Here is a 106,036-nt window from a genome sequence, read left to right on the forward strand (position 1 = left end):
CAATTACTCCAAGCACGGTAAACAACATTTTAAATGACGGACTATTTTAAACAGCAACACGAGCAAAGTTAGAAACAGCAAAACGAGCAACTAACTGCAAGTGATTTTTTAGCAAAGAATCGAGCGACAATTCTAACTGCGACGTCACAATCGGATCAACGTTCCACCGCTGCTGGGGAGCCGTTGCAGAGCTGCCACGTGATTGGTCCGTTTTGCGCCGTGGGCGGGGCTTCCGCTTCGCGAAACTCAGAGCGCTAGTCCTTTAAAGTGCTTTTAGAAGGAGCAGAAATAAAACTATTATTTAGGAAATTATCATAACATGCTGTCTGTTTGGTGAATAAACGCTTTGCTATTATTTCACGGAAATTTAAGCTGTTTACAAGGAAAAACGGTCCAATGTCGTCGTGTATTTTGTGCTGTGAATTAAAACAAGCATCTTATTAAACACCAGACACGACCATTCAAGCTCTTTATCGTTTTTGCAGCGTTATAATTATAATTCTGCGTGCTAAAAGCTTCAAGGTGTAGAAAATGATGAAAGACATCGTCAGAAAACTTCATCTGCCATCCGTGCTTCAACAGTAATGTTATGAAGCTACGAGACTTTTTGTGTGCAATCTGATAATTTGGCTCCATAACATCCCGTTTTTTTATCTGAAATATCTTAAATTGTGTTCTGAAGACCAGAGTCGAGCAAAGCTTTACTGCTTTAGAACAACATGGGTTTTGTTTTAATTTATTTTTGGGTAGAGTAACTCTTTAATATTTTATATATTTTGTTAGGAATATTTAAACATACATACCATCAATTTTTTTTTTTTTTTTTTTTTTTTTTTTTTTTTTAGCTTAATGCATTTTTAACACTTGAATGTGGGTAACAAATGGCTGAGTTGGATTTACAATGATAAACAAAACATAAGTTAGACGCGTCGAGTCGATCAACACCACAAAGACTGAGTTATCCAAATGAAATTTCATGTATATTTCTGAGAAGTACATAAAAAGTAAGAAGCAAAGACATAATTTGGATATTTTTATTTGATTTCTGCTAGAATATGAGTCCATAATCCATAATATACACTCAAAACAATGATATGTTGGATTTAATGAACTTTAATGAACTTTTATTAAACTTGCAGAGATTAACGCATCAATAACGAAAGAGGCATTTTAAGGTTCATTTGAAGTAGACTACATTTTGTGATGGGTGTCCAGCTGTAATAAAATAAATAATATCATAATGTTGAGTTTTATATGCTGTTTCTTGATGTCCAATTGATTCAACAGTTTAACCAACTATTTTTCACCATCTCCTCATCCCAACAGATCTTAGCTTCCATTTCTTCGCCAAATGCTTTTTAGCATATTGTTGCAAGTGATAACTAAAACCCAACATTAAAATACTATGCTAGTTTGTAGTTTAGCAAAGCAAACACTGATCACAATAACTGTGGTTTGTTGAAGTTTCAACATTATTTTAACATTATTTGTGGGTGGAATAGTGATGTTGATTCAGTTAGCATTGAAAAACTCTTTTAAAAGAACACTCCACATTTGTTTTGTAATTCGTTCAGCGATCTCGGGTCTGGTGATAGGACTTTTAGCATAGCTTAGCATAGATCATTAGATCTAATTAGACCAGTAGCATCGCGTTCAAAATCGACCAAAGATTTTTTTATATTTTTCCTATTTAAAACTTGACTCTTCCCGTATATATGATTAGGATCTATACTCTCATTCTTTCATGGAATTATTACGTTGGAGTAAGAGTACAGTTCGGCCTAAAATGGCACATTTTCATTTTACACCGATCATAGTACACTGTTGAACTACAGAAAAGTCCAATTTTAAATAGGAAAGATTTAGGAAACTCTTTGGTTGTTTTTGAGGGCGATGCTGCTGGTCTAATTTAATTCAATGATCTATGCTAAGCTATGCTACAAGTGCTATCACCAGACCCGGAGATCTGTTGAATGGATTCAAAAACAGTAAAACTCAACTTATTAACTCTGGGTTGCAGAATGACCCTATTTCCAAAAAAAGTATAGCGTTGCTTTAACGCTGATTCAGCGTTCCTTCCTCCTCTCGAAGAATGAAGACGGTGACATTCAACAATTATCAGACATGCACTTTGAATTAAATAAAAGCATGTCATTCACTTGGACACGTTTTAACGCACACACACAAAAATGTAAAGCACACAACAAATGTATATTTAATATGTATATTTGATTTGAATAAATTGCACTGAACCTTTTTTTTTTTTTTTGCATTTTAATTTTGCACTTTATTTAATTCACAAGACATTGCTCTCACATGGCATAAACAATTGAAATGAAACTTAAATAGAACAATTAACAATTAAACAGTTAAATTAAAAGTTTTAACACAGCTGAGTAGATAAAATATACTGCACTCCCATGTCTTCTTAAAAGACCACTTGAAGAGAGGGTGCGACGACCAAAAGAAACCAAACTCGTAAGCCTTTATAAATAATGCAAGATATGGGCACTATAAACCATATCATGCCATCAAATAGGTTACGAATGACTAATTGAGACAGAGTCGCCAAAATCAGTAGAGTCCAGAAGAGCATGTAGAGCTTCAGGAGACGGCGTCTCTTCAGCAGACTCAGAGAAAACACGCAGAACCCAACGAGGTACAGGGCTAAGGGAATGAAGCCTTTGGATTGGCCGAGCAGGCGCATAGGCTCCTCCTTCTGCACCAGACTGAAGAAGTTGTCCGAGAGAGTCACTGCAGCCTGATCATCCGTGCCAATCTCTCCAAAGCCTGTAAGTATAAAAATATACAATTTAACCACATATATTAAAACCTTTCCATGTTATTTTTCATTTACCCTTAAAGAAATGAAGTCCTGTTAATGTATGAACCATGGTAGATGGCTCATGGTAGAAACTGACCCAAAGCTGTTGCCTCGTCCTCCAGCTGGCTGGACTGAGGTGCCACAGTGTCCTCCGCTGGACCCTCCGAAGCTTCGGGAATGCTGACTTCAGGGTCACTAGCGGTAGGCTCCTCTGAAGTCGGGACGTCCACAACCAAGTCAGGGACAATCTGCAGCGGGTCACTGCTGATATGTTCAGAAGTCTGACCTAAAGAGGATAATGACATACACACAGCAGTATTAATAAATACTCCTATTACTGCAATTAAGTTCAATCTAAATTCTGAAGTTGACTTTTGCCAGCGTTCACACCAGACACATTCTTACTTCAGCGTTTAATAATTTGCTTTCAATTAGTTTGAGCATTGTGTGTTTAAGTGGTAGTGTCGGCTTAACTGTTAAAAGCATGTCTTGGTGCTTGAGTCATGTGAATATTAGCTGCTTGGTAAACTTCTAGGTTATCATGTCACTTAATTAATATTTTGTGAAAAGATTATGATGAATTAAAAATTTTCTGATTCTGTAACTTGAAGCTGCAATATCTATTAACGTTGCAGACTTTATAAAACTGAAGCTGCTTCTCCAGAAAAAGTGCAGAGGTGTGACAGCTGATTTACCATCAGGACTCCTCACAGGAGGAACATCACTCTTCTCCACTTCTCCATCTCCACCTGAGTCGATGTTGTTGACTTTTCTCCTTTCTCTCAGAACTAAATCAATTACTCCAAGCACGGTAAACAACATTTTAAATGAGGACTATTTTAAACAGCAACACGAGCAAAGTTAGAAACAGCAAAACGAGCAACTAACTGCAAGTGATTTTTTAGCAAAGAATCGAACGACAATTCTAACTGCGACGTCACAATCGGATCAACGTTCCACCGCTGCTGGGGAGCCGTTGCAGAGCTGCCACGTGATTGGTCCGTTTTGTGCCGTGGGCGGGGCTTCCGCTTCGCGAAACTCAGAGCGCTAGTCCTTTAAAGTGCTTTTAGAAGGAGCAGAAATAAAACTATTATTTAGGAAATTATCATAACATGCTGTCTGTTTGGTGAATAAACGCTTTGCTATTATTTCGGCGGAAACTTAAGCTGTTTACAAGGAAAAACGGTCTAATGTCGTCGTGTATTTTGTGCTGTGAATTAAAACAAGCATCTTATTAAACACCAGACACGACCATTCAAGCTCTTTATCGTTTTTGCAGCGTTATAATTATAATTCTGCGTGCTAAAAGCTTCAAGGTGTAGAAAATGATGAAAGACATCGTCAGAAAACTTCATCTGCCATCCGTGCTTCAACTTATTGTGATCTGCAAAAAGTTAGTGTATTGTTTTTGATATTTAGTATTTGAACAGCCGTCTTTGTATTTACTTCACTGCAATCTTTGATTAAGGGTTCAGTTACATGTTTACATGTTGTTGTTGTTGAAACTTGTGGATGTATTTTTTAAAAAATGTTTTTTTTTAACGATCTATTAATTGGCTAAACTATTGGGGGGTTAATGGCTTACACCGAAAGTAACAGTACATTACAAAAACACCATTAATGTTGATTCTCTCTTCCTTTTTTCAACTTGTATGTTATTATACCAAAGAATACAGTTTGTTAAAGGCATATTTTAGTAAATTTGTGGAAGTGTAAACACAGATGAAGAAGGTGGTAAATGTACTGGAAAACCCCACAAGCTCAAATAAACTGTTTCAAACGGGCAAGAATCCTTCATGAGTTTCAGTAGCTTTCAACAACATCAAAATCTTGCCCGTGTTGTGCTTATGATCATTGCATATATTTCTCGTAATGTTTAGGTTTCTCTGTTTATAACAGATAGTTTAAGGCCACATGGTTTTAAATTTTCACATAACTTAATACTACAATATTTTTAATGCTTATTTAATCCTTATAAAATACAGGTCTCTGCCGTCGAGTGAATCAGACGAAATTTGGATTGAAGGTTAAATGTGTTGAAAATCTTTTTCAAAGCTGAACCCATCCATGACAACCATAACCACACTTTATAAACAGGATGACATGCCATTTTTTGTATCCTTTTTGTGACATAGACAAAAAGACCTATAGTAAAATTAAATATTTATTTATTCATTAGATTTAACAGGCAAAGGACACTTTTTAAAGGACCAGCATATAAAGTGACAAAGTGTCCTCCTAATCACAGCTTTTATGACTTTTTCCCCCCAATGTGGTTTTGACATGCTATCTCTGAGTCTCCTCAAACCAATGCTGAAATGTTAAAAGAAAATACTGAACTCAAATCTTTCTCTCTGACCAATGTGAAGGGAAGTCTTATTTAATACTATTTAAAAGGGTTTCCAATGTTGTCCAAAGTCTTTGTCAAGACACTGTACCAATTTATTTTAAAGATGGATGTATCACAATGGAGAATTGTCTGTTGTCTGGAATTATAATGAAACACATTTTGAAGGCTTTATGGAGAAGCAGATGGCTGGATTGAGAATTCTCCATGTGTCTACCAGCGATCTCACCTCATACTACTGTGCAAAATCATATCAAAATCACTTGAATTTTGACAAAGGAGTGCAACTATGCAGTAAGTGTGAACATTTCATTTCTCTAGAAGTACACTCAGAAAAAAACAATTGCTAATTAAATGTTCATGTATGTTTATTTTTTATTCATTTAGTTTTGGAACGTTTTTTTATTGTTTGTACCTCATAAAAAATGTGATCTAAAAAGTAAAGAAAATACTGAATACTGATCTAAAAATTATTGCTCTTTTCTCTCTCTCATTTCTTATTTGGTTCCATAAAAACAACTGGCATGCTATACATTTAGTTTTTTTTTATACAGTTAATGCGGCCCTTTTTATACATTGCGCTTGTGTAAGTACGTTATGTTTACGACCGGACCGGATTTCTCAAACACCGGAAGCAGGAATGCTTACTTGTTTGCAAACAGTTGCACACATGCGAAACCTTGTTTCTTCCGCGACTTCCAGACGGATCCCCGCTGACTCGTCACAGCCAGCTTTTTAAAAGTTTTTAAAAGTTGTTCGGGCACTATAAATCGTTTTCCATGCATTTTGACGACAGCCCTTTAAACTATAGCTGTATTAAAAATGGGAACATTTCTAAAGCTCAACGGAGAAAGAGCTTGAAACGGGACGGGTGAGCAAAAGCATTTCTAAGTAATGGCTGTATTTATAGTCAGGGATTGTGTTCTTATTTAATTTAATATGCCCGTTTTTGTCAGCCGAGAATAGTTGTAAAGTTATTGTGCCTTTCATCTTGATGAAGTGAAGGTCACGGGTCCTGTCTTCTCATTTAAATCTCGTTGAGATTTAAAGTGGTGTAGCTTATTTGTCTTTTTGTCTCCCGTTTTTCAGTTCAGAAGTATATATTAACCGCTCAAAGTAACAATATTTGATTCTACATGCTGAAAGGTGTTCTTCTGTGTAAGGATTACAACTATAAAATCACAGCTTGTTGTAGTTTTGTAGTTCGCTGGCTAGAGGTCTCAGGTAGCCCACCCTACCTTTAAACAGTTTCATACGAATTTAATACTGTTTAATACAACCACTTATGTACTGGTTATAATAATAACGTGGAGCACAATTACTATGCAAATGCATTAATGTTTTAATAATGAGTTATTTATAACAATAAATTATTAATCTTATTCTTCAATCCTCCCATTCCAGAGGCCGCCAGACAGCCATGAAGCTACCTCAACCATCAAAGAGTGCCATTTATTTCATCCTAACATTTGGTAACATATACGTTTCTTTTTTTGTGGATATGTATGTTTATTATTATATATATTTTTTTTTTATAAAAAGCACTTTTAAGAAATCTTTCTTAATATGACATATATGACATTACATGTTAATTATAAAAATGGAGTCATACCCTGAATGCTTTTAAGGTGCCAGTATCACTTTAAAAACAGGGATTTAAACTAGAGCATGCCATTTTTATTCATATATGTTAGTATGACAAATTGTTTAATGCTCAAATATGTTCTTCTAAAATCCTTTTATATTCTGTCTTTCATGCTAGGACTGTTTCTATGTGCAAGGCCCGTTGAAGTGAACATTAAGGAGACTGTGATTTTCCCTTGTAATGAGACATGTAATGGACAACTCTTATGGACATTCGAAACTGACAACGAAGAACTGGACGTTTTAAAATGTGACCAAAATGCTTGCACAGAAGGAGACAGCTTTAAGTACAGAGCGAGCTTCAAGCCCGGAGCCCTGTCTCCAACGCTGTACCCCGTTCTGTACAATGACGAGGGCTTGTACGTGGCCTACTGTAATGCAGTGTTTCTCTGTCAATTCCACCTAAAAGTACTTGGTAAGGTCTTATTTTGTAGACACGACATACAATTGTTTAATAGTGTGTTTATAGTGTGCTTACCACTGTCGGATGCGATCTAATGCTTTGTATTGCGCTCTTTCATTGTTTAGTACCCGCTACTGTGAGCGCCTCAGTCAACAGCAACATCACACTCCACTGCTACGCACGCACAAAGAAACAAGTCGCTGATGACACTGTGAACGTCCTGTGGAAAAAAGACGACCAAATTGTGTTTCAAGTTAAAAATGGAATTACGACATATGGCCCAGGTTTTAAAGGCAGGGCATCTGTGTCACTACCTCATTATAAAGATGGAGATCTTTCCCTTAACATACACGGGGTCACCACGTCAGATCAGGGATTGTTTCGGTGCTATCACGGAGATACAGATGAGCACGGTTACCCTGGTGCCGTCAGTCTTAATGTTATAGGTTGTTGGATATTATATTTTATGCACATTCCTTTTTTGTTCTGTAGAAGAAAAGAAAAATGTGTAACTGAAATTGCGTTTTTTTTGGTTTTGTTTTTTTTCAGCTGGACAAAATTTCTACGCAAAAACTTCCGATGATCTCCACCTGGACTTGTTCGGCTCTGACCGTGTGAAGGTGACTTTCACCAGTCATATGGCTGAGGCCCTGGTTTGCGACGTGACAGGAAGCTACTCTATGTGTTCGCCTGACTACAGCAACAGGGTATCTGTCACGAAGGGCTTTCTCGTGGTGCATGACGTGACGTCCTCTGATACAGGCACGTTTATTGTGAGAGACGAGACGGGTGAAGTCGTTGGCGTCCACACGGTTACTGTGGAGGGTAAGATTTGAATTAAACATGTAAAGATTTTTTTAACAGTTGGCACTATTTTAAATTTAGAACTAAGTTGCTCTCGTCCACAGGTGTGCCCCGAAGACGGTACTTCATACCTGTGTCCGTAGTAAGCGTTTTCGCTGTCATTTGCGTTTGCCTGATCGTTGGGTGGCGGTGTCACAGACAGTCACAAGCACAGCAGTATCGCTGCAGTTATAACACAATACAGTCTGGTGTGGAAATTCTGAGAGAGCCTGCATGCATTGGACTGTCGCAACAAGAAACCGAGCCAGAGCCAGAGGTTCGTGCACGCACACCTGTAGAAGAGACCATGCCTGAGACTGTGAGGACCACCGAGAAGCAAGACGACACTGAAGAGTATATTACTACTGGAAATGGATTTGAAGAGACAATATGGGAATACTAGAACACAGTAGAGAATAGAGAACAGGAAAAACTGCACAAGTGGTCTCCTTCTGCTGTATTGTGTTATGTGAAGGATGGCATTACATTTTTTCTGGTGATCTCTAATAACTGCATTACTGTGCCAGTGTATATAATACATAGTATATACAAGAATACATTAAGAAGAACTGCTACTGTAGTTCTTCTGTTTTTGCCACAGAAACGTCATGACTGCACAGATTCTTGTCTATAAAATTTCAAAGATAAATGGTACATATGAACACACATTAATTTAGTGAAACCATGAGCTTAAAAAACAAGATATTTTTTGGTTATTGATATGAATACTGATGTGGCTGATTGTTTCTGATGTCATTTTAAACATATTTTTGAATGTACTGTTTTTCTATGGGGAAGGTTTACACTTGTATTGAAAGGACTGCACTTTTAGGAAAACAATGTCTTCCCTAATCTGATCTAGGCTTTCCTCTCATATACACTGCTTAAAAGCTATCAGGGTAGTTGCAAATATTTATTGTTGCTATAGGAAAAGCTAGTTCAGTAACATGCTTGTTGCTTTAGGCCTGTTGTTATTATTTCTGTTTGGCAAAACAGAACTACACTGCCAAATCCAAACTGTATGCTACTACTGCTTCTTTGAAGATTATTATTATTCTTGCCTTAATGTTAATGTAAGATGTACCCATTATGTCTCTTATTAGGCATTACTCTCTTTTTTTTGTGGTTGCACTTTAATGCATTTCTTTGTACTTTTTCTTGATGCACTATGATATGTTGCAGTTTTTTCTGTCGAATAAGTTTGATATTTTTATATATTTACTATTAAAGTATTTCATACTTGTATATTTTATTAAATTTTGTGATCAAAAATCTAATTTTATGTATGTGTGGTGTATTATCTATGTTTTAGTACTTAGTGAAACAGTCCTCACGTCAATTGAAATACAACATTAATTACAGTTTTTCTTTTAAGACATAATTATGCCATAATGGCCTATAGGACTAACATTTGTTGACTACGTGACAATGAAAATGACCTAAGTCCTAAGAAATTCAGACCAGGAGATTATATCACAAACCATGTTTTCATATAGGTCATGAGCAAAACTATAGCTCAGACCACATTTTCATGTCTGCGCAGGCTACAGTGAACACATCGATGTCATGTGACTTATGTGTACATCTATGTATATTCAGTCACTCTGAGAGCTCCAGCATCCCTAGAAACTCAAATGACCACAAATTCTGCCAAAAGATGTATTTGTGGTGAATTCGAAAATATCTACATAACAAAACCATAACGTAACTAATGCTTCCAAACCAAACACCCTGCCGATGAACACAGCTGGATTAGTGTTCAACTCCAATTGGCTGAACTGGATCATTCAGCTCAATAAAAAGCTTTGGAAAAGTATGCTGTACTGTACATAGCAGAGCGAATCACGACTGGAGCGAGAAACAGGTGGGTGCCAGAAACATGTTTGCCAGTGAGAAATTAGTTTATGTCACATGACCGCATTAGTATCGATTTTATTTTTCAGATTCCAAGATGAAGAACTTTGTCATAATCTTTATGGTTCTGAGCGTAATTGCTGAGGTGAGTACCCCGATTTCATCTACTTTATATTCTTTTGGTCTCTCGGGACTTAGTTCATCCACACATGCTTTGATCATTTTCCTTCTCTTCTAGATCACCATAGCTAAGGTAAGCTCATTCATATCATCAGAATTACGTGTTAGGTTTAACATTGGCACTTTAAGCTGTACTTCCTTTTAGAAACTGCGTCTGATCAACGGTCTGAATGGTGGTCTGGTTACTGGTGTAAATGGAGTTAATCCTCTACTGGTGGGTGGTCTAAACCCTCCTGTGCTTTCCGGTGGTCCTGCTGTTATTGGACAGCCTCCGTTAGCACAGGTAGGAACTGAAAATTTGTTTTATTAAATGAAAATGGGACTATTAAAGATTTGAAGGAGTTTGTTTCTTTATCAGACCTGATTTGGAGAAACGTAAGGTTATATCACTTGCTCACCAATGGATCCTCTGCAGTGAATGCGTGCCGTCAAAATCAGCCCAAACAGCTCGATGTTCACATTTATAACAAATCTGTTAAACCATCGCTTCTGGCCAAAGTAGATCCATAATCACCCGTAATAATGCCTCCATTGAAAATACCCATTTCCTCTTGCGGTATTACAAAAACGCAGCTTTTACATTTACTTGATGAACTGGAGAAATGTGGACTCTCATTCTGACGGCACCCATTCATTGCAGACGATCCCCCGGTGAGCAAAAGATGTAATTATGCCTTTCTCCAAATCTGTCCTGATGAAGTGACAAATTTACTATAATAAATCTTGGCCACAGGATGATTAAATTTTCATTTTTGGGTAAACTATTTCTTTAAGCACTTCCCACCAAGAGATAATTTCCTACTCAGATAAATGCTAACTCTTTTGACTGTGACAGATTCTGCCCGCCGCAGCTCTTCCTCCATATGTGCTTCAGCAGCCACCCGTGGTTCCTTTCGTTCCCCCCAACATCGGACCTCAGTTTGCTTACCCTTTCGCTTCACCTAATGGGGTATTTGTTCATTTTCGTACACAATGTTTGTGTAACAATATACGCTTATTTCCGTCTGAATTACTGTAATTTGGGATGTTGATTTGCTTGGATTGCTCTGATCAACAGGCGTTGCCGTATTACATTGCTGGACCCCAGAATCAACCAGCCATAATGCCTCCTCAGCAACAAATTGCGGTACAAAACAATCTTTCTAGCTGCTAGTACTATTTTATTGCTATAAATTATATGTATAGGCTATAAATATGTTAATGAGGCTCATTCCTACTGCTTTTAGGCTGGACAAGGCCCTACTGGAAATAATCAAGCTGTACCACCACTCAATAGATTTAAGGTGCATTTTATAAAGCAATTATAGGCAAAAAAATTATCTCTGTAAACATCTTTAACTTTATCCTATTTGCTTGCAGCGTATTGCCTAAAACTGCTAACACCTATCTGTAACTGATATGTACATGCAACTTTATTGTTTGGCAATATTCAAAATCTTTCTAACTGCGTTCAATTCTTTTCAGCGCTCCTTTCTCAGAAGGACCACTGCAAGAGCCCCTGTCTCTATCACCCAGGTTTGTAGAAAATATTATTTTGCGTCTTTCGTCTGTTCAACGGTAGCCTGCATTCTAATAAATCTTTTTTATTTGCATGCTACAGATGCCAGCTCAAGTCAACCCTACCGTGTCTGGAAACCCTGTTGGGTAAATCTGAGTGATGCTTAGGTATGTTTCATACATGTGTTATACAGTTATACCCCGATTTTAATCTACAATAATTAATGCTCTAATTGAGAAGTTGATTGAGTTTGTTCCTTTTCACAGATACTTTCAAGAGATCTTCTCTTCGTTGCAATAAATGTATTTTTTAATGTAGAATATACAGAATCACAGCTAAGCGAAATGTAGAATAAATTGTCTAATGCTTCGCTTTATACTGACAAGTCTGTAACAATTGTTTTTACTGAATATTGAATAAAAGCCACTAGTTTGTTGCAACTGAATGAATTCACCGTTTCTTTGTTCATTGTGTTATATTGCCATCTACTGACAACAGTGTTCTTATAGAAAAATATATATTATGCACTTATTTAACAATGTAAATGTATTTAAATTAAATAATATAATGCAATTAATACTATCATAATAATCATGATCATTGTCTTTATCTCTGTTTTAAAATGAGTAATTTAATCCATTAGTTTTTCTGTTCTCCTAATTTGTCTCAGTACTTCACATTAAGGCTGTGTATTCTTTTGTCAGTCTCTGACAAACCACATTTCAGATATGGCCAGTGGTACACATAGGCTTCTATTTATTAAATCCATTACTAATATTATAATTCAGAAGAGCATTTTAAATCTGTGACGATACTCAAATAAAAGAACAGATATCTTTCATCTTGGGTAGAAGTCCCATCTTAAAGTATGTGCCATTTATTGTACTTAAATATGTAAAGTATTTTAAAAATCTTAAATGTACTTATGTTTTGAAAGTAAAAGTGCAAAATAGAAAAGAAGCAAATACATATAAATATATTCATACAGCTTGAGTAGCAAAATTGTGTTCACTTTTAACTTTCTTTCAGTTTGTATTTTTAAGTAAGAATAAAAAGCACTTCATCCGGTACTTAGTGTCTTTCATTTAATATAATACATGTCTGGAATCTGCATCTCAAATAGCATTTAGATGTATTCACAGTTTATGTATCTCAGCAGGGACATGGATGCATTAAAACTGCAGTTACAAATGTATAAACAGGCCTAATGTTTTGTTTTTAACATTAAAACGTTTAAAATATGATATTGAAATAATTTAAAACACGAAACGTGAAATTAAAACCGCCAGGTGGCAGTAATTAACTTAAGGAGTGAGTCAAAGCGATTCAACCGATTCATTCAAACGACTGATTCATTCATCATTTGCGCAAAAAGCAATTAATTCAATAAGGAAACACCGTCCATTACTAAGAGACGCAAAACTGTCCTGTGATCATCGCTTGGAACTATTTTCGTTGGCGGAATTGAGCAAAAACAAGCAATATTATGTGAGTCAATTGCTTTACTGAACTTGTAAAGAAACTTTATTAAATGAGTTCATGCTGATATCTGCAGAAACAAAAAAAATACTATTAGTATGATATAGATAGATATAGATGTTAACTAGCCTATATTAAATTATATGAATATAAAAAGCATACAGTAGAATTTCTTCTGTCTATAATTTACAATTTATAGACATGCCTGGAATTTTGAGCTTTATTAGACTTATAAATCCACGTGCGTGCACTCTGCGTGTGATTTGGTGGTAAAGCCTGCTTGAAAATGTCATAATTACTACAACACTTACCATATTATAGCAAACGATGTTGTATCGCACAGCCCAGACTCGACTTGAGTGAAAAATGTAATCATCCGCGGTTGTGCGCGCACTTGTTCGCATTTTTCAGTCTAATTTGTTCACGCCAGACACTGATTCGACAAACCTGCTTTCTTGCCGTCCCTGTTCTTCTGACTATTTTGTAGTAAGTAACGATTAGGGAATGTATCGGAGTAAATCTATACATTTTAATTAAGAAATGTAGTGAAGTAAAAGTAAACGTTGGCTGAAATATAAAAACTCAAGTATAGATACTCCCAAAAATACACAAGTAGTACTGTAACGAAGTATTATTACTTCGTTATAATAAACCAATGTAAGCAGCACAACATCTTAATTCATTTTTACAATTTTAAATTGAAATAATATCTCGTACTGTTATTCTTAACCAATAAATGCAACCTTAACAGACCATAACAGACTTAATTTAGAAATATGTAGCCTATATGTGTTGTTTCACAACTGTTGTGCTTATCAAGGACAGAGTATACATTTTTTTTTTTTATCATTGTAATTAAGATAAGTGTTAAACAAGAGTGTAAAGATGTTATGATGTCTCAATAAACTAATGAAATAACGTATTAATAAATAGAGGCATGCTCACTCCTAGGAGTCAGACAAATTCAAATAAATATAACTTCCCATAAAAAGACTATGACATTAGGTTACATGCTGGGTATTTAACCAAGCCGCTTAGTTGGTGATTATTTGTTAAAAATGGAAAGCATATAGTGTTTTGTTTCTTTACATTGGCTGATTGTATTATAATGCCATCTACTGGAGTCTTAAGGTTTCTGAAAAGGTCACTACGGCTAAAGAAACACAAACCATTTGTGTCTGGCACTTCTGTCTGGGTTGCTCAGCCCCTAAACCATATCATTACTGAACGGAGATGACCACGCTAACTGGCATAATTACTGTTTTGAAGAGAATGATTCAATCTTGTTTTTTCATTCTCAGTCAGACGTAATTTAGCAGACATAGTAAGAAGATAATTTGTCTCTTTACCTCACAGAGCAAACAGCTCTCCGTTCATCCTGCTTATTAGTCTGACAAAACTCAATCCTGATCTCGGCACCGGTGCATCTGTTCTATTACTGTCACGCATTAAATGTTTTTAGTGACTTTGCATAATATCATAATGATAGCTCCCGTCTCATCAAACACAAACACTTTGCATATACTCAAATCTAGACAATAAATGAATGAAAACAATTAGCATTTGACCATAATGATACGCGTCTATATATGATGCGGTGTAGACAAATTGAGACACATGACACATCGTATGTGTCACAACTACAACCTGATATTATAAGAGGGCTTGCACCAGTTTAAAAGCAAAGGGGATAAAGACGCCGATAGTTTACACTTCTGCTCTGCCTTGAATGTACTTATATGTTTTTTTTATATTTGCGTTTATTGACTGTAGTATTAGTAGTATATATAGACAGTACCAGAAAGGAGACTTTTAAAATATATATCTAGATAGTTTATTTATAAGGACTCTATCTTTCTGTTTTTAGTATATGTTCATTTTTTCATTGACTTTTCTTCCACAGATTACCAAGATGAAGTTTCAGGCCATCTTTTCCTTGGCTGGTCTTCTCAGCATTTGCGCTTGTGCTCCTGTAAGTCTTCCTCATTAAATTAATGCTCTCGGTTTAAATCAATAGTAACAAAACCGTTTGTGCTTCGCAGATCTATCAGCCACAAATTGGAATAATCGCAAGTAACAGCAACGAGGTATGTTTCTTGTGAAGGTTTGTCACAAATTGTCAATCATTATATATTAAAATCTACCAAGATGTTTTTTTTTGCATTTTATTTGATCTAAAACACACGAAAAGCAGTGCTATTTCAAAATATTACAAAAAATGAAAAGCATTGTTTTCTATTCTACTATTTTTAAAGCTACATTTACAACATCAATACTCCAGTCTTCAGTGTCACATGACCCTTCAGAAATCCTTCTAAAATGCTGATTTCCTGTTATTTCGAGATTCATTAATTAGTAGAAACGTATTTATTTGAAATAACGTCTTTGTGTTCTGTTGTATAATCAGTTGTTTTCTGTCGCGCTCACGACTGTTTCTTCTTTGTAGGTTTTGCGTCTCAATGGACTAACTCTGGCAGGTGTTGGTTTAGGTCCAGCACAGGTAAATCATCTTCCAGTCACTGAAAATAAGTGACAAAACTAATATGTAGAGAGCTAGAACATTTAAAGGTAAAATAATTGAAATAACATATGTGACCGTGATATATAATTTCTTAACGATAAATAAGAAACGACTTGGTGGTGTTCTGTTGTTTGCTTATTTTATGGTGCTTTAAGGAGCTCATTTGAATTTTTCCTCAGGGAACTGCATTCTTTCCTCCCTTCCTGGTCCAGCAGCAGCCCCCACAAGTGCTCAACTTTAACCCTGCGATGCAAGGACCCTTCCTGCCTCCTCAAATCAACCAGCTGAACCCGGCACAATTGCCCCCATTGCAGCAGGAGCAGCCCATACCTGGCATCCTCCCCAACAACGGCTTACCAGCACAGAACCTCCCCCCGGTACAGACAGACGTCTAGGATAACATCATGATTTTTTTGTAACAGATTCTTCTGGAGAATAAAAAAGTCGTATTTTTGTTTTTAGGGCTTTCCATACTTCCTGACTAATCTATATCCTCTGAGGAACACTCCTGTAAGATTTACACCAAACCAGAATGCTGGCCCAAGTGTTCGAATCCAGGACAACATGCAGCCGATGCAGCCGATGCAGCCGATGCAGCCAGTGCAACCAATCCAACCAATCCAACCACTCCAGGTATCGTAAAGCCTTTTCTCACAGACAAAGAAAAATCATTCAATAATTGTATTTTTTTTTTTTTGAAAAAATGCATCTTTGCCTGTACTATGTGTATTATCTCCATGAAGGAAACAACAATCATGCATTTTTATATCACACATCTAAAATATATATTTATGTATTTAATATAATTTTTTATACATCATTATTTTAATAAATAGTTTAATAAAATGCTATTTTAAATTGTTACATTTAATTGCATTAATACCATTATTCTTATATTGTTTTAAGGGGCTTGTATTTAAATTTCTTTAAACATTTTTAAAGAAAATGTTTAATATTTTTCAGAGCAGGGTGAAGACAGACCCGAAGGTAACGTCTGCTCCTGATTACCGTGGTGATCGGCCTGGTCCTGGAACTGGAGAGGTTTTTTCAGAAGCTGTCTTTTGTTAACATGTTGTTAATAACCAAACATGACAATACATGATTGGGCTAAATAATTAACATAGAATTTTCAGTTTGTTAACCAATCCTGTCTCTGACAGGGCCATCCTGGGTTCCCGTTGTTTGAGCCATAGGCTCAGAAGATTTTATTACAAAAAAGGTAGTAAACGTTTTATAAATAGTATATTCCAATAGGATGTCTTATCAATTAATTGATCAGAATGTAAAATTGTTGTTGATATTTCAGATATCAGAGAATGAAGACCCCTTACTGGAGACATGTTTGTTCAGCTTGGGCATATCCATATGTTACCAAATAAAAAAAAATGCTCTGTTTATTTTGTTTAAAGTGATATTTCTGTGTGTGTGTGTATGTGTGTGTGTTGATACTGATCCTGAAACTTGAACAGAACGCTAGAATACACTTCAGTGACAAAATGATCAAAGTCACAATGTTGATGCTGGAAATTTATTGAACAGATTCTCAACAGTAATGATTGGAGGAAAAAAGCTGAATTAATAGTGAACACCCATAAATATGCATTCATTAGCAATAAAACAACAACAAAATTCTATATGACACTATAGAATTATATTTCTGCATTATATAGTAGCTGGATGTTCACCTGTGGAAAGAGAAAAAAAAGGTTATTTAAAGCCAAAAAAAGGTCTTAAAAAGATAAATACATCAAACTAGGTACAGCAATGTGTCTTACCAGTGTGATCACTGTAAATGATTTTTTTTTCTAGTTCGTCACACGATCACTTTCAGACTCCGCCTGAACAATTGGAGCCAAAAGCAATGTTGAATAAATAAATATAATGAGAGAATTTAAAACGTATGCTCACATACTTCAAAACCAGTCACTATTAACCAAAATACTGACCTTCATGAACGCAGGGAGCTGCAAGCGGGACATAAAAAAAATTGAAACAGGAAAACGGTGAAGTCGAAAAATGATTTTAGATATTGGCAGATGTCTGTAACTGATGTGATATTAGTAAATAATCCTGATTACTTACAAGCTGTGTAATGCCATATTCAAATGAAATTTTTGGCTGTGGGGAACAAATATACAAAAATGTTTAAAAAACAATATTTAGTACCCAAATATAAGCAAGCTCATTCATATACTCCAGATAAAAGCTTTATTTCTTACTGTTGCAGTTGGGTTGTAGATGAGCTTCACATAAGGCTGTCAGATATAAAAGTGTATTTACAGATTTTAAATGTGAATTTAAATGCAATTTTAATGTTCCTTTCTTTTATATGTTATACTTACATGTATTATTTTTCTGTTTATTTAATATATTTTACTAAGCATGATAAAATGTTCATTATAGTGTCTGTTACCTGAGGGCCGTAGAGGGAAAAACCCTGACCGTACTAAATGTGATAAAATAAAATAAAATAAATTATTACACACCGAAGAAATCTGAACCTATTTCACAATTATAGAAAAAAATAAATAAAAACTGTACCCCTAGTTCCTGAGGTCTATTCACTCCATTCTGTATATGTCACAAACAGTACAATTGTTTTTCAATATAAAATATTATTACATCTTTAAGAGAGATTTATTAGAAAAACTGAATTGCAACTTCATTACCTTTCTTGGTGGCTGCATCTGCCCTTTGCCCTGGATAGAAATGTAATAAAAATATTTTAAAAATATTTTCTGTGTGTATCATCAAAACTTCAACCTTTACTTTCTTATTACTCTGTGTCTATATAAATGATAACTATCATTATGTGTTCAATCCTTCAAATTAAACAAAGTATGACATTCAATTAAATTAAATTGCAAATGGAACATGACAAAGCATTGTCTTCAGACTTTACACTTACTTTTGGCAAGAGGAACACATTCTCTCCCTAAAAAAAAGAAAAAAAAAAACATTTTACATCTTAAACAGTATATTTGGTTAATTGATGTTAGTTTCACCGATATGGTAGCATTACCTCCTTTAGATGGAAAGCACTAATATTCTGTTAAAGAGAGAACATATTTATTAATTTCTTTATTGTTGCTTTTTGATACATTTACTCATCTCAAAGTATATTTCTATTTCTAGGTAAAAAACGACAGCATCGTAAGTTTCACGCACCTGTAAAGTGACATTGTCAGCCTAATCCAAGTGAATAAAAACATAAAACACAGATTACAGACTTCACATGCATTCAGTTTATAGCATTTAATGTCTTTAGTTAAATCATCAATATCTTACCTTGAAGATTGGAATGAACTGCCTGTTATCCTAGAAAATGAATCATAGTGAACTCATTAATCCCAACTGACCATAAAACCTTGTTTATACCATGAATGAATTTGTGAAAAGCGCATGTAAATATTCGCAGTATGAGCTTACCATCATGTTGGGACTCAAAGGTTTTCCAAAGAGCGTATTCATTTGCCTCTCTTTACCCCCATCTCCTGGAGCTTGGGTTGTGTGCATGGGCATCCTTTCCAGCTGAAGGGATTTAACAACATGAATTACTAATATTCATATTTTAGGAAATATAAAATTTTCCACATTAAATACTGACATTAAATACTATTGTCTCAGGATAAGGACAATGGCACTTTTTTAACGTCTTAAAGACTCTAAATGAACTCCAGAAAATGAACTCTCTGACGTACTTTGTAAGATGGTCTACCAGCTCTCCCATTCCTCTGTGGTTTTCTGACTCCTCCCCATCTCTGCCATCGTTCACAAAAGACAAATCTAATGTTTATTGTACTGTATAATGATTGCAAGCTTCACAAAAGTCATAAAAATGTTGCTCACCGTGTCTCCATTTTGACCAGCATCTCGTCCAAACGGAGAGCCGCTGGATGAATCTTGTGCGTGTCGTTCAGGTCCATCTGGATACAATGGGCCCACTGCATCTGGCTGTAGTGAGTGTCAGATGACATTTCAAAGTAAAACTACCTTAAAGTTATGAATAAAGTGGAAAAACATACAAAAACTGGATGTCCATAATTCTGCACCCTCACTGGAGTTACTTCTGGACCTGGTAAATATTGCTCTGCATTCGCTGGGCTAACATGATCCCAGTGGTCTCTGTCATTGGGCTAAAAAAAGCATTATTGCATTAAAAGTTTGCTGTGATAATTAACGTAACATAAAAACACGATACTAATACACTGACAGACAAAATATCTCTCAGAAGATCTACTACTCACTTGCGCTATCACCGCAACACATGATAATGCCACTAGAAACCACATCGCTTCTATAGAATAGATATACGCAATTGAATTTAAGTTAAATAGTAGTTGAAACAGTAGCTGAATCAATGACTTCTCAGACTTCTAGCAGCGTCACATCGGTCGTGCTTCTCTCTTTATAAAAGCCAGTTGTTGAGCAACTGTCACTGTTGCTGTGGATCGTTTGTTTTGAACAACGACTAATCAATTGTTAAAGAAATTGTTACTAAAAATACCAATAGACCGCTGCAGTCATTTAAGGTGGGCAAAATATGAGGGTATGTTGTAGTTCGTTCAAGCATATCACAACAATTGCAATATTCTTGCTTCAAAGAGATGTAAGTGTATGGGCTTTCTTATAATTCTTTCACTGTTGTAATATCGGTCAGACAGATTAAAATAAGCCCCAGAGGAGTGTCTTGTGTAGGAGGGAATGCACTGATTGCTAAACTAATTTGCTGTCTTAAGCCCACCTAATGTTTTAGGATTCACCCCATGCATTTAGCAACAGCAGCCAGCAGATTAGACATGAACATAAAAGAGGGGTGTGATATCTATTGCTGTATTTAAATCTTCAGGCTGTTCAAATTATTATATTTCTAGGCATCAGAGCAATAAATAGTCTTCCTATTATTTTTACTGCTTTGGAGAATCATACCGTGCGACATGAAGACTGTAATCTTCTTTGCGTGTCTATTTGGTCTGGCTTTCCAGGTATGTTTTATACACTTATAGTTGCATGTAAATGATGTGACGTTGATAACAATGATTATTTTTAATCGCAATTAGGCTGAAGTTCACCAGCGTGTGGCTCGCTCGTTATCCAGCTCGGAGTCTGACGAGGTTAGTCAAAAAAAAATTCCTCAGAAGTTTAAAACATTTTTAATTGCTTGCTAATCTGTCATATTATCTATTACCAGATTGGAGCATTTTTCCCCAATCTGCGTCAGCCTTTCCCGGCTCTCAGCTACGACCAGCTCCTTCAGCTGCTGATGGCTTTTTACTCTAAAACTGTCCCAAATCCAACCCCTGCCCCGGTGACAACTGCCCCATCTGCCCCGTCCACTGCCCCGAACCCAGCGCCAACCCTCGCACCTATCACAGCACGCTAAGGCCTGCTGCTTTATTGAGAAAAATGATTTTCTGTTTTTATGAGAGTGTCTAAATAATGATAACAGCCAGTGATATTAGTCAGCTGTCTATTTGAAATAGAAATTTAAAGCAAATCAAAACTTTATGGACAGCCTGGGACATTAGAATGATTGCTTAAAGTGCAAGTTATATGGGAGGAATTGATTCATTTTTTTTGTTGTTCTCAGTGTATTTCAGCAGTTTGTTACCATTAAAACAAGTTTGCTTTCATCCAAGTTCTTGCCTGTGTGTGATTCAGTGTGATTTGAATGCTAAACGTTTTAATTTATGAATAAAAACACGAGCACATTTCATACGCTAGACTTCATATAGCATATAAAGTGCTAGAATCACAAAGATGGGATAGGAAAAAGAAGGAGCTGTATAATAAATATATTTATATAGATATATAAAGTAACAAATAAATAATAAAGTAACAAAAAAATCTAAGCAAATGAGAGTGATATTACTTACAAATGCGAATCTTGAATACCAAATGCTAGGGTTGGTTTAAAATATTACAAACTTGGCTAACCACGGAGGTTTTTCCATTCTGACACCATATTTAATTTATTATGATTTAATTCATTGTAATCTGGCAACAACCAGAAAAGTACTGATAACAAAACCTGAAGAGATCTTGTGGCTCATTATATGACAAGCACTGTATGAGCAAAGATCATATGTGCTGAAATTAACTTTTGAAGACAACTGCCAATAGTCAATAACCTAACACAAAAAATGATTAAATTATTATTATATTTTCTTTTTGTTTTAATATTATGATTATTGCACTCACAACACCTAAAACCCCTTGTGCTCAAACCAACTTAATGCACAACACTATTTTAAAATATTTACTAAACCTAAGAACAAAACAAATATAACCATAATAATAAGCAGAACCTGATTTTCCTCAGTTTTGACTTGAGTCAACATCTTTGTGCCCCCCGGAATAACATTGTGATTAACCAATCAGATCTGTTTAGGCTTACAAACATTTCATCTTTTATTAAATCTGATTTTAGGGATTACTCATGGGTAAGGTTAGGTTCAGGTGTAGAGATCTGGTCCAGACTAATTTTTTGGATTCATATGTTGTTCCAGGATTAACAAAATATGTTGACTTAGGAACACGTTGAACTCAGCAAAATCAAGCCATGCATAATAATAATAATAATGCTTTAAATATTTTCCCCATATTTCATACATCAAGTTAATTTTAAATCATAATATGTCAATTCAGTCATCATAAAGGTTTTTTACACTGATTTTTTGTAGAAATATTCCAGTTACTTTTGACATTCTATATATTTCTGAAGATATCGAAAGGTTATTATTTATTATTTAAGCATCTCAGTCACATCCAGCCCTAAGGTGTGCCTTAATCTTTTGTTTTGTTTATGTGTTGCATAAACTCAGTTAAAGTATGTTCATAATTAATATACCTTAAAAAGCTTGTGTGACTCATTTCCTTATTTCCCAATCGCTGAGTAAAGTCTAACTTGCTAAATACTATGTATAACTTTTTTTTCTTCCAAAACATGTCACTTCTGCTGATTGGCCAGCTGCATGTAAATATTGTATATATAAAGCATATGTCGCTACTGTTTTGATGTCACATATTCAAGTCTCTCACACTTTTGGCATAAAGGTAAGAGGCAAAGGTAGACTAAATTAACAGCATTTACTTTTTTATTCGGTCATTTAGACATTTTTGTCCAATTGACACACTTTCTCTATTAGATCAGAGCTGCTCTTCTTGAGAACCATGAAATCATTCCTTATCATTGCTTGTGTCTTTGGACTCTGCTGTGCTGTGCTAGTGAGTATTATTTCCTTTTATTTGCATGTTAATGTGATGTTATACGCATTTTTACCACCACATTGTTGTGTGACATCATTCATAACAATGGAAATGGAATGATAGCTGTGATGAAGATACAAATGAAATGTTACATTTTAGGCGGAGGATGAAGAACTCCGGGAGAAGCGCTCATCAAGCCGTTCTTCAGAGGTGAGTTCGGAATTATACAATCCTTGAATCAATGATTCACTTCAGTGAACCTTTCTTTGGCTTCATCCTGAATCTCTTGCACATGTTTGTCCTTATTTTGAAATCTGTTTCACGTAGACTCTTTTCAACAGAGATCTTATGTTCTTCTGATATTTCTACAGAGACAGCCTGGAGGCTTTTACAACTCATTTCCACGTCCCTATCCCTACCCATACTTCCCTCCTTACCAGCCTCTGCCACAGCCTCTGCCTCAGCAGCCTCTGCCTCCAACCAACAATGCTCTCCTCAGCCTCCTTCCATTCATCTTAGCACAGCTGGCATCCAACACCCCTGCTCCGGCCCCGGCCCCGCTCCGGCCCCGGCACCGGCCCCGGCCCCAGCCCCAGCCCCTGCACCAGCCCCTGCACCTGCCCCAGCTCCTGCTCCCCCTGGTGGCCGATAACTGTCTGAATGACTTGATACTCTTGTTCTTGGTATCTTAAAACAAATAAACTTTGCATCACTGAATCATACATTTGTGTTTGTGTTATTCTTTGAAATGTATAGAAAAAATGTACAGTATCAGATATCGATACAGATAGTGTGTTTTTGTTAAGATTTAGCAGCCAAAAAAATTTAAATTATCCAACAAATAATCTGCTTTGAGCAATGTTCCAAGGACCAGGTCTTTTTTGACTCTCTGACAGACTGTCAGTATGTGATATGTGTAGTTTTCAGGGAGTATTTGTGCACTTACTCATGCCAGGTGGCGACAAGCTATTGATTGTTCAGGAAAGAAGTTATTAGTGAATCTTTGAATCATTTCCAAATCAGATTCGTTCAAAAGCACTGAATCATTCAAAAAGAAAACCCTACTGCATGCAACAGTAGGTCCTTCATGGCTTTGTTTAAGACTTCAGACTTCTTAATTCTTCTTCAGACTTCTACTTCAGACTTCTGCTTAGATTATTATACTTTTAGCCTATGTAAGGAATGCTTCCCTGAAAAAAAACAGCATATGCTGGTTAGGTATGTTTTGAAACTGGGATGCTGGTTTAACCAGGTCCTTTGCTGGTTTATGCTGGTCATGTGCTGGGAAAAGTCTTAAACCGGAATCCCAGCTTCAAAACAACCAGCATATGTTGTTTTTTTCCAGCAGGGTTGTCACTCCAGTAAATTCACAGAAATAGTGGCTTGAACATTTGTTGTACTTAGGTCTTGAAAAGCAATGATGTAGCCTATATATATTGAAAAATGTAGGTCTATTATTATTTACACTTGTGAGAATGAGTTAACATGGCTCAATTTAAGTTGTTTTTAGGAAATTGACAAGACAGAATAGATTTTTTTTTCATGTTTTCTGAATTAAAAACACTACACTTGTAGAAGTGCATGTAGAAGTGCATGCAAGGTTTGGGATATTTTTAAATTAGGTACATATTAGGCCTACTATAAAAACATATATCATAAAACAGACTGCTTTTACGTTATTCATAAAAAATTTTTTTTAGCTCAGGCAAGGCTGTCAATTAACTTGTTAATTGTATCATATGCTAACTTCACATATCACTCAGCAACTCCTCCACCATAATAGAGACACAACAACTGGCATGTCTACCTGCCAGGCTTTCATGGAAACCTAAAAGTTAATGAGTCATAACACTTTATATGCACTTTCCTTTTAATTAGAAAGAATAGCACAACAAACACAAATGTGTGATTCAGTAACGCAAAGTTTATTTATACTAAGAATACTAAGACACAAAGAACAAGAGCATCAAGTCAATCACAGACATGCTCCGTTTTAACTGGTGTCTTATCTCCCACCAGGAGCAGGAGCCGGAGCTGGAGCTGGAGCTGGAGCTGGAGCTGGAGCCGGAGCTGGTGCAGGGGCAGGGGCCGGGGCCGGTGCCGGAGCAGGGGTGTTGCCTGCCAGCTGTGCTAAGATTAATGGCAAGAGGTTGAGGAGGACATTGTTTGGAGGCTGAGGCTGGTTATACGGAAAGTAGGGATAGGGACGAAATGGTCTGTAGCCTCCAGGTCTGTATCTCTGTAGTAATCAGTAGAAGAACATTAATTTCCATTAATTAATTAACTTCCATTAAAAAAGAGTCAATTTACAATACATCTTCAAAATGAAGGCAGGCATATCTCAACGCAATTAGTTCTTTTTATGCATACATGTTTTTTTGTTTTTTTGCATTGTTTAGGAAAATTTTTGCATTCAAGTTTTTAAGAGAAAGTAGTTACAATTATTTTATTTAATGGCAAAAACTTTTGATTTCAAACAGACCTCAGAGGAATGACTTGATGAGCGCTTCTCTCGAGGTTCTTCATCTTGTGCCTGAAAAAAAAAACAGATTTTTGAGAGAATAAGTTACAAAACAGTAAACATTTACAATCTGTGGTGGTTTAAACACTAGAATAGAGAATGATACTCACTAGCACGGCACAGCAGAGCCCGAGGACACAGGCAACAATGAAGAAAGATTTCATGGTTCTCAAGAAGAGTTGATCTGATCTAAAAGAGAAATATTCCTCATGTGTAAATCGCAATGGGTAAAGAAAATGTCTGCTAAATTACCAAATATAAATGAAGTTTCTTCATCCTGTTTTTAATTCTTACCTTTATGCCAAATCTATAAGAGACTGTTTCAGGTGTAACATCAATACAGCAGTGATATATGCTTTATATATACATTAACATACATGCAGCTGGCCAATCAGAAGCAGCACAGTGACATGTTTGAAAAATGTAACATTTAGTATGTAGCAAGTTAAACTTTACTCAACGATTAGGAAATAGGAAAATGAGTCACGTGATTGTCTCTTTTATGGTATAGTAATTGTAAAGATACTTAAATTGAATTTATGCAACTCACAAACAAAACAAAAGCATAAAGCATAAAGCCTTAGGGCTGGATGTGACTGGGATTATAATGATTATTATTAATTTTTGTTATTATACCTGTCAAGATTTTCATATTTATGTATGTTTTTACTACCTTTCTGGGCCTGGGAATCTTTCAGCTCCATTGCTGTCTAGGCAGGGTCTGAAAGCTGAATGAAGGTCTTACAGGTTTGGAAAAACATAACGGTGAGTAATTAATGATAAAATTATATATTTTTTGGATGAACTATCCTTTTACAGTTGAACTGTGAGTTCAAAATTAAAAAGTGTGTAATGTAATTTCCTAATGCATTCATCCAAACAAACATTTAATAAAATTTTCTATTTAAGTATTTAGTATGTATAGTTCATTTATTAATAATATTAATGACATGTTTATATTAATTGTTTATTATTAATAATATTTAAAACCACCCATTCATTCAGCTCTATTGTTTTTGAGATAGATCAACTGAAATGTTTTATATAGTTACTGCATTTCACGTCGCACCTAAATCCATAATTGCAGTAAATCCATGATTATCAGAGATTAGCTAATCCTCTGTAGCAATGTGTCCCGGAAGTTTTTAAGATGCTCCTAGGATGTCATAATTGCTCGAACTGACAGTGAGCTTTTGGGGATTTGGGGGATTTTAAGGATTACGACATGACTAAATATTGTCCTTATAGATTAAGGTTTGTACAATAAGTAAAAAAAGTAAATGCCTGTGCTAGAACTCTTTGATGATTCCATGGAGTGCTTTTTGCTGGGCCGGGATAGATCTCAGTGTATTCACATTTCCTTCAGGACATCAAGAAGACTCAGTGTGTTGCAGGGCTGTAAGTATAGATAAATATACGCTATTTTTGCTACTTTGAGTTAAACTTGTCTTCACTGACTTCATTACAGTATAAGGAAGACTGAGGAAAGATGTCACGCTTTTTACTCCAGTGAATGTTTCTTAGTTGGTTAAGTTTTGAAAATATGTACAAAATTGTCTAAATGAAACAACAAGAAGCTACTGAATATTGTCAGTGACAACAGGATATCATTTACAGTGAGTAAAGCTGTCACTATGGATTTCACCGCTTTAAACAGCTGTTTTTTTGGCACTACTGAAACAGGAAAACAATTATAAAACCTTTTAAGGAAACAATAATAGTATGTGAACAATACTGAAATAACCCAGCAGTTAACCAGCAAATATATTGTTATATACATTTTTAACATTTAAAGCAATGTTTCTTACAACCTTTATAATAAATATGACATTTTGCCCCAGCCTGACATTAAATGTTAAAGATATTCTTGATTTCATTATTCACTCAGTATAATTTTAACTATTTTGGTTTATGATTCACACTACAGAAATTAGAAGAACATCATTTTGGAATTTAAGATTTGTTTTTTATGAGAAATTGTTGACATCTGTTGTCTGCATTTTAAACGTTGCTTTTTTCTGTTGCCCATGAGTGGCTCCGTGTGGCTAACTGTAGTACTTGCACGTAAAACAGTACTCGGGTGTAAATACAGCTGCAATCTTTAAATCTTGTGTTTGTCTTGTCTTATGAGAGTGCACTAAAAGCTTAGTCTGTTCAAATTTAGTATTACTAATTTGCTATTAATAATGAGCTTACTGTGAATTTATGTGACCTGTTTTTTTTTATTCTCTAAATAAGGTTAAAAACTTGCCACCACAAAATGAAAAGCCTCATTTTACTGACCATGCTGTGGCTCATTCCCTCTGGAGCTGTAAGTTAATATTGTTTTTGAAAGATGCTCCTACTCTCATAGAAGTTTGTATCACGTCTTATAATGCAGCTGTGACATAACTGAGCAGCCCAGCTCATTAAAGCCTTCAGAGCTGAATCAAACTTTGTATGATACTTCATTAAATCTAAATGATCACGATACCATTTTGAATCCTTCACAGCTTTGTCACCGCTATAAACCCTGGAGCTCCTCTGGCAGCGATGAGGTAAACACATCAAGTGCACAAAAGTGCTTCTAATTAGAACAAAGGTTTTATGTAATTTTGCAAAAATGGCTGTGCATTTTCTTGAAAGTATCCCCACAATGTGTCACGGTCTAATAATATCTTTTCTCTAGAGGATCTATCAGCCCTATTTTCCTGAAGGTCACTACTACCATGTGAGGCCTGGACCTCTGTTTCCCTTTCTGTGGTTCCTCCAGCCTCGTCCAGTCCCGGCCCCGGCCCCATCCCCGGCCCCGGGCCCCTCCCCTGCTTCGACCCCGGCCCCAGCAACCACAGCCTCAACCAGACCCCCAGTAATCAGCACCACTGTCCGAGGAGATGGTTGACCGTAGTGCAGGAGTCTGAACAGCGACCAACTGATTTAGAACCTTCGAGATTTTAATTAAATAACGTTTTCAATAAACATAACAAATCAAGCATATTTAACATGCCATTTGGTTGTTATTTAGAAATAATGAAAACAAGTTTTCTTTGTATAAAAGAAAAAATGCCACTATAAAGCATGCATAGACACCCCTACGAAGTGAAAATGATTTCTGAATGAACATTCAGCCGTTTCAGATTATACCTTAGCAGTGTTGTTTAATGTAATGGTCAACGCATGCAACTCTGAGGCACTATGCACTAGGTGTGGTGCAAGTGTCAACAGACCAAGAGGTGGGTATGTAATTTTGAGATTTTGAGATTGTTTGGGTGGGACGGTATGACTCCTGAGTCACTACACACTTATTAAACACAGTCTGTCTTAAGGACGAAATGTCTTCAGATGAATCTTAGCAGCGATAGCATCACGGATACATACAGTCTATGCACCGTGTCTTCATTTTTTCACATGATGGAGTCTTATTTTTGCATATCCAGTCATGTTTGAGAAATTCCTGGTTGTTTCATTAAAACGGTTGTCTATGTCTGCATTCCTTTTTGGTCTGAACCCAACTTAATAATAACAGTTATCTCACCACAATGTGAAATTAGTATAGTTCTAACTGTGGGAATGACAGAATTATACTGTCATTAACTGAACCAAAGTGCCTTTTCAGAAGCTAAGTGTGGTTTTGCTTTAATCAGCGCTGGAAAGGCGAAATCAGTGAGATGCAACCTCAGATGAGACAAAGGATTCTGGTGTGGGTGAACGCAACCTTGTGATTTATTTCTTCGTTCTATGATGCTTACATGCTATAAGGTTTCTATGGTAAAACGTACACACTGACAATAAATGAATTTACGACATTGATTTACAGACTACCACAAAACACACGATCAAATTAATCTTTAATTCATTGACTTTTAGTGCTATTAAACTCAACCAATATATCAAATCAACTCGTCTGGGTATGTTGAATGTTTCAAAATGGGTTAATCTGATGAATCATTCAGACGCTAAGTGTTCTCTGGATTGTACAATAAAATGATGGTCTGAGGTTTTATATTGTCTGAGGTCAGAGCCTATTTCCCATGTTTTCTCCAGAGCTGATTGGTTACTTGAGGGAAGGACGCTGTTTAAGTACACCCTTCTCCACAATGTTCTGTTGTATTCAAAGGATTTTAAAGTGAGTGTTTGGATTTCTTTCTGTCATGTAATATTAGCTATTAACGTCGTATTTTTCCTTGCTCTGTGGTGCACATGTATTTATTATGTGTATCTTTAGGTATGACACAAACGAGGCTTCTAGTGTTGCTCGCATGTTTTCTAACTGGAACATCTGGAGTTCCGGTGAGTCGCTGATGTTCGTCCATTTTAAAAGTCGTGTTGTTTCTGGGTTACGTTATAGAAATCATACTTCCTTCATGCAAATTCATTAATGAATGTTTATGACTTCTCTGTGTGAGCGCACTACTGCGTCAATAATATGAGGTGCAGCAAGTTGTTATGTTTTATAATTTATATTACTGAACGCATCATTTGAAAGTCGCCTTTCACTGATTATCTAACTTAGATACTATTCATTTTGAATCCCTTTTTTCATAGATCTCCCCAAATGCTGGTTTGATGGAATCAGTCGCGGTGGGAGACATGCCAGGGCAGGGACAGATACAGTCCTCACCTCCTGGATCTGAGGTATTTGTACAAGCCCAACACATGCCACAGCAGTTTCACCCTGAACCTAGCAGAATGCTCTCTGGTCCTCAGCCACATCTGCACAGCCTGACCAATCAATGGGCATCTCAACCCAACCCCAATACTGGTCTCAGTCAGCTTCCTGTACACTTCCAGTACTTAACCTATCCTCATGCCCAGCAACCGCAGGTAGGAAACATTTATATATATATATACTTAAAAATAAATTAAAAATAAAAATGTTTGCAGAATAAATCACTGTATTGTATTTTTACTGTGTTTTTCAGTTTTTCTATTATCCAGTTCTTGGCGCACAATCAAGGAACCCACCGGTAAGAGTTTTTCATTCATGCATTCAGTGTACAATATCAGAAATATGTGTGGTTTTGTTTGTAGTTAGCAGGAGAAACGCCACAGGAAGAGCTGACAGACCGTCTGGGTTCAGCAGGTTTATTCTGATTTGAGGTCCAAACCCAAACTTAATTAACTTTAGCTATGTAACCCTCAAGCAAGCCTTTGTGTTTTAAACTGTTTGGTAAATGATCAGAAATATTTCGCTGGAGGAAATCGTCTCGTCTGTCATCTGTGTGTCAGATCAGAAGCATTTTGATTTATTAAGGAAACCCGCTGCACTCGATGTGTCCGAACAAAGAGAGTTTACGTAAGACATTGGCTCACGTATCAATAAAATGTGTTCACACTAATAAAATCTCTGTCAGCAATTTATCAGCTCAGCATATTTCACACTCAACAATCCCAAAAGGAGTCATTCAGTTCATTCACGCTTTTTACTGAATATCATCTTTCCTGAAATACACTTATTTTGCCTCTTTCTTGTAGAGTTTCTGCACTAGTTAGTCTAATTTGTAACTTTACATACTTTCTCTCATACCCCTTTTCATCATCAGTTCTCCTATGGAGTGCCTGCTTTCCAGCACGCAACATCTCAACAATATCCCGCTAATGCAGGTCCAGCTTCACAGCCATTAATGACACAAAACAAACAACACAAGCCTTTAAACCAGCCTCAGCAACAACAGGTATCAATACAGACTTTCTAGACTGAAGCAGCTGTAGCTTTTTGAAAACAATTGTCTAATATATCATGTTTTCCAAAGGTTCCCCAATTTCTTTACATGGTTCCACAGATGCAACAGCGAATGGTAAATTAATCAGTTGAAATTGCGTTTAAATGGACTATTTATTCTCTAAGTGTGTTTTATTTGGGTGTAATTTATTATGTTAATGCATTTTCAAGGCTGGACCATATGGTGGATTGAGCTCTGAGGAACTTCAGGTAAAATTAGACGCCAGAGATGTTTAAAAGTCTTAGGACGTTAGTAAAGATGCTTTTTTTTAGCATTAATCTTATGATATGATATGATATGATATTATTAATTCATGTCACATATTTGTTTATTAAATTATGGATCTAAAAAAAAGGATCTTTATTTTTTTATGTATTTATTGGAATTAATAAACCCTAGCCTCTATAACTGATGTCTAGGTATACTAATCTCTAATTATGTCACACACAGAACATGGGACGTATGCACATGCCTGCACTTAGAGGCAATGTTTTTCCTGTAGCTGGACCGCAACCTGTTGTACCCATCAGCCCTTTAAGACCAACCAATACCTTCCACCCCAGCACCTTTCAGGCAACTTCTGAAGTTCAGCTCCCCAGCGCTGTAGCCGTCCCGGCCGGTGGGGATGCCGTAGCTGCCACTGGTGGATCGCATACAAATAGTGGAGCACTCCCTGGTAGGATTCCTAAAGTGCAGGACCGTGAGCGAGTACCATGTGATCACGTCCTGCCTGCCGAAGACCCCTTAACCAACACTGGACCTTTGGATTCAGATCATGGGCCTTTCATTTCTGCAAATGTGCCCACTGTCCAGCCTGATCTCCATCACGGTGATGCTACATTCCCAACACCAGAAAACAAAGACCCTCTCCTTCCACTGCGTTCTGACACTGTCAACACTAACGCCGATATGTATCCCTAAGACAAATATTTACTGCAAATATGCAACATATATCATGCTAATGCTTTACAAATGAGGTTAAGGCAGCATAATGTAAGCTTTAAAAAAATCTTCATAGCAGTTCTGGTACTTTTTTTAATGTTTTTTTTTTTGTTGTTTTTGGTTTGTTTATTGTCGGTTGGTTATTGTTTCCTTATCTTTTATTCTACGCACAACTACTGTGTGGATCAGTCTAAATGTTCAAAGATTTTGTTTAAAATGATTTCTGTCCTTTGTACTGTGAACTATGTGTGTGGGCCTCAACATATATATATATAAGACTTGTAATTAAATACTAAGTCAATTACAGCCTGGGGTTCCTTCTGTGTTGCATACAGTATAACTGTCATCAGGTGTCAGCGGTGTTAATAGCACTGGAAAAATGTGCACACTTAACACTTAACTCGGAGAAAAACAAGAATTACAGAATAGAGCATTTCTGATTATTAATATCATCAAAATAACAGAATTGCCTCTTTATACAGGATCAAGGAAACCATCTATTATTAACTTACATTAAAAACTGAATAGAACCATTTTATTAAATTCTGTGACAAATTGATCAAGGTCAAGTTTAGTAATTAAAGTTCCTGATTAGTACAAACATGTATATGACACAATGTAGGCTGAAAGTATCCAAAAATACAAATTATGACAAGATTAATGACAATAAACCATTTAAAGTTTTAAAGAACTATTTACTTTGTAAATGACTTCCTAAAAAGGTAAAAAGGCACTGGTGTGTCCCAAAAATGTAAATTCATATTAAAAGAAAGTGGGTACTGTATATTTATTTTCACACAATATTGCAAGAATATATATATTGCTTATGGTGTTTATGGTGGCATTATTTTGGTATTTATTATATATCATATTATTTATGAATGTTCAGTCAGGGAGAAGGTTTTTACAGCTTAGACAAGTGAGAACAGTGCCGTCAGATATTATGATTTCATCACCTGTGCCATAAATGTATTTTTTTTTTTTTTATTCGCGTTTGATTTATTTGTACTATACTGTCACATACCTTTAATGTATCTTGCCAAATATCAATATAATTACAAGCACAGCCAAAATTTTGCTTCGAGATAAGAAAAATGTATTCTTGCTTTGAACACGTATTTTTGTTCTCTATAAAGGAAGTTGGCTGGTCACCAAAGCCAATGAGATGCTGATGTTATGGGCCTTTTGTTTTCAAGACGAATATAAGGGGTCGATCTACTGAGCAGTATCACTAAATCCTCCTCAACAGTCCCGATCAAGCTCATCAGTCTTAAACAAAGGTAAGATACTATTAATTTAACCCAAGTTCATCGGTAACTTTGCTGTTTGCGGTTGAAGGTCTTTTTCTAGTTCTAGATCTTGTTGTAGGTGATTACATGCAAGGTATCTTTCACAAAAAAGTATATTTCACGTTTCGTTTCAGACATTATCATTCAACATGAAAACCCTCTTTTTGCTGGCATTTGTCATTGGAGTGGCCTACTGTGCTCCGGTACATCATCTACAGTATTTGGCTGTTATATATTTATTCACGAATCAGCAAGGGAATATATAATATAGTCATTTTGATTTTCCTGTTTTTTGACCCACAGCAATTGATGTATTACGAGCTTGAATACAAACCTGTCCTGGCTCCACAGGTTAGTTTGGTGCAAATATTAAATAAATACATAACTCTTATTTAAAATGACAACCAAAATGAAATGATTCCTAGCATGTGGTGATATATAGTTAACGTATAGTAATGTCAGTTTGTGTTATATAAGAAGTGTGTATAATGATCTCCAGGCTCTTCCTGCTGGCGCCGCTGCAGCTAGACCTTCAGAAGTCGAAATTGTAAGCACAGACTTTGTAAAATAGCAATTCATTTTAACAGATTAATTTTAACACCACTCAATAATATATTACTCAGACATATAATAACATTTAATTTAATTGAAATTAATTTTATGTTGTTTTATTTTAGCTTTTGGCAGCTCAGCAGGCTGCAGCTGGTGTTCCTGTAAGTTTCAAACAGTTTTAATTTCTTTTCACAGAGTACTCATTATCGCCTACTAGTTTAGCATGCAATCAGTCCTCATTTTATCTTATTCTCCACAGGCTCAACCTGTCCGTGGCTTCATTAAGCATGAGATTCCCCAGCCCGGAGGCAAAGAAAGCCTTGAAGTTGTATGTGATTCTACCTTTTTTAATTGTCTAGTTACACACAGTGTGATGCCCGCATTTCCTTCCAATTATATAGAATTTTATTTATTTTCTTCTGTTTTCTAGCTGTACCCTTTTGACTTTTCTCAAAATGCTCCTGCCGCCCCGGCTGTTCCGGCTGCCCCGGCTGTTCCTGCCGTTCCTGCCGTTCCTGCCGTTCCTGCCATTCCCGCTGTTCCCGCTGCCCCAGTACAGTCCAAATTGAACATTTGCAATTATAATTTCACATAAACATGTGGCTATTTCTAATTATTTTGTATTTTTAGGCCCCTGTTCCAAATGACGATGACGATGATCATGATGATTAAACCAGACTGGTTGGTTAAGTAAAAATGAACAGACATAATGCTGTAATCCATCAGTTTAACATTCTTTTTAATGGAAAAACTGAACGTTATACAGCTTTGAGCTGCATTTAATTATTGTGCATTTTATTCTAACATAAAAAACAGATTAGAAACCTTTCTAGTCAATGTGCCGCATCTCTAAAGCCTCCTTTTTTTCTCTCTCGCACAGATGAACAGATAAGCTGACCACCAGTTCCTGAATGACAAAGAAGCTGCTTGTAGTGTTTAGCAAATTGACTGCATAAATGCTTTCCCGCATTAGAAATAATGCAGATCGATGAAAAGGTTCTTTCTCAGTGGCTTGATGCATGAGAGCCATAAAAATCATTGCTTTTTTGCTGCCATGTTTTTAAAACTTGATTTATAATAAACCGTTCAATCAATCCCTTGCCTCCCTGTGTGCGTTATTGTGCTGTTATGTTTATTGTTGTACAGTTAATACAAATAACAATTCCTACTTTGGCCGATGATAAATATCATCCCAAAAAACGCTCTTCCAAACCTGACATTGTTGTTTTTTGGTTGCAATTAAACACCACTACGTTCATACACAAAATAAAACCCCAAACTCAGTTCCTATTTTTTTTTATAGCACTGATATTTTGTACCTTCAAAATACAGCTTCAGAAACACAGGCTGATGATATCAGCACTTCCCTCGGCTATCATCATTATAATAATAGCTGACAGACAGGCAGACAATGTCTGACTACAGGTCATTTTCTCAATAACCGTCTTTCCGTATCTGTGAGGTCATGATCAAGTCTAGGCCGAGAGGGATTGGCTGAACGCTAAGCCAGAGACCAAATAAAAGCATGAAAACTCTCAGAGCTAGTGACTACCTGTAGCCAAGGTGAGAAAGCTGGTTGACCATTTCGGCGCATTGTAAGTGGCTCTGTTTCTGTGTTATCACTCAGCACTCCTTCATTGGTTTTGACAGTCTTAGCTCACGTCTTCGTTTGTTTAAGGTTGGTGAATCCATAAACATGTGGACGTCTCTCCTGTGTCTTCTTCTGGCTGGTGCAGTATCTGCAGCACCAGTAAGTACACATCAAACCTTTTCTCAGGAATGTCTTTGTAGATCGCAAGGCTTGTTTTATGTGTCTGGTCGCCCAGCTGTCGAAACTGATCCTTTTTTTTTCCATGCGTGTTTATATCTCTCTCTCTAGCTTTCACCGTTTTTCAATTATCTCCCTCATTATGGAAACCCGAAGCAGGTGGGGTTAACCACACATGAACATTCTTGACTTTTCCGTATCCATAAACAGCATAAAAGTCTTCGGAATCTTTCGCTTTAACCATAATCAACACATTGCACCCAGCCTCATGATGAAAATAGCTCTGTAATATTACACTGTATGATGACATGCTACTCCGTGACATGTGTTTATATGATTTATAGGTTTAACTGACTATCCTGAGGTTGTTACAGAACATGCATTGAACATTCTAATTATGACCGAACTAAACATGTTCTTTTTGGTCGTCCACTAAAATGAATTTTAACTCTTTTCATTTGTATTTTAGGTGAATAACGGTGGCTTCAAGGGAATACCATCACAGCCACATCCTGGTCTGAACGCTCCAATCAGCATGGAAATTGTATGAGCTATTTTTGGTTTTTTATTTGTTATTACCTTAAATATAAGAGTTCAAAGTGGTACCAGGATACCTTGTAAAACAGTTATTTTAGTAGTATTGAGATACTATTATGGTATATATTATATAAAAAAAATGACGAACAAATTGAAACAAAATTTATGTTGCCTTGCCATTTTATTTCAAGCAAAAAAGAAAAAGAAATTATGAAGTAAATATGTTATTTTGGTTAATGAAGTATTCATTTCTACTTGACCTAACCCTAAAATTGGTTTATTCAGTCATATAAAATAAAAATGTAATTTTATTTAATTTAATAATTTGATTGATAATTTATTCAATAATGTATCTATTTCATTTATTATTTAGTGATAATTTTTAAAGATGGAAGCATACATGAAGCATATTTAGGTTTACCTGAAAAAAAAAAAAAAAAAAAAAAAAAAAAAAAAAATATATATATATATATATATATTATTTTTTTATAAAATATTTTATTTTATTTGCATTCTTTAATGATAGCATATGAAGCAAATTTGTGTCCCTGTATGTGAAAACTCAATTTAAAGATTGAAATCATAATGAGATTAATGGTCACAATTTTTGTTATATCTCATAATTAGATTTTAAGACTATAGTCTGAATGGATTTCACAGGCGGTCAGATTACCTAAAACAACAACAACAAATTGCAGTGTATGTTCTTTATAAAACCCTAAATGTATTATTAGCGCATTTTTAAAATGTATTTCTATTTTGATCAGATTTTCCTCCGCGATTCCCTGCTTCTCCAGTAGGGGGAACAGCTGGCACGTCGGTGAGTCAGTGAGGTTTTTCTCTCTTCGAGCTCGTCTTTCTAAACGCTTGTCATCTTTTTGTTGCCTGCCCTTTCGATAAACTCAGTCAGTTGAATCAATATGATGGTCAATACTCAACGTGTGTATTCGAAAAGAACAGAACGCGATTACTGATGCTTTGGCGGGTCTCTTTGTCTCTGTTCTCAGTCGTTCCCCACACAAGCGTTCATCAAGTACTCTCTCCCTAAGGTTCCCGGCAGGAAAAGCGTGGAAGTCGTGAGTGAACAGACAAATCCATCAAACACTAGAGACGATTAAATAAACGCTGACTGCTGCTTTAGCCACTGCTAATGTCTCGTTATATTACAGAGATAACAAGGCTAATTCTGTGATCCAATAAAATAATTGGTGTTTTGTTTTTCTCCTTAAGTTTTACCCCTATGACTTCAGTCAGCGTCAGGTAAAGGCTGCTTTTCTGCGACTACTAACTGTTTGGTGTAGAATTGTAAATGTAAATAAAATGCTGATGCTAATATTGTAACCAACAGAATTAACGTTAAAGTGTAAGGAAAAACGCAAAGACTGTATTTTCTGTATTTTATTTACAGTGTACCGTTTTTTTCTTCTTCTCTCATTTCAGGACCAACCCAATGGTCCCCACATACCTCAGATTCCAAATGTAAATTCTTAGAGTCGCTTCAACGCTTTGACATCGTTATTTACAACACGTCTGTTTGACTGCAATCTTTTATGTGTTTGTGAACATGCAGATCTTCCCCTTCGATTTTATGCCTCAGACAGTTCCTCAGCAGCCACCTGTGGTGAGACAACGACGCTTTCAACCTCTTTGCTTTCATAATCACTCGCACTGTTATTGGAATTTGCTGAAAGACTGAATCTTGAAACACGGTGAGCTTTTGCGAATTGCAGTTTGCTATTTTACGCAGAACCCGCCGTTCCAGGATGGTCCTCCACAAACCCAAGAGCCTCAGCAGCAAACCCAGCCGGAGCAGCAGGCTCAGACAGGACAGGTGTGTGTGTGTGTGTGTGTGTGTGTGTGTATTGGGGGGTGGGGTGGGGGTGCTCTGAATGAATATGTGCGAGAAGCTAAAAACACAACCCTCAGCAAAACTCTGATTTGACAACATAATTATTCCTTCAGTGCCGCATTTACCCAGGATGCGTTTAACCAAAATGAGAACTTGTGAATCTTGATTGTCAGCAGCAGTTTTGCAGAAACAGCAGATTATGCGTGCCACACACTTGTTAATTATCCTCCCTTTTTTTCCCAGGTGCCTAACAAGCCATGAAGACCGGTAAGATACTGCTTAGGTGTATCTGGATTTGATTCATCCATCTTAATTTTGACTTGCAACACTAAATTGTTTGCGACAGGTTTAAAATCACTCTTACTTGTTTAACATATCATTTCTTATGCCCACAGGCACATCTTTGAAGCTGAGGGAGACAAAAAGTCAAACCAAACTTTTTTTCCTTTTTGTCTAATGCTATTTAGAATTAGTACATACTTTTTTTTTCTGGAATCATAATTTAATGAGCTGATTTTCTTAACTTGAAGAAGATGATTTACCCATATGTATAACAAGATTTTTGAAGTTCTGTAATTGCATGGCATACAGATAGAAATGTGCTGGTTTGGTTTTATTCTGATGTGAAATAATTATACCTTGACTGAATATCAAACAAATTTCAATGAATATTTTCTCATGTAAGCCTTTTGTGAGTAGTGTTTTCAGTAATAAAGTTGATTAAACAAAACCTTTTAACATTTTATGCGCTTTTTGTCTTATAGAGCCAGATGTTACAAAACAGGAGATGCGTTTTTTTAAAAGGCAATTAAAATAACACAGAACGTATTTAATTTTACTTTACTTTCGGTCATTTACTTACAAATGAGGACAATAGAAGCAATTAAGATCAACAAAAGAGCAATGATACGCATATGTTGTAACAAGTATCAGTAGCAAGTATTATATATATATATATAATAAATTGAATAGAGCATGATAGTGTTAGTTGCATGATGTTAATTGTATAATGGATGATACAATAATACAAAAGATTTTTGTTGCAAGGTTAAAGTTAAATGTTATACACCTTCAGTTCTGCAATGTAATAAACATGATACAGCATGATCAGAATCAATAAATTCATGATCGTTAAAACTTTAGTAGGAAAGGCCATGTTCAGCCTCGAGGAAGCTTGAAGATGTATTTATATCAATTTAGAGAATGTTTTAAAATGCTCGTACAAATAAAATTCAGAGAAGGTCTTTTAATGGTCTCTTTACATGCAAACTAAAATAAACACAAGCCTTAACAAAATAAAAGATGTACTGTATGTTAGCAATCAATCCTTTTCTTATATATATATATATATATATATATATATATATATATATATATATATATATATATATATATATATATATATATATATATATATATATATATTTTTTTTTTTTTAAATGTAAAGTAACAGCCAATTTTTGATAATGTATGATATTTGATCATTCTCAGATCCAGTTTAATTATTGAATATTGATAATTAAAAAGAAAAAGAATGATAAAAATACTGACCTCAAAGTGTGTGAATCAATAAAAGGTTAAAAATGTACAGTTAAAGGTTCTGTTTTGCAAAAATGAAATATATAAAAATAACACACACATATACACAATGAAACCTTACCCCTGAGAAAATATTTTTACATTTATTTGTTTTATCAACAACTGACTGAAGGGGAGCAAAAGTATTCTCTCTTGTTGTAATCTCAGTAAGTGGATATCTAAACAATTTAAGTTCACATTTAACTGTACTTATCAGATGGTGGACATCCTGGATGTGGATTCCCTAAAGCATAAGGCAATCCTTGTAATGCTCCAAACCATAGAGTAAGAGAAAAACGCAGACAACATCAGCACTAAAGAAGATGTCAGTGTGGTCACAACAATGAGGAGTCAAAAGATTTATATCTACTGTATCTCCATATGAATCAGCAAGAAATGGTAGATTAAGTCTGTAATTAAGAGTTCAGAAGAATGCGTAATACGAGATTCATTGTGAAGATCTGTTTTAATTAGGTTGATCAAGTTGGCAGGCGCCCACAAGTCCCACTCCCGAGCGAAAAGGGGCCCCTTGAAAGTCATATATATCCAAACTTCACCATCAAACACCACAGACAGACAACCCTCCTGTCTGGAGGATCGGGTAGATAATTTCATTTTTTTCGTCTGTCTTTTTGAAGAACTGTGCACCAAGCAGAATTTTACAGTGTATAATTATACATAATGAGTCATTAACAGTTGTAATTCCAACCTTGTTTTAGGAATAAAGGCAAAAAATAGATTTCCCTCTTTGCTGAGAGATGATTGGCTTGTTTCAGGATCTGCTGGGTATATATAGCGGCCTTGTTCAGTAGTTATGCATTCAACTTTAAACTCCAAGAAGCCAGCCAGTTGTCCTTGCGATTTTCAAAAAGAGGTAAGCTCTTACCATTTCTAGAGAGTTTTAAAAACTGTGGTTTGGAAAGGAATCACGATTTTCATACATTTTTTCTTTATGTAAATAGCATCTTAACAATCTAAAGCAAGTTTTTCCACTGTCAAAAAACTTTTTACAGAATTCCAAACAAGTTTTGTTTGTCTTTCTTTTTGAATCATAAGAGCAAATATGAAAGCTCTGGCGTTCTTGATGTGTTTGCTGGGCTCCTCGCTAGCTGCACCTGTAAGTTTTTTTTTCTCAGTTCAAGACAGCATAACAAAGTCTAAGTTTTGCACATTTTTGACATCTTTCTCTTGCGTTGCACATTTTAGGCCCCTGACAGTGGCAGCAATGAGGTAAGCCCTCTGTGAGACGATGACCATGGATGTCAATGCATGGTCTAATATTTAGCATAATGCTTGTTGTCTTTTCTCTTCTGCAGCAGGCAGTTGTTAATCATGCTAACACAGCTCTGCAGTTGATGGAACTCTACAGAATGTTAGGACATCTGCAGCAACAGGTCAGTTCGATTGCGCTAAAGACATAGGCGTACAGTAGAGGCGCTTAAAAATGCTAACATAATCTAATGTTTTCGCAGGGTTTTGGAGCAGCTCCCACTGGTGCTCAACTGCCTGTATGTTAAAAAATTGTATCACTTCACGTCATTTGAAGACTTTACTGTGTAAACGTGCCTCAGAAGTTGTCTTTTTAATGGAACCGATGACATTTTGTGTTCTTCACAGGCAGTGCCTGTAGCTCCTGCAGCTCCTGCAGCACCCGCGCCTGTTAACGTAAACATGCCATATACATTTTTACATTTTTAAGGAGAAACAATAACCTTTGAAAACATTTTTGAAAATCTTTTTTTCATTTTACAGGCCCAGCCTCAAGTTTCACCTCAAGCACCACAGCAGGTTAGCAACATGCTATTGCTTTTTTGGGTCAATGTCAGTCATGTTATATCAGGTTGTACCTCAGCAGTTTAGCAACATGCTATTGCTATTTTGGCAATCAGTGTCAGTAAAGGCATGTTATACCATGTTATCAATAGTTTGAGTCATTTTCTGTAATTTCTGATTCCTTCTCAGCGTCTGTTTATGATGTAAAGTATCGTGAATAGTACAACATAAATTATACAGTGCTGTTTAGATTTGTTTATTGAGTAGTAGCTGATAGCAATGTTGCTTTTAACAGTTTTTGCAAATAGATTAATAACAAAGCCATGCTTTTTGTTATTAATTTATTAGCAAAAACTGTTAATACACTCTTAACAATAACGGCTTGTTGTCAACAATTCCATGAAGAACCTTTAGCATCCGTGGAATCTTTCCATTCTACAAAAAGTTCTTTATAGTGCAAAACATTCTTCAGATTATCGACAAAAGGTTCCTTTTCAGAACTTTTAAAAAACATTTTTTACTTTGAATTGTTATAAACCTTTATTTTATACATAAAATAAGTACAGGTTGTTATGTTGACACTGATCTTTAAACTTTTATTTTTTTCCAGGGCTTTTTTTTCAACCCCGCTCTTTTCGCACCCACAGGAGATGCATCAGACGAGGAAGGAGCTGTAGGTTATTTCATCTCATCAAAATTGTATCACGCATTTTTAAACATTACGCACTTTATGAGTTCCTCGCATTTTTCTATCTACCATAGCCACAGTTTCGTGGGTTTTACCCTCCTTACGGCTACCAGCCTGCCCAGCCGGCTGCTCCGCTGAACTCGGATGAGGCCGAAGGGGCAGAAGAAGCAGAGGGTGCAGAAGCAACTGAGGCTGCGGCCGAACCTGAACCTGCTGGAACCGCTGCAACTGTTGATGCCACTGCCGCGAACGAGATCGCCCCCGTGGATGTTGCCGTCGAGGTTGCGGTTGAACCTGTCATTGCTTCTGTTGTTCCGTCTCTCATCCCAGAGGTACCGGCAGTGGCTGTGGAAATCGACGCCACTTTGGTGGGGCCTGATGTTGCTGCTGCTGCTGCTGCTGGAGCAGAACAGGTGTTGGTGGCTGATGCTCCTGATGCTGCTCTGCCAGTGCAGTGAGAGAGATGATCACAAGCCCAGCCCCCAAGGTCCTAACCAATCAGTCACATCGCTGACATTAAGACCACACCTCTATGGTCTGAACATTGTAGCACAGGGACTTGGCTAGACAGAGGGGATGTCTAACTGGCTTGCTGGAGCATAGTGTGGCGCATTCCTGTTGTGTTGTGTGTGAAAGTTTCCTGGCAGATGACAATTTTTATTAACCTCATTGTAAGAATTGAGCCAATGTTGCTGCAAACAGCGTTGCCTGTTATATGTCTTCTCTTTCAATTTCTTAAAATAAAATGCCTTTTGTCTTACTGCAGTTAAAGGCCTCTTTAATCAGCTAAAATGTAACTATGTAACACTTTGGAAAGAATAAAAATGGACAAAACATAGTTTTGTGTGAAGAAACTAGTCACTAAAGACACACACATACACACACACACACACACACACACACACACACACACACACACACACACACACACACACACACACACACACACACACACACACACACACACATTGCATAGACATAATGGTTTTTATACAGCACAAACCTTTTTCTATCCTCTCATCCTAACCCTACCCTTTACACAAAACTTTGAATTTTCAGATTTTGTGAAAAAGGTCATTCTACATAATTTATAAGCTTCTTTTAACATATAGGGAATACCAGGACCACACACAAACCCACACATTTTTTTGTTACAAACTTTATTTATACTGTATATGCAACTGTATATTCTATTTCCCTACACCTACCATACACTTAAATCTACCCCTTACAGGAAACTGTATGATTCTGTATGATTTCTGAGCTTTTTTTCTCATGGGGGCCAAAATATATCCCCACAAGGGGAAGGATATTGGCATCTTTGTGAGGATATTTTGTCTCCATAATGTACAGTTTACCAGGACCACAAACACACACACACACACACACACACGCACACACACACACACACACACACACACACACACACACACACACACACACACACACACACACACACACACACACACACACACACACCTACGGAATTGTGGGGACATTCCATAGGAGTAATAGTTTTTATGCTGTACAAACTGCATGTGCTATTGCCTACATCCTTATTTTTAGATTTAAAAAAAAAACTCACTCTGATTTATAAGTGTTTTGAAAAGTGGAGACAATATAGGTAATGTCCTCATAAGTCATCTTTGTCTAGTAATACTTATGCCATATCCATTTTATTATGCAAATATGTGTCCTCATACGTCACAAAAACATGCACACACACACACACACACACAAACAAACACACAAGGCTCTGCAATTAAAACCCCTTTTATTTTTCTGAAATACAACACTCTGAAAAAATAAAAATGGCAAAATATCACCCAATCCGTTTCATTGCAGAAAATAAATGAATAAAATAGTAGTATTAGCATTAATCTACAATTTTATTAAAATAATCTATAATGTCTCTTTACATATATAAAATGAAAAATGTAAACTAAATACTATGTATATTCAACAACACGGCCATATATTTCTCTAGAAGGCTTATAAAGCTGTGAGTGGTAAGGCTGGCTTGTTTTAATAGGATAAAGCAGATCTGTGCAAGAGTGCTGACTGGGCAGATATTACTACATGACGTAAATCTCTCACTCAGTGGCTCACAGTCTAGCAAGCACATGTACATAATTTACACCAGTATGATGTTGCGACAGCATAAGTACAATGAAATCACAGTTAAATAAATACCACAAACAAATGCGGTAACTCAAAAATGCTTTAGGCACTCTGGTGAAATCATTTAAACGCGCGCATAAAAGTAGTTCTGAATATGGCACAATTATAACAACAGCAAGTTGCTAAAATTCGCAGTGTAATTGTAAAATGACGGGCCTCACCAATACTTTGAACTTTTGTTGGAGGGAGTATAAATTATGTACCATTCAAGAAGGCAGGGAGGAGGCTTTGTCTTTGTCACTCTAGTCTCTCATTAATCTCCAAATCCTTCTCAGGGTCATGCAAGTCTGAGATATCATTACAGAGCACAACAGAACAAATGAACCGCATACGTACTCCTCCTTTGAAAACACTCGCTGTAATTTGACGGCATCTTTCATTTCACCAGACAGAAGGTCTGTAATTCTAAGGGGCTCTGCAAATCTTCTGATCAAGAGAGAATGGGACGGGATTTAGGTTGAAGGAAAACGGTTGGTGAGTTTTTGATCTGAATTTGTGGCAATTTTTATCTACTTTACATTTTTTCCCAGTGACTTTTAACAAATGGGGACATGTGCAAACTTTAAATCACTGCTTCAGCCAATTGCTTTAGGGTAAAAGGAATCATGACTGTTGTACCTGGATCAGGGTGTATTGCAGTCCCACCACAAATGTCTCCGATAATGGAGGTGGACACAGAGGAGGACAGTGACGAACCAATTCCTGCTCCAAGCGCAGGACGTGTATTTAACATCAACAACAGCAACAACAATGAAGAGTAATCAAAGATCATTAAATATAATAAATATTATATATGGGTATATATACAAGATATAATGTGGCAATGTGTAATATAGTGGCAATGATGTATTGTGCTCTCTGTAGGGAGGACAAAAAGAAAAAGAAAAAGGAGAAAAAAGAAAAGAAAGAAAAGAAGGAGAAGAAAGAGTAAGTAGCATACCAAGTGCTTCTTAACTGAGAGAGTGTGGGTATAACTGATGTTTAGATATTTTGCTGTCCTATCATATAGGAAAAAAGAAAAGAAAGAGAAGAAGGAAAAAACTGAGAAGAAACAAAAGGATGACAAAGAAAAAGAAAATGAGAAAGAAAAGGAAAAAGAGAAGGAAAAGGAAAAGGAAAAGGAAAAGGAAAGGAAAAAGAAAAAGAAAAAAAGGAAGGGTTGGTATCAGACTTTTTATCTGTCATTTTTACTCTGTGATTTCCAAAAGTTCAAAGTAATCACCATTGATTATTGCTCATGTCAACTTCATTTTGTCAAGGCCTAAGGAGGTGTTTGTGATTAACCCAGCGGGACTCCTGTACTATCAATGGCTCCTTATAATTACAATTCCTGTCATGTACAATTGGACAGCTATAATTGCAAGGTAATAATTAAATGTTCATGTTTTAATAAGATGAGGATACCAGAGAGATGCGAGAAGAATACAAATAGAACATTTCTCCTTTTTTTGTTAACCTCTGAAGAGTGCTTTCTTAAATCTGACTTTTTACAGTATATTCTGTCGGTCTCATAAAAAAATGTGCACTTTTTGCGCAACACCACTTTTACGTATCTTACTGCACGTTTTGCCGTAGTGTCAAAGAAAAATGTCCACCAAGTGGCGCTAAAACACAGGTTTTAATACGCGAACACTTTTTTGACACTTTATGAAAACATAAATATAAAGCTGGATATGTGTGATGCTAACGTTCAAAAGCATCAGCTTTCAAATATCCTATCATATTAATATTGTTTTGAAGTCATAACACAATACTCAAAAATAATTGTGTGTTTTATTAAATTACGTTGTATTAATCGAAACTTTGTAGATTTGTGTAGAAAAAAAGGAATAAAAGGTTTTAATGTCTCTAGTGTTCATTTCTTGAAAAAAAAAACTGCAGTAATATATACTTGTTGGTACATAATATTTGTCTTGCTAAAAAGTGCACCAAGGTACGGTTATGCCATGAGACCAGGTAGGTATATTCTGTTATACGTACTTTATTGTGTCTCTTTGAACAGAGCCTGCTTCGAGGAGCTGCAGCACAACTATCTCCTGATATGGTTCCTCCTGGACTACACCTCCGACCTGCTTTATCTGGCTGACATGGCCTTCAGAGCACGAACAGGTTAATCTAACATCAGTAGCACCATCAGATGTCTTTTTTTAGGAAGCGAGTTTTAAGTTTGTTGACCGTTTTGTGTCATGTTTTCATGCTACATTTCTCTAACCAGGTTACCTGGAACAGGGCTTACTAGTCAAAGACAAAAAGCTCCTTCTTCAGCGGTACAAAGACAGTCTCCAGTTTCGCATTGATGTCATCTCTATGCTCCCCACGGACATCTTCTACTTCTATTTAGGATTAGACTACCCAGAGATCCGCATAAACAAGCTGCTCCGCCTCAACCGCATGTTTGAGTTTTTTACAATCTCCGAAACCATGACCAACTACCCCAACATCTTCCGAATCTGCACTCTGATCATGTACATCATCATCATCATCCACTGGAACGCATGCCTCTACTTCTCCTTCTCCAAGGCCATTGGGTTCGGATCAGATCCGTGGGTTTATCCCTCTCTCACTGAAGACGAGTTCGGAGAGCTGATGCGAAAGTATTCCTTCAGCCTCTATTGGTCCACTCTTACCCTCACCACCATCGGAGAGATGCCATCTCCGGAGCTAGACTCTGAATTCCTCTTTCATGTGATCGACTTCTTGGTGGGTGTCATGATCTTTGCCACCATTGTGGGTAACATCGCTACAATGATCTCTAATATGAACGCGGCCCAGGCTCAGTTCCAAGCCAGGATCGACAACATCAAGCAGTACATGCATGCGCGGCATGTGAGCAAAGATCTTGAGCTACGAGTCATCAAGTGGTTTGACTACTTGTGGACTAACAAGAAAGCACAAGATGAACGAGAGGTTCTGAGGTACCTTCCAGACAAGTTACGGGCAGAGATAGGCATGAACGTGCACTTAGATACTCTCAAGAAGGTGCGCATCTTTGCCGACTGTGAAGCAGGGCTGCTGATTGAGTTGGTGTTGAAGCTTCGTCCTCAAGTCTTCAGTCCGGGTGACTACATCTGTCGCAAGGGCGATATCGGCCGGGAGATGTACATCATAAAGGATGGCAAACTCGCCGTTGTGGCTGACGATGGTGTGACTCAATTTGTCGTTCTTGGCGATGGGAGCTACTTTGGAGAAATCAGCATTCTAAACATCAAGGGCAGCAAGGCCGGGAACCGTAGAACGGCCAATATCCGAAGCATAGGATACTCGGACCTCTTCTGCCTGTCCAAAGATGATCTGATGGAGGCTTTGACGGAATATCCAGATGCTAAGGCCATGCTGGAGGAAAAAGGGAGACAGATTCTGCTGAAGGATGGTTTGTTGGAGCTGGACCCTTCAAAACTGAAGCCGGATGAGAGGGATTTGGAGGACCGCGTAAATCGAGTGTACAACACGATGCAGATCATGCAGACCAAGGTGAAGAAGCTGCTGGCCCAACAGGAGGAGACGCAAAAGGATATCAAGCGACGGATCGCTCAGATAGAGCGCTTTGCTGGAGAGGTGGTGGAGGATGAAGACGAAGAGGAGGAGGTGGAAAAGAAGGAAGAAACAGAAGAGATAAAGAAAGAGGAAGAGCCAGAGAAAGAGGAAGAACCAGAGAAAGAGGGAGAGCCGGAGAAAGAGGAAGAAAAGTTAGAAGAAGACATGGAAAAGATCGAAGAAAAAGAGGAGGAAAAAACCGAAGAGGAAAAGAAAGAAGAGGAGTCATAGGATAAGACCTTTTGAGACTGTTTCATAATAAAAGAGAGAATAAGGTCTGAATACTAAATACAACCAAATTAATACAAATATGTGTTATTAATTCTTGTCCTTATCAACACTGCTTTGAATTTGTTGACACGTCACACACAACATGTCTTGTGCAGGCAATAAATTCTCATCAAGGCAACAACCGATTTCTTGTCTGGCAAATGATCAATTAGAAATACTTTGTATTTCTTTCTAACATATATTTTCATATGATTTTTACATAAGGCAAAAAAGAAGAGACAATACCTGTAAATATGTTCTTTTTCTGCTGACAGAAAAACAACATGCCTATAAATCAGCAAATCAGCAATATTGTTCCACATTAAAATGTTTTTCATTCAACTAGTTAGTTGGTAGTTGAGATAACATTTTTTTAAGGAAAATAATAAAATTATTATAATTAACAAAGTAATTTTTATTACCCTGATGGGCACAAGGGTGCAGCAGAGGACCAAAGATTAATTACCCTTTTCTCTTCAAAAGCTGGAAATTTTATAAAATAATAAACACATTGAAAATAAACACAAACAGCCATTTCTTTTAATGGAAACACTAGTATTAAAGACATTTTCTTTTACTGATAGATAAAGTAAGAGTGTGCTTCAAAAACTAATGTTTCTTCACCGCCAGCTTAATTAAATACAACTGCAAAAATAGTTATTGTTTTCATACAGTTTTCCTAAACAATATTGCTCAAACAAGTTCTAATACAAGGAAAAGCTGCAAATAATAATACTACTAAAATAATATTACTAAACCCAACTGTAAAGCGCAACTGTTAGGACATGAATGGGAGGGTAATGAGGGTGTTTCGGCAAAAAAGACGTCCGTATAGGATCCAGCTGATTAGATCCTCAGTTTGCATCATTTTACAATGCTCATGGCCTCCACATGATGCATCTTTCTCCATAATGGCACACTTTAATCAGTTTCAAATTCACAGGAAAAAGTGTTTAGAAGTAGCTTGTGAAGTAGGCGTATCCTATTTGTTTCTTCAATGCGAGACAGAGAAAGGTACATGAATCTAAAAATACATTCAGCACTCATTTTTAACCTTAATTGCTCAGACTTAACTGCTTAACATGCTCAGGCAATTTAGTGCATTCAAATCTGCAAAAATGGCAAAAATTGAAAAGGCAGACTTTTTGACATTTAAAAAAATCACTTGCTCAGCCCAGTAATAGCTAACTCTGCCTATGTTTTTTTTTGTTTCCGAAGCCAGTTTGTACAGAACTGCTTTTATCCATGATGTGTTATCCGGCAGCTTCCTGCAATTTTCCATTGCCTACATTTTTTTGATAATGCAAATTGCAGTTTTTTTTTCAGCTATGCAAAAGTCAGTTTTCATTTTTTTAAATTTGAGGTATTGAGCAAATTTGATTTGAGACCAGTGTTTCATTTCCAAGAAGCCTTCGATTTAGTCAGAGCTCATATGTGGAGTGGTTGCGGTGTATATGTCTCAATATTATCTCTTCTTTCATTTTGAACGTTCCCACCTGTTCTCTCAGCCGGCATTTGCTGTCACATGTGGACACTTATTGTATTTGCTCAGAGAGGTGATGAGAAAAGGGAAGTAAGCTGAAAAAAAGGGAAATGAAAGAACAGTGGAAGTATGTCTCCCATGGGAAAGCAAGATAAAAAAGGAAGCTATTGCCTGTGATGTCAGCCATGAAAAGGGTCCTCCACCGTTTCGTCTCTCGAGCAGCAGGAGCGACACGTTTAATTAATTAGACTGCGTCTGTGACTTTTAGAGGCAAATCAAAAAGGACCATATGACTTTCCTTCAAGGAGAAATTACTTACTGAATTAACTTGTTCACACAAGTGCTGGAGATACGAACATGCTGGTACAACTTTTTGTTGTTTAACTGAAAGCTAGATTGGAACGTGCACGAATGAACGTGTGATTTAAGAAGTCGCGGTGCTGCCAAAATCATTGAGAACAAACCGATAGATTGGTTTGGGCTTTTAGTAACATCTACACTGCCGAATCACATCAAATATGAGCTAGTGGTCAGTCGAGCTATTTGATTGTAGCATTTGGCCCTTCATCACAAAGACACTCAGAAGCTCACAGCATCTGTGAGAGCACAGGTGGATTTTTTTCTGTTCGGAAGAGCCAATTTTACTTGCTGTATACAGAACTTCTTATACAAAATAAATGGTGCTGCAACAAGGGTCTATCAGTAGGGAAGACCTGAGTCTCACAGAGCACTGTCATCAAATGCTCTGATCTGAGCGGTAAATGGTAGTCACATGGGCAGTTCACACCAGGGTGTTTTGGAATCAGTTGGTGGCAGAACGATACACCACAGCATGTAGGCATGTGCATTTTGGTCTTAGAAGCTGGTACTTCCTGTTGTTTCCTATTCATTTCTAAGAACATCTCAGCACTTGCCTGTCTCTTTCTATTAGTGTGTGTAACTGACCAGTTAGTCGCTGTGCTGTTGTTTCTCCTAAACAATTTACTTCACGATAATAGCATTTGCAGTTGACCGGAGCAGTTCTAGCAGGCAAAGAAAGGTGACCTATTGGGAAAATGACATCCTGTGACAGTAGCGCTCAGAGCAGCCGGTGGGTTTCTGGAGAACTGGGTGAGGTCTTTAAAATAGGCCTGCCAGTATAAAAAAATCACAGTATAAACGTATACATGGAAACACTGCAACACAATGAGAGGTCTCTTGTTTTTGAAAGAAGGATCAAACTGTAATCACGCTATATATACTCCTGTAATCACATGCTGGAAAAACATGGAACAGGATTTACTGCCAAAGTACTTGTCAATTTCACAAATATTTATGAATAACATGTTGAATTAAGCATGAAATCATGTTTATTAACATGAAGATCAACTGGGGCAAAATTATGTATAAAATGAATATAATACATTTGACTGAAAGTGCTCTGTCATTTGTTAAAATGATGTGAAAAAAAATCATGTGAATAGTGAGAAATACATTCTTGTTTGGCTTTTCTGTTTTGTTTAAATTAATTACTCATATTTGCCCTTGAGTTCTTTGATTGTCTTGAGTTCATTCTCCATGCTGTTTTTGAAAAACCTGCTAATTTTATCTTTTGACAAACACAGTTTCTGAAATGCAGAAGTGCTTTAAATATTAAACAGTAAGCACTGTGAATACGAAGCATGCTTTAAATAGCTCAGATGAATATTTTCATGTTTTTGTTTTAGTTGTTGTTGAGTATGGTGGAATCTGTGAATAATAACATTTTGCATGGTTATAGAAGAATGAATAAATTATGCAGATTACAGTGTTACTTTTTATTCTTTAATCTATATACAGTATATGCATTTTTTTACAGCATTTTCTCTTTAATGTCTTTATCTTTGTAAGCACTGTCATGGTTTATGTGCAAGATGTTGAAGTCCATGTGTGCTTAGACATATATTTTCCATACTCTTGAGGTGAGTGGCATGTCAAATTGTAGCCAAATATAGGCTGATTTTTGATTTATGATACGCCACCTGTAGTTTCAGCTTCCAAAGTTCCAAAGAATGTTAAATGTCCTCACATCCAGCTTGTGATCTTTATGGTTTAAATGAGTGCTTGGAGCTCTCCTGGGAAGCCTAAGCAATTGCCTGCATCACGTATAGCCTCTTGTAGCACCTGAAAGTCTGTATTACAGGTCATTATACTGTCATTGTTTGTATATGCAGACTGCATGCGGTATTTGAATTTCTAAGCTTTTTATTAAAACTGTGATTGTGATAGCTGAGTTCACCTCTTAAAACTAGTCCAAGTATTGTGCGGTGGAAAAGTAATTTTGTGTCATTATCCATAAATGGACCCCTTTCCTGTGAAAAACGTTTCCTCCACTTGATCACAAGTGATTACTTGCGTTTACGTCAAATAGGTTCTTGCGCTGAATATATGTAGATATTGAAACTGGGAAATCTGGGATATTGAAGACGGTGGTTTGAATCACATCCTGCAGACTACTGCAAAATCAGCAACGCGAGAAGGAAAGATCACTTACCATCGTGTGCAGACATGGGATTTGAAGTAATTTAGTTACATTATTGTAGATCTTGTTTAATTTCTTCTCCATTTAACAGTCTGCTAATTGAAATTGAAAAGCTGTTGGTCTGATGCTGTTTCGTGCACCATCTAAGCTCTTTGACGCTGATTTCTCTTAATAAACAGCACACTGTGCTGTGTGATCTCATCTTAATTTTCATAATTGCCTGCAATTGTGAATCTCCCTCGATGCTCAACATATGCCAGTTCTATAAGCATGATAAGAAAAGCTATGATGTTATTTTAATTAGTCTATTCAACAGCAGAGCTGCTCTTGCTGTCAAACTCCTGCCTTGCTATTATCACTGTATGCTAAATTAGGCAACGGCCCTCTTAATTTCTTATCAGGACTCAGTGACATTTGCATCACTGTCATGCCTCTTCCCAGAGTCTGTGATGTAACCTTCATCGGCCAGAAGACCTTGCCAGACCAATGATCCTCTTTTCAAGGATTCATAACTGAACAGAAAGGAAAGCCAAGGAATATTTAACACTGAAAATAGTATGGGACGTTTTTTAGCATGCAATGCAAATAAAGCATTGACCCCCAGCTGGGTTTCTGGGACGTGCAGGTGACGTGGAGCATGATTGCTCATCAATGCCTCGGTAGCAGAGAAGCTCAAGGTTTCTGAAGTTAATCAACAGAAAGTACAATTAAATGACTGCATCCTGATTCCGCTGCTTTTGGCTTCTGCATTTCTTTGTGCTGTACTCCTCAGAGGAATCTTTCCTCTTGAGCATTGAGTGACAACCGTGAAATCTCAGCGATGCCAATGTCACTTGCATTTAGTTGAGCGTTTCTGAGAAGATGTGTATGAAGTTCTGGCAATGTGTTCTGCTGAGGCCTTTGCGCCTTGAGGTCGACATGGAAATGATGGATGAGGAAGACGATGTGAGATGAGAGAAGCACAGTTACAGTGTAGCACTTACAGTATGTGAAGCACCTCAGGCTTGGCACTTTCTCTCTAGCCGGGAATATGTATCTTAGTCACCACTTTCTTTTGTAATTTGTAAAACGGTTATGAAAGCATTTCAGCTGGAATGGGACTTGGCTTAAAAAGCTTTTTTTTTTTAAAAAAAAAAAAAAGCATAGTGATGGACAAGACTTGTAAGACGTTTGTAACCAACTTTTCTTTTTCCAGGCTTATAATTCTACTGTGGAGGAAAATGTGGCAGTTGGTTTCAAATAAAATCACTCAGCCCTGTCTGAAGCGCATCATTTCCTTTGTTACAGGACATCGCTGACAGCGTACTTCACCTTCCAAAATGTTACTTTAGACAGCATTAAATCTTAAGACCCGACTGAGGGACGGGATTTGAGAAAACATGAGCAATTTTTTCCCCATTTCCTTTTGAATTATTCTTTGACTTCCTTTCACCAGTTAAGCTGGCAAAACAAGAAATGTGCTTCCTTTAAACCGCATGAACCTGTGCGATCTCGCATAAATCATAGACAACAGCATGGAGCCTATTCAGATGGATTTGTTTGGAGGGAAATGAAACAAGCTTTTTTTGAGAAGACTCCATATGTGGCCCCATATCTACTGACTATTGTTCCAGCTGTCTAAGTTATAGTCTTGGTCGGAGAAACAGCTTGATTGCTTCCGTGAGTGTGCCATTTTTACTTCCTTAACCACTGTGAAAATGAAAAGATACCTGAGGCACCATTTAGGGTTAATCAAATGTCACGTACACACTTATATGGCTTGATGCATCCTTGATGCATTATATGGCAGAAGTTTGCACTTTATCGACATACAGTAGATGCACTATATATAATATATTTGTTATTAGTGACTGACTGTTAGTGTTTTGCCTGAATTCTCTTATAATTGCATAGCCGGCTTAAGTCAAGTCTCTTTTATTTATCTAATACTTTTAGTAATACAAATTTAATCAAAGCACTTAACAGTATCAAATTTAAGAATAGAGTGTCAGTATGACAAGATTAAACACTCAATTTTCAGTTAAAGGCATTTCATGATTGAATTCAGTGACGTCATTGTCTAGCTCAGTTTAGTTTAAATAGTATTTGTGCATTAAATAATCGACGATAATTCTCTAGAAAACAAGTTTTAAAATTTACCTAATTTTAGGATGTTAAAGGAATATTTCTATCAAAAATGAAAATTCTCTCATTTTTTCTGCATGTTATTTTTTCTTCTGATGAACACAAAGGAAGATATTTTGTTAACAAATAAGTTGACACTAGCCACTTACTTCCGTTTAATGAAAAAAAAACCCTGGGGCTACCGTCAATGCATGTTCTTCAAAAATAAATATTGTTATATTATGAAAATTCTGAATAAACAATGGAGGGTGAGTAAATGACGACAGACTTTCCATTACTGGGTGAGCTATTCTCTTAATACCGTGTAAAAACAGCACACACATTGCAGCACTGCTGAAGAATCCACTGGAGAACCTCTAGGCACCCTTTGAAAAATGCCAGTTTTCAGAGGAACAAATTTTGCCATATTTTCTTTCAAGAGCTCTAAAAGACAGTAAACCCATCATAAGGGAAAAGCCTTGAGGCACTTGATACAGATACATAGAGGTTCTCCAAAATGTTCAAGCAGGTTGTTTTTACTTTTATCTGATATTTTACATTTTATTTTTTTATTTGAAACGATATTCTAATATTAAAACTGCAAAAGCTGAAAGTGCAACACTTTATAGGGCCAGTTCGCACTCTTATTAACATATTGGCTGTTTATTACTTATTAAGCACATAATCTGCATGAACAGATTCTACATCCCCAATCTAATAGCCTCCCTTCCAAATTATTAATAAGCAGCAAATTAGACGTTTATGAGGATATTAGTTCAGAGTTCAGTACAGAGAATTAGACCTTAAAACCGCTGAAAGTAAAATGAAAATTAAATGCAGTTATCCCAGCAGCATATTAACAGGAAAAACGCTGGATGTGATCGATGCCAACGTCTTCATGAGGAAATCAGGGGAAGATACATCATATGGGGTTTGACAGATTTGAATGGCATGTTGTAGCAGGTGTTTATTCACATGACAGCGACTCACTGGGTTCTGAGGAACACATTTTCATCCTTGGAAAAAAAAAAAAAAAAAAAAAAAAAACGTTAGGGGAAAAATGAGAAAGCATGTGGTAATATTTTACTCTAAACACTGCTTTACCAAAATCATAATTTAGAGGAATTATAATTTTTAGGTATATCTTTGTATATTTCAAAGGGAAAATGGAGAGCAAAACATTAGCAAAGGTTTGAGTCAGCACTGCTGTCTGAAAATGGTCGGTCAAGTGTGATTGACAGGAAAGCTTAACAAGGTACCCAATTCAAGTTTCAACGTCAATCCCATGTGTCTGACCAGTCAACTTATCCCCATGTCATGAATTCATATTGTAATGCTAATTCAGATTCTGTGTTGAATCTCAGAAAACTGTGATAAGTTCACACATGCGTATGTATTCAAGGGGAAGTCTTAAGTCACCTTTTGATTCTGTAAATAGAATTTATGGCTATTGGCACTTATATGCAAATAACCACTGCCTTCAAAATAAATCCACATCAGAATATTTGTGCGTCTGTGAGCAACATTTGATTAGTTGAGAATGAATCAGCTGAGAATGATTCAATTGCATAAATAAAATCGAATGATTCCATGACTCTTTTACCAAGACGGTGATTTTCCACCACCTACTGGCGGTTTTAGTTTCATATTTAAAAACACTATTTCCTCCCATAGTTCAAAATGTTTTATCGAAACCCCATAGCATTATTTATGCATTTATCATAGTTTTAAATGCACCCATTTTCAGATTCCGTATGCTTGCTTTTTATGCTTACTATCATTTTTTTTAAACAAAGACACACTTCACGTTTGTGACATTGATAGTGAGGATGGAAATTTCCTCACTTCACTTCTTACAGTAATGCACCGCCTCTCGGTCTAGCAATGGCTTCTCCATTGATTTCTGAGAGGTTTGTTCAAACCTATTTTCTTCATGTTTTCAAAACCTAGAAAGTACATGAAGAAAATGTGAGTTGCTTTCAAAATCGCCAAAGGAGTTTAGGTGGCTAGCAAGCATGATTAGCAAGTGACTAGCATGTCGCTAGCATACATGTTTTTAGCAATGTGACTATGTCGCTAGCATGACCCTAGCATGTCGCCAGCATGACTAGCATGTTTTAGCATGTTTTTAGCATGATTAGCATGTGACTAGCAAGTAACAATGAAATACGCCAGCATGTTTCTAGCATGAGAGTGACTAGCATTTAGCATGTCCAAAATGATTAGCAAAAGCAACTAGCCTCGCTAGCATAATACCATGAAATTATGACTAGCATGTATGTCGCTAGCATGTTAGCATGATGTCGCTAGCATGACTAGCATGTCGCTAAGCATTTTGCATGATGTCGCTAGCATGTGCATGATTAGCAAGTGACTAGCATGTCGCTAGCATGACTAGCATGTGCTACAAATTTGTGCATATTTGACAAATCAATTTTGGGTTGTGCTGTGTTTTTATTTGGATACTAATGCAGAGTTGTTTTCTCTCCACAGTCTGGCAGAAGAAACTCATGGGATGCAAAGATACCCATCTGAACCATTATAATGGCAGTCTATAGGATCTGTTGTGTGTATATTGCTTATGGCTAGATTTGGAGTTCCCTCACCATACCTCAGGCTATATCGGAGATGGTGGCAGGTGAAGCCCATGAGGCCAGCTGTTTATTTCCTCCTGGCTTTTACGAATGTGACAACTTGATGTGATAATTGAAAGAAGGCGAGACTTTTTGGAGGACACCTTTGCGGTGACTCTTTATATAGCAGCTCATTTTTCCTGTACATCTCTGCCATCATTAGAACAGTGAAGACATAATGTGATGTGGATCACTGTCGAGGTCTCTCCGCAGTTCATGACTGGCAACCTTCATCATCAATTGTTTAAGGTTTGACTGACTGATGCCCATGCTCCATGTGCACCTTCTGCATTTTATCATTCAACGATTGTGTTGGGTGGAAACAATTGGGCGCCAAGGGAGTTAAGCTGATGCCAAGTTCTGGAGGAGGTAAATTACTCAAACTATACACAAGAAATGGACTTCATACATGTATGATGAGCATTCTGTTAAATTCATTAAAAACACTGTTACATTAAAAGAAAAAAAAGATATTTAAAATTAATTTCATTAAAGCATGAAATAGAAGATGTGACCCTGGACTACAAAACCATATGGGTCAGTTTTTGAAATTGAGATTTATAAGTCATTCGAAACTTTCCATTTATGTAGGGTTTGTTAAGATGGGACAATATTTGAAAATCTGGAATTTGAGGGTTCAACAAAAATCTAAATAATGAGAACATTTTAATTTGTCCAAATGTTCTTAGCTATGCATATTACTGATAAAATTTAAGGTAGGACATCTACAAAATACTGTAATGGAACATGCAATAGATAATATCCTTGGCATAAAATAAAATACAGTTTATTGTTGGTATTTGATATAAATATACCCGTGCTACATATGTGCTTTTGCTTCTGTGGTCCAGTGTCACAAGTATCTAGGTAATGCAACTGTTCTGATATCACAAAGGCCTCATTAAAAAATAAAAACAGCCATTTGCGACTTCCTTCCTGTTCTATCAGCCCCTTTTGGTGATTAAATAATTCACTTCATTGTGTAGGTAATTTCAGGAAAAGTAATGTTCTTATATAATTCTTCCATTACTTTCTTCTGTTTAATTACCATTCTGGAGGCAAAACTGATTCAACCGATCCTCTGCCTTTTTCTCCACGAGAGTGGAAGGCATTAGCTTTCTGTACAATACCTTTCACCCGTTCATTTTCTTGAGTGGTTTACGTATCATTTTGCACCTGAGGAACTGAATATCCCTAAGAGCTACATAATTTCTTGCGCTCAAAAAACTATCATGAAGGGTTCCTCCATGCTATGACAAACCCCAGCGCTTTATACCGAACAGAAATGCTTATTTATTTGATTCTTATCATCCGTGTGCAGTGACACGGAAAGAATGACATCAGAGGTGTCATTTAAGAAGCTTCTGCTGGAATTTATATTCTGGTGGTCTCTCCTTATTTTTTATTAAGGCTCAGAGAGCAAACTCTGACCTTGTACTCTGTGTGTCTATCAACGGTTTTCCAGAACTGCACAGCTTGTTTTCGGTATCACCTCAAGCGGAATGAGATCTAATGAACCACCAAGCACAACATTTGGTAGAATGTGATAAGCCTGTTGCTCTGTCAGTGGTGTTTATGATGTTTTCTTGTGGACAAACATCTGAGCCATGACTTTAAGGAAACTCTTATCAGGATCTTTTACTGAATATTGTTGTTTGGTCATCTAGGTGAAATATACGGGACGCAACGTTAATTCAATTTTGCATCTCATCATTTATCTTGCTTTCCGATGAGTGGAGGAAAAAGCAGTGGCATTTCGGGTTGAATCACGTAACACTTTTCGGTATTCATTTATTTTTATAATTATAGGAAGGCAAAGCATTATTAAAACATTGTTAATGCAATGCAAAAAGCATCCCTTGGCCCAAATATTTGAAAACACAGTAATCTGTTTAATGTCAGCCTTTGACATTTGATTCTAAACAGCCAAATACATCTTTGCTTAGGAGACATTTAATAAATTAACATAAAAAACAGGCTCAGCTTGCAGGACGTTTATCCAAAATAGAATGTTTGATTTGATTGATAAACTATAATTAATACTAACCCTCATGTTAGTATTAATACCTTGCTGTTATCAGTGGAAACACACACACACACACACACACATATATATATATATATATATATATATATATATATATATATATATATATATATATATATATATATATATATATATATGATATGAATGGAGAGGAAGTCATAAAATCTCTAAAGTGTGTATTCATGATAAAATTATGCATAATGAGCTACTGAACTGATTAAATGAATCCAGGTGATGGTTAGTGGGAATCTTGCGGATAATGAATGTGCATATCCTCCAGATTTGTTTCATTAGCTTGAACATCTGCTAAAAAAGCTTCAAATCCCCAGCAGTTTCAATAATGCCACTTAGTCTTATTTAAGAGACTGTTGAAAACATTTTACTTGTCATGGGGATGATAGACTTTCCCAGTGTTAATTTTACAATAAGAAATTATATATAGGCTGTTAGTGATTGTACTGAGGTTTGTCATTTAGAACCGGTTGCCTTTTTGCACTGCGCTGGGCAGAGACAACATACATTTATTACACTCCTCAAACATTCCAATGATAACCTATCAAATGTACATCATTTTCATCTCCCAAGGTTACTACATGTGCACATGAAATTGCATACCAAATTGCATTCAGCTCAGGGTTTAGGAAATAAAACTAATGTATAATATGCCTGCCATGAAGATGGCGACTGACAGTTTAACCAATGGGTTTGTTTAAACTGTCTAGTTTGATGCAATGTGTACACGATAAAATTTTGGTTTTGGTTCTGTCACTGTGAGAAGTATGGAAATGATCGTCCAGTATGACAGTGGCATGATGTGGTTAAATTATTGCATGTGTCTAATGCAATTTATCCATTATGTCTTTGACGTGCACCAAGAAACAGGAGCTTCTTTTTGTTGATGCAACAGCATGTCACGATTTTTAATTCTGCAGCAATGCAAATAAGGTCATCCTTATGTGATTAAATATACAATTTAATACCATAACACTGTTTTGGGTTCTCTGCCCATGTTTTTTTTTTTTCTCTTGACCTACTGGGCATTGACCTGTTTCGTAAATGTATTTTACCCATTGATTCGATTCAGGATTCAGTCCAATTTGTCCTTGTCTGTACTTTAACCCTACACCGTGAATCAATCGATCACTTTCTCTCCCAGTGGCACTAGTTAGACCAGTTGTCACACCGTGCATGGCATTGCATTCGACTACAGAGTGAGCTGCGCTCGTGGCTGCGTTCAACAGGAGTCAAGAGACAGTCGCGCGCATTTAAGAACTTAGAAGCGATTTACTTATCGATAGAGAGGACTGCACGATACTCCAGTCGGTTCATTTAGCATCGATTCCCACCAGATCGAGCATTTTTAAGTGCCATGTTGCCGTTTTTCGCTTGAGCACAAAGAGCGTCTCGCGCGGTCTCCAGTCCACTTGAGATATTTCGCATCAGAAGATTTCTGGACATTTTGGCCATGGCACCGCCACAGAGCGGATCTAATCTAACGGGGAACTTTACAAACCAGTTCGTGCAGCCGCCTTGGCGCGTCGCGCTCTGGTCTGGGGCGTACAGCTTCATCCTGGCGATCGCGGTGCTCGGGAATCTGATCGTAATGTGGATCATTCTGGCTCACAAGCGGATGCGAACCGTCACCAATTACTTTCTGCTCAACCTGGCGTTTTCAGACGCGTCGATGGCCGCCTTCAACACTTTGATTAATTTTATTTATGCCACGCACGGAGACTGGTATTTTGGAGAAGCCTACTGTAAATTTCACAACTTTTTCCCCGTCACCTCCGTGTTTGCCAGCATTTACTCCATGAGCGCAATAGCGGTCGACAGGTAGAGTACACGTGAAGATAACGTTAAATCACTGCGAGAACTTCAGATGTCGTGTTTAATGCATGCTTTCATTCGTTCCGTTTTGGAAGCGCAGGATCAGATAAGGCACACAATAGCAATCTGTGTGAAGTTTTTTTTTTTTGGTGTCGTTTTTTAGAAATGCAATCTTCAAAAAAATGTTTAATAAATGAGTGAATAGCTAGCTTAATGATAGTTTCTAAAAAAAACGTCCACGAAATTTACTCTAAAAAGCAGTGTAACCATCGACTGACAAATGAAATATATATATTTTATGTAGTTTTTTTAAATAAACAAATTGAAAATCCTCTAAGTAATTAAAAAAAGGCTTTCATGTTGATTAATTCATGATTTGGCATATAAAGAATACCTATGTATATTGAGAGTTTTCATTAGAACGAATCAGTGAATAAATAAATAATGATAATAATAACAACAATCGTGTAATATATCATATTAAATAAGAAATATAGACTATATTTAGTCATTTTAAAACTTGAAATTCTATTTATATTTTCCACAATTGTTGGTGTATATGTCACACGTAGTGATGCAACAGGGTTGGTTTCGACACCACTGACCAATTAAACGATCGCCTTACAAACCCTCGATATGGATTTTTATATATTTTACAGATTTAGTCAAGGCTGATTTAAACCGTTATTTATGTGTTATTGTAGGCTGATATTTGTTTGTTGCGTTCCGTGTGCCTGTCATTTTTCTTAACTGGGAAAAGTGCCTCAGGCAGTCCTTCCTACTCATAGCAGAATGCTTGACTTGAAGTGAATGGCTGCGGAATGATTGTGGATAACTTATTTACAGCACCTTAAGGGGGCGTCTTTGCGGGTGCAGATGCGCATCCGTTCTATTCACGGAAATCACACGATGTGCATCACATCTGCAATTGAAGCCATGAGTACCATAACTAAAATTGACCGTATAATTCTTAGCCTGAATTGAATCAGTGGTATTGTTTAGAATGCAAGGTTGGCCGGTAGTGGAGAATCTGTCACAGGGAAGATGCACTCAGATTAATGCTGATTATTAAATGTGCAGCAAATGTGGCTGCTGTGTTGAGATCACATGTCTTTGTGTAATAAATGCTTGCAAAATCAAGTAGCTTTAAAGCAGTTAGCCTCCACATTCACCTTACTCTGTCATGCTTCTCTTCGTGCATTAGCGTTTGAAGCTTTTTCACTGTGTACCATATGTAACCTCAACATATTAAATAGTAGTGAAACAGTAAATTAATTTCTCTCACTGAAAAGTGGACAAAGTCAACAGAGAGAGAGAGAGAGAGAGAGAGAGAGAGAGAGAGAGAGAGAGAGAGACCTATTTGTCGCATTTAGCTCTAACATAGAGCTAGAGCTTCTATGGCTAGCCCTCATTGATCTTCATTCTTTTTTTAAACCTCTAATCAGATGCAGTTATTTGGAATTGGTTGATTTAAAAGAACAATCCAAACTAGTGTGAATGAAAGCAATTGATTGGAGATCTGTAGGATAGAAGCCGCAAGGTATAATGCTGAATATTTCAGAGATAGTCCCAGCGCTGTCGGGAGTCAAGTTATTTAGCCACAAGCACTGCTTTGGAACTTTTGAATAACTTTGAATAACTTTTGAATAACTAAACCGCCCCGTCTAGGTTTTTAAGATGCATATGCTTGCATACTGTCACTGGGGTGGCACTCTTTTGAATTATGCTAACATTTATGTTTTAACGGCAGGCCACATTTATGGGTCCATGAGGTACATTTATTAAACCAGTGAATCTTTTTGTAACATTATATACATATCTTAACTCTCCTTTTTGATCAATTTAATGAGTCCTTGCTGAACAAATGCATAAAGATTTTCTTTTCTTTTTTTGTACCTTCTTTTTTGAGATTGCCACCCTCTCAGATGTCATGCTGCGCCATTTTAATCATCCATTTCCTCTCAGCACCCTGCTGATTTCTCTGATTAGACAACTCGCACTTTAATATCAAAAACTAAATAATATGAAAATAATGCGTATTAAATGGGACTTCTGAGCTTCATCACTAACCTTCCCAAATGTGGATGATTAGTTCAGCGCAGTGTGCAAATGTCATATTTGTGAACTTGCTTAGGTAAATTATTTTTGATGCATGATCTGCAGCTCTTATATCAAGAGCGGTATGAGTTCTGCAGTTAGCCAAAGATGAGTTTTCAGAGTTATGCAATGCTGTACAATGAGTCCCAGAGCTAGATACTGTAGCTGTGTCTGACAGACATCACTAATGTCAAAATCTATACATGACTTTTTCTGTGCCCTGTCAGTGGAACTCATGTCAGAAAGCGAGTTGTCACATTGCACTAGTGACAGTGATGGAAGCAGCATAACCTCTGATTACGTTTAGGACTGATACCCAAAAAGCTTATGGTCTGAGGTTTGGGTTTCTGTCACAGATTGACCTCAGCTATGACTTCTAGTGAAATGTCAAGCTAATCAGATAAAATGCTTATTAATAGGAATGGAGATTACTAACATAACAAGGTATTATTCATCCAACATAACATAGAGTGTACTTTTCTTGTGTTTTCCATATGTTTAAGATGCAATATGGTTGAAAAATTAGCTTAAAAATATTGCTTTGCAATCCTGATATAACACCGATTTATTCAGAAAAGGGAACTTGTTTTGCGGATGTAACTTTAATTTATAAGGCTTTTATTAACATGGTGTTATGTAAAATGAGAAGTAAAGTAAATTCTATTAACAACTTTCATTGATGTTTTGAGATTAAACCTCAAGTACCTAATTAACTCCAAACTACTTTGAAAGCATTAATGAATGGATTAAAATTTAACTGCAAAATTTACTAGATTAAAATAACTTGATCAACTTTTTCTTCAACTTTTTAAAGCATGAGTTGCAGAAGAATGCAGGCTTTTCAAAGATATTTTATACCGAAGGATGAAAAATGTAAAATGAATGTTGTTATAAAAAGCTATATCATGCCCAGAAACCTTTACTAATAGTATTAAATGAACCTTGGAGTATAATAACTACTAACTACTTAACTACTTTAATATATGAAACATTTGCATCCGGAATACATTAGCAAACAGGACATAGCTGCTGCATTAGGGGCATTATAACAGATAAGAGAAGCTAAATCCAGTCTGTGTGTTCTTCACAGCTATTTCCTGTGCTCAAAATGTCACATAGTGCTCGTGGCTCCAGGCTACATATTTCACAACCCACATTTGCTTTTACTTTTGTTTTGCTGGTAGGCAGTCACTACTCTTTATATACAGAGCAATTGTGACGTCTGCAGGAATTTGCAGTGGGTCAGTGTGCCTGCACTGCTGTATTTGGAGGAAAGTGTGAGATCTGTGCTGACACCATTCGTATTTTCAGTTCGATAAATGTTTAATTTTACTGTGAGAGAAATGGCATTGCTAACAAAACCTCATTCTGTTGGTTTATGAAACTTTAATGAAACTGTTATGTGCCACATTTTTAAAGAATAGCGGAGGCCATTACGTTCAATGCCAGTTCAAACATTTTGTCATCAGTGGCATTACACTTCAATCCGATGTTTTTTAGCTGACTTTTCATTTTACATGAACAGAGCATAAAAAAAGGACTTGAAATTCTAAGGCGCATGTTTACAGACAGGACTTATCTTATACCAGGATTAGGCCATGTCTCGATTAGAACATTTAAGTAATTTTAGGAGAAAACAAAGGCACTAACATGTTTTAAGATCAGTCAGTGCAAGTTTATTTAGGTTGAAACAGGTTAGATTTACATTTTAGTCTAGGACTAGGTTTAAGCCTTGTTTGTAAAAAACGAGGGGTACATAACTAAACTGGTTATGTAATTTTTTTTTTGTTGCAATTGTTTTATACATGCATGCATGCATAAATAATCAACCTGAATAAATAAATAATCAATTAGTCTGAGCCTAAGCTATTTTTAAACATGACATAAAGCAAAACTTTGATTTATGTATGCTAAATAATACTTGATAAACAACAGGATTAGTTTCCTTAATGGGTTGCCAGATTGTACTGTATCCATCACATGTGTTGGGTTGTATGAATGTGGCAACTTAACTCATCGCAGCATGACATAATGAGCTGTTTTTAATTGCAGTATATTAATTAATCTACATTTGTGAATGTTTACTAGATACATGCTGAGATTTATATTCATGACTATTATAACTAATACATAGTGTACTCTTCTGTCGTCTTTCCTGTTGTTTATCCAAGATGCCTACATAAGTGCTTTGACATCCTTGCCGTCCATATCCCAAAATAACCTTCTCTGCCCAAGAGTATAATTGGCTGTCTAATAAGCCATTCACTGCTTACAAGAGTGAGTCGTTAAGAAAGCAAATGGCCTATTATCACTCGTGAATGATTTTGAATATGTTAACCACAGAGGCTTAGCCTCGGATTATGGTCAAGAGTTCACAAGTAATCAATGGCATATGATTGTTTCCATAAAGTTAAAATGAAGAATTGGAGCGAAAGTTCAGTTCTAATTACTGTGCTGTTATGAAATTGCATTCGGCTGGCAGGTTGAATTCTTCCATAGCATTCGAGAGAAATATTTAGCTCACACCTACAGCAGAGCAGATATGAATGGTCTCTTTGCTGTGACCCATTATCAATCAGCTATTAGATCATTACACAACTTGCAAATTGAAAATTGCCCAACTGTGCTGCGCCTTTGATGTTTTATCATACTGATGATATTTAAAGCCGTGTATCTGAGGCGTGAGACTGAGCAGTCATTTGTTTGTGTTGTACAGGTACATGGCCATCATCCATCCCCTGAAACCACGGCTCTCAGCCACAGCCACTAAGGTTATCATTGTGTGTATTTGGGTGCTGGCTGTGGTTTTGGCTTTTCCTCTGTGTTTCTTTTCAACCATCAAAAAATTACCCAACCGGACCCTCTGCTACGTTGCCTGGCCGAGACCTTCAGAAGACCCTTTCATGTGAGAGTTCTTTAAATATGCATTCGCAATTGTCTTATCTGAGGCTGAATTATCTATGTAAAGCTGTAAGAAAACAAGAATCACAGAGTGTATAATGTTAGTGATGATACATGGGACGACTTTTTGAGTAATGTTGCCCTCAGCTGTTAAGTAGGTTGAGACACAGGGTCCATAATCTAAATAGAAATTTGCTACCTGTTCTCAGTGCCCAACCAACATTACTCAAAAAAGTTCACGTACTCTGTGTATTGTGTATCATCGGCGTATTTGTGTCTTCATTGGCAGCACAGGTGCTATATTTCTCTCTCTCTGGTTACAGGTATCATATCATAGTGGCACTGCTGGTCTACGTTCTGCCCCTGGTGGTCATGGGAATTACCTACACTATTGTCGGGTTGACGCTTTGGGGGGGAGAGATTCCTGGAGACACATCAGACAACTATCAGGGCCAACTGAGAGCCAAAAGAAAGGTAAGCAGTTCACGTTCTTGAAGGTCTCTTAGATTGACTAAAAAACAAGATGTTATCTCACCAGGTCCTTTGAGCTGCAGCAGAAGTACATATTCAGAAATGTAAAAGAGAATAGAGCAATATTAGAATATCACTAATCTGTGAGACCAAGAGGTCCAATGTTTGGACAGTGAAATTTAAGTGCTCATCTCCCAATTTCTGGCTGTCGAGAACAGATGTACAGTGATGTTGTTGTTCGACTGATGGAATGACAGGAACACACACAAACATCAGAGTAAACACATCACACACTCACATTTAATGGGTCATTACATGCAGGATCAATAAGATATTAGAGAAGGAAGTCCTCTAAAGAAAATGGAAAAGGCTGGATAGTCTGACAGGTCATTAAGATCACGTGTAGGAGGAAGTCAATGAAAGAGAAGGATAGATTAAGAGATGCAGGCAGTGATAAACCAAGCCAGAGCTGCGACTTTTAGTTGGTTTTGAATTTTTTGTACACAAACACTGCTAGCCATGGTGAAGGGAAAATGGACTAGATGTTTGTCAGACTGATTAAACGTTAATATTTGCTTCATCTATAGAGATTATAGGAGAAACTGGTAGCCTGTGGGCCGAATCTGGCCTGTCAGTCATTTTTATGCAGAACTCTCATCGATTTTGATGAAATTGCAAAACTCAGCAGCGAGTTCAAAAACGGTTGTCAGTTAGCAGGCCTCAACCCAAATCCAAACTGGAGTGTTTCATTTTTAAACGCTTTTAAAGCATGTTTAATCAGTGTATTTTTAATTAGGGCTTTTAATTAAAAGTAAACTAATTACAGCAATTACACGCATAACGAATAATTAATGATCACATTATTTACAATATGTTTTTAAATGCAGGGTGTTTTTTTGTGTTAACAGCTGTACTCAATCTGTGCCACCTGCTTTAGTTAGATATCATTTGGGAAGCACGTGGAGTACAGGTCAGGGGTCCTAATTAAATGTGTTTAATGATTCATGATTATCACACTAAAGTAAGTAGATTAACATACTGACAGCTCTAGCATGATAATATAAATCTTCAGCCTTACAAGAGATGAGTAACAGCAGCTGATGCACAAATATAATATAACATTTCCATATATGAAATATATTGTCTTATGAAGTTTAAATATAAACTGTTCAACTGTAATGTTATGAGAATACGTTTTGTATGGAAAGAAAACAAAAATAAAGAGTTTTTTAAAAAATCCTGGCACCATATAGCACCATTTTGAAGAGTGTTCTCGTCATTTCATAACACTGATGGCGGATGGACTATTCAGATGATGTCTATTATACTTATCTGGATTTTGACAAAGTAATTTACTTTAATTTATAATAGGTAAGTGACTAATGCTTTTCATTTTGGGGTGAAATAACCCTTTAACATGAAAATATACAAATTTTACTATGGCAATTTTATTTTTCCATGTTATATTATATATATCTTATTAATATTCATCATCATCCTTTTACAAATAGCATATATGGCAATATCACTCTTAATGCATGGCACTATAGCGACATAAAAATGGAAAAAAAAGAACCTTCAAAGAAGAATGGACAGCTATGTATGCTTTTAAATTATTTAAGTACTTTAAGTGTTGAAATGTTGCATCTATTTTGTCTGTTGTGATTGGTAATGAAATTGATAAAGTTCAAGACCAGGAAAGGAAAACTTTTGTCAGGGGAAATAATCTTCAAGGGAAAATAAGTATATTTAACATTTGACATTCAAATGGAAAATTATGCACTTGAAGAAATTAGATGAAATTCCCTGTCATAGGTGATGAGGCATTGATTGACATGTTCTTAGCACTGAGTGCAATAGATTTTCCTTGATGACCTTGACACGGTAGTGGTCAGCTTGGGGGCATTTGCACCAAAAAGCACTAAACAATCAGTATGGTTGATCTATAGCACTCTCTGACTTAGCTAATGTTAAACCAATCAAGAAAAAGTAATAAAAAAACTCCCAATCAGGGGCGAAGCAAAAACTCTGGCCTTCTTCCAATTTCCTGTTCTTTCACAGTATGCACTGAAATCAGTAAAAAACAAATAGATTGCTTTGTGGTTTCCTTTCTAGTAGACCAGTGACAAATGAATTTAGACTGATGTGCAAAGCGGCTCTGAGCGACTTTGGTTTCTGTAAATTTGCTGTTGTTTTAGCGAGCGTAGCTCTATTTGTTTTCTCTCATTTGCAGCAGAATCAGATTTGGAGTGTGATCCCTTCTTGTCTTGAGGTTTGAATTCTTGTATAAATACGTTAGTGCCACCTTGATGTATTCTTCTGTGTCTCGTGGACGAGAACCCTGCAGGCACCTCTAAGTGTAGCCAGTGGAGAAATCAGTTAATTAGAACCAGATGGTCCATTAAGTGGAAATGATGTGACATACCGGATTGATGAGCTATGAAGTTTACTAAAGTGTGCACGATATTGCAGCTCAACAGAGAACATGCTTTCGAGATGAATCTGCAAGACATTGTTAGGGCTTCGAGAAGACTCACTCGTTCCTGGAACACAGCCATTCACTGGTTCAATAGGCATTTTATATATTCTATATTGCAATCAATAGCATTCAGAGCTCAGTCTGCCAGTTATACGTTTCATTAACGGCTGCTGTGATTGTGACGGCTTTCGTTTTCGATCAGCGCTGCATCTTGGCCGATCCCTACGGCTGTCCCTCATCATAAATCTTCCTTCCATTAGTAGCTGGCATGCCAAATATGTGCTCTTGCACGTTCGGTATGCCCCCACTTTATGTGATGTGTAACAGTGATTATGGAACACAGAAGCATGAGCATCTTTTAAGACCCTCGATTAAGCCTGGGGACATTTTCATTTTCATTGTCAGTTCAAATGTAGCTCTTTGAGAAGATTGGAAAAGCTCGTGGGTGACCAATACTATAATGTATATTTATTCAAGGGCTTTGTGGAGCCATTGACAAAACAGAAAAAGCAATCCATTTTTTTTAACACAATGAATGGTGCACAACAATGAGAGGAGATGTTAAAAGAATATCAGCTTTATGTACTTTCAGATTAAAGTAATCTTGTGGTGTTCTTTAAACTAACTGTGGAAAACCATCCCGATAATTATTCCAATCATACACTTCAGATAATCTTTCTTATGTTCTATGCTGTACGTTTCTTGTCTCCGTTATGAAATGTTTGCAAAAATACTGTTGAACAAGTGTGTTTTTCAATTAAGTTAATCAATATTAATTAATACAGGAAATTGAGACTTTCATAAGACATTGGTTTTAGAAATAACTACAGAAACTAAACAAATATACTTTCATATATTTTGTTTTGTCAAATGAATTCTAAGATTTTTAAAGGGATAGTTAACCCAAAAATTTTTCCTCATGTTGCTTTAAACCTATAATGTGACATCCGGGGGTTTAACATACTGTTATAAAGCTATGCGTAAAGCTTTCACGCATCCGTGCTGAAGACTGACACAGAGGAGGAGAAATTGTTGAATAAAGTTGTTACTTTTTGTTTTCTTTGTGCGCAAAAAGTATTCTTGTAACTTTATAACATTACAGTTGAACCACATACGTTACATGGACTATTTTAACAATATCCTTACTACTCTTATGGGCCTTAAACATGTCAGTTGTGTTGTTTTCTATGCACGGTCAGAAAATTTGTGCCCAGAAGATGAAGCTCTTATTGTTTTGGAATGATATGAGTGTGAGTAATCAATGACACAATTTTCATTTTGGGTGAACTATCCCTTTAACCTTAACATCACCTTTCTTAAACAAACGAAACAAACTTTGTCATTAAAACTTAACGTTATCATATGTTATCATATTAACTGAAAGCTTTAGGCAGCTGCGCTTGACTTCGCCTGTAGGATTTAGGCATCATGTGTCGAAAGCCTCACTAGCGGGTCGTCTGCTTTCAGGATTACCAAAACAGTGCTTACTTTGGATTGCAAAAATCACGTATTACCTCTAATCCAAGCCCGAGGAAAGTGATCCTAGTTGTGCTCTGATGATTATGGATTAGGAGGCTCTGTTGATGAGCCAGACTCTGATCATGTCACAATGGCTGCCCTCACTTAGTTCTCAGGACACGTTTCTCTCTGGTTCTTTGGAAGGTGTTTGTTTGCGTTTCAGGGGGCGGGTCATGTTTTTAAAAAAAATCTGTTCATTAAAAAAGATTCACTAAAAAGATCAGAATGAAACATTCAGATATTGATTTTCTACCATGAGAAATACTTTTTTTATATCCCTGTTTTTATATATCACCTTTAGCTTACAAATTGGCCACGTTCCACTTATGGATACATACATTTTGTTAAAAGTTATTTTGTAAAAATGTGCTGTAAAATTAGGATGCTATCAAAAAAAAGAGTAATAAATGTAAACTTATATTTCCTCTTGACACACTACTGCAAAAGATAGAACCGACTTAAGACCATTTTTAGCTGGTGATAATACTGGTGTTCTAATAATTTTGGCCACCGCTGTATATATTCCAATTTTTTTTTTTTTACATAGCATACACAGGAAGTAATTTGGCTACATGAAGGTTTTTAGAAACTCTGCAGAAAATTATATTTGAAGAGCAAGTGTAACTTTTTGGAGCGTGTGTTTGTATTTGTTTGTGCTCATTTGTATTTACCGTTTGACACTGTGGATCAATTGAATTTGTTAAAAGTGTATGTGAAAGCATTCTGTTGAAATCCTATTTAACATTTCTAGAGCGTGCTGTGGATAATTATAATCAAAATTTTGGAGCGCAAAGCATCAATCGAGCTCTGCTGGAAGACAATGACTGCTGCCGTAGTGTGTTAAACTGCAATCGTAAAAACACACTTGTGAAGTTGTGCTTATCTCATCCAAAACAGAGAGCTAAGTGCCTGAGCCACAATACTATCACAATCCATTTCCATCCATATTAGCTTTGTGGCTCTTCCACTCAAAATCAGAACAAAAGCTGCTCCTAGAATATTATTGGAACCATTTGCACATAAAGAAAAACACCAACCAAAATTGAAATTTGATGATTTGAATAATATATATACTTTTAAACAGTCTCCAATATATATTTCAGTAAATATTTATCTGTTTATTCCCTCTTTACCTGATCCTGTAAGATAATTGGTTGGAAAGGCTACCTTTAATAATAGCTGGTTATATATATGTGTGTGGAGGCAAATCAGATTTCTTCTTCCTTTTAGCCTTTTTCCGGGAACAAATTATTGAATTTAATTTGACGTTGAATCATTTAAATATCCAATCTTATTAGACAGTTTACTAATCAGAGGAGCGTTTATGCTGTTGCTGTCAATAAACCTCACCTGTGCTAGTACATATGGGAAAAGTATATACGTGAACATTAGTAAGTAAACTAATTAAAACTGCAGTTTATCACTGTTGGTACCTTCATTTTGAATATAAGATATTTCATAATCTACAGGCCAGTTGCAACAAACAGCACACCACTAGTGCAAAGTGAGACAAATATTCACAAATATTCTGCCCAATCAGCCCCTGACAGATTGTAATCCATTTTCTCCTCTGGAGCTCTTTTCGGGTAGGCTTCATTTTCTCTAAATAACTATTCCAAATGAACCAAGCACTGTTTTCTGAAATGAATATATCAATGCACTGTAATGGCCAGTGTCACAGCCTTTCTGACATCTTATTCCAGCCGGATCTGTTTTGCAAGTCAATGTGCGAAGGTACTCTTCTTTGACTCCAAAAACGGGCTTAGGATGCAACTATGTTAGTGTTTATTATATTTTAATTTGGTTTGTATACTCAGTAAACTAACAGAGAATAAGACTGAAAATCACTACAAGCTACATTCATGTGTTCTTATAATTACATTTTACTTACATTTTTCTTTTATAAAGTTTTCAGTTGCAGTTAATATAATAATTTGTAGAGCAACATACAGCTGTGTCCCATACAGTACAATGATACAGACCTGAAAAATGCAAAATGCAAAATCTCTTTGTGCTTCACAAAAGCAAGAAAATAATATGGGGCTGGAAGGACATGGGCGTAAATAAATGACAACTATTTTTATTCTTGGCTGAATTATTTCTTATAATACAGGTTGCACAGCAACACAATCTGTGGTGTTAAACAGAATGGCATTATCCTGGTATTATATATACAGAAAAGACAGGTTGAGAAATGTGCATTGTTTAAGATATGAATGTTTATCAAATTCTTATTCTAATGGACCTTCTCCGGCATTGATATATTCTGACGACAGTGATCTAACTTTGATCAGTAGTTATCAATAGATTTCTTTCTAACTTCTGATATATGTATACCAGAGGAAGTGATGCTACCGATAATTGCATTGTAAATGCACAAGATTCAGTTCACATGCTTCTGTTTAAGAATACCATGATTCCTCTGTCAAGCAATCGTTGGCTGAATCAATACTGATTAGGAAGAGAGTGAGTGTGTCTGCTGAAGTCTTGAGTGAGTTTATTTGCTTTACTGACAGTCTGAAGTGAATGAACACCCCACTGTCAAAAATGTTGGCTTGTTAAATTACTCAGTGAGTGTTGATGTATATTATTGGTTGTTTCTAAAATATGGGTTATGTGCATCATGTATAAATTTTTAATATAGGCCAGTGATGTGGTATAGTGTTTGTTTTTTCACAGCTACAGCTACTTTTCCTTATTTATTCACACTTAAAACCCTATAATTGCCTCAAGATTGTGTTACTCAAAAAAGTAAGACTGTTTTTAGAGAATATATCTAGAATTAAGAGATAATTATAATTAGCATTTTCAAGCAAGACACCACATATGGGGGGAAAAGATATAACAGGCATAGCTAATAGAATCACCAGTTACTTAATTACATTACGAATTGCAAACAGCTTTTGCAAACAAGTTTTCTGAAATATTATATTTACCTATGCACACTGAAAATACTGAAAAACAGACAGAAAAAAATATACATTTTTATATATTTTTTGTACTTTTTGTTTTAAAGAAATGAAGAAACATCACTGTAAAAACTTTCAAAAATTGTGTAAAATAAAATTGTAAGGTCTGGTTTATAGAGGTAGAAAATTTGGTGGTGAGAAAGTGTATATATGTATACACACACACACACATACATACTAGGGGTGGCTCTATACACAGATGTCAGAGTTTGGTACACACCTTGGTATAAGTGGTCTTTGTTCGATCCGGTACAACTGGGAAAAAAAAAACTACAATGCTATGCTTGGTTTCTTTTCATTTATTTTAAACAGACAGTAGTAAAAATTACTTTTTTTCCACCTATATTTGAAATTACGAAATATTATATTACATTATAACGTTATATATAATCTGCAGTACATTTACATACAAGATATATATTCTTGCTCACCCATTGTTAGACGATGATCCAGAAAGACACTCTGTCTGTGTAATAAAATTGACGATAATCGCTACAAAGTAAGTGTCCCCAAATAAGCAAGCCAGAGGCAACAGTGGCAAAGAACTAAATGAACCCCATCTGTGATAGAATGCAGAAAAAAGCCTTGGAAGAAACCAGAATCATTTGTGAGCCAGTTCTTCTCAGGATGGATGACCAGCACTTCATTTCCAGTTCAAATTTAACACAGCTATGTCAGATTATGTAAAGGACTTATTGTGTGTGTGTGTCTGGTTCCCGTGATCTGACCACAGGGCTCACCTAGGTGTTCTGGTCTCTGATGGAGGTCTGATCTGGATATGAAGTGAGAAACACGATAAAAAAGAAGCAGACTAATATTAGCGTGGATGTCATTCTTTTTATGATGTAACAAGTTAATTCTTTGTGATGTGGAGTATTCCCAATTCTGACTGATCTAATTAATGCACCCAAACAATTAATTAATGCAGCCTAACGGATTTAAATAATAGAAGCATATTAGTGTGTTATGTGTAAGCCAGGTTAAAGAGATGGGTCTTTAATCTAGATTTAAGTGTGTCTGCCTCCCAAACAGTGTTAGGGAGATTGTTCAAAAGTTTGGGTGCTAAAAAGGAAAAGGATCTGCTACCCGCAGTTGATTTTGATATTCTACATATTATCAAATGTCCAGAGTTTTGAGAATGCAGTGGACTTGGACGACTATAATGTGATATACTATAATAATGTAAAGAGCTTGCTCAAGTATTGAGGAACTACACCAAGTACACCAAGTTTTCAATAATTATACAATGTTTAATAGGGACTCATCAGAGAACAATACATGTTTCACATTATCCACAGCCCAAGAGTTTCGCTGCTGGCACCATTGAAACCAATTTTTGGCCTTGGCACAAGTGAGGTTTGGCTATAGCAGCCATGTACATTGACCCTGTGGAGCTCCCGACGGACAGTTTTTGTGGAAACATTTAATTCTGCAGAGAGTTGGGCAGCTGTGGTTTTATGTTTTTTGGATACAATCCGGGGATAGCAACCGGACATCCCTTTCAGCTTCCTCTTGCATCCACAGTTACTCCTGTTGGATGTGGTTCGTCCTTCGTAGTGGTATGCTGACATTACCCTGGATACCAAGGCTGTTGATACATCACAAAGACTTGCCATCTGGGTCACAGATGCGCCAGCAAGACGTGCACCAACAATTTGTCCTCTTTTGAACTCTGATGTGTCACCCATAATGTTGTGTGCATTGCAGTATTTTAAAACTGTGCTAATTAAAACTTCACACTCTGCTCTTACTGGTGGAATGTGCAATCGTGAAGTTTGGCCACCAGGCTGGTCAAATTTTGCCATGAAACCTAACATTAAATTGTCCAGCGTTTCAGTTTCATTGTCCAACCCCTATATATATATATATATATATATATATATATATATATATATATATATATATATATATATATATATATATATATACATAAAATCAGTTGGTTGCTTAAACATGCCACCTATTACCTTAAACTGTATTAAATAATCTGGTTTCAGGAGGGATGTTTCTAGTCTTGGGGTACTGGCCCCCAATCAAGTATGCTCATATTTTGATATTCCTTTAAATGTTGTTTTAGATATAAATGGATGTAAATTGTCCTTACCTGCGGTATAGAGTAGTTCACTGTGCATTTTACCATTTACAATCAATAGAATTCTTTTGCAAGTTTGATTTTCTTCTGTGGATTATAGATAAATGTCCTCCTCTTAGCACCCTTACAAGCTGTCCCATTACTATTTCAGTGTGCGAAATACTATAGATTTTTTAGTGCATGGTTGAATTGTCCTAATGAATCAAACTAAATCGCAAACAATTTACTAATTTATGAATCAGGCATCTGATACAGAAAACACATGACTTAATATGTAACCGGGAAAATTATTCTCAAATTGCTGTATGATTTGTACAGTATGATTTGATTTAGTGTAGAGAAATAACTTTTAGCAACAGTCCATGGATATTTCAATTCTGAACCGACACAATACATACCATATCAACGTAATACGTGCCAGCCTTCCATTTTGAACCTGTGTTTTAGAACTCTCTTCTCTTTGAAACTGCAGCAAAACATGCAGTATGGCACGTAAAAGGTACATATTTTTATGAGACCTAGAGGGAAATTTGACATTGGAGACAAGAATTATGAAATTTCTATTGTATCAAAAATATTGATATCATAAGTACCTTTTTTAAATACCTATATTGTAATAAATATCATTACAATGACTGTGGCCCACCCTTAACACCAAGGCAATAAGTCTACATTAATCACTAGTTTTCCATTGTAATTTGTGTGACAAGGAATAAAAGTTGGTGTTTTACTGCCTCTAGTGTTAATTTCAGCTGGAAACTTTTTATTTATTTATATTTTTCAAGCCCAGGTCGTGTTTGGGGGTATTTTCCAAGATTTGATGTGTTTGGTGGTCCACAGTTTCAGGCATTGAGACTATTTTGAAACTGTCTTCTTTTTTCTTGAGCACCACTTCTTTGTTGTCTGGACTGTCTCTCCTATGATCTATATCAGTGTATTGATCAGTACTTTATGTCAGTTGGTTGCCAATTCTTCATTCTACAATCTTGAGAATGATCTCCAGTCTCTATTTGCCACAGTGGCCCAGTTCCTATTCAAGCGCCAATCACCAAAAGGACTTCTATTTCAGTGCGAGTGCCCTTGTCTTTTCTCTATCTCTGAAGTGAAGAGGCAGGGCGAGATAAGAGAAAACAAACGAGATACTCTGTTGTGGTGACAAACGCAGTGCGCTTCTTTCAGCTCTCAGTATGCAGAAGCCTCTGTCTTGAGACATACCGGGAGAGAAACGTTGGCTTGTAGGTGAGCGTGAGTGGCAAACATATAAGCTCTCCTTTTACCCCAGGAAACCTTCTCACTTCCACCTCCTGCGAAACAGAGATCAGGCTGTCTGTTTGTCTTTGAAATGTAAAGAATATTCACACGGCATCTCTATGAAAAACAGACTGGTGGAATACTGATGTAACATCATAATAGGAGTTCTTTGAAAAATCTCAATTCTACAATTATATATGCATTTCATGTGTCATACGCATAATTTCTATGAACATATTAATGGCATAACTTTAATAGAGTCCGTGAAATACTCTTGTGTAGTCCTCTGATCTTTCCTTTGATTCATGTTTCACGGATATTTATGTATGAAAGACTGGCATCATATTATTAGAGTTGGCTGATATAGAAACAAAAACATATTTAAAAAAAAAAAATATATATATATATATATATATATATACAAGCCTTTTGATTCTACAGCAAATATATATCTTGATTTTTATGTACAGTGTTACTCTGAATAGATATTCCAATTAATATTTAATTTTGAGTCAAATTAACAAATTCTACCAATTCTGTCTTTGCTTTCACTACTCAATCAGAGCTGCTTTAAAAATATATAAAATATATCATTCGCGTGGGTTGCAAGATAATGACACAGCCTTCGGGGAAAGTGCATTAACATCACAGTATTTATGATTCTGCTTAATTTCTGCAATAACATTATGAATATATTGTCATAACTAATAATTAAACCCATAAAGTTAATTTATACATAAGCACATTTATACATACTAAGTGCACTTAAACTTGCATTAAAAGCAGTACACAACTCAAGACACAAGTTCTGAGTATACACCTGTGTCCATTTGTCTTGCAGTGTAATAACTGACTAAAAGACCAAGCCAAATATTGAGAATGGAATAAAATTCTACATTGTGCTGACTTCATTACTCACTGTAGTTCAAGGTTTTTCAGTCTTGCCAAAATGTATTCTTGCAGAAATTACATAAATGTTTAATGATAAACCCCTTATGAAATACCCGATCCCTCGTTACATGACCTTTTTAATATTAATATTTCAAGGGCACAATGCAGGAATAGTAGTATTATATTCATTCGCTCATTAGTTTATTGATTCCTGAGGTGGAGCACTGTAGTGATCTTCAGATTGTAAGAGGACCATGCAAAGCTCCACTCGCTGTCTCAGTGGGACAGCATGAACAATGTAATTAAATTCATTAGTGGAGTGAAGCAGGCGGCTCCTTCAATCAGACTTTATGATGTGGCTACAGAAACAATTCACCTCTTGAAGGATGGGAAATGGATTTGTTATGGCAGAAGCCCCTGCAGGGCCAGAAGGACACTTGCTTGAAGAGAGAGCAGATATTTTGAGGACCAAATGAAACTGACAGGATGGGGAAGCGGCTCTACACACAAAACAGTTTGACAAACCACAGCAGAACGGTAAAAGCATAAGAGAGCGTCACGAGACACTGCAATGATTTTACATGAATTGCGGCAAAGGCAACTTAGTCAACATACAAATTTTAGGACTTTTAAAAAAAAAAAATTCACACTGCAGAGCACTTATGCCACGAAGACCTCATGTGGTGTCCTTGCTCTGCTGGAAAATGTGTTGCCTGGGGTTTTCTATCTTGCTGCAGATGCATTGCTTGCCCAGAGTGTCTAAGCTTGTTGGTGACATGACCAAGATTTTGGTGTCCTGACAGTGTTTGGTGCTTTTGGGTGTGCTGAATGCTGTGTGATTTGAATGACAAGCAATGTCTTAATGAATTAACATAATGAATAAAAACATAGCCGTATAACTGTTTGTGATATAATTGCTTCTCCACTGTTCTCTTTGTTTCTGTATGCATGAAATTAGGTCAGTCACAATGTCAAAATGACTAGCCGCTCTTGCATATGCATCTATATAATCTATGTTTTATATATCCATCGTGACATCCATATATTTCAGTCAAACATGCTTTAAATTATCAATTTAATATTTCTCTTTGGTCTTCATTTTTGTTTTTTCAGGTGGTGAAAATGATGATCATCGTTGTGGTGACCTTTGCCATCTGCTGGCTGCCATACCATGTATATTTCCTCGTTACGGGGTTGAACAAGCAGCTGGTTAGATGGAAGTTCATTCAGCAGATCTATTTGTCAGTCATGTGGCTTGCCATGAGCTCCACCATGTACAACCCCATTATTTACTTCTGCCTGAACAGCAGGTAAGACTCATCTTAAAGCATGGCACAGAGATTTATTACTCAAAATGCATTTTGTCATAGCAACATGAGTGACGTTCCCTCTGTTTACTGCATGAATAGGCCTTATCGTGCAATAATGGAGACACTTGAGATGTTCCTCTTTTTGTGAAGTATTACTCATAAATCAATGATTGAAACGAAAGTGTTATTAGCAATCGGTCCCAATGAAGGACAGTAAACAGGCTTAAGATGATGATGTGTGAATTTCCTTTTTTAGCAATAATCTCAACATTGGCAACGCAGAAAAATGTTGGGTCTAAAATGTAGACCCAAGATTGCATCCACATGATCCATAAATTATTTCCTATCAAATTAATTTAGTAAATTTTATCCTGCACTCTTCTCTGAGGTCTCTGGGGTAAAGATTTGTTGTTGTTTTTTACGGCGGGGCTAAACAGGCAGCGTTGTGTGAAGAAGGCGTTGATCTTCTTCAGCAGAGATAGTGTTTAGCCACACTATTATGTCAAGTGGCACATTACACAAGCTGTCATTTTGGCACATCCAGTATAAGCTGTTTAAAGAGAAAGCTTTGACCTCTGAAATGTACAGAATGTTTTTATAGCACAATGGCCTCTTATATGTCAAAAGACCAATGGAATTTTGATTTCATATATGCTGATATTTTGTCCCATGGAATGTGGCGTTTCTTAAAAGTTCCTTAGCCAGCAGCTGAGAATCACATGTGTTTTATACATGTTTTATACATATAGATATTGTTTTTTGTTTTGTTTTTGCATGCTGAACAGTGTTATTTTGGTTTTAGAAAACAAGTGTGATTGCGCTCCTAAAAAAAACAGCTCTTTCTTGTTTTTGTTGCATTTTCTCTGCCTTTTCTTGGATTTTCATGTCACTTCCAATGCCATGTTTCTCATGATGTTTGTAGACAGCTTGTGTTTTATCTTTTTTAGCTTGTTAGCCTCCTATATATATATAGCCCTATTGATTATTTAGTTATTGTGAGTTGTTGAATGTAATGGTTGTCATTCTATTCTTTGTTTCCTGTGTTTTTTGGCTTATTGTTTGTTCTAGTTTTTTGACGAAATATCTGCACATAGATTCTTGCCTCTTTTCCCCAGCTTCAACACAACATTAGAGTTTTCACTGACATGTCTCTTTGACTAGCATATCTTTGAGTCTATATTTAGTATAAGTAAAATAATTATGTACCGTTAAAATCAGATACTCCAATGCTTTGACTCAAGTTGTTTTGAAATTGGAGATTTGTAACTTGTAGTTAAATAATTTTCAATTTAAAGTCTCTGTACTTTAATTTAAGTATGGTTTCACCTCTGTTGTTTTTTTCCAAAAGAAAGAAAGGAAGACATTTATAAAGGTGAGGGTAAATTAATGATTAAAAAATACTTTTGGGTGAACTGTATCAATGCAGCATAACAAATCTTCATTCCTGTGTATAGCTGACAGAAAATAAGACGCGCAGAAGTCGGTGTTATGACAACAGCACAGGGACTATTAGAAAGTGCTTTAGAGTCAATGATTTTGTCCAAGGTTTTAATTAAAGGAATGTTCTTGGTTCAATACAAGTTAAGCTCTATCGACATCGTCCTTGGTGTGTCGTTGATCATCACAGAAGATAATTTTCGGCATTGTTTAGTTTGTTAAAACTAAAGAAGTCATGTTTAAAGACCTCTTAAAATGGAAGAAAATGCTGTTATTAGTGTGATTAAAAAATGCACTTTTATATCCAGCTTTTAACTCCAGTCATTTATAGCCAGTACCCCTGATAACTAAAAAAGCATTGTAAAGGAAAAACACTTCACAAGTATTGCATTGGTAACAAAGTATTGGTTGTATAGGCTTATTTGTGATAGACTTTTTATGAATATTTAGGATTTGTTTAATATTAAAGATATTAATCCACTTGGACATATACAGGGAAATGCCAATGAATGTTTTTTTGGTATATATATTATTTTAAGGCTATACAAAGTCATTGGCATGAAATGGCTGTCTCAGGTTTGCTTAAAAGCTTACTGTACCTTACTGTGAGAGCTGTATAGGAGTCTGTTATATGGCTTCCCATAAAATGTAGCTAATGACCTTTATACAGCTCTGCAATTTTTTTTTCAGCACTCTGCCAGTTGTAGCCTGGCAACCGTTGCTATCCACCATTAACTTGATCAGCCTGGGACAGCCATAGCATTGACTTTATGTAAATGCACCACAGATGGAATACATGGCTAAAATGCAAGACTGGATGATATATAATCCACATATAATTTCTTCAGCTCCCATTTGGCTTAGTTCAAAATGACACCAGTACCATCGCATGACAATTTGCAACCATACGCTATTTAATAACCAGAAAATCATTATCAAACGGGAAAAAACTGCATCTGTTTAATGTACCTGGTAATTTTTGATTATTAAAAGTACATAACATAAACTTGTTATGTTGGCAGCAGACTCTGACATCTAACCTGTGATATTGGTTTTCTCTTTGTAATGTTCAGTCACTTGGACTTGACAAATAGATTTTGTTTAATGGCTTTTTTAGCCATTTGCAAAGACCTTTTCTTTCCATTCTCATTCTTATGAAAACCAGTTTGCACCTTAAGAGTAAAACACAAAATAAAGAGGTAATTGTAAAATAAACTTTTGTAGTTGCAACATATATAAAATCAAAAGATAAAAGATCATAAAGGCCTTAGAGAAAAATAAATATAATACAATCTATTTATTTCATACGAAGTATAGCACAAATACATTTACACTGTGTACTATGTAATACTTATACTATTCTAAACTGGTATTCTCAAAGTCTAATGTACCTAATGCATTTTAATTGTGTATAAGTAGTGCCCAGCTAAAGATATACTTAAGTATATTTGATTGTGCTAAAGTGGATTTTAAAGCTGATTCTGCATTTTAAAGCTGACATTCAGAGGTTATAAATCCTTGTCAGTATAGTGTCGTTAAAACACATGTTAGACTTAATATTAAGCAGTGCACATTGTGCACAAGTAGTACTCCAAAAAAGCTTAATTATAATTTTTTAGTCTCGAGTGATATGTCAATAAATATTTTAATAGATTTCAACTATACTTACTATGAAATAAATGTATTTGAAATACATAACTTTTTTTTACTGCGGTGTACAATTAATATAGCGCTTTTGCCCCTATATTTATCCAGTTTATCATCTGGTTTTGTTTATTTTCTTGTCTGTGTTTAGATTTCGGGCCGGCTTTAAACGTGTTTTCCGCTGGTGCCCTTTTGTGCGGGTGTCAGACTATGACGAGCTTGAGCTGCGGGCCATGCGGCATAAAGTAGCACGCCAGAGCAGCATGTACACACTCTCACGAATAGAGACCACCGTCGTAGCAGCGTGTGACCCCTCGGAGCCAACCGGACAACCAGGCCGGAAGAGCCTTCACAACCACCAGCATAACGGCTGCTCCAACTCCAAAAGCAAAGAAGTAACGTATATGCCGAGTGACCCAAAGGAGGAATTCTGCTGAGATGGACTTTGATGTAAGAATTATGTTGAAGTATCAAGCACAGCCATTTAACAAAACCTCATTATGTAAACTGAAATGGGGGTGTTGAGAACTGAAACGTAGACTGCTTATTTGTGTCATATCATTAATTGAAAATTGAGTTTATAACACACAAACAGCATTCTGTTTTGTGGAGCATGTCTGTCAAATAAAATTTAAGCCACCCCCAGCACTCACCACCACAAAGACCAATATTGTCCAACATCTGAGGAGCACTTTGTCCATAGCAGAAATTGTAGATAGTGGCTGCTCTTTGATGCCAATCAGGTCCTGTCCTCTTTCATCATGTGTTTAGCAAGGTTAGCATGCTATCTGAATGCCCAAGTTTTGATTTCTCCCAGGACCTGAACGCTCAATTCTTGTTAAAATATCTAATGTTTGAAAAGGTTGAGACCGATCCGGAGCTGGTAAATGAGCAGGTGTGTTTCCGGCACACGAGCTGCTTGGCTGAATCGTGTAGGGAAAATTGTTAGCTTCATATTCTCTCCCGTTTAATCTAAAACATTTGATGTAATTGAGGAGATGGTAAACCAATTGTGCATCACCTTATTAGCATAGCAAAGATCAATTTTGAAATTTGACCTTGTTGTAGACAGAGGCGATGTTTGGAATAGCTTACTAGCATATTATTACTACTGCAGTATGTATGTGCAGATTTTCTGTTTGCATGGAATGACTTGCTCATTTGGCATAGAGCACTGCGTGGGATGCTGTATCCCAAAATGCAATGCGTATTACTTTTCATGACCTTTCATTTTCAATGTGATGAAAGAACAGGCAGTTTTCTTTGTTGTTACATTGCTTCATTGGTGTGCTGATCAAATTTGTATTTGTTTCTACAATAACTAGGCATTATATGCGGAATTAAACATGCACAGAGCAAGGTCTTGTTAAAATAATGTACAAAATGTTTTTAACAAGACTTTTTGAAATATAACATACAGTGCATACATTGTTGTGCATTTGATTTGGCCAAAATACAGCACATGAAATACAGCTTAATATAACTGAAGTATATCTTGGCAAGTATTTGTTCCTGTGATGGCAAAGCTGAATTTTAAGCATTGTTACTCTAGTCTTCAGTGTCACATGATCCTTCAGAATTATTTTAATATTCTGATTTGCTGCTCAAGAAACTATCATTATTAGAATGGAAAGAATGGTTGTGTTGCTTAATAGTTTGTAGAAACAGTCATACTTTTTTTCAGGATTCTTTGATGGATACTTAAATAGAATAGCATTTATTTGAAGCATAAGTTTGCTGTAACATTAGAAAAGTCTTACTGTCATCATCGCTATAATGCATCCTTGATGAATACTGGACATATTCATTTCTGCAGCGTGGGGTTTGGGTTTTGTCTGGGTCTGTTTCATTTTCATGTTTTGTCACGGTTCCTGTTAGTCACATGCTTACCTTGCACTCATGTCTCTTTTGCTATTTGTTCCCTTGTTCTTTGTGTCATGTTCTGATTGGCTGCACTAGTCACTGTGTCATGCTTTCATTGGTTTCTTCATGTCATATGACCCTCATTGTTTTGCATAAGTAGGCATGGTTCCATTGTCATTTTGTGTATTAATGTTGTTACCTGCCTGCTGAGTGTAGTCTGTTCATGTCAAGTTTTTTTAAGCCAAGTCTGTTCTATGTCTAGTCAACTCTGTTCAAGTCAAGTCAAGTCAAGTCAAGTCAAGTCAAGTCAAGTCAAGTCAAGTCTAATCTTTGTCTGTTTGGATTATTTGAATAAAGCTGCACTTAGCTTGTCTTTAGCAGACTCGTTACAAAATACATGGCCACGAAAATGTACCCAGCAGTTTTAAGCCTCTTCGGCATTAGTCAATGCGACAGGGCTATTGAGGACTATATTGCAGTCTATTGTAATCTCACAAACAAAATTTCTGAATTACTGCTTTGTCACACTCCACATTGGTCACTACAACAGTATATTGACTTTGCATTACGATTGAGTGGGTACACTTTCACCGTGGGCATCTTGTAGGAAGAACATGACATTCCAAAGCCTGCTCTTGCCATGTCTGGAGTTATTCATGTCATGCCTGCTACGCCAAAGCCTGCTCATGTCATTTCTGCTGCTCCAGGACCTTCTCGCAAAATGCCAGTTAAGTCAAAGTTTACTCATGTCATGTCTGCCAAGCCAGAGTCTGCTAATGTCATGTCCGCTACTTCAAAGTCTGCTCAAGTCATGCCTGCCAAACCTGCTCACAAGATGGCCGCCCTGCCTGATCCCTCTGCAAGATGGCCACCACGCCTGAGCCTCGCCGCGTCATGGCCATCGCCAAAATTTCCCCAAGTGATTTAATACCCATAGCCATGCACTTTTGAACCCTATTAATTTCACCTGCTGTTGGTGAGTGTAGCCTGTTCATGTCAAGTTTGTTTAAGCCAAGTCTGTTCCATGTCAAGTCCAGTCTTTGTTTGGATGTTCAAATTATTTGAATAAAGCTGCACTTGTTGTATATTAATGGCACATAATTTAAATGCTTAAAATTAGTCAACTCTAAATCAAAACTATTACAATGTAAAATTAATCAGATAATGTTTAATATCAGCTGATTAATCAGTTCAACTGACTAGTACAAAATATGCTTAAGTATTAGATGCAGGGTGTAAGATGACTGTGGCTACATCTGCACTAATTGAAAAAGTGTTTTCATTTCAAAACGCTCTCCGTTTTGTGTTTCAGGTTTTTCTTTTCCACTCTGAAATGTGTTTTGATAATACTTGTCATGGTGACAGAGTAAACCAAAGATTCTTTTAAATTTCAATATTCAATCATGAACACAAGTATATTAACAACGGACCAACTGAATGGGGCAAACAAGACTTAAATATACAAACACAATTAGGGAGAACTGAAACAGGTGAATACACACAGGTTAGGATGAATTAAACTAAACAAGAGGAACGTGAACAAATAAGAAAAACCAGGAAGACAAAATGAAACCAAGGAGCACCGCTTGGGAGCACAGAGTTCCAAGAGGCCATGGCAGAGCAGGAAGCTTAAGGACCACAATTCCTGCCCATAGCCCACCCGGCCATGACTATATAGCCCCCCCAAAAAACATTTTTTGGGGAAGTTCCAGTTCTGTGCGATTAAGGGCTCTAGGGGGCACTCTGGAGGCCTAGGCACTGACTGAGCAGGCACAGGAGAACAGTCAGGAGGAGTGGGTACAGGAGGGTGCAAAGGATGAGCATGGAGCTGGCTGAGACCAGCAGAGGCACAAGAGATGAGGGAGAGATGAACAGGACAAGCAGAGGCTCAGGAGACAAAGGAGAACTGGATAGGATCAGCGGAGGTTCAGGAGATGAGGAAGAGCTGGATGAGTCCACTGAAGGCTCAGGTGAGCTAGATGGGACCAGTGGAGGTTCGGAAGACAAGGGAGAGCTGAAAGGAACCAGTGGAGTCTCAGGGGTGAAGAGACTATTAGTCTATTATTCCTCCTTGGACAAGATCAGGGCATGGAGGGCATGCTGGAGGCGCGGTCACTGGAGGGTGCTCTTGAGGCACCATCACTGGTAGTGCATGTCTATTATTGCACTTTTGGCTTTCCATATGGCATGCCGGTGGGTTTGGTTGTGTCTCGATCAGCGGCAAGCTTGCCATAGGAGCTGGTGTTTCTAGGCTGAGGCCAAAACAACACTGGGAGGAGATGAGTGGTCAGAGCTGTTGGCAAGGTATGTGGAAGTGAAAGAGGCACGGCTCGTTCCATAGGGTACTTGACAAGGAAATTTGAGGAGTTCATTGATTTCCTCTACCTAACGTGTCGTGCCAGCTTACCTCATTGGAAATATTGAGGAATTTCTCCACCTATGTCTCCAACGTCCGCTCACTCTGTCCGGACAGCCTGTCCTCAGCCATGTGGTCTCTGTTGGTTCTTCTGTAACGAGACGTTTTTATAGTAACTTGTCACAATGACGGAGTAAACTAAAGATTCTTTTAATTTCAGTATTCAGTCATCAACACATGTATAACATTTAGTAACATTAATAACAAGAACTGATCAACTAATTAACTGAATTAAACTGAACAAGAAGAGGAACATGACCAAATAAGGAAAACCAGGAGAACAGACAAAACAAAATCAACATATTCTGTAACAGATACAGAGGGACCACACATACGTCCTCACTGTATTCTTCTGACACAATCGGTTTATTACCAAAATGTGTTGCAATCAAACAGGCACACAACGTCATAAAATCTTGATATTTGGTTAAATTTGGGTTGCGACGTTGGGTGATCAAGATTGAACATCTAATGTAAATTTTAGGTTGTGTAACCAAAATCCATTGTTAAGTCAACGTCAAATACTGACGTCAACTCAATTTTTATTTTCAAAAAATTCATCGTCTGTCCGACGTCATGTCCAACATTAATCTGAAGTTAAATAGACATCCAGTGCCTGATGGGTTGATTTAAAATGACAACTGCCCTCATGATTTGCCACAGAACAGCTACATTTTCTATCATCGTTGCAGAAATGGAATATGAATACTGTATAAAGTAGCCTATCTTTAACAACACTGTAAAAGGGAATGCCCACATGACGGAAAAATACCGGTATAAACTTAGATATCTTATCTCATCGTACCCTCTGTGTTTTCAGATTTATCCTTTTGAGAGTGCATCTTCCAAAAAAAAAAATTCTTAGGACAAAAATGGCACCTCGGTATAGATGGAAAGCCAAAACATAGAGAAAAAAACACAGCTTCTAATGTAGACAGAGTTTGTGTTTTTCTTGTGACGTATTTCTGCAAAGAAAAATAGGTGCTATATTTGGTTTACCTGAATCAGGTAAATCACTGAGACTGAAGCTGGTGTGATTTATCTGGTCTGTTTCACTGGCATTGCATCATTACTTTAAATGGAAGTCAGTCACCTTTTTGCAGCTGGCAACTATATTCTGGGAGCAATGAAAGTGGAGCTACTTGCTTATCTGCCAACTCAGCGACTGGCACAAACTATAACTGAATGTTATTGTGACGATTATAACATATAACTTCTTATCAAACTTATGATCGCACGGTTTCCACAACAGATCAATACCTCATATTGTTTTTCTTATCATTTACCTTCAAGTTTTTCAGTTCGTTTTTCCATTTTAGCCTTTACTTCTTAGTTTTTCAGATTTCTCTGAAACTCTGCCAGGAAAGCTGGTGTTTGGTTTGTACTGTTCAATGAAGCTTCCAGCTGAGCAGCAGTGAGGGGTCTGTTTCTCAAACTAGAGACTGTGATGTATTTGTCATCTTGTTGTTGATCATTGGGTTGTCCACAATCTGTCCTGGTTAGATCTAGTTTTCTTTCTTCTTCAAAGACAGTAGTCATGGAACAGCCTTAATCTTACGTAAAAACAGACTGATGAGTTTCTAGAGCAAAAAGATGTTGGTGTCTGGCCTTTTCTAAAAATATGACAAATATCTTTCAGAAACAAACAAACCAACAAAAACTGATTTCCACATAGATGTTTCAAGTGCTACAATACATTAGAATATATTGTAATAAAAGACTGGAGAATGGATGATAGAAGTGAGGATTGCATAAGAAGTTAAAATTGTATTTAGTAAACATAAATGTTATAATATATGAACTGTTATAATATTGTAACAACAATTATTTATTATTATTATTATTGCTATTGCTATTGTCACACCTTTTTCTTTCTACAATCAAACCAAAAAGAATCAGGTTGAAGATGAAAGGAAGAATTTTGATACCTGGATGGACCTTACCTTGTTCAGACTCGAGGTGATGCAAGTGCTCCATTTAAATTCTCTCTTATCTTGTCCTTAGGTTGTTTTCCAGAGTTTGTACTTGACTCTCATGATATGCTCCAAGTCTGCTCTTGCTTGGTGTCTTTATTTGAAGCTCAGTGTTATTGCTCATATATCATAACAGGTTAATAGTTTCCCCCTGAGAATTCATATTTTGTCATTTACTCACACTGTCATTCCAACAGTGAGCTTTAAAAAAAGAACATTTGCAGAAATATGGGCTGCTGTTTATTATTATATATTTGAATAGATCAGACTCCCAGTGGACATTTGTCCAGCGTATATTATTTTCCTCCTTTCCTCCTCCAGTGTACCCATTTAGAAGCAATTATGAGGGAATCCATCACTAATAAACACAGAACAAAATCTATAGCTGGCTTAGCTATAGTCATTGACTGGTTAAGCCTAAGGTGTGCTTGCCACAAACTTGACTCTTAAGTTGTTCCCTGGAAAACATGTCTGGAGGCCTTGGTATGCTCACCCTCACTGCACCACCAATTGCAAGTTTAATGGATTTTTTCCAGGTGAGGAAAGCCAGCTGTGGCCACTCAGATAAAAACGGTTTGTGCTCACTGTTTATGCACATGTGCACCCAACACGTGTTTATAAATACATGCATAAAGCATATATGTACGATAGTATAGTGATTCTTTTAATAATTGTATGTTTGTGATTGTATTGTGGATTTTTGACACTTTATTGTGTCTTTGTCCTAGTAAAACATAGCTTTAAGGTAGAAAACTAATAATATGTAGTATTATTTTTTATTATTTACAGGAAGACATGTGTGAATTCCTGCAAATATCCTTGAAAACAGGTAATATTACAAATTTATAAAAATTAAAAAAAGGTTTCTTTAAAAGCCTTAATATTCATTTACAATACTGTTTAAAAGTGTATGGTCAGTTAGATTTTTTTTTTAAACATAATAATTGATATTATTAGTTAATTCGATAAAAAAAGTGATAATTTTGCTAAATATTTAAATATAATGCCATACTATATATGTATAAATGGCATATATATCCTAAAGAAAAAGATGATAAGAAATGTTCCTTGAGCAGAAAATCAATGATTTACGAAGGGTCTTGTGACACTGAAGACTAAACTTGCTTTTCCATCATAAAAATAAATTGCATCCAGTTTTAAAATGTTATTGTTTTTACCGTATTTCTAATAAAATAAATGCAGTCTTCATAAACATAAAAAATGTAATGGAAGTGTACATTTCACTGTATATAAATATTTAAAGAGTCATCAATGTAATGATTAATGAAGCTTTTAACATTTAACTATGGACTAAATGACCTATAGACAACCATAAGGTAATGACTCTCACAGCGACAGTTTCACTGACACCACCTTTGTCCTTTGATGTTGTTTGAACAGAGCACTTCTGGCATTTTGTGGCCTGGTTTCTTGTATCATATCAGCTCTTTAAATCACTTGCATTGCTCTGTGTCCTTTAAGTGACATTCCTTGACTCCTTCGGACCTTTTCACCTCGCCTTACGTTTACGTTTCAGTGATCATCTTGCATATCAATAACCTTTCATTTTTGCATAGCTGCACTGCTATTTTGGACAAGCTTACAACCAATGGTTTTTGTGAATAGATCAATGCACCTGCCTAGTGAATGTGCTGAGACCATTTGAAAGTATTAACCATGAATGTAGAATACGTCATGGACATCTTTTGACAGTGTTGAGCATGTCTAGTATTTTAAACTAACAATGAATGAATGGTCATACCATTATCAACTCCCTTCAGTTTGAGAGAGCACTTGTGAATGTATACATGTCAGAGCATCAGAGCATGTCCTTATTGCCTTATCACTGTGTTTCTGAATTTCATTTAAGTTAAAAAGCATTATATAACCTAAATGGAGTGCGTTCAGCAACTGTACAGTACTGTGTCGTAGTTTGTCATGCATTTTGTTGATTCCAGTGTGTACAGTTTAAAGAGACGCACTTTGCTTTTTTTCTCTTCCAAATGTTTAATTGTGTTTGAAGTCTGATGCTCAGTGGATTTTTGTTAGCCATTCCTATTACAATTTAACACAAGGACATTTGAATTATTGTTTATACTGTAGTTATGTAAGTATAACGCTCTGTACTTGTGGATGTTTGTGCTGGTTCTTACATGTATTATCTAAAACAGAGTTATTATATGTAATTAGATAAGCTTTAAGATTTTTTCATTTAGGTATAACTAAAAAACGATTGTATAATCATCAGTCATATAACTATAAGCTCAACTGTTTGTATGCATTATTAATAGCTTGTAACAAATTTGCCTTTTTTAAGCTATGGTTTTCTTATTAAAGTCTTGTGCAAACAAGCAAACGTGCCATTTGCTAAATGACTACACTGGTTTACAAGCATGCACGTTAAAGGAACAGTTGACCAAAAATGAAATTTTGCTAATAATATTTTTATCCACAGGCCATCAAAGATTAGTTCTTTGGGTCAGATTTGAAAAAATTACATCACCTGCTCACCAATTGATTCACTGCAGCGAATGGGTGCCGTCAGAATGAGAATCCAAACAGCTGATATAATAATAATTCACAAATAATCCTGTCCATCAATTAACATTTTGTGTTAAATGAAAAACTGCATATTTGTAAGAAACAAACTAAAAACATATCCGTAATAATACTTCTTTCCTGATTCCAACAAGATTACTTTTTTTACTGGAGAAAGTGATATTATGACTAGAGCTGAATGATTAGAAGTTAAAAATGTCTTTTTATTACAAATATGACACATTTAGCTTCACAAGGCTTTACCAGCTATTTGGACGCTCATTCTGATGGCACCCATTCACTGATGAGGATCCATTGGTGAGCAAATGATACATTTCTCCGAACCTTTTTTAAAAAGACAAACTCATCTACACTTAGATGACCTAAAGGGTAAAACATTTTCAGCAAATTTTCATTTCTGGGTGAACTATTTCTTTAAGGAAGCATGAAAACAGCGCTATGTATTACATTAGGTAAGTTTTTACAAGTGACTAGCTTTTTTGATAATGGTGTTGTCTGATTGCACAAGATAAGAGTGTTTATTAATTTGTGTCATGTCTTCTGTGATCCTTAACTTTTTTTTTAAGTTGAATGTGTCGAAAAGCTCTGTACTGCCAATGTTTTTGTTGGATATTCTGACTCTAGTACAAGTATTGTAATTGCCAAACTGTGATAGATGAAAATAAATGTGTTCGAAGTCTTTTAAAATGACAAATGCGAGATTCCAGACCTCATCGATTGGCAGCCTGTCGAAACACTATTTTGAAAAGAAATAATTGCTTCTGCTGTTGAGACATGTTTGTCTATAGCTGAGAAATGTAAACAAAAATCCCCTCTGGACTCAGTATGTTCATGATTTGAGTTGTAGCAGATGGGGAGGTGTAGTTTCTGAACCACTGATCTACACTCATCTAGAGGCCCTCGGAGGACTAGATGGAGTGCTTTTACGAACAGTGCAGCATCACTCATGTGTGCCTAGGATTTTTATTAAATCCGGTGTAACTCAAATGAGACTAATCCCTAACCCCCTGATAACACTTGAGGTGTATCTCTTTTCCCACTCTGAGATACTCCCTGCTGACTTGCTCTATTGGCAAAGGAATGTTCCCACACTAAAATTAAGTACCAGTACCAAACAGTGAGCTTAAAACATCTTCAAGCCAACATGATTTAACACAGTGAACCATCTCAAACTGCAAGAATAAAAATGTTTAAGTATTGGTTATTGCCTAATCTGTGACGCTCAGGCCTTGGAGATGGTTGAGAATGCTGAGAGGATAAACCTCAGCACAACACTCTATCATATGCTGATAAAGAGGTAAAAAGAGTGAGATACATTGAAAATGCTCTGTGCGGAACATGCAGCAGAGTTCACAAGCCTCTAAAATAAGATAACTGAGTTGGCAGAATTTAATTGATGCACACAGTTGATCCCTATCCAATTTCTGTTATACTGAAATGCTGCCTAAGTTAGTGAAAGGCAGAACCAGGAGTTAATGATTCATTCACAAGTGTCTTGACCTGAATTTCACTTACAGATTACTCGATGAGACAGAAGACATTACACTGAGAAAAATGTTTTGTCAGGTAACCTAAAATGTGATAAGCTGGTTTTCATTAAAATAAAAATTGGGTTTTACTAACAAAATAAATTTTAGGGCTTGCTCAAATCAGGCGATAAAGCAATCAAAAGTATGAAATCGTTTATAACTCCTAAACTATATTAGTTGTAGGCTGAAGTGTCTTATGTTGTTGGAATCCTTGGCTGACATCGGACAAAACGCATGTTTCAGATCTCAGGAGCCTTGTGAAATTTTCTGGTCATTTTGCAATTTTTGATAAACCTAATGTTACTTTTGCAATCTAGTTCTAGGCTTCTCCATATCAAGTGCAGAAAAGTACAGAAAAATTATCTGGACAGTGAATATCAAAAATTATCAAAAAAAAGTTTCAACTTACCGTCACAAAAAGGTGCCAAAATCTCTGAAAGGTAGGGCTTTTAGTAAAGTGCCTATAGCAGAATGAGATATCTATGCCAAACTCAGAACTTAAGAGAATTAAGAGAAAAGTGGCATACAAGTTTAAAAAAGCACCTGTTAGACCTGTTATTTGAAAAGAATCAGCCACCGGGGGGTGATATTGCATTTTTTAAAGGTGTAAACCTGTAAAGGTGTGTGGTTTTTCGCCCATACTCACAGTATTCATATCATATGACAGAGCTCCTCATTCCGGAGAACTTTTCTCTAGAAGCACTGCTGTGAATTTTTGCAAACTAAAATTCTCAAGACTCTCTAGGCCAATAATTATCAAAAATGTAGAAATTTGCCATTTTGGAAAATATAACGGTGTTGTTTTTCTAAAAGGGGCCTGTCCAAAATTTACCCGGTTGCAAACAAGAGAGTCTCCAACACAGAACATTGATAATAACTGGAGGAAGCTCATGTAATACTAGAAAATGGATACATAAAATGTATTTGCTGCAAGACACAATATAGTAAAGGATATGAACTCTCAAGGGCTCTTATAAATGGAAGGTGCATCTTGCCGAGTGCCTGAGATGTTTGATCTCCAACTTGGACACAAGAGCTCAATCAGCTTGTCCTTGGGCCAGAATTGATTTATAGCATACAGCATATTATACTTTCTGAACATGCCCTGAAACTACACATCTGGTGTGCTAAGACTCTGGATGTTTCAGTTTTTTCCCTGGACAGCAGCCATGGAGACACAACAAATAGAGATGCCTTGTCTGCGCTGTGTGAGAGCTGTTACTAATCAATGGAGGAATGTACAAAAGGAGCACCAGTGTGTGAGATGAGCAAAACACTCCCACAAGCCATTTCTACCCTTACAGGAAATGACTCAACTGGGGCACCTGATTCTTTGTGACTCCGTGCCCCACTTACCTTCACCGTATTTCTCCTCTGTTATTTCCTCACTACTTTGTGTGCATAATAAAGCCCCATCTGTGGTCATTTCTGGTAAGTATGCCTACATGATTTGCGTTCACATGTGTCAAAGAAATTGCGGTCATTTTTTTCAGAGAGAGGTAGCAATTTCTGCAAATGTAATCTTGCTCGTGATATGATGCATTTGGTGAGTATTAAATTAAATCAACATGACTTGGGCCAAGACCAGAAACATATCTTGAATATTTTTGGGGTTGGATTTATTTATCTGTTAATTTATTTGCCGAGATTTTGTCTTATTAAGGAAATAAAGGATTTAAAGAGAAAAGGAAAATAAAGAATGGAAGTATTAAAAGAATGTGAATGTAAATGAATGCATTTAAGCTATTTGCAAATAATATTTTTATTTTAATATGTGCATTGAATTAATTACATGCCTTATTAGCCTAAATCGCTTTGTTAAAATGTGGATCTCACGTTCAGTTATGAATTCCATTACACGGATTATGTAAATAAAACTGAGAAGATAAAAACAACAACTTGGAAATGACTGGATATTACTTAAATTATATATATATATATATATATATATATATAATGATTATATATATATATATATAATTTTGATTAGCAATTTACATAATTTTGACAATGAGAAGCACTGTTAGTATGCCAGGGTGGACTGTTTTTAAATAAATAAACAAGGTTTTGTCATTATAACAACAAACAGAACAGTGGGTAATGGAGTGCAAGCAGAATTGGGTCATATTCATATTTCAATTATTAAGGGATTATAATTGTCCCCCTAATGTCTATGGTAGTTGCTTTCTTGATTTGAGCTGATTTTAATCTTTAAAATGAGAGATTAGTCAAATGGATATATAAATAAGTAAAATAAAACACAAAACAAATTATATATTAAAGAAAAATGAACATGATTACATTTTAAAAATGGAATTTACATAAATTTGTTACATTCATTTTCATTTTCAAATTAGCTTTTCAAAAAAAGCATTGCACAAAGGCAAAAAAGCAACAGGGTGTGATGAATCATCAGGCACTCTATTTCCAACATCCGCTAACATGTTGTTAATGCTTGAAGAAAGCCACAGGATCCTAACCCACAATCTGTCTGTTCTGCTGTTAAACATGGCTGGAGACTTATAATGATATAGAGCTGTTGATCTTGTGGGAGTCATTTGATATAATGATTGTTAAGCATTTGTCCAAATAATATTATGTACCTTTATATTTGTGATGGTGACATTTCCTGAATTCCAGATGAATGGGTTGTCGTGGATCTTAATGTACAATCGAATTTGTGTTTAAAATGTGTGTTGTTTTTTCAAGGCTTGTAATTGTTGTAAACTGTGTAAACTCCTTTGTTCTACCATAAGGACTTGCTTGGTCACTGTCCGTGGTCCTGATGTTATAAACATGTCCAATGGAGCCACAATAAATGGTCCTTGAAACATGATTGGTTGTTGACTGTACTGTGTTCATTTGATTGCATCTGTCCAGACGTCTCAAAGAAGGCATTGCTGAATTGGACCATTTGGCTTTTCATTTTCTTTCAGAGAGATACGATCTCTGTGGAGCTTGTCCTTACAGCCCCCTATGGAGAAATCATGGACCGAGACACTGTTTCATCATGTTGTGGTGCTTCGCCTTCATAGGGCTTGATTTGGGTCCCACTCTCTCACAGTCCAGCAAATGACAAAAATATATGCTTCTGGCAGCAAATGCTGAGGGGCCAGTGATGTACCCCAGTCATTTCGCTCTCTCCAACCGTGTAATGTTAAATTATGCACCAAGGAGGGCTGGTGTTCTGCAAGCCTATTTGAAAATGTCAAGGAGACCTCAATTCTGGCTTAAGGAAAGGGGTTCAAATGATGTGAAGTCAGTGAATGCCCAGAAGGGACATTTGGAAATGGGGTCCCGGTCACCTCCCTTCTCATCAACCACCTGCTTCTGCATTCACTTCATAGTACGGATCAAATATAGTTGTACCCTGTAACCAGATGTTCCATTATGCAGGGCTGCAGCAGATGCCAGTGTAACACAAAGAATTGACACAATTCAGCTGCAACGTTTGAGGTGGTCTGTATGCATAGGAATGTTTGTACCATCAACCCACCTGTGCTTTTGCACCTGTTATCCTGAAGTGGAGAACATACAACAGTGATGGTGAACATGTTTTGAAGAATTCTGTCATGTTACCCAAGCCTAAACTTAAAAGGATAGTTCAGTCATAAATGACAATTCTGTCATTAATTACACAACCTGATGTTGTTCCAACATGTCTTTAGAACACAAAATAAGATATTTTGGTAACACTTTGATGGTTCCTCTGCTGGCAATAAGTACCTTTGCACCTACATGTCCAATAACTTTCGTTAGAGTATAAGTAGACTGTCCGATTATTATCTGCTAACTTTTTATTGTGATGATCTACCAACAGACGTTCTATTAACTATAGATAACTTTTCAAGAACATGTCAACTTATTCTAACCCTAACCCTATCAGTCTACAGTCAAGTTACTTATTGTCAATTGTTCATAAGAGACCATTAAAATAACTTGAAACAGATATTTTTGATGAAATGCATGGAAAGAAAGAAAATGTATTAGTTCTTACGGATGTTCAAACGTGCTGCGCAACACACAATAATAAACCTCATTGGTTCTCAGACGTCAAGCAAGGTATTTGGGCCTCCAATTGCCCAAACTGCTGTGTGCGTTGATTAATATTTAGCCTATATGTGAATAAAAGCCTAAAATCTGAAATACGCTACACGACTTTTAAAATTTGAACACATTTTTAAAACACACCTTCATCATACGACTCTGTACATAGTGACAAAGGAAAACTGGGCATCATACACTACACGACCGAGGATCATACACTACTAGATTTGTTCTGATCACAAGAATCTCAAGCAGAAATGTGCACCTTGTTGCTAGGAGATGCATGACAACTGGAAACAAATGTGTTATAAAATCAGCTGAAAATATCGAACATGTTTGATATGCTCCGATTGGATGGAATTAGTCTGAAGATAAAAAAATCCATCATACACTACACGATTTTCTGTGGAATCTGTCAGCTTTTATCTGCAGAATGCAAAAATCTGCAAAAATGTACTATCCATTCTTTCTGGGACTTTATGTATTTTATGTATGTAAAATATATTAATTTATTTTCTTGACCTTCTAATGTTTAACCCAGATGACATACTTCCCTCTTCAAGGTATATCCCAATGTACATGTTCAAACATTACTTATGAACGATACTATATTTAGGTAAAAATCATATAGCACCCTTTAATACCAACAGCTGTATCGGCAGCATTGTCATTTCACACTCAGCTCTTCACTAAATGCCTGTGTATATAATATGGCATTTGAAAAATGGTTTTCAGTTATTGTGGCGCAACAATATTGCACTGGTGCTTTGCGTAACCCATTTGGGGAATAAAAAACAAAAACAAATTTAAACCTCTTAACTAGTCTTCACTTTAGCATCCCAGTGTGCTTGTTATCATTACGCTTTTGCCACTTGATTTGTTTTGTTTTCCAGAAAATGGAGCAAGAAAATTAAATATATTAAATAAATAAATTAAGTAATTTATATCACCAACCTGGTGTTATCACTATTCTTTGCACATCTGCAGAGGGGCCATTCTTAATACGTTCATAACAATACTAATCAGATGAGTGTGCTCCTCACTTGTGCAATCATGTCAATGAGCTGAGCTGAGATACTGATTGCTGGATCTTTTTGAAGGAATGGCTCTTTTGTTTCTTAAATGCGTAAGCAAGTTCAATACAACGTGGATAACTGTGGTAAAAAATATGCACCAGGCTTTTGTGGGTCAATTATTATTCTTTTTTTCTAATCAAGCTATTCTGTGATTTTGCTGATGTTGATTGGATAGATCCAAGTCACAATAAGAGGGATGATGCTAACCATTCAGAAATATGAAATTCAAAATCGCAGTATAGTTTCTGCAATAACAGACGTTAAAGGAATACCTCACATGAAATGAAATTATTCCGTCGTCTATATATATTTTTTTTGTCAAACCTGTGTGATTTTTTTCTTCTGCAGAATCTTTCATGCGTCTTTGTCCATACATCGACAGTCGGTGCTGTACAAAACAACATCAGAAACACTTGTGATATTTTGACATTTAAAATGTGTTCCAGAGCAGAAGAAAAAGTCATGTTTGGAACTAGCTGTGGGTGAGCAAAAAAATGGATGGAAAAAACTTTCCTTTCAAAAAGCCAATTGCCTTTTGCCTTCAACAGGATGTGCATTATTGGCTTCTTTCAGTGTTCCATAAATGTCTGATGGATAAAATGATGTTGTTTAAAGAAACTAAAATGATTGAATTAAAGAAATTAGACATCTCTGTTCTGATTTGTGTTCGATACAAAAGTTTTGTCTCAGATCCACCCATGCTGAGGAGAAAAGCAAAAACTTTTTCAAACAGTGCCTTTGGGAAAGCCTCAGAAAATCGTCTCACACTATGAAATGTTTCAAGATAAAGCGTTGTCTCTAAGCTGCAGCAGATATCTGTGCCCTGTGTCCATCTCATGCTGCCTCCGGCTCCCAGGCATGAGGAGCCTCCACAGAACCTTTCTGTGAGCAGTCCTCCAGAAAGAAACCAGACAAAAAGTGAATTCAAGTGGATTGACAGATTGAAATCACAGAATGAAGGATTGCTGGCAAAGGAAATGAAACCAGTCTATTTAGTATGACTTTTTCACACTGGTCTGGGAATGGAACGGGTGAAATTCAATAATTCAAGAACGTCACACACAAGGCTCTGTAGATACTGCCATCTATAATGACGATCCCCTTTAATGTATCCAACCACCCAATGAAACCATAACAAATATTCATACAAAATCTAATTTTGTCATTTAGTGTGGTATATACTGTATAAGCAAATATTAAATAAGCTTTGATAACCTATAATTCCATGTCTAAATACAACAGATGTTACTGTACACTGGTATACTGTAACTGAAGGTAGCTTATTCTTAGTTTAAGAGGCTTTGATGATTTCACATGATGAAATGAGCATGATTGTGCCTCTTAGTTCACTGGTCTTTTCAAATCGGGTGCATGTCATGATCAAGGGCCAGATATCTCTGAACAGTCCTCGGGGCATAAGACATGCTCAGATGTAACCTTTTCTATTTAAGTTTGCTAAGTCGAGCAAAAAATCAAATGTTGATATGATATATGAGGGAATGATAAATGAGGAGTGGGAAATTCAAAGAGAGATGTTAAAGATTTTATGTTTGCATGTTACATACAATATTTACTTTCTGAGTTTATCAAATCTCCAGAAAGGAATTGCATATGCCATATTATGTGGTTCAGACGCATGATTGTTCAAAACATGGAGTTTAGTTTTTTTTTAGCTTGCTTATTTTATTTCTGGTCACTGGCGAAAGATTCAAAATCTCTTTTAAGCATGGATGGATTTCCCATAGGGCAGGAAGTTCAATCTTCTGGACTCATCTCGTCATATTCACTATAGCTTCTGCTGTAGCTGAGCTTCAACGGCTTGGCACAGAACGTAGAATCTTCAAGTGAAATTTCTGATAATCAAGAATTCTAACATGAATTATTTAGCAGACTCTGTCTGGTTATTGGTTTTAGATTCTGCCAAGAATTTGTAGGTACAAGCTGTTGGTATCTGTTCTTCTGCGGCGATAATTGAAATATGAATTTTGCACAAAAAAAAAGCTCAAAACCATATATATATATGGTTTACCTACAGATATAACAAAATGACAATTCCCATATACTGATGAGCTCTTCAGTAACATACCTCTTCACATTTATTTATTTATTTTTTGCATTTGCGTACATCTGAGTACGTGGAAAATACTGTATGGAAAATATACATCTAACATTAAAGTAAATAACATTTCTAAATTGCTTTACAAATTCTTTCTGTCAATAAATTGACTATTCCTGTTTTATATTCCACATGAAGGCAGAGATTCACAGAAAGCTTCTGGGGAGCAGTGACTCATATTTTCCAAGAATTTCTTAAGTTAGAGTACCTCAAACATGTCTGCTCCTGTTTGTACCGTATTTCTTTCTCTCTCCTTTTTATGGAGAACTATGGAGGCTTTCATTAAAATTTTGGGAATCAAAAATTGCTCAATAGTTCAGTGCCTCAAAAGTACTCTTGTGTCTGTCTATATTTACAAATGGTAAAAGTGGGCTTTAGTAAGAAATCGTGAACAACAGCAGACAATAACGCTGGATTTTCATCACTCCCCAAAAATACACTTTACTGATTCTTGATGGATTTAAAACTTAATTAAATGGTCGTTCTGGTTTAAACAATTTGTTCACTAATCGGACCGAATCATACCAAGTCTATCTTGAAACAGTGACTTGACTCATTGAAGACAGTAAGTGAATGTCTTGATATATTTTTTGTATGTTGCAAGAAATCTTTAAAAAGTGATCAAAACATCATCATACCCACATGTATGTCTCTTTTCTAAACCATCTATGAATGATTGGACTGCAAACCAAAAAAAACAACAACAGTCATTTCTAATTGGTTTCATTAAAGGCAATGAGGTGTTAAAGGAAACAACATCCACAAAGTTGATATTCTTCACAATGCATTTAGTTTTTTCTGCTTTTGAAACTGAAAATGGAATTATTACAAGTTATGAGTCATGGCCCTCAGACCCACGTGATACAAATGTGTTTGAAATGACTGAGACGAAAGTGGTCTTGATGCTCTATATATCTTGAAAAGCATCTGTTATCAGCCATTAGCGTTCTGACCTACCAAGCAGTTCTGTTTCTCGGTCTGGTTCCTCTGCTAAACTACCAGCTGTGAATCGAACGCCTAAAACATGCTCTTAAAGCCACCCTTATATCCACACACAGCAGTGCACATTGTGCTGTAAATGATCCTGCTGAATGTAGAATATATTGTTTTAATACAAACAATTGAATCAGGTGAATAATGCAGAAGGACATTGGAAGCATTTGCATATTTAGATACAGGTATATCACTGGAAATGCTACTGTATGAAATGATAGGCAGCCGACAACAGAATGCATATTAGCATATATATTTCTCAATTCATATTCTCAAATTCTGGATGGAAAAAATAAATATTCTGCAGATTGAAGATTTATCTATTTATAAGCATCTCTCTTTGCAATGTTAAAGGGTAAAATGGCAATTACTGAATTGAAATTCAGCGTGAGTCAGGAAAACTAGAAACAATTTAATTCATCCTTGTCATTAACTATATTCATATCACAATTATGCATTTGACTGGATTTCACTGGTAGGATAATTATAACAATGGAGTAAAATTTCCCAGTGTGACATCACATTATTTCTAGAGCACGGTTAAGGCAATTTTCATTTTTTAAAGGATGAGTTAATGCCTAATATGAATACAAAGGCATGATGTACAGTAAAAGAGGATAGTACGGTATCTGTCTGTCAAAATAAGAAATAATCCAAATCAGGTAAAACATATCACAGGACTAAGGCTCATCATTCATCTTCTTGATCAGATATGCTATCTTTTTTAGCTATATAAATCAAGTGCTGTTGTTTCCTTTTACCCAATGTGACTATTTTAAGGTAAATGTGTGCTATATATGGGCTTTGTGTGATGGCAAGATTATCAATAAATACTCATGGTTTCAACAGACAAGAAAAATACATATGGACGACTTTTGTGGTGCATCTTTGCATCCTTTTTGTAACTTGACATTCTCATTTCCTTCCAGAAAGCACAACTTTGGCTACTATTTAGGAGTAAATAAGGTAGAAATGTTTGGCTTTTGTACCTTAGGGTATCGTCCCAGTGATGCCTTTGTGCTTTTTTTTTCTCTGAAAGTGACACTGTTGTTGTCAGTGTTTCTACTTTTATATTTCACAGAAAAGCTAACAGCATATGGGCTTGGAACCAAATGAAGGTGAGTAAATGAGACAGAATTTGCATTTTGGGGGTGAACTATCTGTTTACATCAGTGTTTCCCTGCAGTTATGTTGCATTAGTGATTCAAAGTGCGAACTATTCAGTGAGAAACTCTCTCAATGAGTCTAAAAGGCGATGAGAGAGAGAGTTTTTCAGGAGTATCTCACAAGCACATCTTGTCTTTATCTTTTAATTAATTTACCTGCAGTCTAAAAGCATCTGATTGAGGAGGTTTTGTAATATCCAAATAGTTTTTGTTTTTCTGCAGGGAGAGAGTGGAGGGTAAGGAATTCTCTCAGGCTGTGATAAACTATCTAGCCTTCTGCCTTGGTTTATGAACTAAATGCCGAATTTAATTGAAACTGCATGCGTAATGAAGCTACTTTAATTGGTAGAGGCTGGAGCGGTTCTTTCTTTGAGTATTTGTCACTTGAAGCTTGTTGAAACAGGATTGGGCGTCTTTACATGCAGCGCTATTGTAGCTACGTCACTCATTATTAAATTTAAGATAGCTTTAGGAGGAATCGCGTTTAGGGCTGTTGGGAGCCTGTGTGCCTGTGCAGTCTGAGATAAATTGTGTTTCACACTGTTCTGCAATTAGTTGATGCAAATCTACATATTATAGCGCAGCAACATTATGGAAATTATGCTCATATGCTCACAGTCATTTGTTCAGAACCTGAAGGATATAGGACTGGCGTGCGTTTGTGTAATATAAACACAGAGGCTATTTAATAAAAATGCTCTTGAATGTAATATCAGAATAATTGCAGATCGCTAAAACTGCATGGGAAATTGCAATAATGGATGGATTTCTTGAAAATTCATCAAGGGCGTTGCATAACAAATCCATTTGAGCACTAATCTCACTAATGACTGTGTGCTTGGGGGGGGCACTTTCTTTTCTGACATTTAAATGACACTGTTCACTTTTTTCTTTTTATACTATAATATTGGATTCATTAACAGTCCAAGTTAAAAAAAAAAAAAAAAAAAAAAAAAAGACCTCGAGAATGTTATCTGGAGATGCTGGGTGAGAGCAGCAAAATGAGGCAAAGCCACACTCGGCTGTGCTGGTTCTCATGCAGTGCAGAGGATGGAGCTGGATGAATCTCCAGTGGAGCTGTTTATTACAGCTGATGCTGGACACTTAATCATTGCTGTGGAGAATGATGGAACTGTGTTCGCAAACTGAGGGCTAAGAGTGGATTGGAGCATTTAGTTTATTTGTCCCATTCAGTTCCTCTCTGACTTCGGATTAATGTTGAGAAGCACATTGTTAGAGACACTGATTCTGTAACCGTTGATGTTGATTAAAAATGTCTTGTGGGTTTAAACGCATCACAGTTTGGTTTATCACCTTCAAACATGCCTTGATTTATATTTGGATTCATTATTTTACCTATATCTATCTTTTTCGTTAGCTTGTAAGGTATTTGCAGAATAAAGATAATGATTAGGTTTTCACTGTTTATGAATTGTTCAAAAGCACCGAATCAATAACAATATAGTGCACTAAAAAACGGGTACAGTATTATTATTTTTAAAACGTCTCACTCAGAATAAAGCTCTGTATAAAAGCAATATCAAACAATAAACCTTGTTATATCATGAGATGAGAATTTTTGAGAATTTTTTTTCACTCGTTTGTAAACAAAAATGAATTATAAAAAATAAACACATCAAATTACTAGTGACCTCAGACTTTTAGGCACACTGTTGATTTAACAGTGAATCAGTACAAGTATCAGTATCTTGTAATCAGTATTTTTTCTGTATGCTCCTGTTCTTATGACTCATTCCAGTGCAACCATTTGGATCAACAATCCTGCTCACATTGAGTAAATGGCACTTAACCCCGGTAGCTCGAGGGAAAACTGTCCCTGCAATTAGTGTCCAATTGCAGTTTCAACAGCACTCGATGGAAAGCTTCCACCAGGTAAAGAATTTAAAATGGGATGCGACCTATTCAGTTCAGTGCTGTACCATTAAGTAGACTGCAGAAGTGAACATGAAGGGCCTTTTTAAGGGCCTACGTTTAACACGTTGTCAGACGAGATTTTACAAAGTAATGTCAAGCATGCATTAAAATCACTGGTTTAGAAAGAAGTTTGGAGGAAGATTGTGTGTTTCATCTTAAAACATGTTAGCAATGTGCTAAACATGCTAGCAACATGCTAAAACCTGTTAGAAACATTAAAAAACATGGATATTAAACATATTAGATATGTGTTAAAACAAACTAGGAAACTCTTACAAATGACTTGTACTATTAGATTGTTTTGTGAAATGGTTATATGTTTTGAAGCTGGGATGCTGGTTTAAGCTGGTCCTTTGCTGGTTAAGTTAGTCCTTCACTGGTTTATGTTTGTACTTTGCTTGTTTAAGTTGGTCCTTTGCTGGTTTATGCTGGTCCTTTGCTGGTTTAAGTTGGTCCTTCGCTTGTTTAAGTTGGCTCTTTGCTGGTTTATGCTGGTCCTTTGCTGGACTTAAACTCATCTGACCAGTTTAGAAACCAGCACATAACCAGCTAGTTAGTTAGTTAGGCATAAACTAACAAAGGACCAGCTTAAACCAGCTCAAACTAACGTCCCAGCTTCAAAACATACCTAACAAGCATATGCAGTTTTTTCAGCAGGGGTGTCTGCTGAAAATGTGTAATATACTTGGGGAAAAAAATAATTTGTTTCAGGACTCTAATAACCATTCAACAGTGTTTTCTTTTTTTAATTACATGAACAGATTTCAAAGCTGCAGATATCTTTTTGTCATCCTTATCTAAAAGACTCTTTAAAAGCTTGAATATTATGGGACCTTTCAGAGCAGAAGGCCAAATAAGAGATGAATGAGGACCCAACAGGTCCGTTTTTGAAAGTAAAACTCATTCATTCATCCAATTTGAAACCATCTTTTTCAGAAGGAATAGTGTCTGAGGAAGAGTGTCTAAACTCATGGGTAATCTGCTAATGTTGTAAATGTCAAAGTTGTAAATCACTGCATGGTGAGACACGCAGTTCAGCGATGGGTCTCTTTCCTTTAAATATTATTCTGTTCAGATTCATTACCGGAGAATAGCTTGATCTACAATGGAATCTATTGAATATATGACATCTAAAAGTAGATTTAAAAAGACAAGGACTTTACTCACTTATCACTTGGGATAAATTGAAATAGTCCCATTTGCGCAAAGAAAGGGAGATAAATCTTTACGTTAAAGTTATGTTCCTGCAGGACGAATCAGACAGTTACATTACTCTCTGAAGCTCAGACTAATTAAGGGTACTTGATAAATGACATGCCTTATTACAGTAATATGAAAACAATAAGAAATCAATTATCCAGACTTCTAGAAAGTGCCCTTTCTATTTAAGATGTCAAGATGCTAATTAACTATACCACAGATTTACTAGGTGTTTGACAATTACTGATCTGTCCACGGATTTGGAATCAATTGTTGGTTTTGCAGCATGCAGGGGAAATTAATGAATCAATAAACTGTGGAAGCCAGAATTATATTTCACTTTATTTGTTGTATCAAACTGATGGTATTTTGTTACAGTCCAAAACTTGATTCAGCGGGATTAAAATTTATTCATCTTTGCAGACAGTGTTTAAAGCTTCTGTAACAAATCAGTCATATCGGGATTCCAGCCATAACAGTGATGGAAGACTGTTGTGTACTGACAGAATATTGTAATATATATTTTGTAATATAAAATATAGAACGCTCATTTTTACAGAACATTTTCTGTCCTGTTTTATTATGTAAGTGATTTCTTTTTCAATACTTCAATACTGTACCTGCAATATAGTTCCACATGGAAAAAAATAGGCAATTGTTTCATTCAGTGCTTAACATCTGAATGACATTACATCTAAAAATGATGTATGTTGTATAAGAAAATAGAAAAACTATTTCATTTGGTTATGTGCATATATATATATATATATATATATATATATATATATATATATATATATATATATATATATATATGGCATTAATAATATTTTAATATTTATGTTAATCAGTTAACCAGTCGGAATTAAAAAAAAATATATATATATATATATATATATTTTTTTTTACTAATATTTTCATTATTTACACAGTATTTTTATTTGCCCAGTACTGCACATGTTCACTTCTTTCTTTTTGAGTAACACGCTCATGTATAAATAAATCTATTAACGTGTTTAAATCAAAGAAATGGATGGCTTAAATGGCAAGCCTGTGATGTAAAAAGAAAGTGAAGCCTCAGGCATAAAAACCTTATTTACCTCCTCTTTTTTGCAGGATCGATAAGCCATTAAAGGTTTCCTACAACCTTAATAAGACATCCACTGAACAACACAGACCCTCTATATGTATCTCATTGCAGCACTGTGTGTTTATTTTCACGCCTCTAAGCTCACAAAGCACTCATTTCAAATCAGTGAATTGGATGATGGGATAGATTCAACATCAAAGAATTAAGTGTGAAACTATTTTCTTGTGGGTCTATTCATGCTTTGTACTGCACTGGCCAAGCGGTGACCTTAGATTGGATTCGGGTCCTAACACGTCTTGACAGTAAACGCAGAATGGAGTCTTTAAGAGAAGTCATTTTTTTCCTTTAGCCTTTTGATTAGACCATCATGACCTTAAGTGGTGTACTTGAGCAAATACGAACACACCGAATCATGTCAAGTGGCGCTTTCATTC

At 36.3% G+C, this 106,036-nt stretch overlaps 9 protein-coding genes across 10 annotated transcripts; all 9 read left to right on the forward strand.

The window, feature by feature from the left end:
• The first annotated feature begins 5,805 nt into the window (after positions 1 to 5,805).
• On the forward strand, positions 5,806 to 9,335 carry si:dkey-22i16.9. The gene is made up of 6 exons (XM_043236525.1): positions 5,806 to 6,042; positions 6,576 to 6,643; positions 6,934 to 7,230; positions 7,344 to 7,664; positions 7,768 to 8,043; positions 8,127 to 9,335. The coding sequence occupies exons 1-6, from the start codon at positions 5,951 to 5,953 to the stop codon at positions 8,462 to 8,464; spliced, it is 1,392 nt and encodes a 463-aa protein (XP_043092460.1). The 5' UTR covers positions 5,806 to 5,950; the 3' UTR covers positions 8,465 to 9,335.
• A 677-nt stretch (positions 9,336 to 10,012) lies between these two features.
• On the forward strand, positions 10,013 to 11,743 carry scpp9 (secretory calcium-binding phosphoprotein 9). Its single transcript, XM_043235477.1, has 8 exons — positions 10,013 to 10,060; positions 10,154 to 10,168; positions 10,241 to 10,378; positions 10,931 to 11,044; positions 11,153 to 11,221; positions 11,322 to 11,378; positions 11,560 to 11,610; positions 11,696 to 11,743. Exons 1-8 carry the CDS (start codon positions 10,013 to 10,015, stop codon positions 11,741 to 11,743), a joined length of 540 nt encoding a protein of 179 aa, XP_043091412.1.
• A 3,241-nt stretch (positions 11,744 to 14,984) lies between these two features.
• odam (odontogenic, ameloblast associated) lies at positions 14,985 to 16,786 on the forward strand. Its single transcript, XM_043234745.1, has 7 exons — positions 14,985 to 15,044; positions 15,115 to 15,159; positions 15,519 to 15,572; positions 15,773 to 15,970; positions 16,056 to 16,226; positions 16,557 to 16,634; positions 16,754 to 16,786. The coding sequence occupies exons 1-7, from the start codon at positions 14,985 to 14,987 to the stop codon at positions 16,784 to 16,786; spliced, it is 639 nt and encodes a 212-aa protein (XP_043090680.1).
• Positions 16,787 to 22,766: 5,980 nt separating this feature from the next.
• ambn (ameloblastin) lies at positions 22,767 to 32,203 on the forward strand. Its single transcript, XM_043244745.1, has 13 exons — positions 22,767 to 22,820; positions 22,962 to 23,012; positions 23,174 to 23,485; positions 24,822 to 24,951; positions 28,076 to 28,171; positions 29,528 to 29,592; positions 29,848 to 29,937; positions 30,010 to 30,126; positions 30,225 to 30,269; positions 30,846 to 30,977; positions 31,056 to 31,100; positions 31,196 to 31,234; positions 31,476 to 32,203. The coding sequence occupies exons 1-13, from the start codon at positions 22,767 to 22,769 to the stop codon at positions 31,944 to 31,946; spliced, it is 1,647 nt and encodes a 548-aa protein (XP_043100680.1). The 3' UTR covers positions 31,947 to 32,203.
• Positions 32,204 to 33,200: 997 nt separating this feature from the next.
• On the forward strand, positions 33,201 to 34,902 carry scpp7 (secretory calcium-binding phosphoprotein 7). The gene is made up of 9 exons (XM_043249788.1): positions 33,201 to 33,247; positions 33,391 to 33,459; positions 33,560 to 33,607; positions 33,756 to 33,803; positions 33,934 to 33,969; positions 34,068 to 34,136; positions 34,239 to 34,361; positions 34,439 to 34,489; positions 34,689 to 34,902. Exons 2-8 carry the CDS (start codon positions 33,406 to 33,408, stop codon positions 34,478 to 34,480), a joined length of 420 nt encoding a protein of 139 aa, XP_043105723.1. The 5' UTR covers positions 33,201 to 33,247; positions 33,391 to 33,405; the 3' UTR covers positions 34,481 to 34,489; positions 34,689 to 34,902.
• A 450-nt stretch (positions 34,903 to 35,352) lies between these two features.
• Positions 35,353 to 38,634, forward strand: scpp5 (secretory calcium-binding phosphoprotein 5). Its single transcript, XM_043233057.1, is given in 12 exon segments — positions 35,353 to 35,403; positions 35,487 to 35,558; positions 35,688 to 35,735; positions 36,046 to 36,136; positions 36,881 to 36,933; positions 37,121 to 37,189; positions 37,344 to 37,373; positions 37,554 to 37,592; positions 37,684 to 37,734; positions 37,861 to 37,944; positions 38,206 to 38,229; positions 38,358 to 38,634. Coding segments are annotated over 10 exon segments (537 nt in total). The 5' UTR covers positions 35,353 to 35,403; positions 35,487 to 35,504; the 3' UTR covers positions 38,224 to 38,229; positions 38,358 to 38,634.
• Positions 38,635 to 40,383: 1,749 nt separating this feature from the next.
• enam (enamelin) lies at positions 40,384 to 42,822 on the forward strand. Its single transcript, XM_043232939.1, has 9 exons — positions 40,384 to 40,414; positions 40,597 to 40,657; positions 40,747 to 40,770; positions 40,857 to 40,934; positions 41,013 to 41,052; positions 41,171 to 41,205; positions 41,293 to 41,328; positions 41,924 to 41,986; positions 42,076 to 42,822. The coding sequence occupies exons 2-9, from the start codon at positions 40,604 to 40,606 to the stop codon at positions 42,457 to 42,459; spliced, it is 714 nt and encodes a 237-aa protein (XP_043088874.1). The 5' UTR covers positions 40,384 to 40,414; positions 40,597 to 40,603; the 3' UTR covers positions 42,460 to 42,822.
• A 1,965-nt stretch (positions 42,823 to 44,787) lies between these two features.
• Positions 44,788 to 48,101, forward strand: cnga1a (cyclic nucleotide gated channel subunit alpha 1a). The gene is given in 7 exon segments (XM_043246364.1): positions 44,788 to 44,939; positions 45,047 to 45,109; positions 45,192 to 45,307; positions 45,310 to 45,340; positions 45,442 to 45,546; positions 46,185 to 46,291; positions 46,398 to 48,101. Coding segments are annotated over 7 exon segments (2,124 nt in total). The 3' UTR covers positions 47,948 to 48,101.
• An 11,816-nt stretch (positions 48,102 to 59,917) lies between these two features.
• Positions 59,918 to 91,140, forward strand: tacr3a (tachykinin receptor 3a). Of its 2 annotated transcripts, XM_043244275.1 has the most exons (5): positions 59,918 to 60,585; positions 65,393 to 65,581; positions 65,901 to 66,051; positions 78,362 to 78,558; positions 81,791 to 91,140. In XM_043244275.1, exons 1-5 carry the CDS (start codon positions 60,218 to 60,220, stop codon positions 82,074 to 82,076), a joined length of 1,191 nt encoding a protein of 396 aa, XP_043100210.1. In that variant the 5' UTR covers positions 59,918 to 60,217; the 3' UTR covers positions 82,077 to 91,140. The 2 variants fall into 2 exon arrangements, with proteins under 2 accessions (XP_043100210.1, XP_043100220.1); XM_043244285.1 differs by lacking the exon at positions 81,791 to 91,140 and having other exon boundaries at positions 78,362 to 81,774.
• Positions 91,141 to 106,036: the final 14,896 nt, after the last annotated feature.

The sequence above is a fragment of the Puntigrus tetrazona genome, chromosome 1 (genome assembly GCF_018831695.1).
Source record: "Puntigrus tetrazona isolate hp1 chromosome 1, ASM1883169v1, whole genome shotgun sequence".
Classification (NCBI taxonomy): Eukaryota; Metazoa; Chordata; class Actinopteri; order Cypriniformes; family Cyprinidae; genus Puntigrus; species Puntigrus tetrazona.

Bases quoted from the DNA above. Each gene is read 5' to 3' on its own strand.
- scpp9 (XM_043235477.1), top strand. From the start codon at position 10,013: ATGAAGAACTTTGTCATAATCTTTATGGTTCTGAGCGTAATTGCTGAG. The intron at 11,045-11,152 runs GTATTTGTTCAT...TCTGATCAACAG, and splicing joins CTTTCGCTTCACCTAATGGG to GCGTTGCCGTATTACATTGC. The intron at 11,611-11,695 runs GTTTGTAGAAAA...TGCATGCTACAG, and splicing joins CCCCTGTCTCTATCACCCAG to ATGCCAGCTCAAGTCAACCC.
- ambn (XM_043244745.1), top strand. From the start codon at position 22,767: ATGAAATCATTCCTTATCATTGCTTGTGTCTTTGGACTCTGCTGTGCT. The intron at 28,172-29,527 runs GTAATCAGCACC...GTGTATCTTTAG, and splicing joins CAGCCTCAACCAGACCCCCA to GTATGACACAAACGAGGCTT. The intron at 31,235-31,475 runs GTAAAATTAGAC...TGTCACACACAG, and splicing joins TGAGCTCTGAGGAACTTCAG to AACATGGGACGTATGCACAT.
- odam (XM_043234745.1), top strand. From the start codon at position 14,985: ATGAAGTTTCAGGCCATCTTTTCCTTGGCTGGTCTTCTCAGCATTTGC. The intron at 15,573-15,772 runs GTAAATCATCTT...ATTTTTCCTCAG, and splicing joins TTGGTTTAGGTCCAGCACAG to GGAACTGCATTCTTTCCTCC. The intron at 16,635-16,753 runs GTTTTTTCAGAA...TGTCTCTGACAG, and splicing joins CTGGTCCTGGAACTGGAGAG to GGCCATCCTGGGTTCCCGTT.
- enam (XM_043232939.1), top strand. From the start codon at position 40,604: ATGAAAGCTCTGGCGTTCTTGATGTGTTTGCTGGGCTCCTCGCTAGCT. The intron at 41,329-41,923 runs GTTAGCAACATG...ATTTTTTTCCAG, and splicing joins CACCTCAAGCACCACAGCAG to GGCTTTTTTTTCAACCCCGC. The intron at 41,987-42,075 runs GTAGGTTATTTC...TATCTACCATAG, and splicing joins CATCAGACGAGGAAGGAGCT to CCACAGTTTCGTGGGTTTTA.
- scpp7 (XM_043249788.1), top strand. From the start codon at position 33,406: ATGAAAACCCTCTTTTTGCTGGCATTTGTCATTGGAGTGGCCTACTGT. The intron at 33,460-33,559 runs GTACATCATCTA...TTTGACCCACAG, and splicing joins GAGTGGCCTACTGTGCTCCG to CAATTGATGTATTACGAGCT. The intron at 33,804-33,933 runs GTAAGCACAGAC...GTTTTATTTTAG, and splicing joins GACCTTCAGAAGTCGAAATT to CTTTTGGCAGCTCAGCAGGC.
- tacr3a (XM_043244275.1), top strand. From the start codon at position 60,218: ATGGCACCGCCACAGAGCGGATCTAATCTAACGGGGAACTTTACAAAC. The intron at 60,586-65,392 runs GTAGAGTACACG...TGTGTTGTACAG, and splicing joins AGCGCAATAGCGGTCGACAG to GTACATGGCCATCATCCATC. The intron at 66,052-78,361 runs GTAAGCAGTTCA...TTGTTTTTTCAG, and splicing joins AACTGAGAGCCAAAAGAAAG to GTGGTGAAAATGATGATCAT.
- si:dkey-22i16.9 (XM_043236525.1), top strand. From the start codon at position 5,951: ATGCATTTTGACGACAGCCCTTTAAACTATAGCTGTATTAAAAATGGG. The intron at 6,043-6,575 runs GTGAGCAAAAGC...CTCCCATTCCAG, and splicing joins AAGAGCTTGAAACGGGACGG to AGGCCGCCAGACAGCCATGA. The intron at 7,665-7,767 runs GTTGTTGGATAT...GTTTTTTTTCAG, and splicing joins CGTCAGTCTTAATGTTATAG to CTGGACAAAATTTCTACGCA.